This window comes from Typopeltis vanoorti, chromosome 16, assembly GCF_054136105.1.
Source record: "Typopeltis vanoorti isolate ZY-2024b chromosome 16, IOZ_Tvanoo_1.0, whole genome shotgun sequence".
Classification (NCBI taxonomy): domain Eukaryota; kingdom Metazoa; phylum Arthropoda; class Arachnida; order Uropygi; family Thelyphonidae; genus Typopeltis; species Typopeltis vanoorti.
This window is the reverse complement of record NC_143564.1, coordinates 94,927,270-95,050,496: the sequence shown is the minus strand read 5'-3', so window position 1 is coordinate 95,050,496 and position 123,227 is coordinate 94,927,270. Positions and strand designations below refer to the sequence as shown.

Here is a 123,227-nt window from a genome sequence, read left to right as displayed (position 1 = left end):
TGTCTGATAGGTACCAACAAGTTGTGTATGGGGCAACAATATCCCAGAAGAGGAAAGTTACTAGTGGTATGCCTCTGGAGTATGTTTTAGGGCCATTGCTGTTTAACCTGTATGTTAATGATATTGGGGAAGATTTGAATAGAAACATACAGTTGCTTGCAGATGATGCAAAGTTGGGATGAACTATGAGGAGTAGAGCAGATGTTGTGGCCTTACAAGAAGACTCGAATAGACACGGGAGCAGAGATGCCAGTTCATTGTTACAAAATGTAAGGTTTTAAAATTTTGAAAACAAAGATGGGATGTAGAATTTACTCTTAGTGGGGATATATTGTTGGAGGTGGAGGAAATAACAGATTTTGGGGTGATGGTGAATAAGGATCTAAAATTTAGAGGATGTATTGTGAGGACAACACAGAACAAATTCTAGCAATGATGCAGAGGACACTGACTTGTAGAAGTAAGGGGATTCTGATTCCATTATATAAGACTCTGATTAGGCAACATATGGACTACTGTACACAGATGTGGTCACCTGATTTTCAAGAGGATGACGACATGTTGGAGAGGGTCCAGATGTGAGTGACCAAAATAGTTTTTCATCTCTGGGATGACGAAATAAAGAAAGGTTGAGACGATGCAATTTGCATAGTTTAGTGAATAGGAGGGGTGATATGATAGAGAGATACAAGTTGTAAATGGTTGTAATAGGATTACATTGAAGAGGTTTTTCATATGGTAGGAAATTGAGGGAGAACAAGAGGTCATCACTGGAAGCTCTATAAGGAGGGTGTGAGTAAGGGAGTGAAAAGTTTTTTTTTTGCATGGAGAGTTGTGAATGATTGGAATGCATTGCCTGAAAGTATGGTATCTGCAGAGAATTTGAATGGTATGATTTTGAATTTGAGTGGCATTGCATGATGAGCTGTGTGTGTGACAAAAGGGACCTCCTTGATGAGTCTGTAACTCCACAGGATCTTAGGATAATAATAATACACCACATTTTTGACATAAGGGACCTTTATAATGTCATTAGGTCTAATATGTTAATGGAAGATGGGATGGAATTTTTCTTGGGATATATCTCATATAATTATTTGAATTTCAAATGGAATTGTGGATTTAATACAAAATGGGTAATCATCTAACCTCTATAAATGTCAACATATTAAGCAGGGAATGTGATATTTATTCAGAAGATTCTTATAAGAAAGTGTAAAATGTAACTACATTCATCTATTTATTTTTATAGCAAAATAGACAATTTCACTTTGATTAGTCAACTTCTAATATAATTTGTTCTTTCATTTCTCTTTTATGGGAATTTTTTTATAATGTATATCATAAAATCTTTATATTACCATCAAGGTAAATATCATAAAATCTTAGAAATTTTATGGAAAGTGAATTTTTATAAATGTACTAACTGAAAACACTCCAATAAATATAAAAGTTTAAATTCTATAATTTTCTTATATAAACTATTTCAATAAATATTTTTTTTAAAAACACATAACTTCACTGTTACTTTAGATGTTTTATTAGCTATTTTTCATGTAAATTTGATTTTTATGTGATTTCAGGTAATTTTTTTTTTTTTTTTGTCAATTGCAATAAACTCTAGATACCAAATAAATATAAAAATATATCACATTTCTGACTAATTAAGAGTAGAGAAAATGCAAATAAAACAAATGAAAAGTAATAAATTAGCATTATGAATATATTTATTTATTATAATTTGCTGCTACTGCTTTTTTACCTAGCTTTTTAACAGGAAGTCCAGGAAAGGAAGGAAGAGGCGTCCCTCCTTCTTCCTTATTCTTAACTGTGCTATAAGTTGAAATTGTGAGCTATCTGGAAATAAATTTACTTCAGGAACTGAATAAGTTTTAAAACTGTTTGTCTCTTATTAGCTATTCATTTTACATAGATGTTTGAAGGTAAGTGTCAGATATGAATATGCATGTATATGCATATATACATGCAAGTATATGCATGAAATATTATATATATGAAATGGAATAATTAGTAATTTTATTTTCTTGGCATTATTTTTGGTTGTATTCTTGGATAAATAATGCACAGTATGAGGCAGTCTAAGATATCTTTCTCCTTTAACAAATTCAAGTTAAACGTTTTGCAGCTGCTTTAATGAATGTATTTTTGTGGTTACAGTATATTTATACTTAAATACTGTATGCAAGATATGAAATGCATATTCAACATAAATATCCAATATAAAATGTTATTTTCTGACAGAAATAAATAAACATATGTCTTTGGAAGATGTTCACCTATGGAATTTCATATTTTCAAAACATTACTATTATCTATCCAGTGAATTAAGAGAGAGATTAGCATTAACAAGAAAGAATTAAAAATAAGGCATGCAACTGTAGATAAAAATGGAGTTGTTAATAAATCTTTATTAAATGCAAAGCTAATGAAAATAACTTAGAGAAAAATTAATTTTTATGCTTGTATTTACAATGCACATTTACTCTCATTTTAAATTAATAATAATATTAAAGAATACACCTCTGTGATGTAAGTAGGATGGTGCATTTCTATATTGGCATACAATTTATGAAAATTCATTAGGCCAGCAGTATTCAGCACATGGCAGAAGTGCTACATTTGATCTTAAAGTAGCATGTGGTCACTCTTTAAGATAAAAACAAGTCCAAATTTCAAAGAATTTACTTATTTTATGTGGTTCCATTTGAAAAATAAGTGCTTTGCATTGTGACAAATGACAGAATCATGCTATAAAGTTTTTTCCAGATCATTGTACTCTGTGCAGTTGTTTTTTATATGAACTTGCCCAACTATGTAAATGTGTTTATTATCATATTACATGTAAAAGGCTAATTAAACAATTTGCATTCTAAAGTACTCCATTAGGATGTGATATGTAACTTCTTGATTCTTTAAATGCACTGACATCCATAAAATTACTTTATTCATGTCACACTTTCTTACTGGGGGAGGGGAAAGGAAAGTAAGCTACTTGAGGAACAAAGTTCAGCAGATCTGCATTCGATTATTTAGTTTATCAATCATCATCATACACTCTAATTCTATACATGCTGTAATTTATTTCCAAATCCTGATTCTGATTGAAAAAAATTTAGATTTTCTTAAGTCACATACTGGCAGTAGTTAATGTGAAATACATTTAATAAGTAACATTAAACGGATTTACCTTACTCATATATATTTTAATATTAAAATTTAATTTAATATTCTAGCGCATCTTCAGTATGGCTTTCAAATTAAACAGGAACAGGTGTATTCAACAATGATATACAGCAAACTACACATACATGATGTAGAAAATCATGGTCTAATTATATTAAGGTTCTTGTAAAATTAACTTTAACAAGATACTAGGGCAAAAATTTTATACTGATAAAAATATATATGGAAGGTAAATCCATTTTATGTTACTTATTAATTATCATGTCTTATGTTCCTATACATCACTTTATGAAATATATTTCCTTCTACTAATTAACAATCAGTGTTATAATGAATGTATGATAAAAAATATAGATCCTTCAGAAACCCATGTGTTCCTTAAAACATCCATATTTTAAGTTCCTCACAGGGTATCATATTCTATCAAAACAATCTTTAATTTTAAACAAGATCTTTTCAAATACTATAATCACCACCACCAGTAATAGACCAGTCAGATACTGAATGGTCTAATTTGCTACTTCTGACTTAGCAATGTAATTATAATGCACTTTTCCTGCTCCCTAAGAACTCTGCTAATGCTTAGACTTAAATAACGTGATCACAGGTAATGGCCAATTTACTCATTCTTCAGGCATCCTGTCTAATTTCATTGCTATATTCACATTGAGATTTTGCAATATCTCATTTAGTATGGCTCATCTAGTTCTATTCTGGCATCTATTTCTGCCATGTTAAACAAAAGAATTGATTCCATCTGGATGGAATACCTTGGAAAGCTGATTACTCATTACTTCTCCTATTGCTATCACCTTCCTCCCATCTACATTCAAAGTTTCCTGCTGTTGTCGTTTTTCTTTTTACCTATATGTAGCAAAATAATTCTCTGTGCAGATAATTTTCTATCTTATCTGATTTTGTTTTCTTTACTGTGCAGTTAACCTATACTTTGTACTGTTCATGAGCTGACTCATCACATTTTTTCCACATTTCAACATATTCATTTTGTGCTGCTCCTGCCTGATATGGTATTCATCCATCTAACTCCCATCTGATCAAGGAATGAAGTCCAATGCTGCTTTCCTTAAACACCATTTGACCATTTCCTGTTCACTACTGTCTTTTTCTTGCAAGTTATGATGGCATTACTACTCCAATAGTTCTGTATATATTTCTTTTAACTAAAAATTCACATGGCTGTCCATTAGTGAAGTTAAGATCACATGATCACTCTCTGTAATCAGGAGCAAGTGGTTATGAGTAAATCCTTGGATGCTATCACTATGTCCAACACAATGAAACATCAGGTTTTCCCCATTACATGATGCTATAAGTAACTATCCTGAAGCTTCATAAATTCATTTATTTTTTTTCCCATGTTCCCTACCAGTACCATCTTCTATTAAATCAACATGATATCTTTGCTGGCCTGGTTGGCCCAGTGGTTAGCATATCCACTCTCCAGCCAAAAGGCCATGGGTTCGAATCCTGCCATGGGCATGGATGTTTGTGATTGTCTTTGAAAATACTAGTAGTGGTCGTGGGTAGCTGGCATTGCAATTCATTGTAGTTGGTGGACTGAGTGGTGGAGACAGAGTTGTAGAGTAGGTGCCCTCCCTCAATGAGTCTTTGAACTCCTGGGAGGTGTCAATAAAATTAATAATAATACATTTTTAAACTTCTGCTTCCTTTAGTTAGGCATAAAATGTTAATAATGAAAATATCCTCTTGAGAAAAATACTTAATTGCTATAAGTATAATGAATTCTTAAAATAGTAAACAATTTCATTATGTCACTTAAAGTGATGAAATACGTAATTCTCTCAAGCAGAGCTCATTCTTGTTTCTCGAAGATAATTTTTTTCTAATAGCAATTTCACATGCAAAATGCTGTCTAAATGAACATCTGATATTAAGAATAACCCATCATCATATCATCAAATTTCTGATATGTACAGGACAATACAATATAATTACACTTGCATTATTACTAACTTTGTACAAACACCATCCTTCAAATTAATCTATTATTTGTCAGGGTTTATATTTTTGTCTTCTAAGGCACTTCTGTCTCAATCCACTTAGATCTTAGTCTTCCTCTGGATATTTTTGTTGACATCTTAAAACACCTGTTCTCATAATCATTCCTCTCCAATTCTGTTTATGTGACCATATCACTTGACATTAGCTCTGCTCACACGTTCTTGAATGATGACAATGTCAAGTTCCTTCCTAATACCTTCATTTTTCATGATTCTGCCACTGATACCTTTGCTAATGTCCACAATTTTTCTCAGAACTCATTGAGTCATCACAGATATAAATTAGGGCCTATATCTGTGGTCTCTAGTCTCTGATCAACTATTTCTAATCTAGCTCTCAGATCCACAAGTTTGAACACTGTCTTGTATATTGCTAATTTAATATTTTGGCTAATTGCATTCATAATCCATATACATTTATTCAGTCAGCTCGTTCACATACCAGCTGTTTTATATATATATTGTAATACTGTCTATTTCTATATTTATATTTAATTTGCCAAAAAGTAAAATGATGCCACAACATGATGAAACTTATAACTAGAGTATGTAATTTCAATAAAGAGGATAGCAGTGCAAGAGTACACTACTTGGAAAGAAGTCAAAGGAAATTGTAGTGTGAGAAACAAACAACCTGGTGCCCACCTTAAGAAGATGTAGGACCTCCTTTTGCTGCAATGATGAGTCCCACTGGGGCATACTTTCCACAAGAGTATGACAGCAATCAATAGGAATTTTGGAGCATTCTTCCCATAGGCATGTAATAAGGTCCTGGCTGTTGTGAGATCAATGTCCCTTGACCTTCCCTCGATGCTCCAGTTCATCCCACAGATGTTTAATAGGGTTAAGATCAGGGCTCTGTGGAGTCCAGTAGCATGTTAATGTTCATGTCCATAAACCATGCAGTTACGGCAGCAACCGTATGATGTGGTGAATCGTCTTGCTGAAAGAGATAATGGTCAGGTCCATAGATGGGTTCAGAATGTTCAGATACCTCTTGGAATTCAATGTTTGTAACACCACAAAGGTCCAAGGCTAAAACAGGAAAAAGAGGACCATACCATCAGTGACGGATTACCCATTAAGGCAATGAGGCATGTGCCTAGAGTGCCTCCCAAGCCAAGACATTTTCCTAAAATAGATTAATGTTTTCAAAAACATCATAAAAATCTTGATTATTTTAAGCAAAAATTTTTTCAAAATAATTATTATGTTTTAATACGTATTTTGAACAGCGTGCACTATGTACCCTTTAAATAATGCTGCAATACCAGTGTCGGTGCTAGTTGACAAGCTTCGTATTTTGTATTTTGAACAGCACGCGCTATCTATGCTTTAAATTAAACCGCATTACCAATTTCGGCACACGTCGCTGTTGACAGTTTCTAGTTCACGAAAACTGATTGCATTGCCGAGATAGGAAGTTTCGCCTGGTTGCTACTTAACTTCATTTGTTATTGAATCATGTAAGAGTGAGGTGTTTGTTTCAAAAATAGCTTTTTAGTGCGACTTTTCACCACACTAAACTTTGAAGACATAATCAATAAATTCGCAAAGGATATTTGTAAAAACGACATAAAAAATGATTCATTAAACTAAAAAGTTTTATCATCATCCTTTAACAGGCAGAAAAATCCAAAAGTTCAAAAAATTCAAAAGTACAAAATTTCATTTATTTGCCACCAAACTTTTATTTTATTATTATTATTATTTTTTGGGGGGCCCCAACTATCCTTAATCTGCCATTGCATACCATCACACTGCCACCTCCGAATTTCATAGTTGGGATTATGCACTCTGGTAAGAGATGTTAACTGGGCATCTGCCACACCCATTTATCTGGTTCAGTAGAGGTATAGCATGATTTGTCGCTCCATAATACAGCTTTCCAAACTTCCACGTCCCACTGTATATGCTGTTTGCACCACTGAAGACAACGCTATGTGATGGTTCTCGCGTGGGGCTTGCAAATTGTAGTCTTAACATGGAAATTCATGTTGTGAGGTTCTGAATGTCTTTGTAAAGATTCATGTCCAGTCGATGACCAGTACTCTACATTCAACATGTTGGTCAGCAAATGGCGGTTTTTACATATTATCCTTTGTAGCATCTTATGGTCATGTTCAGTGAGTGTGATAGGTCATCTGTGGGTAGCATTTGCAGTTGACTCCTTGTGATTCCATCTCAGTATGATATCACTGATTGTTGACCTGGAATAGCCCAATTTGCCAACAACTTGCTGAACAGATAGGCCTGCAGCATGGCATCCTATCACAATGCCTCTTTCAAACTTCATCAGTTTCCTTCTTCATTTCACTTAGACACAGCTGGCTGCAGCAACTATGGAACATCATATTTCTCCAATTTATACTGCTACAAACATGGCACGATTCACCTTGCTCATAGGGTGTCTGCTGACTTCTTTCCATACAGTATATCTATATACTGAGCTTCAAGATTTTAATTGTTCAAAAATTCTTTTATTGTGGACAATTAGGTTTGTTCGATGTTGCATATATTTGAAAAAGGTCTGGAAAGAATGGAAAATGAGAAATTCCACAGACACACTCACCTCAATTAATATTCAGGTAGTGTGTCTGTGGAAGTATCTATAGGATACCAACACAGCAGAAGCTAGGGGCATCTATAGAGAAAATGCATTGTGAGGCATGGGAGGGATGTAACTAACTGAACTGCATTTTGTCAAACAGCCAAGGATTTTTTGGAAGTAGGGAAGGGAGTTTTATTTCAAATATGAGAAATGCCAGTACTGAAATTGTCATAAACAGCATGAATTTAGTTATTTGAAGTCGCAGCTGAAACAACTAAAGCTACAAGTATAACATATCTATTAATTTTGCCAGTTTGCATATTTTGATAGATGAAAAAATTCAAGTTTATGGGAGGGGGAAAAACCTTGTTACCTATGCATGAGACCAGGTAACTCACCTTCAGCTGAAAAATTCTTATAAAGGTTTTTTTGCATTCTAGATGGGATTCAAACCCAGGTCTTTCTGGCTAACGGTGATCAGTATTATCAAATAGGCTACGGAAGCTCCTCTGCACAGCATAAGCAAATTTCATTGCATGATTTCAATATCTATCCCACAGATAGTAAATATCATTTTAACTTTTCATCAATAAATATGTGTGAAAATGATTTATCAACTGAATGGGAAGAAAGTCTGGGCATTTATAAGAAACACCCTTCTCAATTTATCTTAAAATGCACAAACATGAGAATAGTCAACATCAGGTTGGAACATAAAGTGCTTTAGATCAACAATTATCTTGCCTTCAAAGATGATGAAAGGAGCAATATAAATGCAAACCATTGCATTACCACCACCAGTCTGGATTATGTTCATGAGACTAGTAATGTAACTGAAAGTTGAAGTTCTAATACTAATTTTGTTCATTCCAGTATGGTTGGGAAAAATCTGGATTCTCTCATGCCTGATCATGTAACATGTTTTCATTAATTAAAATTTATTCTTCTGCTCTATGTATTGTTGTATTCAGATTTTGTTCTAATCTGACAAATTTACACTACTATGCATTCTTCCTCCTGATATCAAATGTCTCCTGTCCATGCAGAGATCTGCAGCAAGATTTTCACTAGTGTTTCTTTGATTTCTTATGCTACACTATATCCCATTTATAAAAATGAGCCCTGTTTAACCATCCAATTACCATGAACTGTTATAACATCAGTCAAAACATGGATAGGATATAAAGTGCATCATTGACACTACTGAAATAAATGGATGTGAAGCACATAATGGTTAATACATTTCATGCACCATAACCAGATGGATGGCCAGGCAGCATTCTCCTTCCAGTTCAAAATCTAAAATGCATCTCAAAAAACTTTTTTTGAGATGCATGGGGATTTATCAATTATACTCTTACTTATTCATTGTTACAAGAGAGTTTACATAGACTAAAAATACATACACATGCAAGGAAGGCCAGATACAGAATTGATCAATTTTTTAATTTTTTTGCCAGGGTATAAATATATTAAAGGTTCAGACATAAAAATAAATATCTTCATGTTTAGCCAATTAACCAAATAGTTGGTAAATTGTTTCATAAACAATTTACCAGCTATGGTCAGAGCTGGCCCAAAAACAAACTTAAGATTTCATAGATCACATTTAGCATGCAAATTTTGTACCACTAGTTTACTTAGATAAAGACAAAATCTCATTGGAGCAGGTCAAATGGTTTTAGTCCCCCTACACTAGATTAGATGTAGAGGGAGGAAGATGGCATTCACAAAACACATTCTGCATACTTTGTCTATGGATACAGTCTAAATTTTTTTTTTCCTTTGTGCATTTACCACTTGAATAAGACTTTATAATATATTTTATTTTGAAATCAATGTGTTTTATTCATAACCATATTTAAATAAATTATAATAATGAAATGAAAATCACATAATATATTCTTTTATTAACATAAAATTTTCGCTTAAGTATCAAAGGCATCTTCAGTACGAGAATGCTTAATGGTAATCGAACATTAACATACAATTCCAAAAGGTGCCACCTAAGTAGCTAATGTAAGATAACTAAAAAAAAGGCATTCAATTTCTTAACTTATTAAAAAAAATTAAACAATTAGATAAAATAAAGTTAGGAGAGTGAAGTAAAGTTTCACGTTTCTTTATATAGCTGTTCCATGAGGAACCAACTTTTTGTGAAGGACTCTTGTCTTTTTCCAATGAACTATGTTTAGTGTTGATAGCATTCTTTGAAGGTCCTAACTGTTTGGGCTCAAGGTATTGAACATAAAACTTGTGTTCTTCTAGCCAAATAAAAGCAGATCTTCCTGTTTGCCTGAAATAAGATAACCCACAAGAGCAAGGAATCTGGTAGATGCCTGAATAACTGAAATGTGGAAGCTTGTGCCTAGGAGAAGCAAGAAAGGTCTTACTCTTGTGAGTTATCTTATTTCAGACAAACAGGAGGATCTGCTTTTATTCTGCTAGAAGAACATGAGTCATCTATTCAAAACCTTGAGCCTGAACAGTCTGAACTTGTGAAGCATAAGAGTTCAATGGAAAAAGACAAGAGTCCTTCACAAAAGTCAGTTCCTCATGGAATGGCTATATAAAGAAACATGTGAAACTTTACTTCACTCTCCTAACTTAAATAGATTTGATGGTCTATGCCTGTTCCCTTTGTGGGAGATAAATCAGCTAATTTTTTCTAATTTTATTTAACTGTATCATTTTTTTAAAAATAAGTTGGGAAATTTAATGAATTTTTTTAGTTTTTTTTACATTAGCTTCTTAGGTGGTGCCTTCTGGAATTGTCTGTTAATGTTCGATTACTATTAAGCATTCTTGTACTGAAGACACGAGTTTCATTCCGATATTATAATTTATTTAAATATGCCTACTCATGGTATTTCCTTATCGAAACAAATCATAACCATACTCTTTTTTTTTAAACTAAAAGTGTATTAATGTTTGTTTTCAGGTTGAGCTTACTGATATGCATTCGTCACAGATGAGGTCTTATTGGATAATAGTACATAAGACAATTTTTCTTGGAGCCTTGCCATTATTACTTGCATCACATACATATGCTTGTCCAACAGTCGTAAACTGTACGTGTAGAGACAGCCTAATAAGATGTTCTGGTACAAAGCCAGCTCATTCAAATCTTGTGCCAGAAATACTTAATACAATATACAACAGTCCTGGAAGAACAATGAAATCTGTAGAGCTTTCAATTTTCGGATTAGAAAATCTCCCTGACTTTGCTTTTAAGGACTGTTCTATTGACAGACTGAGTATAAATAATGCTGGATATTTTAATATTTCAGAAGATGTTTTCTCAGGTATGAATAACAAGCTAGACTACTTAGGATTACGAAACAATACATTGGTTCACGTTCCAAATGAGGCGATTACCAAGTTAAAAATTCTTGATGCATTAGATCTAACCAGTAATTATATTGAAAATATTACCACTGATGATTTTAAAGGAATGAATCTCAGATATCTTGCACTTGGTCATAATTTAATTATGTCAATATCAGATGGTGCTTTTGCTGCTCTTCCAGATTTGTTAGAACTTGTTCTGGAATACAATCTACTATCCAGTTTAAGAGGTGAGATGTTTCAGGGTTTGAATAACTTGAAAAATTTATACTTAGTTGGAAATAGGTTACAGTTCATTAACCAAGATGCACTGATATACACTACTTCAATTGATTACCTTGATATTAGTGAAAATCACTTTGATGTTTTGGCCAATATTAATATATCCTCATCATCTCTGCAAAGATTTACAGCAAAAAACAGTTCCATTACAGGTCCACTCACCATGGATGCATTTTGTTCCATTCCAAATTTGATTAATCTGGATTTGGGCTCAAATAGTATTACTGAAATTGTAAATAGTGCTCTTTGCAATCATGATAAGCTGGAACATTTAGAAATCAGTGATAATAAAATTGGAACACTACAAAAAAATGCTTTTAGTGGTCTTTGGAATCTTTTATATTTATATCTCCAGAAGAATTCCATCTCATATGTAGATGAATATTCCTTCAACAATCTAACTTTTCTGAAACATTTGGATCTAGATGATAATAAAATAGTACAACTGCAGTGTCAACACACAGCTGATCTCCATTCTCTAGAAGAATTCACCATAAGGCATAACAGATTACAGTCAATAACTTCAGGAAGCTTCAGATATAGTGACAGTCTGACTTTTCTTGCCTTAGAAGGTAAGTATTTATCAATAATTTTTTTTTTTTTTGGGGGGGAGAAGTAGGCATAGAGGGATTTCAAATTAATAGCTTATATACGTGTGTGTGTGTGTGTGTGTGTGTGTGATAATCAAATGTATATCAATAATAGTGCTTGAAGAAACCAAACAAACTTTTACAACTATCTTTGAGACAGTCAAGTCATCTGTTACTGATGGCCAAACACCGCTTAACTGCATTTTATCAAACAAAAGCCAGATTCTTTGATTTGGTATCTAATTTCATTGATAATATCATCTTCTTCCTAACATGGAATTTAGGCCATGTGGCCTGTTCCGGTCTCATGCCATCTCTTTCTTGGTCTTCCGATTCTGCTTTTTCCACTTATTTTGTATTTGTATAATATTTTTGGTAGTCTGCTGTTGTCCATTCGATTTAAATGTTCTAGCCATAGTATCCTAAATCTATTTAAAGCTACCAACTTTAAACAAGAGTAAGTAAACATTTTCAGTTGTCACTTTTAATGTTGCAGAAACCTTATGGCAGAATTATGTCTCAGATATTTTAAATTCATCTTAAATTAGCAATACAGAAATTTTTTTTTCACTTGGTTGGAAAGCAAATTATACTTGACAAGAAATTATATTCTTGTTTTTATCCTTTACCCAAACAAAAGTTGTGAAGATACTGTGTGCAAACTTTTGTGTGCTTACATCAGTAAAGGATAATATATATATATAATTTCATTCCTAAAGTGGGAAAAAAAAAAAAAAAAAAAACTTGCTACAACTGTCTCTTATCCAGTGTACCCTAAACAATGACTTCTGCATTAATTTAGTCCTCAGTAACTCCTTAGATCTGACTTCCACATGAGACTTTGATAAAGACAAGTTAGACTTTGTAGTGACTGTTTCAATAATGCATAGCAATATATGTCTGAAAAGGGGCATGCTGTGCATTATGGGATTTCAATTGTCACGTAATGTGGCAGAAATCCTATGGTGGAACTATGCCTCACATATGTTAAATTAATCATAGGCAATTTGACACGAAGTCAGCAGCCTCTACATAAAAGTACACTAGTACATTACTTGTTTGCTTACATTTGGATAAACGATAAAAAAAAATATAATTTCTTGTGAAGTATAATTTACTTAAATTAGTGGTGCTACCTTTTCTAGCTCACACATTTGAATTTTAGATTTTTATGAAGAGGTAATAAGGTTTGTTAACTTACCTTTGTTCTGATTACTATGGATCCTAACAGGAAGCGTTTGGATCAGGAAAGAGACCAGTGCGGTAAATGGTTCATAAATGACTTACTCACAATCACTATTCTCTCCACAGCTTTGCAGGCAGTAGTACTCTCCACTCATCCTATTCATTTGACAAAACAAGCAATACTCTGACATCCCAGGCTACACAACTTTGTCATATTCAATGCCAACAAAACATAGTCTTGCCTTTTCTCTCGCAAAAGAGATCCCAGCTTACCTACCCTCACCAGACAAGATCAGATCTCTCTATTTTTCTTGGACAAATGTTTACCTACAGTCTCTCCTGGAATAGACACATCACATCAGTAGCTTCCATTTATTCAGGAGACTGTTTTACATCCAAACAACTCTTAGCTATATACAAATCCCAAATCCATTAGACTCATAGATGATCCCTCCCTTACAGATTCACTTCAACCCCTATCTCACAGATGTAGTGTTTTAGCACTGTGTCTATTTTACAGGTACTTCCATGGTCACTGCTCTAGTGAATTGGAACAGTGACCATGGAAGCACCTGTAGAATAGAAGTGACCGTTTCTGCAACTCTTCAGAAATCAATAAATTTCATCTCAATCCTAATCTGCATTACTTCAACCTTAGTATCACCTCTGGGTCTGGCTCCAACCGATGAAACCTAAATAAAGGTCGAAACCAGTCTGAGTAGCGACCCCTTCCCATAATTCATAGCATTATACATGTCTGCGAGGAGATGTGCTTTGCATTATGAGATATTAAGGCAAGTGATGTGAAGTCTTAGCTTCTTTATACGAGTTGCCCGTTCTGAAAATAGTTCAGGCACAAACTTGTTTGCTTACACTTGGATAAAGGATTAAACCAAGTATATAATTTCTTGGCATCTTTAATTTATAATGATTTCTTCCTCACATGCTTAAACTCTTCATTCATCTATTTCACACTCACCTTATTTAACCACCTGACCATTTGAATACATCTTCTACCAGATAGTTCTTGAACAGCACCGATCTCCTTTCCACCCAGGGGTGCACCGGCCATATGTGCAATGTGTGCGAAGCACACAGGCACCAAAGAGGAGGAAATACTTAAAAAAAAAAAAAACGTTTTTTTAAAGTGATTTTTTTATTGGAGGAGAGGGATAGGGGCACCAACTAAAGTTTTGCACACAGGTGCCGGACACTACTGGCATGCCCTTGTTTCCACTCAACTCCTAATTCTGTGCTATAGCTGCAAGCTGTCTCTTGAACTTTTCAAATTCACTAGCCTTTTAGTTTCACATATACCCTTTCCTCACAGAAGTCTATTAGGAAAGGTATATGGTGTCAAATGAGAATGACCAGACTTCATTCCCACCAACTGGAGAGAGAGAGAGATTAAATTAAATCCAAGATCCTCAAATCCTCGCATGCCCTCTGTCACATACTGCCTGAGGTAGTTGTTCCTCAAAAACTTGAGAAATTTATTTTCTTTACTTCTGGATGCTCTCTTCATTCCAACCTATATTGCCATCATTACAATCACCCATATTTGCTTCACTAATATGCATATACATTTAATGCAGCAACATCCAACTATTTCATTCTATTTACTTCTCTCTCACACCATACTGTATCAAAACCAATGTTACTATTTTCCCCCTTGCATAAGCATAGCTCCTTTTCTATCATCAACAGTACTCTACTTCTTGTTTTACCTTTTCGATCTTCACAAAAATCACACCCTTCCATAGTTTTGTGCATCTTACTCTATTTCTGTCAGGATGTCATCCTCATTCAACTCTCACTTATTCCAACAATTTTTTGGTGAATGAACTCAATCAATGCAACAATTTCATTCCCTTTGTTTATAGCATTCGTATATAAACATAACAGTTCATTTCTGGATCTACACAGTGTGACCATTAAGAGATTGATTTTTTACAGGACAGCCCTTTGAATAAAAAAGGTAACAAACATTTATAGTTTTGATCACTAGAGTGTGTTGTAATCACAGGTTCAACTTTCGAGTTGGGTGGCGCAGCAGTTTTCGTGAGGCAAACATCGAGTTAAGAGTGTGTGTGAGTGGAGCGTGTCAGAAGTTGCATCATGTAGCAAAGCGCTGTATAAAATTTTACTGTAATTAGGAAAACTGCTATAGAAGTGTACCAAGACCTAAAAAATGTTTACGGCAATGACTGTCTGAGCCATGCAAAGGTATTCTGCTGGTTTTCAACGTTCAAAGAGGGGAGGAAGTCCCTGGAGGATGAACCAAGCTGTGGAAGGCCAGTTTCTGCATGGACAAATGAAAATGTGGTGAAAGCTAGGGAAATTGTTGCCATGACAGGTGAATAACTACTAGGCTACTTGCTGTACAGCTTGGTATTGGTAAGGAAATGGCCAGATTAATCTTAGAAAAAGATCTGCACAAGAGGAAGATTTATTCAAGGTTTGTACTGCACATATTGACACTGTGCACTGCCTGTGAAGCAGTGATCAAACATCCCCACCACCACCACCACACACACACCTCTTCATCAGATTTGGCTCCTGCAGATTTTTTCCTCTTCTCAAAGATGAAGTGTGACGTGAAAGGGGAGCACTTCAGTGATACTGAGGATATCCAATGCAGAGTGACCCAGACATTGAAGGAGTTTCCTATTCAGGACTTCCACACTGTGTGTTCAAACACCTGTATGGCAGATGTAAATGTTATGTGGAGTTGGAGGGAGATTATTTTGAATCTGTGTAATTGATAATTCCAAATATAATTCTTTGTTTTGATATAATAATTGTCTCATTACTTAACATGCACACCGTGTATAACAAGTTTTGTTGATACCACTTATTAGATGTAACTTCTCCATGCCTTCTTTAAGCCATTCCTCTCTCTCTCTCATTACCCATTCCAAAACCTTCAAACCCAACTGTTTCTCCTACATCCCCATTCCTTTCTCATATACTCATACATTAACTTTCTCTTTGAGCATCGACCTTTCTCATACTATGTTTCCTTGAACTGAAAGTGTACAGGGAAACATAGTATGAGAAAGGTTGGAGGAATTTCCCTGTCTATCTTGCACACTTGTTCTTTCATTCTCTCCACTCATACTACCCACTTCTTCATTCACAAGCACTATTTCAATCCCTCCTTCCTTACTTTTCTGCTCTTTTGCATCGCTTTTTACTTGCTCAGATCCATTCTCAGCACTCATTACTCTCTCTTCCAGCAGCAGTCTCTCCATATGTCTCACACCAAAACTATTCAAATGCAGTCACTCTTATATAGTTCAATTTGTCCTTCAAACTCATTCCACACATTACCAAACTGCACTCCTTTCTCTTCACACATTACTGCTAACATATCATTCATAATCCTTGCTCTCTGCCTCACCTCATCACTGTCATTCCTGGGAACACACTAACTACCTTTCCTATTATACTATTATCTTATTATGACTGATACCATGCCACCCTCATCATTCATAGCAGTAAATAATAAATATAAAATTGCTCATGACTGTTTTGTGCTTCCTATATGCTATGTCAGTTAGAGTATCAATACATGTACTGGAACCAAGATAATGAAAACCTACTTCAAGATATTCCTCCTCAATAACTTCCTATCCAGTCTTAAATTCTCATTCTTCCAAGTCAAGTCATTTTTTCCTACAACCACTACAAAGTATTTTGCTAGCTTACTCCTCATTAAAATGTTGTTGAAAAATACAAATTTACTTATTACAAGAAAGGACAATAAAATATCCTTCTTTTTTATCATCAAGCATGCAAACTATTTCTTTATAAAAACTGAAGTTTTGATAGTGACCAAGAACTTATGAAAATACAGCCATTCAACATGAGTTGTGGTGTTACAATGTTCAAAATATGGAAACTCTGCCAAGGAATTCATATATTCACCTTTTATTAGTGCTTTAATTAAAAGTTTTGCCAGCCTGACAGTTCTTTTCAAGCTATGTTCTTATTAGTTCGTAACCCATTTATTAGAAATATTCCTCAGCATCATGAACCATTCAGGTATAAATATGGAAGTATATAAGGAAATATCAATATAACAATTTGTGAATATAAAATCTATTAAGTGAAGGTGAGCCAAACTGCTCTATTATGTGATTAATGTCTGTTGCTGCATGAGTCTTATCTTCAAAACGAACTCTGCTAATGTATTGATAAAACTGCTTTCTTTCTTGGCTTTCCACTTGTTTCTATTACAAACACCATTGGTAACGTTCTTCAAGAATACTAATATTGGGCATACGGGCTTGCCAATTATGTTGTATCCTAATACTGATCTAACGTAAGTTGTCCCAAAGCTATTGATAATATTAATTGTGCAACGAATAGATATTCTGCATCTGAGAACCACATGCAAATAAGGTTTGACAGATAAGTTTTGTAAAGATGAATTTTGATGTGTGTTGATTTGGATTTCTAGTCCAGAAATATTTAAATTCCCGAATAGTTTTGTGCATCTTACTCACTGTGTCAGTTAGAGTGTCTGAACATGTCATTAAAATTATTGAATATATATATATATATATATATATATATATCAGAAGTAATTTTAGAGATAAACTAATCAAAATTCAAACACAGTTTAGTAACACAGAAAACAAAATTAAAGTTATTGATTTTATTCACTCTATACATAGCTAATATGCAAATACAGACTCATTTCAATGCAAAGGAAAAACAATTAGTTTAGATTTCTTCAACTGAAATACCTACTCAGGAAACTGGAAGTTATCATAATGAAATCAGTAACAAAGTATGGTGAATGCAATTTAATCCATTAATCAGTGAAATTTCATTCATTAAAACCAAGTATACAAGAGTTATATTATAGGGCACAAGTGATTTTTTTAGAAGCAAACAGTATTAATTTTTTGCCCTTGCCAGTAATCGCAGCTTGAGAAGGAAGAGTTCAATAAATTAGAATTCCTAAAACCATATCTGAAAATAATGATGAGACCACTGCATGCTCTTTCCTTCCTAGCTACAGAAAATTAAAACACTGAAGAATTAATTGGTTATTTTTATTCTTAAATTTTATACATATTTAAGAAGTTATTATTTTCTTTTTGCTAGATAATTTTTTACGAAGAAATATAATTTTTTTTATAATAATAAATAAAAAGATTTCTATTCTCTTACAACTCCTTCTGCAATCTTTCCATACAGGAATGATACAAAAAACAAACTTTTTCTGTTATTTTTAATTAAAATTTTTGGGGAACATGAATGCAAAACCCTTGTAGGTGTCATGTAATAACCACAGTAATATAATAATAAATACTTGAGTTTCTACACAATTCTTTTTTACTGATATAATTTAATTCTTCACTATCTCAAATTTGACTATGATATATAAAAAACAAACCCCCCCCTCAATTTATTGAAGAAAAATTAATGCTTTTATTGTTGTAAACAGTAATTGAATTTTTATATAATAATAAAAATTCACAATTTCCAGCTTCTTTTTTTAACACAGATGGATTATATCCTGTATATGTCACTTGGGCTACACATTTTGCTGAGGGGGTGACAGAGTTATGCCTGAATGTGAATTATGTCCACTGGGTGTAGTCCACTAAATTATGATTGCCAGATCTCACTTAACGATGAATGTTATTGGTCATAATCTGTCTGTGGATAGACATTTTTTTTTTTAAATAAAAAAAAAAAAAGAAAAGATATTCTGACTATATTATAGTAGTTTATGGTATCAACCTTTCAACTTGGCAGTACTCCATATCACTAAGTAATGACTTTACAGTCATTGCTTATAATTATCAGCCAACACAAAGATGACTTCTACTGACAGAACATCAGTGAAATGAAGTCCACCACAGAATAAGGACACGGTCAAGCAGATCTGATCCTCTTCATCAGGAGAATTTACTGATGTTTTAAACAGGAGGAGTTAAACAAAATACCACTAATATCTATAAGAAATCAGGAGCAAGTCTTCTATGACACACTGAAGTATCTGCGAAAAATTTAAAATAACTTAACTGGTGAAAAACTGAATTATTATTATTAATAATTAATGAAACAATAATATCAAGGTCACTATTATACAACTAGCATAGCATATATCATGAAATAAAGGAACCCCCCCCCCCAAAAAAAAACATTTCTTAGTGTCAACCCCTCCCCTTTCATTATGAAACAATGATAAAATCACTGTCATTATCATCATAATGCTAAATACAGATATACAACTTTTGATTTGTTCCAGTATAGCCTCTTTTGAGGTATACCCAGCCTTCTCTTACCAACTGGACTATATTTTATTAATTGTTTAGGATATTGGATGTTGCCGATTCAGTTTACACGTTCTATCCAATTTTGTTTATATTTGTTTAGTTTTTCTTCTCTTGATTTTATTTTTAGTACTTTTAAAATATCTTTTTTTTTTCTTTCTTCTGATGTATATTTTTCAGTTTTTCTCATAAATCTCATTTCACTTTTTTCAAAATTCTTTATTTACCTTTTTTATTATTCAGATTTCATTTATTTTCATATAATAATGTAGGCACTGCTAAAGTACTATATTTTGTATATTGTATTCTAGAAAAAATTCAATGCTCCATAATATGTCCCACTGACTGCACTCTTTCATTTCTACATAAATAGGTCTTCCTACTTGATGAAAAATTATGGACTTCTTAGTCCATAATGATGTTAGAAGGACTAACATAATTTGTTAGAATCCTTCTCAAAAAATATTAATAAACACTTTTTCAGCATTGCCTACATAATGAAGACACTGATAGAAATTAATTAAACAACAATTAAGAACAGCGAGCTATTTTAATGTGACTGGCCAAATTTTAGAACATAATCAGTAAAATTGTACAAGGTTTTTTTTTTCACTTGCTTACAAATTAAACTAAACTTGCCAAGAAATTATATTCTTGTTTAATCCTTGATCCAAGTGTCAGCAAACAAAGTTTGTACAGTATTATCTTCAAGACTAGGCTTTCTTGTATATAGAAGCTGATGACTTCACATCAACTGCATTATTATTATTGCACAGGCACCTCCATGACTAAGAGCCTCCATAACTTGGGCAGACGAAGCCCTTTGTTTGGAAAGACCTGGGTTCAGTTCCCGTCTATGGCATGAGGAACCTTTATTTGACTGTAGATCTGTGTGAACACATGGATCTACAGTCAAAATACATACTTAGAAGTCCCTCATTGGAGGGACTCAACTAACTAAGGACTGGATGAGGAAAATTGGGGGGGAATCCCACACAACAACATGACTAGGACTCATTGTGGGAGGCCAAACTATCAGCACAATATCTATCATATTCCTTGAAACCGTTAATAGACAAAGCACTCACAAAAGACTCAGGCAACTGGATTTGATTCCCAGTTGTGATAATGCAAAGCACAGATTCTTTCAGAAATGTATAATGATCAAAATTAAATAAGAAATAATTAAGAAAAGTGAAGTTATTTCGATGTGATTGGCCAAATTTTAGAACATACTAAGGCAATTGATGTGAAGCCATCAGTATCTATATACAAATAGCCAAGTCGTAAAGATACTTTGTGCATAAACTTTATTTACTGACACTTACATAAAGGATTAAACTAGAATATAATTTCTTTGTAAATTTAATTTAATTTGTATCCAATTTAATTTGGATTAAACTAAATATATAATTTAAATGTTAACTGCCTTAATCTTCCTAGCTAACAGTCAGGCCCACTCAAAACCTTAATTCACAAAATAGCACCTCAATGTGTTTCATGAAAAAAGCTACCAGCTTGTTTCAAAAAGAACAAAAGAATTGTAGTTCCTTATACCCCCCCCCCCCACATCCTTAATGGTTGTAACAGTCATTTCATTGATTAAACAGTAAACAGCTATGTTCTGTGTCAGTAATCATCTTCTGACAATATCTGCGAGATCTCCAATCCTTTTCTGATAAAGGCATTTCTGGAAGAAAAAAAAATCAAGCATTTACACTACATGCAGCATAAAAGTAAACCGGATTACATAGCATATAGTCCAATTTACAAGAACGAGACGTAAATTCCTTCAAAGAGATTGAAACCCTGCAGTTTAGCAAAGAATCCTTAGGTGCTGAAATGTCGGAGTCAATTAACTGTTGGATTTGATGAGGGTTGTAACCATTTAATTCCATTAAAAATTTTATAGTGAGAGGTTCTTGTTGTAAAACTGAGGGAGAGGAAAGTAAACATTATGTTCTCTATTAATTCATGCTTGTTCCTCTCCCTCAGTCTTACAACAAGAACTTCTCACTATAAAAATTTTAATAGAATTAAATGATTACAATCCTCATCAAATCCAACAGATAATTGACTCCTACATTAAAATCCCTTATATTTCTGCCATCTCTGAATCTATTGGTAGAATTTTGAAGAAGTTTCACCTTAACTTCTTCTGTCCCATATAATTTCCCATACTCACAATTGCCATACTTTGGCACACATGCCATTCTATGGAAAAAAGAATTGATGAACATCAGTACTACATCAAATACTTGAAACCTCAAAAGTGTGGAAATGTTGAAATAATTTCAACATCGTTTCAACAAAAATGTTGAAATATCTGACGCAGCAAAGTATTGATGCTAAACACAGTATCCTGTGTGAAGAATCTCGTCTTCTCCTTGGAAGCAGTTTTAAATATGAATGCCTTTTCAAAGAAAGCGAAGTTCTTTAACACTGGTCTAACCTGAATCAGAATGATCGTCTCTCCTTCCCAAAAGTTTGGGAGATTCTTCTTTTATGTAAATATCAAAAATAGCTTTTACTATCATTTTCTAGCACGAGACAACTGCTTTTAATTGGTAAACCAGTTGTATTTATCTTCTATTCCTATTCTTTGAATTTGCTTGTTGTTTACAAGCAAATACAAAGACACAGACACACACTGATAATGCACTGTTAGTTTCAATACAAAATATTCATGATTTTCATTACAATTTATTACTATGGTTATTGTGTTATTTTTGTTGTTTGATTGTTATGCTACAAGAATCTTTAAAGATGAAAAATATACGAAGGGGATCTGGAAAGTTCTGATAAAACACAAAAATGACTGATATTAAGCAACTGATATAACCACAAGAAGAACATACTAGTAGCAGAATTATATAGCTAACTTATGTTTTTATATTCTTATATCCTTATGTTCTTTAATGACTGCCTGAGATTTTCTCACTATTTTAAGTTGTTTCTCCCCATTTTTCTTTATTTACAGATTTAGTTTTCATTTGCTTAAATTAAATTATTTCAACATTCCTTAGCTTAATTAGTCTACTGAATGGACACAGATAATGTTCATAAGACTTGGTTCAAAGATGATGCCAAAACTAAATATTTCCAAGCTGCAACCATTAATGATAGATCAAACGTTGCTCACCTGTAACTTTATATGAATTACATGACTGCTGTGTGAATTTAACTTATTATTCTATTTTAAGTTTGCAAACTTACTGCAATACTGAGAAGGACGCTGACCTGCAGAGATAAAAGAGTTATCATCCCGTTGTATAAGACCCTGATCAGACCACACTTAGACTATTGTTCTCAGATTTGGTCCCCTGTGGAAAGGGCACAGTAGCAGATAACAAAAATGATTTCAGGACTGTACAATGTCAGTTACAAGGATTGACTGAGGGAATGTGGACTGCAGAATTTGGTAGATAGAAGAAAGAGAGGTGATATGATCGAGACTTTGTTGAGAGGCAGTTACAGGATAGACATTGGAGAGTTCTTTCACTTGGTGGAATGGCAGGAAGGAGTGATGACAAGGGGCTATCCTTGGAGGTTACGAAAGAACAAGAGGGTGAGCAGTGGTTTCTTTGCGTGGAGGGTGGTTGAACTGTGGAATGCATTGCCTGAGTGAGTGGTTAGAGCAAGAATGGTCAATGAGTTCAAGGAGTGGTATGATAAACTTTGTGTTTCCTAAAAATGACCTCCCACAATGAGTTTTTTGACTTCATGGATAATAATAATAATAATAATAATAACAACTTTCTTTCCTATGGGCATAGATAATCATCATACGACTTGTTCAAAGATCATGCCAAAAATAAATTATCTTAAGTTGTATCCATCAAAATGCTACTGATTACATGAAAAATATCAAAGTGAAGTTGTTGAAAAGCAAAATGAAATGTTATCATAATTTCATAGGAGCAACAGTATTCATTTTTCCATGTTTTTCAGTTTTATTGAATAACTAATCAATGCAAGTTAGTTAGTTATAAGTATACTGTTATTTACTATTACTTACCTATTATTTTTATTATTTATTATAATAGTATATTTACTATTACTTACTAAATCAATTTCTTACATAATAAAAACTCCAAGAATAATTGTCCTTCATTTATTTCAGAAATTTCATATTAAAAATAGAAACTAGAATGTAATATTTTGTCCTGAACTATTTTTTAGGTAACATGTTCATATGTAACTGTCAGATAGAAGACTTTGCTGACTTTCTTGGAGAGAAAATTCGGACAATCAAAGGATTTGTTGCAACGTTACCAACATGTTCTCTTCCATCAGAATTAAATGGAACATCCTTAACTGATGTGGATTTCATTCCATTATCCTGTCCATCCCAGAAACGTTGTGACAGTCCGGCTCAATTAAGAAAATTTATGCCTTCATCAACCACCCCAGTAATCCCTAAAGACATTAAAATTATGTTGATTACTTCCTCATTTAAAGTTAATGATGATGGAGAAGGAGAACTCTGTATGGACTGGCAAGTGGAAGGTTTGAATCGTGGAGAAAACTATACGTGTAATATATTTTACTTAGAAACAGCCTCAAGAACTTCACGTCCTCATCCAATACCATTTGAATGTGACTTTTCTGATAATGGAAAACAGAGATATAATTGCATCACAATATTATCACTTCAAATAGGTCACCTTTATGATTCCTGCTTATCTGTTTTAAATAGCAAATCTGTAACATTAGCAGAAAATTGTTCAGATGCAGTTGAAGCTGTCAAAGAAACCACAAGTACACAAGTTACAGAAACTACAACATCATTTCTGAAACTTACTACATCAACTCCAACTATTTCTGTAATACTGATTAATTCCACTTTTAAGGTGAATAAAGATGAAGGAGACCTCTGCTTGTATTGGCAAGTGGAAGGTCTTGAACATGGACAAAACTATAGTTGTAGCATTTATTATCTGGAAACAGCCACAAAAATTTCACATCCTCCCATGATATCCTTTGAATGTAACAATTCTGATAATGGAATACAGAGGTATAACTGTACAACGCTAGTGGCATATAAAATTGGTCAATTATATCAGGCATGTTTATCAGTTTCAGATGAACTGGCAACATTAGCAGAAAACTGTTCTAACACAGTTGCTCTGATCGAAGTAACCAACACTACAGAAAATATAACTTCATTATTGGAAATTACTACATCAACTTCAGATACTTCTGAAATTAATGAAGTTATAAAAATTATATTAAATAATTCTATGATTAAAGTGAATGAAAACAGAAATGGCAACATGTGTATAGACTGGCAAGTAGAAGGGCCAAGACATGGAGAGAATTACAGTTGTAATATGTATTATTTGGATGCAGCTGCAGGAATTTCATATGATTCCAAGGTATACTTTGAATGTGACAGTTTGGATAATGGAAAACAGAGATATAACTGTGCACCATTAGCAGCACCTAAGGTAGATCACTTTTATCAGATCTGCTTGTCTATTTCAGATAGCAGCCATGTAATATTAGCCACAGAATGTTCTAATGCTACTGTATTTGGAGAGACCACACCAACAGTATATATAAATACATCAGAGCAAGATTCAGAAACTCCTACTGTTAATAATGACTTTTCAACTACAGAACCTCCTTATATATTATATGCAGCAAAGGCTTATCAAGCCACAAACACAGGGCACTTCCCTTTTGCTGTTTTAATTGGCTTATTAATTGTTATTATATTTACAACTCTTATTGTTTTAATTCGATTTACATTAAAGCACAGAAAGCCATCAGAAAAATACAATGTTTCAAAAGAAGAAAGAAAACAAAAAGTAAATAAAAGATCTTCATATTCTGTAACAATAGAGGAAAAAAGCTGCAGTAAGATTTAGAATCACATGTATGTGGTGACTTGTATAAAAATACTTATATAAATAAAAGTGGTACCTACTCTGAGATGTACTTTTTATATGGTTTTTTTTTTCATCTCAAAAGATTTGTAAAAACAAATTTAACCAATTTATGTCTTAACTTTCGTTTATTTATTAAAAAAAAAAAAAACTTTGTCGAAATAAAAGTATGTATAAAGACATTTAATAACACAGAGAAGTGAATGTTAATATGAGTAGAAAAAACTAGGAGAGGAAGCAAACAAAGAGATGACAAGTAAAATTAAAGAAACTAATATAGCCTAGTATAGGTTCCTTTGTTTTCATGGTGATGAGGATATGTTGGAAAGGGTCGTAACCAGCTTTTGGGATATGAGGGATATCCTTTGCCATCCCCTAACTTTATGGCAAGGCAGTCAGATTAAGGTTTAGTCAATGAAGCAGGACTTCAGTACTTTTTTCGAATAAATGTTCATATTTATACATAGAAATTGTCAGTAGTTAGGTTAGTAATGATGCTGTTTGGATGGAAAGGCCAAAGTTCAAATTCTGTCTAGGAGATGAAGAATCTTTATCAGGATACAGAGTTTTTCCACCCAGAAACTTGGGTTTTGCACACCACAAAACAGGCAAACTGGCCAGGAGAACATGCACAAGTTACAAACATAGCACACAATACAGATAGGATTAACTGCTCTATCATGATCAGTAAACAAGTTTCTAAGATGCCAAGTTACTTGGCTGTAATGTCCGTGCGGTTAGCCTAGTGGCTATGCGCTTCGCAACCATATGCCTGGGGAAGGAGTGTCCTGGGTTCAATTCCCATCACCGACATGAGGAGCTTAAGGATCTTCTTCAGCCATAGCCAAGTAGCTGGTCTTGGGCATGGACAGCAGAGTTTTTCCCCACAGTTTATCTGGGGTTTATCATTCCGCAAGCAGGCAAACCGGCCCCATGAACACATGGATCTACAGCCATAAATACTTAACCCCCCTTGAGGGGGGGATCAACTCGCCCCAATAGGAATGAGGGAGAAAAGGGAGGAAACGCCATATGAATAAATAAATAAACTTGGCTGTAACAGGTCACTGGGCCTAACATGAAAAGGAAGATGGGATTTATACATAGATCTATGTAATAGTTTGCTGCTATCCCACAGGAACTAGCGGATAGTGGTTTCAATCCCACATTGTGCTAGATCAGATTTATAAGGTTTAACAAGCTGAATATGGTATTGATGTTCAGAAATATGTTTACCAACTGATCTTTCTGTTTGCCCATAGTAAGACGAGTTGCATAAACATGTACTTGGAATACACCAGGCAGCATCACTGGTGAAAGTTTATCCTGTGGAAAAGATAACTGGGTCAATGGATTTGAAAGTAGCAATGAGTTTGTATTTATTCATACATTCAGAAATGCCTTTAATATAAGTTATAGGGATCCTGTGAATTTCTTCTCTTAGATGCTGTTGAGGAGGAGGGTTGTTAATGTTCCCTTAGGAGAGTTGTTAATGGTGTGTGTATGTATTATTTTTAGATTGTAACCATTTACTACTATATTATTATAGTTTCCAGTTCTTGTTGGAGTGATTCTTCAGAGGAATAAATTTTGTGTGCTCCAGCCGCTTTGAGGATTTTAGATTACCATACTGTTGAGATGGATGATGAGCAGATACATTATGAATATAGCTTCCTGTAAAAGTTAGTTTTTTGGTAGACAGAAGCACCAAGTGCTTCTTCAGGTTTCTATATGATATGTGTATAGAAAAAGGATATTCTTCTTGATGATTCTTTTTCCAGTGTAAATTTAATTCAAGGGCATAAATTGTTGATATTTTGCAGAAATGAATGGAGTGCTGGCTATGTACTTGGAAAATTGCAAAAAACATCATCCATGTTGCATAGCTAAATAGACAGCTTTGGGTGGGTGGGGGAGGGGAAGAGAGAGAGAGAGAGAGATTATTTATTCCAGGTCATCATCATCATGCGTATCAAGGATTTAGGTGGCCTGTTCTGGCCTTAGAAGTCATTGTTGAATTGTTTAAGAGGATGTCCGGGTTTTCTTTTTCCTAATGGCTTGTACGTTATGGCTTGTTTTGGTAATCTTTCTGTTTTCATTCTTTGAACATGTTCCATCCATTTATGTTTATATTTTTTTAATTTTTTCTATTACTGGTTCTTGGTTTAATTCTTTCATAATTTCTTCATTTCTTTTGTGATCTAGGGTATACTTTGCAGTTTTTCTCATAAACTTCATTTCTGCTGTTATTAATCTTTGTTTATCTTTTTTGTTTTATTGTCCAGATTTTGCTTCCATACATTAAGACTGGTAGGGTATTGTATACTTTTAGTCTAGTTTGTTTTTGAACTAGGTTTAGTTTAAATATAGAGTTAATTACACCTGTTATTTTTAAATATTTTGCAATTTTTAGGTTTATATCTTTTTCATTTTCATATGTGATCATACATCCTAGGTAGTTAAATGAATTCACCTGTTCTAAGATCTTGTTATCTATTGCTATTTTATTTCTTACTGGATCTTGTCCTTTAAAGGCCATAGTTTTTGATTTTTCTGTTGATATTATCATACCATAATCTTTGGCTATCTCATTTAGATCTAAAATAGCTTTCTGTAAGTTATCTTCAGAATTTGTAATTATTATTTGGTCGTCAGCAAAGAGGAGAGGAAAGTGTTTAAGTTCACTGTAGGAGAAAGTTTAATTCCTTGATGTAAATTTTTATTCCATTTTATTATTATTTAATTTAAGTAGATATTAAAGAGTTGCTGAGAGGGGACATCCCTGTTGGACCCCTTGGTTTATCTCTCTCGTATATGATAGCTCGTGAATTAATCTTATTTGTATTTGATTATTTTCATATATACTTGTGATAGCTTTTAGGATATTATTTGGTATTTGTCTTTCTTTTAATATGTTATATAATATGTTTCTTTTAACTTTGTCAAATGATTTTTCAAAGTCAATAAATGCAATATGTGTTTCTAAATTGTATTCTCTTTGGTCTATACATGATCGTCCTTTTCTAAATCCATTCTGTACTTCTAAAATAAAGTTTTCGGAATATTTCATTAGTTTGCTATTTAAGATTTTGCTATTTATTTTGTAACAGGAATTTAGTATACTGATACCTCTATAGTTTTTAGGGTCATCTCTATTACCTTTTTTAAAGATAGGAATCACAATTGCTTTTTTCCATTCTATTGGGAGGGGGGGGATACCAGTTGAATAAATTTTATTTAAAAATAATAAGAGTCTTTCTTTGAATCTTGTTCCTGCATACTTATATAGTTCTGAACCTAGCTTGTCTTCTCCAGGTGATTTTCCGTTTCTTGTTTCTTTCAGGCTGATTTCTAATTCTTCTTTAGTTATTTCCTTTACATTAATAGTAGTATTTTGTGTTAACATTGGAAATTTTACCAGAATTTTAAGTAGTATTGTTTGCTTTTTGTTTCTTGGTGTGTCTGTGCAATTTTTGCGTGTTTTCTGTTATTTTAATTATTATTTTTAAGATAAGATAGTGTACATATGGCACCGATAAAGAAAAAAATGGCGGCCAGGTCACCATGTTTGTTTAAGAGTTAATGTAAACGAATTTATGCAATGTGGTGTCTGTGAGATGTATGCTTTGCGAAGAGTGGTGGGAGTCTGGTTAGAGGGTGATAGTGGAGTTAATATGTGCAGAAAGTGTAAAGAGAATGAGGATCTCAAGTGTGTTTCGTGTGGCGAGAGTAATATCGTTAACGATAGTCAGAATGTAGAAAATGGCAGTGTGCTAGAGAATTGTGTGGTAGTGCCAGATAGGTGTGAGAGCGTCGTTGAAAGTGTAAATGAAGGTAGAAATACAGAACGAATGGATGATTTGATTGATAATGAAATGGTGAGATAAATGCGAGTAGTGAAATTGCCCGTTTGAACGGCGCGATACACAGAGCTAGCAACCAGAGCATATGGAAAATGTGTGTTGAACGTACCGACAAATAACCGGCGAAAGTCTGTGACGGCAAATAATAGAATGTTCGTAAACGTCAATAAAATGAAGGAGCGAGTGCTGTATGGGGATTCGCTATTAAGAGGTGTGATAGTTGAGAGTTTAACGAAGTCGTACCAGCCCGGTGCAAACATAAAGGACGTCAGCGAATCTATTTGAGTGCAAAAAGAGAGGGTGAAAGAGATGATAATCCTGTTAGGAACAAATGATTTGAAAGAGGACAAAATGGAAATGATAGAGGATGTGAGGGAATTACTTGAGGTAGCAAAAGAGAAGAGTGAGAGAGTTAGGATGGTGAGTATCTTACCGCGGTATGACAACGAAGTGTTTAGAAGGAGGGCCATAATTGCCAATGACTTTATGCGTGGGTTATGCATGGAGAGTGGTGTGGAATTTGTGGATGTGTGGAATGAGTTCGATGGGCGAAAGGACTTACATAAGATGGATGGGTTACATTTGAATGGAGTTGGTGTACGGTGGCTTGAAAAAGTGTTGATGAATGATGTGGAAGCGGATGTACAGACTCAGGGAAACTAGATTTATTGAGAGTGGCAGGGGGGGGGGGAGTAGATATGCAGACTTGAGGGAGGCAGTTGAGTGTATGAATGAGTATATTATGCCCAAGTGAGTACGAAGGACAACAAATCAGAATGGGATAGTTAGTATAAGGCATCAAAGTAGGGATGGGACAAATGGGCTTCTTCAATTCATGTACACTAATGCCAGGAATATTAGGAACAAGAAGGAAGAGTTTTTGGCCTTGGTTGGCACTTCCAGGCCACAGGTTGTTGGTATTAGTGAAACATGGCTGACAGAAGATGATAAAGCTAGTGGGATTGAATGCGACGGGTATAGCGTGTTCAGGAGTGACAGGGTGAATAAAAAAGGGGGGGGGGTGTTATTGATGATAGCTGATGAGTTGCAGCCAAGGAATATAGTAGTTGAACTGCAGGATAGAGAAAAGAGCACATTTGAGGCTGTTTGGTATGAGATAGAATCTAGCAGAACAAAATATTCAATTGGGTGCTGCTATAGATCAGGTGATGGAATAGATGGTGGGGATAGTATGCATAGGCAAATAGAACAAATGAGTGGAAGGAAGGTAATTATTATGGGTGATTTCAATTATGGTAACATTGACTGGAAAGAGGAGAGGTCACATGGGAGGAAGGAACTGGATTTTATGCGGTTATTAAGGGACAACTATCTGCGGCAGCATGTAGTGGAAAATACCAGGGGGCATAGAGTGCTTGTCCTAGTAATTGCAACTGAGATGTCGCTGTAACGAACATGACCATGTTGCCACCAATTGGTGAGAGTGACCATAAGGTCTAGACTTGGGAGGTGGCTAAAGGAGTGGAATTTACAATTAAGACAGGGTACATGTGGAATTACCGGACTGGTAAGTATGACAAGCTTAAGTGTGTGCTTGGCTCAGTGCCATGGCATGTAAAACTGCAAGGGCTGGATGTTGATAGTGCATGGGAGGTGGTTAAGAACTGTTTGCAGTAACGAACATGACCATGTTGCCACCAATTGGTGAGAGTGACCATAAGGTCTAGACTTGGGAGGTGGCTAAAGGAGTGGAATTTACAATTAAGACAGGGTACATTTGGAATTACCGGACTGGTAAGTATGACAAGCTTAGGTGTGTGCTTGGCTCAGTGCCATGGCATGTAAAACTGCAAGGGCTGGATGTTGATAGTGCATGGGAGGTGGTTAAGAACTGTTTGCAGGAGGCAATGGTTGACTGTATACCAAGAGTCCGAATAATAAATCAAGTAGGGGTTAAATAGATGAATAACACTATTAAGCTTGAGCTGCAAAAAAAGAAACAATTGTGGAGGGAATTTAAGGAGAAAGGTGACCATCAGGTGCAGAAACAGTATAAAGCTCAGGCCAGGATGGTAAGAAAAGCAAAAGCGGATTACGAAAGAAAATTGGCCATGCAGGCTAAAGAGAATCCCAAACAGTTTTTTCAATATGTTGCAAGTAAAAGGAAAAATGCTCATGGTAGAATGATCTTAAAAAATGCTGAGGGTAGGGAGGTAACCGAATCAGTCGATATTGTGGAATTACTGAGCGAGCACTTTGCAAGAGTATATCATCCAGGTGGTGACTTTGCAGGAATGGAAGAACCAACAGCTTATACTGGAATTGTGATGAATGAAGTAGAGGTAACTAGTCTATTACAGAACCTCAATATCAATACATCTGTGGGATTGGATGGTATACCAGCTTGTGTCGTACGTGAAGCAGCTAAAGAACTGTCAGTGCCCTTGACCATTTTGTTTAATTTGAGCCTCGGGTCTGGGTCAGTCCCAAGGGGGTGGAAAGAGGGGAAAATAGTTCCGCTGCACAAAGGTGGTTCCAAGGCTGCTGTTGAAAATTACCGGCCAATCAGCATAACAGGAATCATTATCAAGGTCTTAGAGAAAATAGTCAAGAGGAAAATACAAGATTGGATAGAAGAAAATGGGATACTGTATCGGGGACAGCATGATTTTGCGAAGGGTAGGTCATGCCTCGGTAACTTGCTTACGTATTATAACACAGTGACGACTGAACTGGATAAGGGTAATGGGTTTACAGTGATTCTACTGAACCTTGCTAAGGTCTTTGACAGGATACCACATGGAATCCTAATCAGTAAATTGCAGCATATGGGGATGGACATAGGGTTGGTGAGATGGATAGGAGGGTGGTTGACGGAGAGATATCGGAGAGTGGTTTACTCAGGAGTAGAGTACACAAGATGGCCTGTGACTAGTGGTGTGCCACAAGGATCTGTTTTTAGACCACTGCTGTTTAATTTGTTCATTAATGATATAGGAAAGGATCTGAGAGGAACATTTCATTTGTTTGCGGATGATGCGAAGTTGGGTAGGGTAATAGTGAATGCAGATGACGTCAAAATTTTGCAGGATGATTTGGATAGATTGGAGGTCTGGGCTAAGGAGAATGGATGTCAATTTAATGTGGCAAAATGTAAGGTTATGCATTTTGGGGTGAAAAGATTGGCAGCAGTTTACTGCATTGATGGAACTGTGCTCCAGGAAATTGATGAGGCACGAGATTTAGGAGTGTTGGTGGATAAGAAATTGAAATTTAGGGCACATTGCAAAAGTGGCCAAATCAGCTCATCAAATCACTTGGTTGCTGAAGAATACGCTGACAAGCAGGTTATTGTTCCTCTGTATTGAGCCTTGATAAGACCCCATCTCGACTACTGTGCCCAGATTTGGTCACCTAGGTTTCTTCTTGATGGGGAGGAGGTGGAGAGGATCCAGAGGCGAATGACCAAGATGATAGCAGGTCTGTGGAATGAACCTTATGAGAACAGGTTGAGGATTTGTGGGTTGCAAAAATTGGTTGATAGGTGGAGGAGGGGAGATATGATTGAGACATTCAAATTACTGAAGGGTTTCTATAAAATTAATTCAGAAGATATTTTTGAGAACAGGGCTGGTTGTGGGAGGACTAGGGGACATCCATGGAAACTGGGCAAAAGTGTGGTTAGTAAAGGTGTTAGAGCTGGGTTCTTTACTTTTAGTGTAGTGAATGAATGGAATGTGTTCCCTGAGTCTGTGGTGGATGCTGTGACAGTGAATGAGTTTAAGGCGAGGTATGATAGATACTGTATGAATGTCGAATAGTTGTGATGAATATGATTTGGGGCCTCCCTCGATGAGTCTAATGAATCCCTGGAGTTGCCCGTAATAATAGTAATAATAAAATATTTGTCTGTCCACAATTCTGTGTAGTATTTTAGAAATTCTTCTAATTTCAATTTGGTGTTTAATTTTAGGCTTTCTTTGGTATCTGCATTTAAGCGTTTCAAAATCTTATATACATTGAGTCTTATTTTATATAAATCATGTTCTAAATAAAAACAAATTTGTTCCATGATTCTCTATGTCTTTTTCTGAGCTATGGCTTCTCTTTTAGCTATGGCTCTTATTCTTTTATATTCTATTTCATCTTCTAATCTTTTACTGCTTAACCATTTGTGATAGGCTTCTTTTTTCTTTTTGATTATTTCTTTGATTGTATCATCCCAGATCTTTAGTTTTTTTCCTTTTATTGAACTTTTTGGTCTTTCCTAACTTCATTTGCTGCTGCATTTAGTATCGTTTTTATATTAAGCCATTCTATTTCTATTTATTCGTTTTGTTTTTCTTCATATTCTATTTCATCTTCTAATCTTTTACTGCTTAACCATTTGTGATAGGCTTCTTTTTTCTTTTTGATTATTTCTTTGATTGTATCATCCCAGATCTTTAGTTTTTTCCTTTTATTGAACTTTTTGGTCTTTCCTAAGCTTTCATTTGCTGCTGCATTTAGTATCGTGTTTATATTAAGCCATTCTATTTCTATTTATTCATTTTGTTTTATTTTATCTAGATATTGGTTAATTATTTCTTCATATAGCCATTGTACATTTGTGTCATTCAATAGTCTAGTTTTATAAACAAATGTTTCAAATTTTCTTTCTGTTCTTGTTACTTGTAGCCATTTAGGTGGTAATCTTAATTTTATTTTAACAAGAAGTGGTCACTGCTTATTTCATATCCTCTGTGAACTCTAACATCTAGTGAAAATTTTGATGCCTTTTCATTTAATATAAAATAATCTAATATTGATTTCCATCCTCTTGCTGCCCAAGTATATTAATGTATGTCTTTATGTTTATAGAAGGAATTCATTATTTTTAGGTTTTTATAAACTACAAAGTCAATCAATTTTTTACCATTCATGTTTAGAGTATGTTCTCCATGTATTCCTATATTATTATTAATTTTCACGTTTCCAATTCTTGCATTTAAGTCTCCTGCTAAAATTACATAATCATTTTTATTTATTTTATTATATATGTTTTGTAGCTGATTATAATAAAAAAATCAATATTATCCCGTTCTCTTCCTTCTTCTGGGGCATATAAACCAATTATTGTTAAATAGCCTCTATCTATTTTTATTCTAGCTTCTATTATTCTTTCATTCCATAATTTATAATGTTTTAACTGTTTTGAAAGGGAGTTATGAATCCGAAGGCTCTGTTTGTGCTCTTTGGTCTCTGTCGACTCCACTGTATATCACATTAAAATTTTCGGTTCTCATAGTTCCTTTTAATTTCTTTTTTGTTTCACTGATTACTGCAATTTAAAAATTTCTTTCATTTAATAGTTGGTCTAATTCTATTTCTTTATATGCTATCCTCTTACATTCCAGTTTGCTATGTGTATTATATTTTGTGATTTCCATTTTTGTTTTACCTTTTCCATTCCAGGGTCGTTTTCCATAGATTCAATCTGATTATCTTTTTCTGTCAGCTTACAAGTAGAATTATGTTCTCCATGTCAGGAGACTAGCCTGACGATGGATTTATTCCAGGTGTTCTAGATAAAAGTTAATTGGTTAGGTGCTAGTGGTGAGTCTCTCACAGTTCCTTCAACTTGTTTGTATAGTTCATCATACCACATTAAATAATCAGATGTGATGATAAATGCGAATAAGTCAATGTCTGTAGGAATTGAAATTCTTGGGCTAGAAATTCCATTTTTTCAGTATGGGGAATATTCATGAAGAGAGAGATTATTCTCCTGATAGTCTCATTCATTTCTCTTACACCAGATCTTTCATGCTCTTTGCTTTACTCTTACTGTATTCTCATCTTTATAAAACATAAAAAAATAAATAACAAAATTTACCTGTACCAGACGATCTAGTTCTTAATACCAAATACAAGTATCACATTCCAGCCATTTAAAAAGCGTTCAAGATAGGTATTTAAGATAAGTTGTGGATTCAAATCTTGCAACCAACAGAGCAGATACACTAACTACTTGGCCAACCAGGCCAGCAAGGAGGTGGGGTGTGTGAATTTTGGGGATCCTGTATATCCGCAGTGGCTTGACATGATAAGGTTTAAGTTTTTTTTGTTTTTTTTTGATAATTTCTTTGGGCCAAGATGTACCTTTCGGGATTTTGTAGGATCCCAATCTATAATCTGATAAGTAGAGGAGTCTCTAAGAAGATGATTAACTTTTTCTGTTGTAATCTGTTTGGTTCATAACAACAGAATAATAAATGAATAACATTATATTTATTGCAGTCATTAAATAGTTTCATTCATTTGTAATAAAAATTTAATCTTTGCTAAAATAAAAATTATAATAAACAAATTTTCTGTTTCATATTTATAAATTTAAATTTATGAAAAGTTTTGAGTCTCAAGCTGTTTTTCCAGCACTTTGAGACAAGGAATATTTAAATGGCTTCCTAATTAACTGCTCCATTAAAGTACAAATATAAGGGATAAAATACATTGCAAATTAAGAATTATATAAGTTTATGCACCAACTGCAGACCATACACAGAATAAGAAATAGATAAATTTTATGAAACACTAGACTAACTACTAAATAGTAATGACACATTATTTTTTGTTGAGAGACAAATACATCTAGTAGCAACTGGAAAATATGGACTGGACCAGAGGATTGAACATGGAGAAAGATTGACAGAATTTGTGGAAAGCATAGATCTCTATCTGATGAATATTTTCTTCAAAAACAGAAGAACTGGAAATTGACAGGTGTTTAATGAAAGAGATCCAACAATCCAAGTCACAGATATAATAACTAGCTTCCATACAGGAGGTGACCACAGATTAGTGACATCAAAAGATGAGAAAGACAAGCGCCTCCATAGCTAAAAAGGAAATATGAATTATGGAAATAGAAATGTGATGACTGGTAACTTAAATTCATAATACAGAATTCCATGGATAGTAAAGTTATGTTACATTAAAAGAAAAATACTGCTCAACTCATGTAAAAAGGACTGTAGGAAGAAGCAGACACTGAGCAGATTATTGATGTTAAAAATAAGGAAAAATAAATTGTACATAATATATATTATTAAGATCAAGAAATGTAAATCAAAATGCCAATTAGAATAAGCATTCTATGTACAAATGTATATATATTTATTTGGATTGTACGTAGATGCTTTATGGTTAATAAAATATACTAGCTAAGTTGGTATAGACAGAGACCTTTGGTTGGAAAGACCTGGGTTCGATTCTCGTCCATGACATGAGGAACTTTATCTGGTCTCTTTTGACTAAAGGTGAGTTAGCCAGTATCATACAAAAGATAGAGGGTTTTTTTCACCTGGAAATTCAGGTGTTTGGTACCTCATAACAGCAAACTGGTCTGTGAACATACGAATCTACAGTCAAATATGCATACTTAAAATCCCTCACTGAAGGGGTCAACCTGTCCTAAGGAAAAATTGGGAGAACCCACACAACAACATGACAAAGACAGAAACAGATTTAAAGTAAAACATGCTCTATTAATTTACCAAATCTGAAAGAAAAGAGTTATTCCAGAAAAGAGATAGAAGAAAAGTTTTATAATATTGATATGAATTTGAAGACTTAAATAATGTCAGAGAATGATTGGTGGGGTTAACAAAAAGAAGGATGAAAGAAAATTATTCAAAGAGATCCTAAACATTCTCAGAAAGGGAAGAGAAACGAAAAGGAATCTAGACAAGATAAGTAGAACAGAATTCTATGAGCAATGTAAAACAATAAGGAAAAGGATGACAGAAGAAATTGGAAACTTCATTATTACGGGTATCTCCATGAAGTCAGTAGACTCACTGCGGGAGACCCAAACTATCAAAACAATATCTATCTTATCTCTTCTTGAATTCATTTACAGATGAAGAACTCACAACTGAGTCAGGCAATGCATTCCACTCAGTGGTGAGTTATGGAAATTTTAACAAAGGGCTTGAGAAAAAAAAAAGCGGTATTTCACACAAAAACTTTTATTAATACAGCTTGTGTACAAAATTGAATCAAAAATTATGAGAGGAAAATCAATCTCTAAAGGCTATCATTTTTAAATAAATATTTCATGATCTAAACATGAAATATTTGCACACAATCAACTGCATCAATTTATCTTGCATAAGAAAAACATTTTTTTGCTCTCAAAATATAATAAGAATGAAATATTTTATAATCTTTTATAAAACATTTGATTGGCTACTGGTTTTATCATACGATTGGCTATCAGAAGGTAGAAGGGTAAAGATAGCACATGCGCTTATTTTATTTTCAAACTTGGGCACATTCGTTATAGAGCAGTTGAAACAACAATTCCAAATAATCTATACACTACCGAATAGACTGATTTTTGTTAGGTTACCATATAAGTTTGTCGCTTAATATATTTCAAAAAAAAAAATAAACAAGAAGAACAAGGGGCTCGTAAATTTGAGAAAAAATTAACAAAGGGCTCGTGCAAATTAGCAAAGGTCTCACACTCTCACACCAAGTGTCCCTTCGGTTATGTGCTGTTTCAAGTAATTATCTTGTAGAAGATGTATGAATTCCATTTCCTTTTTGCCACGTGATATTTCCTCCTTCCAATTGATATCACCATAATTAAAATCACCCATAATAATCGCTAACCAAAGAGCTGACATTAACATCTTCAATTTTGATATCATGTTTAATACCACTTTCCTTCATAATGCGATCCATATAGATAATGAATAACAGAGGGGATAATGTACATCCTTGTCTCACACCAGATTTAACATTAAACCATCTTCCTGTACTTCCTTCAATTCTAACTGCTGACTTACAACTCAAATAGAGACTAAGTATTGCTTGATATAATGCCCCATTGACACCATATAATTGTAGCGTATTGAATAGCTTCTCTCTTGGCACCTTGTCATATGCCTTTTCCAGATCGACAAAAACTTAAATACAGATCTTTGTTATATTCCTATGATTTTTCAACTATCTGTCATAAAGTGAAGATATGATCCTGACAGCCTCTATGTGGCCTGAATCCAGCTTATTTTTTGCCAAGCTTTTCTTCCACAATTCTTCTCAACTGTTTCTCAAGTATACTTGCATAACCCTTACCAGGAACACTCAACAGGGAAATAACTCTGTAATTCTCACATTCAGTTTTATTTCCCTTTTTATATATGGGTACTATGAGAGCTCTACTCCAATCATCGGGAATTCGTCCCTCTGTCTCCAGGCCATCTGAACTATGCAGTGCAGCCACTGTAAGACTTTTATACCACCATACTTCAGCATTTCTGGTTGAATATCATCTACTCCTGCTGCCTTTCCACATTTCAAGCCTTTGATGGCTTTTTCTACTTCAAGTATGGATATGTATTATTGACTGTATGCCTGTTGAGTGTTTTTTTTATCACTGTGATATCACTGCTTGTTTCATTTAGCAATTTTTCAAAGTACTTCAAGGATATCTTTTTCTCCCATTTTCATGTCACCTTTATCATCTCTAACTCCTTTTACAGCACTCTTTCCTCCATTTCTAAGCTCCTTAACAACCTCCAGAATATTTTGCCACCTTCTTGATATTTATTTTCTATGTTCTTGCCAAAGTCCTCCCATGACTTTTGTTTAGCTAGTTTTACACAGTGTTTAGCTTTCTTACATTTGTCTCTGTATTCTCTAAGAGCACAGGCTGATTTCTTTGCCAGGAACTTTTGATATGCTTTCTTCTTTTCATTCACTGCCTCTTTAACTTCCTGTGTCCACCATGGAGTTCTGATTTTTCTATCATTGCAGACAACCTCACCACATGCCTCTCTGGCTGAATCAATCAGGGTTGTCTTCAAGGCTTGCCACTGAATCTCCAAGGTTTGGTTCCTGTTCTCAAACTCTTTCATTTTTTCACTCATTTCTCGACTCAGCCACACTCGGTTGTCGACACCTCCGAGCACGAGTGAAGTATGGAGGTACTATTCTAGGAAATGTTCAGTCACAAGCAAGGTCAATGCAATTTGCTGCCGCCAGCACGCTGTCACATTTTTGCAATACGATACAGCCTGCTTCGCCGATAGTGCGTGCTTGGCTTTACATTGAATATGAGACTGATAATACTCGACTCTAACCAAGGTGTTCTGTTAAAATTTCAGGATTTGTGAAGTGTTCCATCGTAGGAAAAATTTGAGAAATGCTGATCTATATGGATCACATTATGAGAAAAAGCGACATTAAACCTAATGTCAGGATTGGAAATATCAAATTTAGCTCTTTGCTTTAGCCAGATGATATATTTCTAAACAAATCCAGCACATTGCCAAGATTTTTTAACTAAACTGAATGACAGTTGCAATAAATTTGGTTTCACATTCAGCAATATAAAAACCAAAACTACAACAAGCAGGATTACAGAAAACATTGACTGCATTCTCATTGGAAAACCAACAGATTAAGTAAACTAATTCAGCTAGTAGGACACAATTTTTAGAAAGAATGGCAAATTAAATATGAAAATTGACAACAGAATAAGCAGTGCTAGTATGGTGGGGAGCCAGGTGAATATATTTATATGGAATATAAATTTATTCTTTCAGTATATATTCTATTTTTTTCAGTAATATAAGTGTCCTTCAGTGGTGCTGCTTTAGGAGTTTAGATATTGTTTATATTGTGTTATTTTTGGGTTACCGAGAAGGTGAGGTCAGAGTCGGACATATCTGCAGTGGAAGAGAAGAAGAAGAAGAAGATAAGTTTTTGGCATTTAGTTATTTAGTATAGTTAAATATAGTTTATACTTATAGTATCATGTAAGTAAATTAGCTTACAGTAGAGCATTTAGTTGTAGTAGTTCCCCGGCACTATCTGAATGATGGAGGCAGCTCCAATTACAAATGGTGTGTCACCAAGTCCTCCCCCATTTAAGGACTATATTTTGCATAACATACTACAGGATTTTGTAGCATGTATGCATCCCAGCAAGTGGATATGTTGTAGGTGAGAGAAAGGGGGGTGAGGTACATACATGTGCAAAATGTAGGCAATAGAAAGAACTTAGTGAGTTAGAGATTACCATAACTGACCTCACCGGGGCAGGAGAATCTCAACCTAGAGAGACGAGTAGTGTGATAGAGGGTGAGAACAATAAGCGAAACATGAATGATAAAATAAGAGCGGGAAGTGTGGAGAGTTTGAATGACTGTGAAGTTTTCGGAAATGGTCTTAATTGGGAGGATGAATTGCAAGCAAGAGTGGCTAACTTGCAAAGAGAGAGAGATAGATGAGCTGAAAGAGGAGGTGGAATGTCTTGGGAATGAGAAGTGTGAAAGATGAGATTAAGCCAGTGGAAGAGATGAATGCAAGGCGAATCAGAGTAGGAGTGAGAGAGAGAATTATGAGAATGATAGAACAGGAGAGAAAGAATGAGAAGAATGTGAGGGTGTGCTGCTGGAACCAGAGATAGAGTGATGCTAGGATGGCAGGTAAGTAGGTGAACACATAGAGAAAGTGTTGGGGGGGGGGGAGATATATATATATATATAGAGAGAGAGAGAGAGAGGGATGCACGTGAGCAATCAAGGAACAGAGTGGTAAGAGGTGTGATGTATGGAGACTCAACGATTCATGGTGTTCAAGACAGGATGTGAGAGGAGTGTTTGCCTGGAAGAATGACAGAAAGTGTGGCTATGGCAATTAAGCAGGATGAAAGAGTGGATGAGATGATTGTGATGGTGGGTACGAATGACCTGAGAAGCAGTGTAAATTGGGTGGCGAGAGATCTGAGATTCATGCTTGAGGTTGTACAAAAGAAAACACAGAGAGGAAAGATAGTGTGTGTGTGTGTGTGTGTTGCCCAGGTATAATAATGATGAGCTGAGCAGAAGAGCAGTAATAAAGAATAACATAATAGCCAGAATGTGTCAGAAGAGATGATTGTAATATGTGGATGCTTGGAGGGCATTTGAGGACAGAAAGGAACTGTATGCAAGAGACCACTTGCATTTGAATGAGGAAGGATGCAGGCATCTGGAGAGATTGCTGTTTTTGAACGAGTTGGTGTGTCAATGCAAGGAAAGTAGAATTCCCATGGTGGATGGCAGCAGGGGTGGCCTCTTGTGAGAATAGGTGCTTGGGGGAAGGGAGACAACATCAGGCAACACTGAGTCCAGTGGAGCCTGGAGGGGATAATGATAAGTATAGAAACATTGACATTTTTATGCTTTATACTAATGCCAGGAGTATCAGAATAAAGGAGATGAATTGGTGGTGCTGATAGCATCAGCCTGGCCAAAGATTATTGGGATCTTTGAGACATGGTTGACGGAAGATGATATAATAACAGAAATAGAAGGGTACAGCATTTTTCAGCAACATAAGAAGGGGAAAATGCAGTGGTGAAGTACTGCTTATGATAAGTGATGACTTATGTTCTCTAAGAGTGGAGGCTTTGGAAGGCAGTGACACTAATGGTTTTGAAAGCATATGGTGTAAGGTAGACAAGATGTTTAGTGGAGTGTTGCTACAAGCCAAGGAGCACAGAGTGTGGGGAGCAGGAGATGTTTAAGCAGTTGTGCTTGGCAAGTGGTTTTGACTTGGAAGATGAATAGGAGCATCAAAGAAAAGGGGACGTATGTGGAATTATAAGGCAGGTGATTATAATAGTCTTAGATATCAACTTAGGGCAGTTCCATGGAGGGCGGAATTGGAAGGCCAGGATATCATTAGTGCTTGGGAAATTGTGTAGGAATCTTTGTTAGCAGCAATAGTAAGCTTATTCCACAAATGAAGAAAAGGACACAATTTGGTGTAAAGTGGATGACAAATAATATCAAACAGGAACTGCAGGTGAAAAGGAGGTTACGGAAGAGATATAAGGAGAGGCGTGGAGAGCAGATACATGACGACTCAAATACTAGTATGGTATTTGAGTCGTCAGTCGTCATGAGAAGGCGAAAATGGAATATCAGAAGAGATTGGCACTAAAATCCAAAGAAATCCTAGGGAATTTTTTAGCTATGTGGCCAGTAGGAGGAGAAATGATTGTGGAAGAATGACATTGTGGGATAAAAATGGGAATAGAGTGACTGATGCAGAGGACATAGTGGAGTTGTTCAATGAACATTTTATTGGAGTATTTCATACTAGAGAAGTAAGTTTTAATACTAGCAGGATAGGGCAGGTTCAAGATTTAGAGGAGAGTGTGTTCAAAATATTGAGTACTTTGGATGTCAGTAAAGCTGTGGGACTGGATGGTATTTCACTACGGATTTTGAGAGAATATGCTAAAGAACTGACAGCTGTGTTGACCTGGCTTTTCAATGAAAGTCTGGCTATGGGAAAGGTACCCAAAGAATGCAAGGTAAGATAGTGCCATTGCATAAGGGTGGTAGCAGACTGGATGTGTCTAATTACAGGCCAGTTTGTGTTTCATCAGTATTTGTTAAGATCTTGGAGAAATTAGTGAGGGGCCATATACAGCATTGGGCAGATAAGGGGAATGTTATCTGTGAGAGTCAACATGGATTTTAAGGGGGTGCTCTTTCTTTAGTATTATCATTGCCTTTTATAATAAAGTGACAAGAGCAGTCGATAAGGGAAAGGCATATACTGCCATTTTTTTTGGATTTTGCAAAGGCATTTGACAGGATGCTACATAATAAGCTGATATATAAGTTGCAGCACATGGATTTAGATGTTGGGTTAGTCAACTGGATTCAGGATTAGCTGTCTGATAGGTATCAGAGAGTTGTGTATGGTGGGGGCAATATCAAGGAGGCAGAAGGTTACAAGTGGAGTCCTACAGGGCTCAGTACTGGGACCTGTATTGTTTAACCTTTATCTCAATGACATTGTCAATGGATTGCAAGGGGATATTCAGTTGTTTGCAGATGATGTGAAACTGGGAAGGGTGATTAGTAATAATGTAGATGTGGCAGCCATGCAAGAGGATATGAATAAACTAGATAGATGGGCAAATGAATGGAGGATGTATGTCAGCTTAATGCAGCAAAATGTAAATCTTGAAGTTTGGGATACATCGATGGGAGGCTGCATACTGGAGGAAGTAGGAGAGACAACAGATCTAGGGATGATGATAGAAAACTGAAATTCAGGGAACATATTGAAAAGGTGGTGAAGATAACCCAGAGGACTGCTGCAATACTGAGAAGGACACTGACCTGCAGAGATAAAAGAGTTATTGTTCCATTGTATAAGACCCTGATCAGACCACACTTAGACTATTGTTCTCAAATTTGGTCCCCAGGATTGGAAGGGGATAAATTAAATGTGGAAAGGGTACAGAGACGGATAACAAAGATAGTTTCAGGACTGTACAATGTTAGTTATGAGGATCGGCTGAGGGAATGTGAACTGCAGAGTTTGGTAGATAGAAGAAGGAGAGGTGATATGATTAAGACTTTTAAACTGTTGAGAGGTAGCTACACAGTTGACACTGGGAAGTTCTTTCCCTTGGTGGAACAGCAAGAAAGAGTCAAAAAGTTTAAGGAGTGGTAAGATAGATTTTGTGTTTCCTAGGAAGGACCTCCCACAATGAGTGTTTATTCTGACTCCATGGAGGTCTGAATAATAATAATAATAATGATATTCACAATAAGAGAGAAATTAGCAAAAACACTAAATTAATTGTATCTTGTGGATTGGAGAGTTAGGTTAAAAATAACTCTTGATCAAAGACTAGAGACCACTATGAGAGTTCTGAGAAAAATTAAAGGAGTTAAATGATAGCAGAATTATATTAAAAATTGAAGATATCAGGAAGGAGCTTGACACTGTTAGCATTCAAGAATGTGTGAACAGAGCCAAATTAAGGTGGTATGGTCACCTAAACAGAATGGAAGAAGAAAGATTAGGAAAACAAGTGTTTGATTACAAGATTGCAGGCAAGAGACCCAGAGAAAGACCAAGATCTAGGTGGATTGATGCAATCAGAAATACAACAGAAGATAGAAAGACAGGGTGATCCAAAAGTCACTCATCAAAGTTGAAAGCAAGTTTCAATGAAGTGTTTCAATTCTAATTATTCGTTTTGCCTATAGATGGCTGTCTAGGGCTATTGGCCACTATTGTGTAATCTATACGCCACGTGTTGTGTATCAGGCATCCATCGCATAGTTCTGTTTATGAGGAAAGTGAAATGGTACTTTCCCAGTAGCAATGAATAATTAATGCAATGATTAATATTTTCCTGTTGTTCTTATGCAAATATTATGGAAGAGCTTCATCAGAAGTATCCTGACTGCTGTTTCTCAAAATTCGAGAATTAAAAGATTAAACACACATTTTCGGGAAACTGGATCAGTTGCAGACAAACAGCAGCATGGAAGACCTTCCATTTTGACTGAGGCTAAAGTGCAGTACATGATATGTTGCAACATTCACCTACAAAGAATTTTAGAAAACTGTCTGACAGGTATGCCATATGGTAGTACGTGGAAAGCCCCTGGATAAGGAAAAATACATTGCCTACTGTAGATGGTTTTGATCATTATTAATATTTATTATTTTCCTGACCTCCATGGAGTCACAAGACTCATTGTGGGTGGTCAACACTAGTCAATACAAAGTCTATCATACTATTCCATAAAATCATCCATAGTCAGTCTGCACGTTCACTACCCTCTCAGGTGATGCATTCCATGTTCCAACCACTCTCCATGCAAAAAACTGACTTCTTACCCTTCTATTCACCACCTTCTTTTGCAACTTTCAGGGATAGCCCCTTGTTCTTGCTCCTTTCCCTCATTCTACCATATGAAAATCAGTGTTAATACGATAATAACCCTTCAACAGCATAAATGTCTGCAGTCTGCATAATCAATGTTGTACACTCGTGATATCAGTTTTGTTATCCATCTCAGCACCCTTACCAAGTTTACATTTTTGAAAATTATGGAGACAATTACCGTGTTTAATGTGTCTAATAATTAGACACATTAAATATAACCATTATGGTGAAGCAGGCCTCTCAGACCACGCACTTAACACCTTACACCAAATCAACTGGAAAAGCACCTGCACCTTACACCGCACAAAAACCTGGTACGCAAGAAAATTTAAGGAATCCTGCGAAATCCTGATAAACCACCCAAATATCAATAACAAAGATGGCATGAAAATTTCCAAGGATCTGGATGGCACACATTCAACCTACCTAATATGAAAGATTCAACATAAGTCAGGACTAGCCAATCCGCTAGTATTAGAAACCATCCCACTCCAACTGGCTGGAATGATGTTAATATATGTATATAGCAGACAACACAAATAATAGGACTCTAGCGTTGATGTATAATTTTTTATTTTTAAATTTTTTTTTTTTCCACCAGAGGTCAGGCCAACAATTATGGTAACGGTTGGTCAGTGTCTTTAACAAACCAGTTTGATTGTAGTATAGCTTGTTTCTTATGTATATTTGTACGCTCCAGAAGATGACCTTGACATAAAGGTTGAAACGTCGAATTGTAGATTTTAGTTATATTAAACTAAAGTTTTTATTCAAACACGGTAGTTGTCTCCATAATTTTCAAAAATGCATTCGAATCACCGTGCAAGCCTAAAAGAAAGGACTTACCAAGTTTACTTTATCCCCTTCAAATCCCAATGACCAAATCTGAGCACAGAAATCCAGATGTGGTCTGAACAAAGCTTTATACAGTGGGACCAGCACACTTATCTCTCTTGGTCAATGTTCTCCTCAACATTGCCACAATTCTATGAAATGTCTTCGCAACTTTTGTAAACAACTCAGATCTTCAAATCGCTATCCACAATCACCCCAAGATCCCTAGCTTCCTATATTTCTTTCAGTATAACTCCACCAAGTGAGTATGAAGCATCCCATCTGTGGATCCCAAATTTTAAAACCTTACATTTAATTGCATTAAACTGACATCCTAATTAATATTCCAGCTTATTCAAATCCTTTTGAAGAGTAAAAACATCAGCACTATACTAATAACCCGCTCAAGATTCACATCATCTGCAAACAACTGAACATCTCCCCATAGTCTTGTGACAATATCATTGACATAAAGATTTAACAGCAATGGTCCAAGGACTGAACCCTGTGGAACTCCACTCATAACCTTCCTACTCCCTGATATTGCTCCCCATAAACAAATCTCTGATATCTATCAGAGAGCCAATCCACTCCACCTGATATCCAAACCCATATGATGCAACTGAGAAATCAACTTGTTATGTGACATCCCATCAAATGCATTGGGGAAAAAAAATGCCAGTGTACACCATACATCATCCACTGCTTTGTTACTCTATTGTAAAAAGTAACCAGATTACTAAAACAAGAGCACCCTTTAACAAATCCATGCTGGCCTGCATAAATAGTATTATCCTCCCACACTCAATTCTGTCTATGAGTTATTACCAATTTTTCCAAAATCTTAACAAGTACAGAAGAAATACAAACAGACCTCTCCATTCTACAACCACCCTTATGTAATGATACTATTATGCCCTCCTTCCACTCTCTGCAGGAACCTGCCCTATTGCAAGGCAATCAATAAACAGCCTAGTTAATGGCACAGTCAGTTCCATAGCATATTCCCTTAAAATACATGGTGAGATTCCATCTATTCCCCCTGCCTTATTGACATTTAGTGTACTCAGTATTCAGAATACATCCTCTTCATTCACTTTTAACACTTTACCACTTGTTATCCTTTTAGAAATAAAACCTGTAGTACCAGGTTGGAACACTAATAAAGGGATGATTAAATAGCTCAAATATGTTATCTGGAATTGGAGATGGGAATTAGGTGACCAATTCCCATCTCCACCCACAAAGATAATCTGTCCACTATCATTTTTCTTCCTACTTGCCATATAGCAAAAAAAAACTTCTTGGGATTCTCCTTGGATTGCAGTGTGAATCTCATCTCAATTCCAATTTTTTCTCTCTTTACAATACTAGTCACTTTCCTAATCGTTAGAGGTATCTGTGGCATAATAAATTAACAACTTAACATATAAAACCAACAGTAATAACTTTAATGAATTAAAGGTACAAATATTTCATACTGAAAGTTAACAGTTATTCCATTCCTTTAACAGTCTGTTCTACATTGAGGATGTACTGTTACTTTCAGTATGAAATATTTGTACCTTTAATTCATTAAAGTTATTACTGTCGGTTTTATACATGTTAAGTTATTAAGTCACTTTCCTAACCTAAGCCCTATATTTCTCATATAATCGCTCTCCACCTCTCTCTCTTTATATGTCTTCCATCTTTTTTTTCCATTCCTTTTTCTTCTGCAGTCCCTTTTTATTCCTTTTGTCATCCATTTGACTCCAAATCTTTTTCACTCAGGATATCACTGTATATCCCGAGTGAAAAAGATTTGATATACAATGATATACTATCTATCATTGCTGTCAACAATTTTTTCTAAGTATCTCCCATGCACTAATGACTCCTCTTCCTTCAAATTCTTTCATCCGTTGTGCTGCTGCAAGTTGGTTTCTAAGTCTATGATAGCCACCTGCCTTATAATTCCACATAACTTCCTTCTGTTTTGATACCTCCACATGCTTATTCATCCTCCAAGTCAGAAAGACATGGTCACTCTCAACAGTGGGGAAGGGGGCAAGTAGGTCATCTCAATCACAATCAGATCCTGTGATGCTATGACCACATTAGTTTTATTTCCACTGAGATTCTTTGTCTTGAGAGCACACAATTAATCTCTTATCATAAGTAACACTTCACCACCATGTTTACCTTCCCAATTGCTGCCGAAATATGTTATCCCTGTTAGAACATCCTTCTCAGTTAACCAAGTTTCACTGATACCAGCAACCATCGAAGAGACTGAATCAATCAATGCCACAAACTCATTTCCTTTATTCCTAAAGCTCATATCATATGTATAGAGAAAAACCAGTATTCTTATATCCATTATTACTCTTCTCATATTCCACCTGGCTCTATAATATAATATACATCCCCCTCCCCCTTATTTTTCAAGCCACTATCCTCCACACATGAGGCCAGCCCTGCAAATTCTACTTGTGCAATTCTAGTTCCCTGTCCAGGCACACTCACTTGCCCAGAAAACAATAGTCTCTCCAAAAATGCCTGCACCCTTCTGCATTTAAATGCAATCTATCCCTTGCATATCTCTGAAAAACTCAAACATACTCCATGCATCCAAATATTTCAGATCTCTTTGCCTGCACGTTCTCGCTATCATCTCATTCGTTACCACTGCTCTTCTCCTCCTCTCTGCATTATCATACTTGTGCAACAAACTCACCATCTTTCCTCGGACACATTTCTGCTACACTGTCTAACATCAACCTCAAATCTCATTCTACGCAATTCATGCTTCCTATCAGGTCATTTGTCCCAACCAACTCATCTCCTCCACACTTTATCCCCTCTTCACTGCCATTGCCACACTACTGTTCTACTGCCAGGGAAGCACTCTCTGGCACTCTGCACACAGTGAACAGATGAAATTACCAAACTGCTCTGTTATTGTAGTACAAGCAACTAAGGCTGCAAGGCCAGTGGGTAATGGCTGTTAACTAAGTGTTCTTCTAGCCAGTCTGTTATTTTGCAGGATGAAAAATCCAAGTTTCCTGAAAGAAAACTCTACTACCTCCACATGAGGCCAGCTAAATCACTTCAAGCTGAAGAGCCTTTATAAATGCTTGTCATGTCTTAGAGAGAATTTGAATTTAAAGACATTGTTAATACTGAATGTACTATGGCAGCGCTATAGTTAACAGAACAAAAATTCTGTTAATTGCAGAGACTACAAATAACAGAATTTTTGAAAGATGTGAGCAGGCTGCATAGTGTATTCACCTAGAATGAATCCTAGAGCTTTATGGAGATAGGATCTGATAATTATATGACTTCTTAAATCAATTCCATTTATGGATAAATCCACTTAACTTTAATAATAGATATCTGTCTGACAAGGATCACTACTCTTCTAATCAACTGTCTGGTTGGGCAACTGGAGAGATGTGGTTGAAGTCTCACTGTAGGCAGAGGTTTATAAATCTTGAAGTACTGGATAATTTTAACTACCCAGTGCGAGATCAATACTCTGCCTATAGAGACCTTAAGTGGCTTGTGAAAATTGTTCAGCTCTAGCACAGAATTTCTGGATAATATAACCCTAAGTATACACCCAGAATATTATAAGTACTATAGATTCATAACCTTTTATGGCAGGGATTCATAATATAAACAATAAAAATCCCAGAATAGCCTATATGTTAATATCTGCTGTTCTTAAGAATGTGGAACTAATTTCCTGAATACCTTTATAAACAAGGAAAAACCATATTAAATTATACTTGACAAGAAATCATATTCTTGCTTAATCCTTTATCCAAGTGTGAATAATCAAAGTTGGCATATGAAGTACATTCACAACTAGGCTAATGTCCCATAATACAAAGCAATTTCTTTCATATGTGTATAGTCCTAAGCATTATGGGAAGGGTCCCTGCCTAGACCAGTTTTGACCGTTTAGTCTCATTAGTGGGAGCCAGACCCAGGAAGATACCAAAGTCGAATTAATGCTGATATCATATATTTTCTATATACAAGTAGTAATAAGGTCTATCACCTTATTAAAATACCCTGGATCAGAAAGAGCTGTAGAACCTACTGATGTGAAGTCAACAGACGACCCTGCCAAGCAGCAGTCATGAAGGGTGCAACACATAGATAAAGAATTTAACAAGAATATTTCTTGTCAAATACAATTTATTTTGAAACCAAGTGAACAAACTTTCTCTGATCCAGTGTTTTAATAAGATGATACCTATAGAAAATATGTGACTTCTGCTTTAATTCAATCTTTTCTGTATTTTTTCTGGGCGAAATATACAAAGCACGAAACCGGTCTAGGTGGTGACTCTTCACATAATGCTTGGCTAAGAAAGGAAGTGTGCTTTTGCATTATGGGAACACTAAACAACTGATGCGAGGTCAACAGCCTTTGATTCCAAGTAGCCTAGTTGTGAAGATACTTCACGACACTTCAAACATAAATGTTTTTCTAGCAACATTAATCTCATTTCCTAAACACTTGAAATGCATTACATTAAATACATCCTACCGGTCATTTTATACTGTCTGTATTGGCTGTTTGCTTATCGTCTGCAATACCAAAACTGGAACTAGAAACTTTTTTAAGTGCTTTATTTTGGCGCTCTTTATCGATGAGGGGTTTCCATATATAGTATGATGAAGCAACAGTACAAACTACAATGACCATTAAAAGTCCATTAGACATTCCTGTTGGCCTCTTTATCATGTTGATTTCGAAACTATTTTCATTCAATTCCTTCCTTACAGCAAAATTGTAAACTTAAAACCAGCAACCAACGCATCTACTACTACCCACCAATACACATATTACATACAACACTAGAACCTGTATCATACAACTTTCCCTACATGATTTACAATTCCCCTTCCAATGATCTTAGACAAATGTAGGTTCCCTTCCAATTAATTGTTTTTGTAAATAAATAAATGAATTCTCAAAGGCCTTTTTATTCACTTATAAGGAGTAGGTGAGGCCGTTTTAGCTTTATTTAACTTTTGGAGACTGAATGGCCGGTTCAGAGATAACGGACTCAAGATTATCAGTAATTGTAAGCAGTAGCGAAGAAACATCAAACAAGTGCCATCATCTTGTGTTCCTGAACACACTATATTTATTGTCAAAAGAATATTGTGGGTTCTACAGTCGATTTTCTTGCGTTTACAGGAACGAAAATTCGAGTTTCCAGGAGGGAAAAAAAAAAAAAAAACACTTTCTCCCTGCCAGGTATCCACTAACTCGGGAACCGGTCGAAGAAAAAACTTCTAGTCGGCGACCAGAATTGAACTCAAGTCTTTCTTCTTGATAAAATTTGTACTTAAAACTATCCAAAATATGAACGATCCGTATCAATATTTATAACTCCATCATTGTATATGTGTACTTGCATATATCAACTAACGCATGGCCTCTCTTGTCATGTTTTGAATTTTTTTTTTTAATATTAAAATAGTACTTGGTGAACGTTACAGCGACAGAATTATGACGTTAAGGATTAAGTCAAAATCCTTACCGTCAAAAACCGTCCGAAGATAGATTTCGAGTTTAAGTCTAGTCGCCGACTAGAGGAACTGAGCTGATGCTTTCAATGAACCTTCCTATTTCCACTTTTGAATTATTTTCTTTCATGCCAACTTATTACAGAAGTTAGACAGCTCAACTAACTTTTACTAAGCTTTTTCGACCGGTTCCGAAGTTAGTTGATCTTTGGCACTAGCAAGCGGTTTATTCTCTCGGAAACTCGAGTTATCCGTCCCATAAACTCAAGAAAATCGACCGTAGAATTAAAAATATTGTGTTAGGATTAGAGACTACGAGATGACGGTACTTGTTGAGCAGTACACTGCAGGCTGCTTAATTAGTGACAGCCTTGGGCAGCTATCTCTGATTGGCTACCATTGGAGATTGACCTGTCCACTCAGTTTCCAAAAGTTAGATAGGGCTAAAACTGTCACGACTACTCCCTATACGGGAATAAAAGACGTCATCTGAGTTCTTTTTATTATTATATAACTGTATAGCTCAATTATGTCCTATACTGTGTGGTGTAAGTAGGATATTATTGTATTATATAATGTCCTGCTTACACCACATAGATGTAGTGTTTAGAAAAATTTAAATGCAGATCCTTATATATTCTCACGAATTCCCAACAATTTTTTTTCTTATTCTTATTCCTCCCCTCCTCTTTTACCTTGCAGTGTCAAAGTTTCTTCTACGTTTAACGGCTATCGTATCGAGGAGAGGGAGATTAGCCCCATGCCTCTCAGTCTGTCCTATGTCTGTAGATGCGTGTGTTCACAGGCCGGTTTACCTGCTCTGAGGACGAAACACCCGAGTTTCCAGGTGACAAAAAACCCTACCTCCGAATTAGACCGGCTAACTGACCTGTAGTCGAAACAGACCAGATAATTGTTCCTCACGTCACTGACGGGATTCGAATCCAGGTCTTTCCGATCAAAGGGCTTTGTCTATAATGACTGAGCTACGGAGGAATTATTTTTATAAAGTGAAAATTAAATCGTTACAAATCCCTATTTCACTTATTTGTACTTATACTTCTCTGAATCTCATTCCCACCATTTTTTCTTAGTCTCTTCTAGCGTATGTTTACATGCTTGAAAAGAAATTGCAAATTTTTTTTTTTTAATTCTTTGATTCTGTTTTAGTTTCCACTAGGCAAATTCTCCTATAATCATCCGAGACAGTCTCGTTTCCAGTTATGAAAATTCATCTGTGCTGCTCAAATTCAGTTTCATTTTGTAAAAATGGTAGGCCTGTGTAACTCAGTGGAGGTGGCGCATGCATCCTGCGCTAGGCCCTCTGATTGGTTTGGTTTGGTCTGGTTTGGCTTATAGCTTATTTGGCACAAAAATTAAAAATTTCATACTGTGCAATACTAAAGGTTACAACATTAGCATTTACAGAAAATTATAAACAATATGTATGTTTATAATATTGTTTCACAAAGCAGCACCTCTAGGTAAACAGAACTGATGCAGACGGCACAGCAACACACAAGGTCAGAGGTTATTACAGTAGTTCAAAAATAGTTAACAATATAAGTTAATACATAATATATGAAACACTAAGCCAGGGAATGCAGTATCTACATATATGTAAAATTATAATAGATGCCTTTATAGCAGTACAAAAATAGGCAAAAAAGGATTATTATACAATATGCATGGATGAAAATTAAATTTAGCAATGCAGTATAAACAGAATTTAGCAATACATATAAACAAAATCACTAGAAAGTGCACAAGTAGGTAAGATGTCCTACAGCACTACATGATTATTCGAAAAATAACATACATTTTGTATACACAAAATGTATGTTAAATGATGCAGTATCTACATATAAACAAAATTACCGCAGAGATTTCAGCAATACATAAATAGATAACTATAGGTTATATACAAAATATGTATATACAAAACAAGTCAAGGAAAGCAGTGTCTGCATCTAGTAAGATTACAACAAACATTATTATACTAATACTTAAAGAGTCAGAAAGGAATTATTATACAGCATTGATGCATAAAATTAAGTTTAGCATTATGGTATTTACATATTAACAAAATTACAGCAGGGTGATACAAATATACAACATCAAGGCCTATGGTAATACATAATTGGTCAGATTTAACCTAATGAATAATATGTATGTATAAAAGTTAAGTGAAGCAAAAAAGTATTTACATATAAACAAATTTATGGTCAAATATGTTTGTACAAATTAATTCTTTCTAAAAAATTAAAAACATCATGCAATTGCCTGAATCTGCTAGCATTTCCCTGAGTGTATATGGCTTGGTTAGATAGGTGAAAATTTCATTCCTCTCTCGTGTAAATTTTTGACAATCTATCAGAATATGATGAATAGTGAGATGTGTGTTGCATTTTTCACATATGGGAGGGTCATTGCTAAACTTAAATATTATGCATCAATGCTGTATACCTGAAGATAGACTATTTCAAGTTTAGTCGCCGACTGTAGGAACTTTTGCTAAGCCTTTCTTCGACCGGTTCCAGAATTAGTCGATTTCTGGCATGAAAAGTGGATTTTTTTTTTCCCGGAAAAGCGCGTTTATCGTCCCGTAAATAAACTCAAGAAAATCGACCGTATAACTCACATTATTTCAGATAGTAACACATCCTTTTAGAGCTAGGTACCAAGACATGGGCAGCACTTGTTTGCATCTCTTCATTGGTGGCAGCCTATAGTTAGTGATAGACATGAGCCAGCTATCTCTGATTGGCTACCGGTGGAGACCTAATGAGCCCTTCCAGGGAGTAAGAAACTCATTAAGGGAGGTCACATACCGCGTGCTTGTTAAGTACTTGTTAATTCAACGGTAGAAGCCCATAAAAGCTATAGGTTCGAATTCTCTCTGTGCATAGATGTCAGAGGACATCTTTAGGTGATAGATTATTTTAGTTTATTTACCGTATCATATACCATAGGCCACATACATACATACTGCTTGCACTCACGACATCCAGTGGCAATCCATTCCAATCACGCACCGCCCGATGAGAGAAAAATCTACCCCTCACTCCTTCTTAGCAGCATTCATTCTCAGCTTCCAATGATGCCCTCTTGTCCACTTTCTTCCCCACCCTCAATAAACTGAAAAATTCAATCAATTGAAATCCTGTATGATACTCTCAGAAGTTTGTAAGTCTCAATAATATCATCCCCTCTCTTTCTCTTATTCGCTAATGTCTGTAGTCTGCAAATTCTCAATCTGCCTTCATAATCAGTATTCCACAATCCTGATATAATTTTTGACACTCTCCTTTGTACTCTCTCCAATATATCAGAATCAAACGGAAACTTGGAGACCAGACCTCACAAAATTGTCCAAGTGAGATTTTATCAAGGAATTGTAAAGACACAAAATGACATCCTTATCTTTACATGTGAAGCATGTGTAGCTCAGTAGAAGTCAAGTTTGCACTCTACGGGGCTTGACCGCATGACGAAAGGCGTTCGAATCTAGTCGCCGACTAGAAGAATATTTTCTAAGCCTTTTCTCGACCGGTTCCCGCGTTAGTCGATCTCTACTACGGGCAAGTTGATTTTTTCTCCCGGAAGCTCGGCTTTTTCGTCCCGTAAACTCAAGAAAATCGGCCGTCGAACCACGCTATTTTCGGACATTAAAAATATTGTGTTAGGCTTAGGGACCATGAGATGGTGGCACTTGCTAGTTGCCTTCTTCACTGTGTACGGATTAATTAGTGATAGCCTTGGGCCCTGTGTAGCTCAGTGGATGTGGCGTTTGCACACCACGGCGCTTGACCGCACAAAGGAAGACTTGGTTTCGAGTCTAGTCGGCGACTAGAGGAAATTTTTCTAAGCTTTTTTCGACCAGTTCCCGAGTTAGTCGATCTCTGGCACGGGCAAGCGGGTTTTTTCTCCAGGAAACTCGGGTTTTTCGTCCTGTAAACTCAAGAAAATCGACCGTAGAACCCACATTATTTCAGACATTCAATATATTGTGTTAGGGTTAGGGACCACGAGATGGCGGCACATTTGAGCCGTCTCTCTTCACTGTGTACCGCTTAATTAGTGATAACCTTGGGCCATCTATCTCTGATTGGTACGAGTGGAGATTGAACTGCCCACTCAATCTCCAAAAGTTAGATAGGGCTAAAACGGCCTCGCTTACTCCCCGTATACGGGAATAAAAAGGCGTTAGCTGATTTTTTTTGGGGGGGGAAAGCTATCTCTGAATGGCTACCAATAGAGATTGAACTGCCCACTCAGATAGAGCTAAAACGGCCTCGCCTACTCCCTATGTGGGAACAAAAGGATTAGCTGATTTTTGATCTTTACATGTAAAAGCTCATTTCAGCATTGCAACATATACCATAGATAATAATAACATAGCTCCTGAACTTCAACTTCCTATCTACTAACACTCCAAGATCTCTAGCCTCAACAGCTTCTTCAAGCATAATCCCACCAATATAATACGACTTTGGATATGTAAATTGACTATTTGGGAAATGTTGATCAAGTATCTGCGAAAAAACTATTTAATGCCAACTATTTTCACCAACTTAAGCTGTTGGCATCTTCAGAAGATGCCAACAGCTTAAGATGCCAACCACTCCCTTTCATACACTTGAGTTCCTTCAGAAGAGGTAGCAGTGAACTCAATGTTGCATACACCAGGTTGATAGCTTTGAGCAAAATGGGCACTCAGGTGCGAGGGTGACAGGTTGTTTTGCAGGTCTGAACAACCTGTCACCCTCGCGCCATCTAGATTCAGAAGAGTTATTCTTTCATATTCATTCTTTTTTTACTAACAGCATATCGATAGAATTCTTGTTGATTGCGATTAGCTTGCAGAATCAGTTTCTTTTCAGACTCAGGCTTTGCTTTCCGCACAATAGTTGTGACTATTCTAGCTTGCTGCTTATAATTTTCGTAAGGGACATCATCCTTATGCACACTGTATTCCTTGTACATCATCCTTTTCTTACGAATCACTTGCCTAATAATATTACACATCCATTTGACTCCTAAACTCTCTGAACACACTCTGATATATCATTTAACTGATCCCACAACTCTGAACTCAGGATACTTCTCAGTTGGACATAATTTCCTGCTTTGTAATTTAGCATGTAACCTTTTCTGAATGGAACAATAATAAACTTAGTCACTTCCCAAAGTGAGCACTGCATGATCACTGTCACCAACTGGAAGCAACTTGAGTTTGAGTTCCTTCTGTCACAACATATAATATATATATAATATATAATAAAGTGAAATATATTATATTATAGTACACACAATCCTGTTAAGCAAAAGAGTAGAAAATGTGGAAGGAGAACGGGTATTGTACACGTATTACAATTATTGTACGGAAAGTTAACTTTGAGTATGAAAGAAACTGGCTCTGCAAGCTAAAGACAATCAAAAATGATTCTCTCGTCTTGTTGCACGCCAAAGAAAGGATATAAAAGGAAGAATAATTATACTGAATGCACATGATGGGAGAAATAGCCTATGTAGTTCTGTAGAAGTGGCGTATGCTTTCCGGTGCTAAGCAGCCAGCAGAATGGTGATCTAAGTTCCATTCTAGTCGCCGAATAGAGGAACTTTTCTAAGTCTTTTTTTCTACTGGTCCCCATCGATTACAAGAACGGATAAGCACATTTTTTCGTCCAGTAAACTCAAGAAAATCGACCCCAGTATCCACACTATTTCAGACACTAAATATAGTGTTAGGATTAGGACCACGAGATGACGGCAATTGTCAACTGCCTCTCCTCACCGGATGCCGTGTATAATTAGTGATAGTCTTGAGCCAGTCATCTCTCATTGGCTACCGGTGGCGTCTGAACTCCCCACCGCCCTCAGTTTCCAAAAGTAAGAGGCTAACATGTCCTCGTTGCTCTCTTTTATTGAAATAAAAGCCGTTAGTGGATTTTTAGCAGTGGATGGCAGAATTGAAAGAGTTGGTTCAACTAATGAGTGCCCAATTCTCTAAGACCTATCAACATGATGAATTCAACATTGGGGCTCAGTGCTTCCTCTACTATGAATGAAGCAACTTAGGTGAACGAGAAGATACTAGAGGTATTGCATAAACTAAATATGAATTGGGCAAGAGTTTATGATGACACAGCAACATGAATGCTGTTAGGCGACTTTGAATTTAACTGCGCGACGCCCCATTCGGCATGAAATGTCATCATGTTGTACTGTCGTGTATTTATGGTTTAAACCAATAGGGAATACAATTTGATAGGCTAAGTCCGAAATTGCAGCCCATCCTCGTTCATTCAGTATCCATCAGACTAACAAAGCAGAGTCAAAGGTCGTTATGTCACAGTCCTAAAGAACTTATTGTCACTATTGGAACGGAGTAGCTGGCAGATGCTGAAGAATAATGTCTTCTAATGTCATGCTGTATCTGCTCACACTGAAACCGGTTATACCTTACAAGGCGTATGAGAGAAATATTCGCTTCTAGTCCACCAATGCATAAATAACCTGTGTTACATTTCTGTTACAGCCTACCTCAACAGCCTGGACAGCAGTGAGCAGCCTTGGATTTCCGAAACTATCGAAGAGGATTTTGAAGTAAGTGGAGGTCAAGAAAAGGGAACCGTTTTAGGAACTATTGTAAGCAAACTGTTTCCTTATTATAGATTAGGTGTGTATGTATTTTCTTGTTAAGATTATTGTTGCATTCTCTTAATATTTGGTTATTTAAGAATTCCAGTGGTTCACCTAAACTCTTTATCCTCTAAGTTTAAAAAAAAAAATTATCGTCCTGGGTTCAATGTTTTAGTAGGAAGAATGTTTTAGAATGAATGGGTAAAGATCAGCAGACATTTAAATGCCAATGTCATAAAAAATTAGTTACTCTATTTCGATCGTTCCGAATCTAAAATATGAATGAAGTCCATCTTATGATTACTTTACTCATAGGGTGTAGTGTTCTGACCAAGTGGTGACAAACAAGCAGGAAAATGATTGAAGACTATCACAAATAGTGAATTTCACAAATTCACAAATGATTGTGAATAAAGATGATGGAAGAACAATGATATAGTAGCCGCTTGAGAATTTTTCGAAATGCAGCTTAAAATCAGCAAAAGCACTTCATCGTTTATAAATTAAATATATATTATTATTATTTTTCAACTGTTCAAGTTTACTTAATTTTTTGTATTTATTCACTGAATTATTGTAATTGTATCCCCCCCCCTGTGTTTCGTAAAATGAACTGGTTTTTAATAAAATTTGGCATTGGCGATATAAATGCCTCTCATTTCTATATTGTTTTACTAATGACATATCACTACTAATGACAGCAAAACTACCAGGCATGATTCACTCCCCCTCCTCTCTCTATAATTATTTTTATAACTTTTTATATTTGTATTCGATATTTATAGTTCCCTTTCCGTATATTTATATATATTATTTTTTATATCGACGAACCGAAAATTCGTTGTTCAGTGGTTAGAAATAAGCAGGAATTATATTTTGCTAATACTTATAAATAAAATCCAAGAGAGAAGAAACTCAGGAAGCGCTTTTGATGTTTGAGGAATAGTTATGTGATCACCCGTGGAACAGAAAGTGACGTCAGGACGCGTATGTAATTTATTATTATTATTAGTAGTAGTATTAGTATTGATGGCAGTGGTAAGTTGACCTCCCTGGAGTCATTTACTCATCGTGTGAGGTTCTCCATCACACATAGCTCATCATTCTGTGACTTGAATGCATTCACCGTTTCAGCACTCACGACGTTTCCAGGCAATGCATTCCAACCACCCACGACACTCTACCCAAAAACCTCACTCCCTTGCTCACATCCTCCTTATCCAGCTTCCAAGGATGGTCTTTCGTTCTTCTCCTGTCTCCATCCATTCTATGAAAAATCTGATCCACAATCATCTGGTAATAACCCCTTACTAACTTATATGTTTCGATAACGTGTCTTGATCGTCATTCTAGACTCGGCAATTTGAATTCCCCCAATCTGCCTTCTTAGAGTACATTCCAGAAACCAGAAACTACCTTAGTCAATCGTCTCTGAACTTGTTCCAACATCTCTTCAACCTTTTGAAATCCCGATGACAAAATCTGTGCACAGTAATTCAAATGCAGTCTAATCAAAGTTTTATACAGAGGAAACCCCCAACATTCTCACTACCCGTCAGTGTTCTCCGCATTATTCCCATAATGCGTTATGCTATCCTAACAATTTTAGCAAAATGATCCGAAATTTCAGGTCTTATCCGCCAACACCTTCCAGATCTCTTATCTACTCCACCTCCTCTAAGATATCCCCCAATCTTATACTCTGCATCCCATTCTGTGCTTTCCAAACTTTAAAATCTTACTGTCGTAGCACCATTCATTTATCCATTCAGAAAGTCTATTCAAGTTCCCTTGCAAGACTACAACATCCAGTGTACTCCTCATAGTTCTTCCCAACTTTGCATCATCTGCAAACAACTATATATCACTATTTACATAAATAACATTTACATAAAAATTAAACTCGATGGACCCAAAACATATCCCTGGGGTACACCACTGGTGACCTTCCTCCTCCGAGGAAGCAATTTACTCTTGCAAATTACTTCGATTCTAAACGACTGCATAAAAGAAGTTAAATTTCAGATACCATCGTAAATCATTATAATTTCAAGGGAGGACAGTGCTCAAAAATAAAAATTAAGGCTATTTTGTCATTAAAACGAAGTTATAAGATTTTATCCCACAATCACTAATTTGCGATATGGTTTAAAAAAAAATTCAAAGAACATAAATACTGTTAGTCTCAATACACACAAATATATATATATATATATATATATATATATTTAATAAGGTCAAAAACACATGGACTTTCTAACTTAATAAAAAGAAGCAGCATAGTAACAGTCATATTTGAATAGGTGACCGCGTGCTACTGTTGGCACGCGGTCACCTTGACTTGCACTACGTGCGGGGTCACCCAGACTTGCAATACTTGCAGGTGCAAACTTGACTTACTTGTCTGTTTGCTTACTTGGGAAATGGAGTAAAATCAGGTATAAATTGCTTGGTATCCTTAACATTTATTATACCCAAGGTAAAATACTTTCTACATCTTACTCTCATCCTGAGATTTTTATTTAATAAGGTCAAAAACACCTTATGGTAACTTGTTCTGGTAAAATACTTATAAGCTCTGTATTACTAAAATCTTGGTATTTCTAGCCTGGCTCCCACTGATGAGACTTCAATATAGGTCGAAACTGGTCTGGGTAGTGGCCCCTTGCCTTTAATACATAGCATCATACATCTCCTCCAGGAGATGTGCTTTGTATTAAGGGTAAATATTAAGAATAGTGATTAGAGCATATCCACCTTTACAACGAGTTGCCTTGACTTGCACTACGTGCGGGGTCACCCAGACTTGCAATACTTGCAGGTGCATATATATATATATATATGTGTGTGTGTAAAGCACATCCCTTTGTGGAGATGTATGATGCTATGCATTAAAGGCAATGGTCACTACCCAGACCGGTTTCTACCTTTATTGAGGTCTCGTCAGTGGGAGCCAGACCTCAAAATGCCAAGGTTGAAGTAATGCAGAGCTTATGAATTTTACCTAAACAAGGTGCTTTGACCTTATTAAATAAAATCTCAGGATGAGAAATACAGTAGATGTAGAAAGTTTTTTAACTTGGGTATATTATGTATTCAAGATACCAAGTAATTTTATATAAACTTGGTTTTTAATCCTATTTCCCAAGTAAGCAAACTGACCAGTTAGTCAAGTTTGTGCCTGCACATAGTGCAAGACTGAGGCACCTCGTGGTAAAGGTGGATTAAGCTCCGATCACTATATATATATATATTTTTTTTTTTGAAAAAACTTTGCACTTAAAATTCTGGTCTTGTCTTGTAGAAATCTGCACATTTCTTAACTTCCACATTTCATTAAATAAAACCGAATAGGAACACACGCGATAGTTCTAGCCTCCTACAGTCGATATCGTCACGTTGGGTGTATTTTATCATATCTAAAGTAGATAGTCAATTAACGAGGATAAAAGAGTATGTTCCTAGAATTGATTTTAGTTATTGAGTTCATGTGTTATTTTAATAACAATATTAAGGTTACTTCAAATAATATTAACGTAAATAATAAATAGAATTCCAAGTCCAAAAATATGAAAATTATTACAAGAAATGAGAAATCTGCATTACCTCACCACCAAAGAAATTAGGATATATTAAACAAAAAAGAGGAGACCCAGCAGATGTAACGACCCTCAAATGAACGAAAGATACCAGATCAGATAAAAATAATGGCTTTACATTTGATTAATGTTTATCATGATGTATTTTGTTGCTTTTGATAATACCGTATGAACAATCAGATGCTAATATGCTTTTTCTGTTTCTTCAGGCTTCAAAAAGACAATGATGTCCTTCTGCTGCCGTAACAAAGTGCCCAACTACGGAGAGAAATTGATGAGGACATTCGAACAGTGCGTAGCAGATAATGGAACTCTGTTCCACAAGTGCTGCCATCTGACGACAATGGAGTCTCGACCTGCGAAATGATATGACACAGTTCAGAAACAGTGGTATTACAAAATCTAAAACCATTCTCAACCAGTAAGATGGGCAGTACCGTCGACAGGGTGTAGCATAGAGGCAGCCTGCCTCATGGCGCCGCTTAATTAAGGGCGCTCTTTCAGCCATATTGCGGTAGGTGCCGTATTAGGGCAACAAAATATTTTTCAACATCTCATGTAGATGCAATAAATTTATTTGAAGAATTAAAAACTCCCAAAAATAATACAAGAGTAAAGTGGCCCTCACGAAATTTTATCATATGTGTATATATATATATATATATATATATATATATATATATATATATATATAACCAAAATCTTGTAGAAATTTATCCCAACGTAACCACCGTCCTAAGTATATTGTTAACACAATTCCTGTTAGCGTAGCAAGTACGAAACAAGTTTTTCCAAGATTAAACTGATTTTAAAAATTATTTGCGAACAGCAGTGACCCAAGAAAGATTGGTTGGTCTAGCAACTATATCGATAGAGGCGGACATAGCTTATAATTTAAATTTAGAAGAGCTTATAAACAGTTTTATTGTGCAATATCCCCATGGAGCAAACATTTAATTAATATTATTAAATGTAATTGTTTCGCATTAATGTTTCTCTCGTAATAAAACAAAATAGCAATTGGAGATTTTCTTATATTTTTGTCTTATAATACATCAGGGGAGATATTTAATTGTTTGCCTCAAGGCGCGATCTAATCTGGCGATGGTCCTGATTATTGGGGTATGTGTGTTTATATACATACTGTATATACTGTATATGTTTTTTTTTTTTCAGATTATATTTTATCAATGAATCTTAATCAAAATAATTTTGCAGTTCTATTCCTTCTGTATTTTGTACGAAGGATGACAAAAAGATCAACATTAAAATGCGATGAACAAAATTAGTTAAGCGTAGATACAGTTAACTTCAGAACGAGTTTAATTTTTTGTCAATCACTACACGAAATTAGATAAACCAGAAACTCCAGACACTAAACGTCATACTTTAAGCTGCTTCAGACTTTCAAATAAAGCAAGGTTGTGGTCTCACATAAATAACTAAAATAATTTATCACCTTAAGAAGTCCTCTGACATCTGTGCACAGAGAGAATTCGAACTTATAGCTTTTATGGGCTTCTACCGTTGAATTAACAAGTAATTAAGCAAATCCAGTAAATACAACGTAAGCTATAGCCTTTTCATGAAATCCTGAATTACCTACAATTATGACACTGAACTCACCAACTATTACTCAAATACAAAGGTGGTCTGAGAAGTTCTCCTCCTTACAATGGAAAAACGAATTTATAATTTCAAAATTATTTTTATTTTTCAACATAATCTCCCTTAAGACTAATACATTTGTTCTGGCGATGCTCCAGCTCCATTATTACGTCCGAGCAGTGGTTCTCGGTAAGATCTGATTCGAAGAAACACGCTGACGAGCGAGGAAGAATTTTAGTTTTGGGAAGCGACAGAAGTCAGAGGGAGTCAAATCTGGGGAATAGGGTGGATGTTCCAACAATTCATAGTGCAGATCCCTTAATTTTCCCATTGCCGAAACACCTTTGTAGGCAGGTGCATTGTCCTGATGAAAGATGATTTTTTTCTTCTGCAAACATGGTTTTTCTAACGAATGTTTTCGTGTAGTCTGGTTAAAAGATCGGAATCCATTTCAAGATAATTCATAAAAAAATGCCTTTTAGCATCCCAAAACACTGATTCCATGACCTTTCCTGCTGATGGAACCGACTTTGTCTTCTTTGGCGCTGAACAACCGGCTTCTGTCCATTGTTTTGACTGCTATTTGGATTCCGGTGTGTAATGGTGAATCCAAGTCTCATCCATAGTAATAAATTGGCGCAAAAATTCAGTTTTATTCTTGTTAAAACGCTCTAAGCACTGTTCAGAGATTTTCATGCCACTGCGTTTTTGATCTGTCTCCCGCAAAGCTTTTTCATTTGCAATTCTTCATGCAAAATATGTTCTATACCTTCTTTTGAAATGCCTATAGTCTCAGCAATTTCACCCACTTTGACTCGTCGGTCATCCAATACCATATCGTGCACTTGATCAATGATTTCTGGTGTTGTTACACTTTTTTGGACGTCCTTCACCTGGATCAGCTTCAAGGCTGGTACGGCCACGTTTAAGCTCGGCAGCCCGTTTCTTAATTGTAGGAAACGAACGAGAAGAGTGCCCATAAACGATTATGAACTTTGAATGAATTTCGTTTGGCGTTAAACCTTCTTTTACAAAGAATTGTATAACCACACGATACTCAATTTTATCCATTTCAAGGGATACACACAACACTTTTGCTTCAGACAGCTGTATAAAACAAACTACTTGATGTGAAAATGACTTGCAATTTCACACGGATGCTTGTGACAGATGTACCATCTTAGGGGAAAAATCTTGCCGATAGTGTTGCCATCTATGGTCGAGGCCGAGAACGTTTCAGACTACCCTCGTACGTAGAGAGTTGCTGAAATGTCAGTTGCGGAGTTTTTAAGTAAATGATTAAAAGTGCATTGAAAATCGATATTTAAACGAGGAGTTTCCAGGAATTTCCTGGCCCTAACGAATTAATATTTTCGAAAAAACAATAACAACAACTTGTGTTTCGACTTCTTTATCGCATTTACATTACGTAAGAATACAAAGCTCAAGTAACGTAGTTTCAGATGAAGTTCTTGCGTCTCTGCTCCCTAAAGCAGTGATCCTACACTATTTGAATTAATACCCGAATTTACTACTCAATTTCTTCCTGTTTTCTTGCTTCGTGTTGTTTTTTTTACTCAAGTTAAGTAGAAAGCATTATGTGATAAGCTTCATGTAATTTCATCATCCCATGTCCCAGAGAGTAAAATAAAAAAAAATAAAAATAAAAAATAGAATAAAATAAAATCACTTCAGATTCTTATTTAAATTTTCAAACTATTCGTTAATATCACATCGAATGTCACCAAACCGATATCATATTCCCTATTCTCCTTATTCTACTTTTAACAGTAAATACGTTTCAATACATGAGTTAAAATATTCAAAAGATTTAAAGTATTATACAATATTACTTCATTAGTTCGCTTGTACTGTATTAAGCGACAAGATCTTCTTGTTGGACAAACTAAGACATTACTCTATCTTTGTTGTTATTAATTTGGCATCTTTATCGAATTTCAGGATTCGACTTTACTGCGCCCAATAAAGGTATTTTCTCGCTTTAAATTGCATGCATGTTTCGGTTTTGGCTATTTTGAGGAGAGGTAAACCCTGCCATATTCCTATAGAGCAGCTGATTAGATTTTAAAATCCATTTTTGTGCTCCTAGATGAATATAAAAATTCATATCTGTTTCATGAAGAGGACTTATCTTTCCTCTTGATATATCATGAGCAAGTTTATATGGTTGACCAACAATGCAATGATGGCATATCTTGGCAGAGAAGCCATTGGTTACTAAAAAAAAAGACTTCCCTTGAAGTAGGATAAACGCATTTAAGTATATCGCCGGTATATCACGAAATATCAAAATTCAATACCGTAGCAAAATTCCTTGTAGATTATATGTATGTCTTTCTCAAGTGGATGGAAGTGGAGTAAAAAGATTAACTAAAATTGGTTGGAATACTGCCGAATCTAGATTAAGAAGCTGGTATATGTGTTAATGGTGTTCTTTGAGCAAGTGGCATATATTGCAGGAGACAGAAAACGACTCTCCAAGAGAGGACAATCTTGCTCCCTTCTTATGATACCGGCTGGTTTGTCTTCAGTTTGAAAAATCACTTATAAAAGGTTCCTCGTATTCTAGAGAGAGAGAGAGAGAGAGAATGTGTTTTTCTAGCTAAACAAATGTCGTACACTCTTGGCGAGTGCACTACGGAGGTGCGGGAGAGCCACATTATTCTTAGAAGTATCAGAAATGAAACGTGCAGATATTGAAATAATTTTCTTTTTTTGATTGCAAATATTCTGGAAATCAGAGCAAAGTTTCTATTTTTAAATCATTCTGTAGCGACGTGCCATCTCCCAAGCAGAATATTCATTGTGATTGTCATTAACTGAAGTCATGGTAACATATATGTTAACTTTAAGATGTATATTCGATAACTAATCATCAACACTAAATTAGCTGGGTTCGTGTTAAATTTCTGCTGTGTTCACCTGTTACTTGACAGTTGGGAGAAGTTCCTTAGCGAGAAGTTGCAAATTCGGTACTTCCAGCACAATATAATTTCAGTGAAAAAAAAGAAAGGCATCAACAATAACCCTTTCCTCGTTTTTTTTTTTTTTTTGTTGGACTCCAAGAATTTCTGTAATGCGTGGTTCAGTTTCAGATATGAGTCCATATCTTGCATTGTTACAGTTGTTTTTTCAGTAGAAGTCAGGTCAGCTGGAAAATATGTAGAAAGATTCTCTATCCTTGCTTGTTAAATGAATTTTCCACTATCCTTTCTACACCATTTGGTGCTCAAGTTTTAAGAGGACACCACCCGAAAACTATATATATAAAAAAAAATTAAACTGAAAGAATTTCTTCACTGCACTGTCATGGCAGAAGATGAAGTTGCAGCACAGCTTAAGCATGAGTTGTGCTTTTTTATATTTTAATTATAATATAAAATGGCCAGGAACATGCTTTTTTATTACCTTTAGCCTATATTGGCTCCCTGTCAGCAGTTTCTAGTATTAATTCCACACTTTGTTCCAGTGAACAATCTTTAAGACTCGTTCAGAGTTCCAAGTGAGCAGGGAAAATGATGAGAAAGAAACACGACCAGAAAAAATGCAAATTACATCAAGTTGTTCCTTGATATGACATACTATGATGTCACAGGTAGGTAAAGAAAAGCTGCACGTAAAGAAAAGCTGCACAATCTGTCCTTTCGAAGAACTTAGATTAAAGAAAAAACTTTTCACAGTCACGTTTCTGGTTTCCATGGGAATAGTCTTTCAGCCATACTCAGCTATTACAGGCAACTCCGATCCTGACCAACCAGTTATCTACAGGTACACAAACTATGACTCAGAGAGAGCGAGAGAGAGAATGTAACACTGTTTTGTGTAACCACAAAACAGCTGTTAGACTTGATTTTTATGTCTTTTGCCTACTTTGACAACCTGCGAGCTGCCTGGCACGTTCCATCTATCTCGTTAGGGTTGAGTATTTCTGAGAAAACAATAAGTGTAGCTGTTTTTCCCTGACTGCTAAGTGCTGCTTCCCCAATTCCTACTGGGAACGGTTTAGATAGTTAACACGGGCCAAAATCGAAAGAAAACTAACTCAAGATTTTCAAGAATGTTAGCGAGCATCTCAGTACGTGCGATGTGGTTGTCGACTGCAGAATCTACCTAGAACTGCAAATATTTATATCGTATTATAAATTACAATGCATTTTAGCAAATAATTACAGAAAGTGAAGGATTTATTAGTTGCAGAGTAAACACAAACAGAAGTGCTGTATTGATGGAAAGCACAACTCAAAGATTGGTCTTCACTAATTCCCTCATGAGACACTAGCAAGAGAGTCAATTCATAAGTGGTCCGAAAAGATTAACAGGATCTAGAAACATTTTTTATGGACTATGGTTGGACCATGTTCGTAGTAGTCTTTTTTAGTGATCCACATCGTTTGGAAAGTAGAAAGAGAAGCCAGAATAGATCCACCGATCCAAACGGCATACTTCCTTTCGGCTGGGGCGATGACCCTCACTTTAATGACTGGCGGGGTCAGAGCAGCCATTTCGTTCTGGAGACGTCGTGCGAACCCATGAAACAAGGTGTTACCGCCCGAGAGGACCACATTAGCATACAGGTGTTTACGAGTGTCTATATCGCACTTCATGATGGAATTGTTTAGCGTTTTGTGGATTCCACAAGCTTTAATTCCTGCCAAAAGTGGTTGAAACATGACTTCTGGACAGCGGAATCTTTCTGTTCCGACGGTGATTACTTGTCCGTCAGGAAGGGAGTAGAGCTTATTGACTTCATTCAGGTTGGATTCGGACTGCAACTCGTCGGTATAATTGTCGACTATGAAGCAAAGTTTTTCTTTGATGTCGCGGGCAATTTCACGTTCAGCTGTGAAGGAAAACAAAAAAGTGATTGAATTCAGCAGATAAAGCACTTCGTAAAGAAAAATACAATTTTTTTGGATGCGGAGGTAGAAATACATATGATAAGAAAGAAAGGTTATTCAACGAGAGAAAGTATGTCTTATCTATAGGAAACAAATAGGCAAAGGAGATCGAGCCAACTTTCAATGATAAAAAATACAGCTAATTTTATTATTACTAGTGACGTCACCAGTCTTAGTCTTAAAACACTGCTTGCTGCGTTGAGTCTTCTGTAAAATGAGGACAAATAAATAGAAATTTTAAGTATAAGGTTACATCCACTTACAAATCCACGTGGAGCGAATCGGGTTCTTGCAATTATTACTATACTAGTGACTTTAATCGTTAGCCAAGAAGTTATGCAGCAAAGAATCATTCGAAGATGAAGTGATGCTGTTTAGGATGATGTTGAAAAAAAATCTTAAAATCGAATTAACAGGATGGTCGTTTGTTAATTTGTCATCTAATTTACGGGAGGAACGGATACAACTCCTTTAAATAAAGATCGAAGGGGTGGAAAGATGAAAGTAATTCCACCCCTTCCATCTTTATTTAAAGGAGTTGTATCGGTCCAGCAAGGTTTATGGAATAGAGAGTGAGCTTTCATTATGAATACCGATAAAAAAGATTTTTGACTCATAAATTTGCAATCAGTGCGTGCATACCTCAGTCTTGAGTTCATTCACCTACTTAGTCAGGTGAATTGCTGCTGCTGTTGAAGATCAATGACTTTCTCCAACTTGTTTTAAAATCATATCTTACTGGATAAATCTTAACGGTGACTGAAGCCATTCATGCAAAAACCACAGTATAAAAAAATTATTTAACAGTCTTTTTAGTACACCTGCATCTTTGTGGATCGATGCAATGGAGTTTCTAATGGCAACATTACTGGTAATCGGAAGTTGACTGTTAATGGTTTCACCATTGTCTAACAGGATTAGAAAGAAGAGGCAATAACTTGAAAAAACTTTGTTTTCATTCATAGAAAATGTTTGAATGAGACTTTAATGACTTCTGCAAAGAAAATTCCTCTTCCTCCGAAACCTCTGTGTATCTGCTACTAGTTGCTTACCACTTGAATTAGTCGAACAAAAAATTATGGCCATTAACTCTAGTGGAAGTTATTTATATGCAGATGCAGATGTGCCCATATTCGTTGACTAATTCACGTATTAGTGCAAACGTAACAGACACTTGTTTAACAATCTGTTTTAGCATGAACTGAAGACTTTAGGTTATTCAGGTACTCTACCTGGATAACTAGAGTTCATATTCCAGATCTGAATAACTTTCTGTAGCAGCTGAGTACATGACTAAAAAATTCATGTTTTTGTAACAGCTGGGAAACTTGAGTCAACCAAGCACGTTGCTGTTTAACCTATTTGCTAATTCCTTCCGATGATACCGAACACCAAAACCTATCTAACCGTTGAAGGTAAATGACTTATATGTTGTGATAATTAAATAAATAGGAAAACTATTATAAACTGCTTCCATTTCATTATAGCTTTGAATTATTAGACAACATATGACAAGATTTTACACAGAAGTACTTAGTCGATACGATATGATGGTTGATTTTGCAAACAACATATGAATTTCATTTTGTCAATCAGTTAAGGTAATTCAGATGGTAATTGCATAACAATATAGGATGCATTTGAAGACATATTTAACAAATTAACTTATGAAAGATTTGCATTTTGGTAAACAATTTTAATAGTGAGCACACGGATTAAAACGCATCATACAGATATTTCAGTTTCTTAAATTGCGTAAGCATTCATTCAGAAGGTTAAATATTGTCGTAACTTGTTTGATATTTTAAATGCTGATGAAATCAACAGTTCCTTTTTTGCCTGAATTCATATTTCTCACAAACATTTACCTGTAGATGTGAAGTAACATCCTCTCTCTGTTAGAAGACGAATTAAATATTCTGTTAGATTTCGTCCTGCGTATTCAAACCGAGAGATGGCGTGCTGCATAACATAACCTTCGTATATTGGAACTGCATGTGTTACTCCATCTCCAGAATCTAGTACTATACCCGACGTCCTGCCTACAGTATACAATGCCAGAACAGCCTGCATTCCTATAAACATGGTCGGCGTCTGGAAATGCTCGAACATTATCTGAAAAGGAAATGGATTGCAAATCGTCAAGAGTCAAGTCTATCGAACTGTCTATTTTATACAAAAAGAAGTAACTGCAGTCCACATGTTCCACTGATTATTTATCATTAATTCAATCCCCAATAAAGACATTGCAACGAAGTTGAGACCATGGACGTTTCTGGATATACTTGTGTACGCATGCTTACGCTGTGCTGTCATGTGAGCGTCGAGTGTATACAGTTGTTTTATCGAAAATAGCAGTCAAAAGAGACGATCAGCCGCTGCCCGTAATAACATTTTCGATTACATGAAACTATAACAACAAACATATCAATGGAAAAGAAATGCAGGAAACTAAAAAACGGTTAACAAATTCATCGATTAGAATCATATTTTAATTTTAATGGAGGCAGAAATTAAACTTCACATTGCCATAAGAGGGGAGATAAGATAAACAATGAATCCATTGATAAAACCACACGAAATCAAACTATCTCAAGCAAGATCTCAAACATTCCGTTTGAGATCTTGACGTTTATGACAGTTGTTTCCATGGAAACCAATAACGATTGATATGAACATCGATCAAGGAGATTAACTTAGAATATTTTCAACCAAACCACTCGAGATACGAGTGCATCCTGAACCAGTGTACAAATCACGTGGATTTTGAGATACATCAGTAGATTTCTGCATTGTTTTTATACTAATAAGTCAGCGGGAGCAGCAGCAACGTCAAAAATATGACTATACATGACCTAATTCACCATAAAGTGTTTTTGTAATGCTTAATTTTACTCCACAGTAAAATTAAGGGGGGGGATTTCCACGCAAACTTATGATCTGGGAGAACTCATTAGAATAACCCGACGTATTTTTTATAATTAATATTGGTAAATATTTATTACCCTTTAATTTGAATTATTGATAGATGATATCCGATAATAACTCGAAGTAAAACTTTCCTCAACAAGAGATACATACTAGTGCAGTTTTACAGACACATCACAGTTATCGCTATGTAAACAGGTAATTCTGTTAATCCCTGGGAAACATCATCGATCATAAAAAAAGAAAAAGAAAAAAATCAGTTAATGCCTTTTTATTCCCATATAGGGAGTAGGCGAGGCCGTTTTGGCCCTATCTAACTTTTGGAGACTAAGTGGGCAGTTCAATCGTTACTGGTAGCCAATCAGAGATAGCTGGCCTGAGGCTATCACTAATTAAGCAGCCCCATTGAAGAAACAGCATGACAAGTGCTGAAACCTCGTGGCGCCTAATGCTAACACGATATTTTTAATGTTTAAAATAATGTCGGTTCTATGGTCGATTTTCTTGAGTTTACGGACGAAAAACCCGAGTTTTCAGGAGAAAAAACCCGCTTGCATGTGCCAGAGATCGACTAACTCGGGAATTGGTCGATAAAAGGCTTAGTAAAAGTTCCTCTAGTTGTGGACTAGACTTGAACTCAAAGTCTATCTTTGGGTGGTTTAGCACTCAGAAGTGCAAACGTTTCCACTTCTACTGAGCTACACAGGCTTTAAATATCATTGATTAAATTTAAAAGCAAAAAGTGAAACATGCAGTTTTAGAAGAGATGATGAAGAGAAAAAGAATTGCCTTACACCACTAAATGAAAGGAAAGTGCACCAAACTCGTTTAAGATATAAAATAAATAAATAAATCAGCTAACTCCTTTTATTCTCTTATAGGGAGTAGGTGAGGCCTTTAAACCCTATCTAGCTTTTGGACACTGAGTGGGCAGCTCAATCTCCACCAGTAGCTACCGATGAAGAGGCTGGCAAACAAGTGCTGCCATCTCTTGGTACTTAACCCTAACATGATATGTTATTGTCTCAAATAATGTGGGTGCTACGATTTTCTTGAGTTTACAGGACGAAAAACCCGAGTTTCCGGAGAAAAAAAAAGCTGCTTGGCCGTGCCAGAGATCGACTAACTCGGGAACCGTTCGAAAATAGGTTTAGAAAAAGTTCCCCTAGTCAGTGACTAGACTTGAACTACGTCTAATTTCGAGCGACTAAGTGCCACTTCCACTGAGCTACACAAGCCTTCACTCGTTCAAGATATTAAAGATGTTAATAGTTGTGGATAAACTTGTCAGTGATTTACCAATACACAGGGGCGTAGCTAGGGGGGGGGAGGCTGTCGGTAGTATTTTTGGTGTGTATTGAGAGGGGCAGCACACTCAGGATCCACCCCGAGTGGCAAAAGCTCTTGCTATGTCACTGTCAATACTACATGATCAAGTTATTATTCAAAGCTTTGTAATTAAATGTGAAGAACAGTTTTCTATCACGAGAAAGATAGCTATGTTTTTTAAACAGGAGCAGTGACAGAGGCTTTTCATTGTGTTGATACTGGAACTACATAACCTAAGGCTCCAACTGAAATTATACACTGCACAGCGAAAGGGTCGAATTAAAACGTGGATGAAAGAATTCGTCAAGATGGAGAGGAGATTCAATACTTTTTTTTTTTTAAATTTACAAAAAATCGAACTTGATATTCTGATATAAATCAATGTGTGCTTAGTGTACGGTACAAGATTTAGTCTTAAAAAATTTACTTCAACCACCATAGTGATTTTAATTTGCAGCCAGATGAGAAACATTTAAGGAATTTGGATCAAAAGGAAACTGCAAATGAGTATTATTCGGTAATGAAGATGTTTCTGTTGTGTAAATGAGTAGAAAATGTAACTTTCTTATCAGTGTGACTGAAGATCAAAACAAAATAATCTTTAAAATGTGATAACTGAGGAGAAGAAAAATGCTAACTTAGCACAGCAGAAGAAATGAAGTTAACTGCAAATTTTGCCAGGCTTGGTTGCCCCAGTGGTTAGCGTATTTGCTCTCTAATAACCTGCCAGCCCAAATCTCGTCATGGGAATGGATGTTTGCTATTGTCTTCAGCACCACCCCTCCCGTATTGGAGTTCGACAAAAGTTCCATGTTTGGTATCTGGAGCCGAATTTCCTGACTAGGTTAAAAATGCAACAAATAAATAAAATAAAATAGAAATAATAAAAAAAGGAAAAAAATCATAGGATAAAAAAAATCATTTTGTACTTGGTCGCTTGAAGTCAGACTTAAGTTCAAGTCTAGTTGCCGACTGCAGGAACTTTTTCTAAGCCTTTCTTCGACCGATTCCCGAGTTAGTCGATCTCGGGAAGGGGAAAGCGGGTTTTTTATCCCGTAAACTCAAGAAAATTGACCGTAGTACCCACATTATTTTAGACAGTAACCTATCTTGTTAGGGTTGGGTACTAAGACATGGCAGCACTTGTTTGCCAGCCGCTTCATCGGTGGCTGCTATAATTAGTCATAGACATGGGCCAACTATCTCTGATTGGTTACCGAACCGGTAGTACCGGCGGAGATTGAACTGCCCACTCAATCTCCAAAAGCTAGATAGGATATAAAGGCCTCGGCTACTCCCTATAAGGAAATAAAAGGCATTAGCTGATTTATTTTATTTATTTATAAAAAATCATAGCCCACAAGGTATTTCTGTTCGATAAGTAGATATCGAACAGAAATATGTTGTTCCAGTTCTTTTTGATAACAAGGCGAACTTATATTGTTAAAGAATGATCGTTATTCTAGTTTCGAGTATCATATGTAATATGATACTCGAAGTATCATATTACATATGATACTCGAGTTGCAATTTTTTAATGGTATGTACAGGATTATTATAATTAAAGTTCACACGTCGAAAGGCTGTAACTGGGTAACTACTCAGACAAACGATTTAATATTTAACATGATGATGTGTTTGGAAATGGAATTTTCCAAACACATCATCATGTGTTTGGAAAATGGAATTTACGTAGGTTCTAAAAGTTGCCGCAGGGCGACACATGGCGCTGCAATACATGTAAATTACGTATGATCTCCTGGTGTGCAGTGAAACTGCGAGTCTACTATTTATGCAAATGGAAAATTTCCCCAATTACGTATGCTTCGAAAGAAACTTCTATTAAAGCAGGAATGTGTCAGTTCATTTCCTGCGAACAGACAACGTGTTAAAGCACAATTCACCATTACCGAAGGATCGCACACTTCTCGCGAAGTTGTTTTACCAAAATAAACAGAATAAAATAAACCAAAATAAAATGCCTCGATAACATTGCGAAAGTTCCGAACAGTCAAGGAATTAAAAAGGATCCTCTGACTGCAAATGGTTTACGCAAATTAGATTCGGAAATTGGAAGAGGGAGGTTCCTTAGATGTCCAACCTAGCAGATGACGGACGTCCATTGAACGGCAGAAGATGGAGGAAGTAGCCACAGCGTTAGAAGAAGAAAGGATGGCAAATGTCGTAGGAAGCAGCAGCGAATAGTGTATTGCACGGTCTTTAGACAAACCCGTAAGCACGGTTCACAAAGTCTTAAGGCAAATTCTTCACTGTTATCATTACAAGATTTCCCACGTTCAGCAATTGTTTAATCCTGACCGCGATGCACGAGAAACATTTGCTCTGCTGTTTCTTGTTTATTCTTGTAAACTTTATTCCCAGAAAATCGACAGTAGAAACTCGAGTTTCGGGGAGAAAAAAAAAACTGCTTACTCGTGCCCGAGGGCGACTAACTCGGGAACTGGAAGAAGGTAGGCTTAGAAAAAGTCCCTTTAGTAGCCGACTTGATTCGAACTCGGAGTGGTTTTCTTCGAGAGACCTTGTGCTATGAAATGTTCTAATACTTAATTGTTATTTTATTTTTTTAGTGTAATAAATTCTAATTATAACCACTTAATAAAATATGAAGTAACCAGATCATCTCAGTAAATCTTATTCAAAAATATTATACTAATAGAAAGACATCAATAGTAATCAGGTTTTACTAATACGGGTGTGTTAAGAAAAGTTTTTTTTTAACTATAAACTCAGTAAAGACTACGTTTACAAATTCTGATTTAATTTTTTGACTAAACCCACTAGTAATTTGGAGGTTTATCAGTTAAAAAGAAAGGTTATTTACAGATATCTAGCTTTTACTACGCGTACTCTAAACATGTTAACGAATTTCGAATTGCTGTTGACTGCGTCATAGATAATCGTTTAGTAAAAAATGTAAACCTACCTCTGCCATCATTTCCCGGTTAGCCAAAGGATTTCGTGGAGCCTCTGTTAATATCGATGGATGTAGTCTGGGATCTACTCTGAGCTCCTTGTAGGTGTGCGCCCAAATCTTTTCCATGTCATCCCAGTTGACCACAATGCCCTGTTCGATAGGATAGATTAAATTAAGGATACCACGTTTACTCTGCGCCTCTTCCCCAACGTAATGGTCTTTATAGTTCATCCCGAAGACGACACGCTGCGAGAAATAAAGATCATGCGGTTACTGCATAATTATTGAAGACTAATGTATATAATAATAATAATAATAATAAAATTAACAGAAGTATTAAGAACTAAACTAAAGGTTAAACGCTCTCCTCTCACATTGGTTGCATCACTTCTTGGTCTGATGTTACTGTTTATTATAGTGTTATCAAGCAAACATAATGCTGGACTTCCACAAATATATGCATAAAAAGAACAGCGGCCTTTGGGATCATATGCTCATCTTGATCTGTTTAATCTTAGAACACTCTGTTGGTGAAATTTTAAAACGTATTTCTTATCCTATTATTTTATTACATATATATTATTATATTAGAACGAAGTTGTAAGAGCCTGTGTAGCTCAGTAGATTTTGCACTCAATGGCGCTTGAACGCACGAAGAAAGGATTTGGTGGTTCAAATCTAGTCGCCGACTAGAGGAAATTTTTCTAAGCCTTTTTTCGACCGGTTCCCGAGTTAGTCGATCTCTGGCACGGGCTAGCGGGTTTTTTCTCCCGGAAACTCGGGTTTTTCGTCCCGTAAACTCAAGAAAATCGACCGTCGAACCCCCATACTATTTTCAGACATTAAAAATATTGTGTTAGGGTTACGGACCATGAGATGGCGGCTCTAGCTTGCCGCCTTCTTCACTGCGTACCGATGAGTCAGTGATAGCCTTGCGCCAGCTATCTCTCTGATTGGCTACCAGTGGAGATTGAACTGCCCACTCAGTCTCCAAAGTTAGATAGGGTAAACGGCTCCGCCTACTCCCTATACGGGAACAAATAGGAGTTAGCTGATTTTTTTTTTTTTACAATGAAGTTAACAACAACAAAAAAAAAAACTAAAAATTAGTGAAATGAATTTAAACAAAGGTTTGTTGTTTTAATTGTGCTGAAGCAACTAAGGCTTTGAGTCCTGAATATTACCTATCAACTGTGTGTGTGTTCTTTTCTCGTGTGTAAGTGCGAGTTATTATATGAAGCCAATATTCCTGAAAGGAACCTCAGTTGTTTGTACACATTACTATAAAAATGGTTACCTGAGGTTCAGTCAAAAACCGATGAAACGGAGCTCACTTTCCAAACAGGATTGGAACCCAGGTCTTTTCAATTTGGTTTGATTTATTTGGATTTATAGCCGAAGCAACTTAGATTACGAGGGTGTGCTGAAAAGTTGTCATAATCACCATGAAGGAATTGAGATAGAATCACGTAACTTACACATTAGTCTACATATTTCCCACGAAGTGCTATACACTTGTTCCAACGGTGTTGCATCATTTTCAATCCTCTGAGAAAAAAGTCCCTTGTAGACAAACCAGTCCTCAGCTGCAGATATGACTTCATCATCTGTGGTAAATTTTATTTCTTTCAAATGTTTCTTTAAATTTGGAAATAGGAGATAGATGTGGCCAGGTCTGGTGAATAGGGGGTGGGCGAGGCAGACAGTGAAAGCCCAAGTTGTGTATTGTCTGTTGGGTTTCATGAGCAGTGTGAACAGGTGCATTTTCCTTCAAAAGCAACACGCGTCTGCTGTTTCTCGCGGCGATTTTCTTTGGTACCTCCTTCAGAGCTGTTGAATAAACTGCTGCTGTAACAGTTTGACCTTTTTTTTTTATTTTGAGGTACTTGGTAAGGATTACACCATCCATATCGCAAAAGACAATGACAAGAACCTTTCCTGCTGACTTTTGACTTCGGATCTTCTTTGGCCGTGGAGATCCTTTGTGTTTCCACTCCACTGACTGTTGTTTGGCCTCCGGGTCATAGTGATAAAGCCATGTATCATCAGTAACAATACGAGCCAAAAATTGCACCTGCTCTCTCAAAATGACTCAAAATCCTTGAGATGACAGCACACGTTCTCTCTTTTGCTCAGTATCCAAACATTTGAGGACCTACTTTGCTGAGGGCTTCTGTGTGTCCAGATGTTGGTGGATAATGACCCCAACTCGTTTCTGGCATATTCCCAGAGTCTTTGCAATGTGGCTGGTATTGGTCATTCATCAAGAATCATCGGTGTGATCGCTGTGGAAGATATTCCTGACCTGCGGGAATCTGTTGTTTCAGGATGCCCAGTTTTCAACTTGGCCATCCACCTATCTAGCAACTGCTGGATATTCTGGGAGTAGTCCCCTAAAGAAGTTGCAGAGTTTTCTTGCAGCACAAAAAACTTGATATCGGCCCACACCCCTGTGTCTTCGAATTTCTTCAAACCTCTGACGTGTCTTTTTATATATCCTAAAAGAAAACAAACAAATCATTACAATTTGATGAAACATGGGGGTTAAAGGGTTTTAAGATGTGTTCGTTCTTGTGGTTATATCCGTTGGTTTAATATCATTTTTGTTCTAGGTGTTTATCAGAACTTTTCAGACCCTCCCTTGTATTAGATTCGTGCATTATGCCTGTTAATTAATGGCCTATTTGCTTGCTTTGCGGGGTAAAAAATTCTACCACCAGTATGTGACCGGCTAACTCATCAGTTGAAAAGTCTCGATAAAGATTCTAAACGTTCTAGACGGGTTTCGAACCCAGGTCTTTCCAACCAAAGGGCATCGTGGCAACGGACTGAGCTAGTCTTTTCAGTAATAGGCATGTGATCTTCCACTCGATCAATGAAAACAGAACAGTGGCCACTAGAAAATGAATGGCCTTACTAGTGTTTGAAATAAGCGTTGAAAATAACGAAACTGATTATTAAATGGCAACGCAATTCATATACGTGATGAATTTACTGTACATGTAAATTAAGTGAAGAATTTACGAGTATAATAAAATTCAGGAGTTAATTAATCTGCGCGGATAAGAGAGATGTTTTGAGAGAAGCGTTTTACAAATCAGAAGGTTCCAGATTTTTAATTTATTTATTTTTTTTTTACCGTCTGATGGATTCTGTATTTTAATGGAAAGAGTAAGCATTCAAAGTACGATACATCGTGCTTTGAATGACAAAAGAAAATGACAAAAACGAAACTTGTCATTGAAAATTATTTTAATTATTTCATTTTAATTTTTAAAAGATGAATTTATTATCAGATTTTAGTAATATTTAAGCCATTTTGGTAATCAGGGACAGAAATCTACTTCTTCAGTAAAGAAATCAAGCAATTTAAGGAAGTTTTTTTGAGGGGAGGGGGGGGATAGTGGAAGGATATTCAACCTCACATGCGAGATCACGATTTTTATTCTAGATATCGATTCAGATATGTAAGCCATTTTTGTCTCTTTCTCCTTGTATGATACATTCATTCAATGAACGGCGACGGTATGACTTCGTACTTCATTTGCATGGCAACATAGGCTCTGTTCGGACACAATCTATCATCCAAAAAATGCGCTGAGGATTTATTAATGATACTGAAAGTCAATTAATTGAAATTGAAATAATTTACTTCGCAACTTAATTTAGTTGCGAACTTTATAAAATATCTTTTTAATTTAATTTAATTATAAATATTTTTTTTGTTTGTGGACGTATAGTTATAACAGTATTAGAGTGTGAGGTTGTACTTTTTTTTGGGGGGGGGGGGGTTGAGAACCGTGTTTTCTTTTAGTTCGTCGCAACGAGTAGTTCTAGAAGGCCAAAACTATTTGAATGCCAAGAAAGAGATGCGGAATGTGTTATGATCAGCAAAACTACGGATGAGTTTGCAACTGTAGGGAAATTATAACGAAGGAAGAAGCACACACACACACATATTGGTCAGCTCAAAATCGAACTTGTCACTCGCTGAGCAAGACAGTGGGAAGTCAGCTGATGATTTCTGTCAAATATTATCAAATATCCTGAAAATGTGAATGGTAATGGCTTGACTTTTAAAGTAGGTAACCAAGATGAGGTAGGAAAAAAGGTTATCTGTGGAGCGACAGCAAAGAGGATCAAAACAAACGGATACCACTGATTGGTTTTTATTTAAGGAAGAAATAAAAACATAAGCTATAGAAAACAAAACAAAACAAACAAATCTGGATGGAGTGACGAAAAACATTTTTACTCCTTTTATAAATGAGCTCAATACGAGTTAACTTCTAAATTAATGATGAATTTTAGTAGAATAACATTATTGAAATATATTGAACAAGCACTGGCTTTGAAAACAAAATTTTGAGGCAACCGAAGAAGGAATGCTCTAAGTGTGATCCTGTAATGGCGCATCCAGGAATTTGCAGGATAATGACTGCAGAAGTTACAGAAAAAATTCCAGTTGATTAACATAACAGAGTTCACCATTGAAGAAAAAAGAATGACTGTTATTTTAACACTTAGCTTTTTTTTTTTCCTTCTCCATTTATAGTTTTTAAATCAGTTTCCGACTTGTGTGCATTTGTCGTTAACACAGTATAGAATGGAATGAAGTTATATTGTGGTTTCATCATTGTTATAACGCGAATAGTATTAGAACAGCATAACAAATGCTATTGCTACCCTGGGAGTACATGTTAAATGGAATAAAAACATCGAGTCATTCTTCACGAAATGCGTATACTATTAGTCAGTGGGGACTGGTGAAAATTTTAAGTGGGAGTGTGCATATACAAAATTTAAAAAAAGAAAATTTTTTTTCCTAATCAGTAACCAATTCATTAATAAATAAATTTACATATTAAAAAATTCCTTTATTAAAAATATTTCACCCTCACCACGAACAAACACCAATAATAAAAGTTTCGTATCTCACAGAAATAGCGTGCGCATGCATACAATTTATCTGTAAGCGACACTGCTCAAACGAGCAGTATCGGAATCACTTGTAACGTGCAATGAAAAGCGCCAATGAATATCGGCGAGTCTAGCTGCAATTGGCCGAACGTGATAATTCCGACACTTGTTTCGGAATTATCACGACAATTATTCCGACACTTTAGATTACAAAATATTTGTTTCGTAATCTAAAGCTTTAATCGAACAATTCCAATTATTAACTATTCAATCAATGTCGAAACATAAGCTGTAACCTTTAACATGTATTGCATTTATATAATGTTGTAAGCCTTCTTATTATTTATAAACACAAACAAAATTTAATCTCTTTTTTTTCATTTTTTCTTTGGGGGTGCTGCAGTGTCGCAGTGCTTATGTACCAGCCGCCAATATCACTATTAGTGATAACCTGTTGCTGAACGTAGTGTGTAAAGTTATGCAAAAATGCGGCCCTAACGATACTTGTTAGCATTCTAAATGTAGCCAACTTACACCCGTCCAAATAAAGTGCCGCGAAGTCAATGACCTCAACAATAACAATAGTGTTGACATTGCGAAGGCCCTATTGGCAAGGTAAATCGAACCAATTCCGTCTTCAACAGTGTACACGTCTTGCTAGATAAAGTAACGCACCCCACCCTCCCACCAAAAAAAAAAAAAAAAGTGCTGCATCAAAGCTAGTACGCAACAACAGCCAGGTGAAAACTACGATACACAGAAAGAGCAAAGTTACAAAGGATGCCAGTGCTTCTGTTTTATTATAGAATGCTTAGATTTTAGGTGTGACAAATCATGCCATGTTTACTGGACAGATGACAAAAGATTAGTGGATGCTCATAACTGGGAAGAAAGTAGGGAGGGGGGACAAAAGAAATGGGAAAATTATGGCAGAATGATATTCGTATTTAAAATATCGAAACGTTTTTCGATATATACCTCTTCTCATTAAATTAAGTAAATTAGTTCATTGTTCCCTCTGGTTACATTCTAAACACAATTATCACTCGTTTTTCACGGCGGTTCATAAAGTTTTTATTACTGTATTTATATTTTTTAGTTCCTTAAGTGGTATTACATTACCGAATACATTGGTCGTCCAACCACCGAGGAGAATTCCACCCTCGGAGCATCATCTCCACCGAAACCACCTCTGCACATTCCGGTACCATTGTCTATTACCACAACCTGCCGACGACTATAGCTGAAAAAAAAAATAATAAAAAAGATATCAGTGATTGCGATATTGGAATGAGAACTTGTAGATAAAAAAATCTTACTAATATAACCTTAAAACTGTCAAACGTAGGATTACTTGGCAAGCAAAGTGATGTTTTACCTTGGCGTGAACAAGAGCACGCGTCTGCGCGCGCACACACAAAGTGAATGTTCTCTACTAAAACAGAAAAACATTGGATTGTTCACCTTGGCTACAAAAGGTCAAGGAGAACAAGTAAAAACTGAGAAGGTCCAATCAGCAAACTTTTAACTAAATTTTAAAAAAATACCAATTTTATAGTAAAAATACTTTATTAAAGAAAATAAAATATCTACAATCAATGACACTAATCTAAAATCACTTGCAGTGTACGTAGTATAAAAATTTCAGAAGTACATGTTAGTAACATTATTATAATTTCTATTAAAATATTGGTTTCTTTTTGGTAGATTCACCTCATTTGTTTTTGAATGTATATCCTACTGCACACAAAAAATCTAAAATTTGATTTTTTTTGGAGCAACAGAAGAACAGGAAATGGACCCATACACCTGGAACACATTAACTAAAATTTTGGTAGCAATTTTTTTCCTTTTTTTTTTTTTTAAATTGCCCCGGGATTATTCATAACGAGGAAAGAGGCCTAAACATGGCCTAACAGATGGATGATATAACTGTGTTGAATAAAATTCAATTTAGACTACAAATTTAAAACAATGAATTGCCTGTAGGGATTGTTACATTGCCATTGTTAATTTTAGCATTTAGTTTTGTGCTTGTAAAATTTCTTACTAACAATGTTAAGCCAAGACTGCTCTTGTATTGTTGAACTCTGCTGATTTGATTCTTATACATACAGAAATATTTCACTTTGAATTGCTGATTTTAAGCAAAAATACGCATGAAAAGATACTGGTCTCTTCTCACTAATCTTCCTTGTTTTAACATTTTTAACAGCTTATGTTTCAACATTGATTAAATAGTTATTAATTGGAATTGTTCGATTAACGCTTTAGATTGCGAAACAAATGCACTTTAGATTAAGAAACAAAAGTGTCAGAATTATCACGTTCGGCGAATTGCGGCGCTAGATTAGCCCATATTCGTTTGCACTTGTCACTGCACGTAACAAGTGAATCCGACACTGCTCGTTGAGCAGTGTCGCTGCAGATAAATTGTATGCTTGCGTACGTTATTTCCGTGTACGAAACTTTTATTATTGGTTTGTGTTCGGGGTGAGGGTGAAATATTTTTAATAAAGCAATTTTTTAATATGTAAATTTACTTATTAATAAATTGGTTACGGATTAGGAAAAATGAATTATTTTTCTTATTTTCTATATGCAGCACCCCTGCATAAAATTTTCACTGGCCAATTGCAAGTTGGTGATGGGAAAAAGGAACAGCCAAGCCAAAAACAATTAGCAAAGTTGAATCATATCATTTTGCAAGATCTTTCAAAAATAGTCTTTATTAAGGATATTATTTCTGGGATAATATATCTGGGAAACTGGGGCACTCCTAAGCAGAAGCAGGCAAATAGCCGTAAATATAATAGTCTTTATTAATATCCAAGAATAAAAAAAAAAGTTGAAATTTTTCTACCAGTGAAGTAGAAAAATATCTTAATGCAATTCCCTAGAAGACAGACGCTTGTCGCAAATATAATGCCAGAAAGTTTGCCCAATAGCTGCTACTTAGAATAACAAAACAATGGGATTGCTAATGATACTATCAACAGTGTGGTACTTCTTTATTATCAAATATAAAGTATTTGCTTTTTAAAGTGTTGAAGATACAAACAAACTTGTCTCTAAATAAAATGACAGACGAGATTATCAAATATGATTAAAACCGAAGCTCCAAATTCATCAAAACTATTACTGGAGGCAAAGGGTTTATGTTGGTATCAGTAAGAGAGAGGATTCTAGATTTGTCCTCTAGGGTGCAGTTATCTGTTGTTGTTTTGAATGAATAAGATTCGTTCATTCAATAGTACTATTTAATTAAAAAAAAAAAAAAACAGTTACTGATAAATAACAAACTTGGGAATCAAGTAGAAAAACGATTACACATTTACCATCATATGGATGATGTTAAAGAAATCAAACAGTCGAACTGATTAAATTTATGCTGGAAACACATTTCTTATTAGATTTGACATTTCTTGCTTCATTCGTTGGTAGAAAATAACATAATAATCGATTAATCCATTTTGAAACAATATTTAAGAATAAGAAAATAATTGTCAATTCTCTCCCTCCCCACAAGCCTGTGTAGCTCAGTGGGTGTGGCGTTTGCACACCACAGCGCTTGACCGCACAAAGGAAGACTTATGGGTTTCGAATCTAGTCGGCGACTAGAAGAAATTTTTCTAAGCCTGTTTTCGACAGGTTCCCGCGTTAGTCGATCTCTGGCACGGGCAAGCGTTTTTTCTCTGGGAAACTCGGGTTTTTTATCCATAAACTCAAGAAAATCGACCGTAGAACTCACATTACTTCAGACATTAAACACGAGTGTTAGGGTTAGGGACCACGAGATGGCGGCACCTGTTGACTCATCTCTCTCTTCTCTGAGTGCCGCTTAATTAGTGATAGCCATGGGCCAGCTATCTCTGAATGGGTACCAGTGGAGATTGAACTGCCCACTCAGTCTCCAAAAGTTAGATAGGGCTAAAACGGCCTCGCCTACTCCCTATATATGGGAATAAAAAGGCGTTAGCTGATTCGTTTTCTCCCCCACCTCAACAATAACAATTAAAGATCAAAATACATTTTTTTTTCACTGAGTGATTCCACTCAACCAAGAACTGGAGTTTTTAAATGTATTTACTGAACGACTCAAATGGAACTATTTCTAAGAAATGTACATAACAGTGCAAGTACACTCAAGTTAAGCATTTCAATATTTCTTGTTAAGTGAATGTCTTTTCATTGTGCAGTGTGTATCCAACTTTTATTTTTCGATGCTGTTTTGTTAGGGGGGATTAGTAGTTTTGTAGCATTACCAAACTAAAATAAACTAATGGTTAAAATCACATCACATGAGATTTCCGTAGCCAAGTCTGGATGGAGTTGGAAACTCAGTGATGCAGATTTAGAAACCAATCCCAACTGCGTACTCTCCATAGAGAGTGTAAAGTTACATTTATACTTTTATGATTTCTTTTATCGTGCAACGCGGAATCTAGTCTTGCTTCAAAACATCACCTGCATAATTTAAGACCTTCTTTGTCTCTCTCTTCAAACATAGATTGTGTGACATTTATACAAAACGCCATCTATATGGATTCCCCCCCCCCCCCAAAAAAAAAAAACAATTATGAATAGGTGCTTTTATTTATCCCCTAAAATCACTTACCCCCAAAAAATACCCTCCCTAACAAAAGAACTAACTGCATAACCATTGGATTATTAACTTTTGAATGTGTGTGTGTTAGTATAGTTACATTCGGTCAGTAGGTTGTGTATCGTTCACGTTCTTTTTCATAGTGTAACTTTAGGGTTCGTTTTAGAGTACTGTAATTTGGAAGGTTTATATTTTTAGTTGTCAGTTTGTTTAGCATATTTGCAATATAATAATTACGGGTGACTTTTCTGTAATGGTTTTTGTATTTATATGCAATGTAGTTAGTTGTCTGAGTCCTTGTTATATGGTGCATGGTTCTATTTACACTTAGCAACAAAGTAATGCTTCAGCATGACTGCGTAGTGACATAGATATTTAGGTGTTTTAATATTTTATGTGCCGTCATTGCAGTGCAAATAAAGTTGGCATCATCTATTTGCTCCTAGAAGATCAGTTTTTATCATATCATATGACAGAGATATTAATCTGTTTAGTTTATAGTCTGCACAGGATGCCTACATTGTTATGGCATATCTTAATACATTTCACATAAGGTCTTGTATATAAATGCTTTTATGCATTTAGTAGCTAAGTCTTTCAGTTTGTATAGCTTTTTATTATCCGGAGTTTACTCTGTAGTGTTTTATGTGGCTATTCCAGTTTAATTCTACATAAGATAAATTCCAAAGTATCGTATTGTTTAGACCTGAGTAATAGTGGTTGTTTAATTATGTTTCTTGCCTTGTATGTAGGACAGTGGATGTAATATTGTTAGGTACTAATTGTCTACTGGCTGGTGGAATGGGTTTCTATAAACCATAGATTTTTTTTTCAGTGTTTATGTGAATGGAGTTTATGGTGAGCCACCTGGTGACCAGATTGATATCGTGTTACATGTTTGCTTGTGTGGTGCCTCTGTCAGTATGGATGGACACCACTGCTGTGGCATCTGCGTACTGGAAGATCTTGCTTTTTAAAGGTAGCTGATTGATATCGTGAATTGATATCAATCAGCTACCTTTGATTGATAGATACTGAAGAGGAAAGGAAAAACAACAGCTCATTTTGGTCTCCACAAATTAATGGTAGCTCTTACTACGTGATGATCCGTTGTGTGTTATTTATTTCCTGTTTCGGTGGTATTTTTAAACCACGTCTACAGAAGCCCACCTATTCCAATATATGTCTTAGCTTTGTTGGAAGAGTGTTTTATGTTGTAGTGTATCAAATACTTTAGACAGGTCAATGAATAACCATAACAATTTTGTTTTTATCTAAGGCAGTGTGGATTAGAGCTATGAAATCCTGCAAAGGAGTTATTAATACTTTAATCTTCTTCTAAGCGAACTGTGTTTTAGGAATGATACCAAATTTTTTTGCATATCTAGCAAATTTTTTTAAGAATAATTCTGTCCATAATTTGGTTGATACCTGGTAGTGTATCTATGAGTCTGTAGTTTATGATTGAATTTCTTTCCCCTTCTTTATGTATGGATATCATCAGTGAAGTCTTTAACGTGCTGTATATATGTACAGTTTCAAAAATTTTATTTATTAATTTTACATTAATCGAACCTAGGCTAATTATGTGTTGCTTTATATCTTTGGGTCTTATACTATCGATAACTGGCCCTTCGTTTGAATTGACTTGGCTAGAAACCACGATGTTTGATTTATTTGTGATCCTCTTAGTGGAGGATCAGGTTTTGTGAAAGGGGAGATCTTCTTTCAGTCCTAGGATGAAGCCTGTTACTGATTGAAGTGGACTTTTAAACAGTATTTAAATTAATGATTTTTAGATGTTCAAGGTGATTTTCACAACTAAACTCATTATTAAATGCCAGATTCGTTTTATATTTTAAGCAGTGGTTGTCTATGTAACAATTCTTTTTAGTTTTTCTTATTTGTATTGTAAGATTGTTTTTTATTCTTTTGTATTCTGCTTCTAAAGCCAAGTTACTTGGGTATCGCATTAGTTGTTTTCCCAAATTACCATTGCTTTGAACATCTAAAATTCCTTAATTTAAATACTAGGGGAAAATTATATGAACAAAATAATAAAAGAAATGTTTAAAAGCAACGAAAAACCTTATATGCATTAATCAATTGTTTTCCTTAAATTGAAACCTCAATATATGCCGGATTCTTCCCTTTCCTTCTGTCGTGCACATTAAACAATTGTACCTGCTACTTCTTCCTATAAAAAATCATAAATCGAAGAAAGATTTTTTCCTTTTTTTTCAGTTACCCAAGAAAATTTAGTATCTGTCAACTAACTTTTGTAATGGAGCTTATATGGAGAGAGGATAAAATATTTCATTGTTATAAATTGCAGCAGACTTCTATTTACTTAGGAGCACTCGACGCCTTCTATTTGTTAGGGAAGGCCTTTCTCAATCTTTTTACCCTGGAGGAATCCTTGAAATAATTTTCAGGGATTCTGGACGCACCTGCATAAAATTATTATAGCTTTATGTTATTTATTTATATAAATATGGGGAAAACGTTGTCTTATCCTTTCTTCGACTCATTTCCAAGTTCGTCGATTTCTATAACGGGAAAGTGGATTTCTTCTCCACCAAACACGGATTTTCCGTCCAGTAAACTCAAGAAAATCGACCGTAGAACTCACATTATCTTAGACATTAATATACTCCGTTACGGTTAGAGACACGCGATGGTGACACATATGTCTGCCTTCTCTACACTGCATGCCGGTTGTACTTAGTGATAGTCTCTGACCAGCTATCTCATGCAAGTAAGCGAGAACACAACTAGCAAAATGGGTCAACTGCGGTGGACCACACACACGCTCTGCCAAACTATCAAGGGTGAAGAGAATATTCGATCTTCAATAAACTAGCCAACCCAGGTCCACCGCATCAAACCCCGAAAAATCTGAAGATTCACCAAAACCTGTAGAGGCCCACGCTTATGCAAGTTTTGGTGATATCGGATAACTTTTGATCGTGTGTGATTGTAGTGGTCTCTTTCACGGTAGTCAGTACCTTTTCTGGTGAGCTAATTGGGGCGGGGAGCAGCGTCTCTGAATACTTTACTCCTAAAGAAAGGAGTACAGAGTCAATATCTGGAGTGTTGGTGTCTCCGTGTAACTAATCGTTTCTGATGTACCATGGAGAATCTACTATCAGGCGCAAACATCTGTTTTGAACTCTCTCTCTCTCTGTAGTCTTTGAATGTTAGAAATAGCTGTGTGATTCCAAGCCGGTGAAATTTAGGTGAGTTTTGGCCTTATTTCGGCTGGTTTTGTTTTTGTGTTTAGCTTGTTGCGTCGGTCTATCATAGGATACAATTGAACAATTGCTTTGGATGCATTCAAAAAACCATGTTTAGAATAATCGGTGAAGCAAAGGCCTCTGTCTAGGTAAACGCTGCGATATCTTTTTCCTGTCAGTCTTGGGATTGTAGAATTAAACATCTGTGTCACCTTCGGGGGAATGCCAGCTGTCTGATGAAGAGTATTGTAGCGCTTTGGGCGATTACTTTGAATCTTCATTTTATAATCTAGTTTGTTTCTAGTGTAGAGATGCTGACTTGGAGTAGTTTGTTTGCCCAGGTGAGAGCGTAGAAATTTAGTCAGTATTTCTGTTTTTTCGTCAACATAGACTACCAAGATGGTCAAGAAAATTGGGGAATGGGCTATATAGACGGAAAATAGAAATGGAACAGAAAAGAGCCTTGTGGAACTCTGGCTGTAATTCTCCATTCGGTGGATCTTATGCTGTTGGGTTTCACGTGTAGTTTTCTATTGCTTTGATATGATCTGATTAGTTTTATCATTTTTCTGACTTTACGAGCAGAAGAGAAGGCCTCTGGGCAATATGTTTTATCGAATGTCTTAGCGATATCTAAGAAGACCACTGCTTCTGTTTGTTTCCAGTTATATCGTGTAGTGATCTATTCAACTATTCGTTGACTCTACTGTCGACAGAAGCTTAACTATTTATTTGGTATGATCTTTCCTTTATCTGTTCTTTTTGCAATCTGTTTAAGATGATTTTTCTGCTTTTTCCTAGATTGGAGAGCAGACCGAGGAATCGATAGTTTTGAGAAAATTATGGGGATTTTCCAGTTTTGTGCATCGAAGTGACATCTACAATTTTCCAGGAAAGGAGTAAAATACTGAGTCTTCATATAAACCTCTCATGCATCCGTCAGCATCATAAACGCAAACCAGACAGGTGGGTTCTGTGTGGTAGCAACTTGATGATTTTGTTTTCAATTAAATCAGGACCCGATGCTATTCTGTTGTTGAGATTCTTGATAATGTTGATTGCTTCGGCTGGAGATGTAGGGTGGATCTCTTACGTATTGATAGACTGGTTTAATGTACGAGGACGTCGTAGTTTAAATCAGTCTATCAGTGACTGCTGCTAAGGCAGTCTTGATTTAGTCTGTCAGATTAGCCATCGCTTCAGCAGTATCTTTCTTTCTTTCTTTCTTCTGATAATTGATACAGATCTGATGTATTTACAGACATCACTGGGGAGTTTCTCCCATAGTGTATTAGAGTGGGATGAGGTGGATTGAATCTGAAAGCATTGTTGGAGTAGGACTAAATTGTGGTCTGAAGTGCATTCGTTTACCGTTTGTAGTGATACTGATGTCAGATAATCTGAAGAATAACAATATCCAGGATATCTGGTTTCCCGTATGTTTCAAATGCGTGGTTCTGCTGGGGTCTGTTACCTGTGTTGTTAGAGGTGGTGTATGCGTGCGTATTCCTCCGATACGGTATGTCGATTTACTATTCCAGGAAGGCTGCTTAGCGTTTAGATCCCCTGCTATGATGATAGTTTTTTTGGCTAATATGGAGTTGACAGCTGTGGCTAGTATAGGTTTGCTTGGTGAGTTGTAGACTGTGTAGATTTTGAGTTTTCCTGCGTTGTTGGAAAACTTCGATTATGGTAATTTCTAGGTTTCTAATTTGGGGAATGACTATTTTCTAGAATATGAAGTAGTATTTAAAATGGATGACAGCCCCTCCACCTCAAGCAATAAGTCTGTCATATCTGTAGGTGATGTATCCTCTTCTTTTTTGTCTTGTGGAAGGCTATCTCATTAATCAGAATTAATTATTTCAGGATTGTGACGAGTTGCAGTTCAGGCACCTTATTTTAGTCCGTTACAATACGCAATCAGTAGTGAGTTTGGAGCAGTTAGATTTCAATGCGTTGCTGATTGCAATAAAATTGATTGGGTATGGTTGACAAAGGTTGAGAACTCATTATTACAATATTCTGGATTTGAGGTGTGAACCATTTAACTACTTTTATATGGGGAAATATATGACTTCTGCATTACTTCAACGTTGGTATCTTCTGGGTCTGGCTGTCAAAACCGGTCTAGGCAGTGGTCCTTCCCATAATGCATAGCATTATACACATCTGAAAGGGTGTATGCTCTGCATTATGGGACACTAGGCAATTGATGTTAAGCTGTTAGCCTCTATATATAAGTAGCCCAGTCGTGAAGATATTTCACGCGCACTTACACTTGGATAAAAGATTAAACCAAGAATATAATCGATTATAATTGGATTTAATCCTTTATCCAAGGAAACAAAGGAATGTATTGTGCCTGAGAGATATTCACGTCTGAGCTATTTGTATATAGAGGCTAATGACTTCACATCACTTGCCTTAGCATGTATCCCATAATGCAAAACACACACCCTGCTGGACATGTAAAATGCTATGCATAATGGGAAAGGCTAATACCCAGACCGGTTTTGACCTTTATTGAAGTCTCATCAGTGAGGTCCAGACCTGGGAGAGATATCAGGGTTGAAGTAATGCAGAAGTCATATATATTTCATTAACAAGCAGCCAAAAGTTGCTAGACCTTATTAATAAAAATCTCTGGATGAGAGAAAGATGTTGAAAATTTTTTTTTTTTTTACCTTGGTTCTATTAATAGAACCAAAGTAAACGGTCTAGCACCTTTTGGCTACTTGTATATGAGATATATATGACTACTGCAATACTTCAACCTTGGTTACTTCAATCTTGGTCTGGCTGCCACTGAGGGCAGTGATTCCATGTGGGTAGAGAGCCTTTGCTTTCTTAAGGCTTCTACTTGTTAACCCAAAAGCCTGTGTGCTCTGGTGGCTTGTCTGCCGCCTCGCCGAGTGAAGGCGTGGTGCAGTAGTGGACTTGCTTCTGGTTGTGCTAGACTGAGGTTCGGCTTGGTTATCAGGTAGAGCTTGACAGATTCTGGATAATAACCCTTTGGGTATTGATTTGTTGTCAGCTGCTTTGGACAGCAACCCCTTTGGCTGCACTGACAAGTCTGTAGATACTGGACGGCATTCTTCTATTAAAGTTCACCAGTTCCAAGTTTTTGGAACTTCGGAGATTTTGAACATATGTTATAAAAAGCTAATCAGCTAATGCCTTTTTATTCCCGTATAGGGAGCAGGCGAGGCCATTTAGCCCTATCTAACTTTTAGAGACTGAGTGGGCAGTTCAATCTCCACTGGTATCCAATCAGAGATAGATGGCCCAAAGCTAACACTAATTAAGCGGCACACAGTGAAGAGAGAAGGCTGAACATGTGCCGCCATCTCGTAGTCCCTAACCCTAACACAATATATTTAATGTCTGACATAATGTGGGTTCTACGGTCGATTTTCTCGAGTTTACTGGACGAAAAACCCGAGTTTCCGGGAGAAATAAACCCGCTTGCCGGTGCCAGAGATCGACTAACTCGGGAACCGGTCGAAAAAAGGCTTAAAAAAAATTTCTTCTAGTCGCCGACTAGATTCGTAAGCAAGTCTTCCTTCGTGCGATCAAGCGCTATGGTGTGCAAACGCCACATCCACTGAGTATATTTTTATTAACACTAAAGCATCTATGTACAATCAAAATAAATATATATACAACTATTTACAATATATACATTTGTACATAGAATGCTTATTTACATTTTGATTTACATTTCTTGAGGCTACTTCTACTGAGTTTATTTGTATCAACAACAGCAGCTGTGTACATTTAAAAATAAATATATATACAGCTATTTACAATTTGTACATAGGCTGACAATTCTATTAGGCATTTTCATTTACTCGTTACAATATACTTATGGCACCTGTTTTACAATCACTGTTTAAATAAGATACAACATCACATGCTCAATTTCTATTTTCCTTATTGTCCTATTGAATTGTTTGAGCTGTTATTTTTGTTGGTATATGTTACATAGTGATTTCAGTCTATTTATAAGTTCCATTATCAGATCAGTCTATTCTCGTTTATATATATATATATATATATATATATATATATATATATATATATATATATATATAGTAAAATATATATATATATATAAATATAAATATATATATATATTTATATATATATAACGTTATATATATATATAAAACGTTTCACAACGTTTTAATGCTAATATATATATATATATATATATATATATATATATATATATATATATATATATATATATATATATATATATATATATATATATATATATATATATACATATATATACACATATATACACATATATATATATATATATATACATATACATCCACATACATATATACATACATACATATACATACATATATATGTTAGCATTGACATTTTCCATATGTACAATTCGTTTTACATATATCTTCATTTTATATCTTTGTTCACATATTTTGGATGATTATTTTATTAACTTAATTTAAATGCACATCTTATTCTTAAAATACATATATTGCTTATGTTTTTATTTACATTTATATATGCATATATTTTGGTAGTATCTCTATATCTCATGCAGATTTTATTTTTTTGTAGGCACTCTTATTTTTACAAAAAGAATTCCATCTTGCTTTAACATTATATTGTTTGCTTAACTTAAGAGGTAAATCTGTAATTTCTTATATACAAAGTTTTCTGAATTGCAGAATTAGTTACAGGTCTATAAATGGATAATATATCCTATTAACATTTTGGGTTATTATCATGTTATGAACTTATGTTATCTGCTATTCTTACAATTGACATTTCTACCGTCCTTGTGTCTGTATATACAAGAACATATACATATTTGTGGTAATATATCTTAATCTACATATTTATTACTAGAGTAGTATTGACTTATCTTAAGGAGTAATTTGCTATTTACTTTTCATTTTTTTTTCTTCTGAGTAATTTCTTATTCGTTGTCATCTTCAGAAAGTACCTTTCTCGATGATCTTGCGATTTTGTGGTTGTCTCATCCTATGATTGTGTGATCCAGTAACATCTTTAAGGTCTCTAGTCTTTGGTCATGTGTTTTACAGCAATTTCTTTACCATATTTAGTGTACCATTTCTGTCATCCACTGCATTAAAAAGCTTGCAACGATATTTTTTTTATTGCTTCAAATACACCTTAGTTCAGCTGAATGTAGCGATGTGACATTATGAGAAAAAAATTGCACTAATGTCACCAGTTTTCAGTTTATCCTCATCACAATAACACGCTGTATTATCAGCGAGCAGGATTGCTTTCTCTTGGTTGGAAGGGGGGGGGGGACATTTAGCAATTTCCAGAATTCTTACTTAAGATCTATTGAAAACTCTGGTTTTTATATGAAAGTGCAATAGGAGCTAGTTTTTTGACTTTCCAGTAAATGTGAACTGCAGTCTATGGTTACCAGTAGTGTTAATCAGGAAAGGCCCCAGGGTTCGATGGAGTTTACCCGGAATTTCTTATTCCTGCTTGAATATGAGATTATGAGAGAATATGAGATTCTTGCTTGAGGGTGTACGAAAGAAGACACAAAGAGGAAAGATTCCATTGAGCTACAAAGGCTCGCTTGAACATATGTTCTACCTCAGTATAGGTCGAAACTGATCTGGGTAGTGGTTCTTCCAATTATGCATAGCATTTTACACGTCCGAAAGGATCGCTCATTGCATTATGGGATGCACACTAAGGCATGTGATGTGACGATATTAGCCTTATATACAAGTGAAGTCAGAAGTGTGTATATTTCACGTGTACAACGTTGTTTTGCTTCCTTGGATAAAAGATTGAAACCAAGCATATAATCTCTTGGTATCTTTACTGTATAATAGAACCAACGTAAAAAAACTTTCAACATATTATATTTTATATTTATATGATAATTTTTTTTTTTAAATCCCGATCTGTTGTAGAAACCTAGCGACATCTCGTGGAATGAAGGGTTCCAGAACCCGGTAGAGAAGTCGTGGTGTATGGTGTCGCAGTTTGTAGATTGAAAATAAGCAATTATGTCTCTTCTAAATCCTTTATACATTCAGTTTGTGAAAGCATGGTATGTAGCATCGAAAAGCAGAAGTCAGCAGCTGCTGTAGAATGCATTTTCGTTGTTTACGTTGTTTTTTGTATGCTTCTACTTCTGTGATTTTTTAATCGGCATTTCGGTTTTATTACTTTTCTTGTATAATTAAGTACGAAATGAAATTATAATTCCTAGAGTAATACAGCCCACTTCTGCAATACCAGATTTACTTGCATGTTGCAATGGTTAGAATTAAAAAATATATATTTAGGTTTGATGACGAAAGTTACATTTAAACTTAATACATACAGAACTTAATTCCAGTTTCTCATTTGCCGTTGCAATCTGTTTGGATCTGAGAGTCATAAGAGATTTTCAACTAAAGGTCAGTTAGCCAGGCTCTTACGGAGGTGAGATTCTGGTTCCTTGCTTATCCCATTACCACCAAATGTATAGATGAGCTGATGAATGTGTGCATTTTAATAAAGTCTGAAATTAGTCATGGAATACTTTTGTTTTAGAAAGAAACATACTGATATGTATATTTCTGTTTTCACAAGTGACCTATACTGCTACGTGAAGCAAATAAATATACTCTAGAGTTAACATACATCTATGCAGTAATTTTCTCTAAATCCAGAGTAATTTATTAAAAAGGTGGCAACACCATTTGGCAACTCCTATAAGTAGAGATGACCTTGCTAATGCTTCTGGCTAGTATCTCCACTTGGGCCTGGCTCCCACTGAAGAGACCTCAATAAATGTCGAAACTAGTCTGGGTAGTGGCCCTTCCCTTAATGCATAACATTAGACATATCCGCAAGAAGATGTGTTTTGCATTATGGGAGATACAGAGATAGGAGTGATGTACAACACCAGGGCAACTCCTTGCTCCACCTTTGCAAGGAGTTGTCCTGGTGTTGTACCACCTTACCCTAGTCCTGAAGATACTTTCAGGCACAAACTTTGTTTGCTCACACTTGGATAAAGGATTAAACTAAATTTATTATATTCTAACCAAGTGAAAAATAAACTTTCAGTTATGCCTATAAGTTACATGTTTATAATATATGCTTTTATATATATATATATATATATATATATATATTCAAGTAAGCAAAACAAAGCTTTGCATGTGAAATATATATATCCTACATGAATTTGGTGGTTAAAATAATGGTCCAAAGCTGTTTCTCCTGAATAGATATTCATTTTTTTGGCGATGCATTGTCCCTTATATTGTGGTTGTTTTATGGAACATCAGTACGCTTTGTTGTAGTATAGGTGTTATTGGAACATGGTTTATTTGGGGAAATGATGGTCAAACACTTGATTGGCTTTCATAGAGTCTAATCTCAACCCAACAGAACATATTTGGGATGAACTGTGAGGTGCAGATCAGATTAATGCTTGAAACAAACAGTGATGCATGGACTCGTGATTATGTTGAAGAGAGTGCTTTGGAATAAACTGTTGGATAGGCCAGATTTGGGTGATCATCAATAATGCCTGAGCTGGTGGTAATGAAGGAAAAATGTCTACATATGCTGATATTATTGCCATCATCAAATTGCAATATGCATTCTTTAGAGATTTGCAGGCTACTATGATAGTGATGTCTTCATCACTATCATATTACATTATTACTATTATCACAATATTAAAAGCTTCTGGTCTAGTTCAAAAGGGCTTTTTTTTGTTGTTTTGGTAGCGTTATTGTTACTTATATTATTGAAATTTAATTTATTAAATTATATTTCACATTCCTGATAATTACAGTGTGAAATGTAAAGTATGTTTATTGTCTTTATATTTTAAAGGGCTAAAACTGGCATGACTTATGGAGCAGCAGGAACTCTTGGAATATTATATTTTACTGACTGGAAATTAGTTTTGCAATACGTACCAATTTATAACACCAAATTTAAAGATGAACAGGAGTAAGTAAGTAAACAAAAGGAAATTAATTGATAAAAAATGATGATTAAACCATTTTCAGTAAATTCTTTTGTCTGAATTACATTTTTTCCCCTTGCTAATAATGTGGTAATAATATTTTCAGCTTCATAAATTATCCACCCAGCAATATCCAGTGAAAAATTGGATTATTCCATTCTTGGTTAAATTTTGGTTACCTTCATCTAATGAGGTTATATATGCTTAAAATTAAATTTCAGATATGTTTGAAAATTAAGCACAATATAGTGTATGTGTACTGTAGCATATATATATATTTTTTGCTTGAAAGGAACATAAATTGTATTTAACATGAATGCTTCCTTTCTCTATCCTAATTTTATCTATGCATGAATAAAGGTGGCCATCATTTAGAACATCGATGGGACTTAGACCCATGGAAATAACTGAGAGCAGCTCATGACAGAAGTCATATTTGTATATATATTTCTATATTTCTTTTGATTATAGATGTTCAGAAGGAAAGTAGTAAATTATATTCCTGTTTTCCTTATATTACCTATGCAGTGATCACACAGAAGTTTTTTGTAATTATTACTAGGCATCTCTATGGAGTTGACTTATCGTTTGAAACCCATACTAACTGTTATATATACATTAAATTAAACTTGCCAAGAAATTCTTTTTAATCCTTTGCCCAAGCATGAGCAAAGCAAGTTTGCATTTGAAGTATCATTATGAACACACTATTGTATATAGAGACTGACCTCATATCAATTGCCTTAGTGAAGTTCATATCCTTTTGTATGAGTATGATGCTGTGTTTATCAGAAGGGTCACCAGACTAGTTTCGACCATCATTGATGTCTTCTCAGTGGAAGCCAGAAAAGATACCAAGCTTAAATGAATGCAGAAGTCATGTTTATTCTTATTATTAAAGTTCTCTGGATTAAAGATAAATATGGAAACTTTTTTTTGCTTGGTTACAAACTTGTCAATTAAACTGTACAAATTACACGAAATTATGACCATTCTGTCATGTTGTACCATCATAACATCCAGTGTCAGGCAAGGATGTACATCATCCCCACTGTTATTCATTATCTATATCTAAAGTAGTATTAAACCTGATATCAAAATTGGTGATGCTAATCTCAGCTCTTTGCTTTATGTGAATGATGTTATACTTAATAAATCTGCTACAAGTCTGCTAGATTCCCTGACTAAATTTAATAACTTTTGTAATAAATATGGCATGAAGGTCAGCAATAAGACAAAGACAATGAAAATAGGCAGGAGCATTGAAAATATCAACTGCATTGTGAATGGAGAACCTATAGAACAAGTAAAACATTTCAACTACTTAGGCACGATTTTTAGTGAAGATGGTAAATTAAATATGGAAATAGACAATAGAATCAACAAAGCTGGTATGGTAGGAAGTCAACTGAATAAATTTATATGAAATAAGAGAGAAATTAGTCAAATCACTAAATTAGCTATATAGAAGACAGTGTTCAAACCAATTTTAACTTATGGATCTGAGAGCTGGGTCAGAAGTAAAACACTTGACCAAAGACTAGAGACTGCAGACATGAGAGTCCTAAAAAAGATTAGGGACATGAACAAATGGCATCAATGGCAGTATCATATAAAAAACAAGGATATTAGGAAATAACGCGACATTGTTAGCATCCAGGAATGTGTTAGCAGAGCTAATCGCAGGTGGTATGATCACTTAAACAGAATGGGAAAGAGAGAGACGAAAGATTAGCAAAACAAGTGTTCTCTGCCAGGGGTTGGCAGGAATAAGACCCAGAGGAAGACCAAGATATAGGTGGATTGATACAGTAAAAAGTGCCTTAGAAGATAGAAATATAAGATTTGATAATGTTGGAGACTTGACAGGTAACAGACTAATTTGGAGGAAAATTGTAGATAGAAGTTAGTAATGATGTAAATTTTTCATGTAATACTATCATATCCTGTACACCCCCTTGAGGGTACATGGCAGGAATATGATGATGATTATAACCATGTTCCCTTGCTTTTGATCTCTTCAGGCTTAAGGTTTTATTGTCCTATATTTACACAGTACCTGTTATAGCTTTCCTTAAACTTATTCACAATCACTGCACTCATGGCTACCTTTGGCTGCAATGTACTCCACTCATTCACCACTCTCCAAGCCAAGTGGCTAGCGTATCTGCTCTCCAACCAACCAACAAGTCATGGTGCAGAATCTCGTTATGGTCATAGATGTTTGTCTTTAGGCGGGAGATGAATTTCATTGCTTGGTGTGAGAACACTGACCTGTGGTTGGGAACTGCATTAAATAAAAAAGCTTTTACATAATGTCCATAAATGATGCCTAATTTTTGGGTACACAACAACTGGGCGATTGCCAAATGGGCGACGGAATAAAAGATCAAATATGCAATTCTATTCTGTTGATCTATTACCAGGTAAATTTAAATAATATTTTTTTGAGAAATGAGTTAAAAAGAACAGTATAAACATAAAATTTGAAAAATCTCAGTTATAATTAAGTTTATTTTTATTGTGTAGAATTTCGAATTGTATAGAAGTTATATTGAAATTTCCCATATAAAAAAATGAGTCAGCTAGTTAATAAATATTTATATTTATTAACTAGCTCATATGATATATCATATATCAAAATACAAATTTTGTATTTTGCTGATATGATATATCATATATCAAAATTTGTAGGATCGTTTAAGAAAGAGATGGTTATAAAGAGTGGTCTGAAAATGATTTAAAAATGAAAAGGTATAATTGCACAGTATTAAAATAAAGAAAAAAAAAGTTTTTTTAAATTCATTTATTAATATTATTTTGTAAGTATTCAACACAAAATACGAGGCTAATCTTTTTGAATGGCAGTCAGTCTCAAGTAGAGTAATGTGGGCAAATATGAGAATGGGGAACTGGACAATGAGACTTATTTGTGCCTTTGGTCCCACAGAAGGTTCTACTAAGGTAGAAGTGGAGGAATTTTTTGAGGCTTTAGAAAAAGCAACTGACACAATGAAAAAGGAAAAGTTGGTCCTTGTTGGGGATCTAAATAGTAGAGTAGGAAATGATTGTGAGACATACAAAAATATTTTGGGAATATTTGGAGAAAAGAGCAAAGCTAATAATAATGGCAAATATCTGTTGGATTTCTGCTCAGGTCATGGACTGGTTATTACTAACACCATGTTCCAACATAAAAATGTGCACAAATTCACATGGAGAGAAGAGGCTAGGAATAAGAAAAGTCTCATTGACTATGTTATTGTTGATAGTGATGTTTTCTCCCTGGTGCAGGACACCAGAGTGTACAGAGGATTTGAAATTGGAAGTGATCACTATTTAGTCTTGAGCAGGATAAAATTGAATTTCATATTGAAAAGAATAACATGTAAGAAAGTTTTAAAGCGAATAAAAGTTGAGCAGCTCTCAGATGTAAACTGTAGACTAAAATACAGAAATATTATTGAAAAGAAAATGAAAGAGTTTGAGAACAGGAATCAAACCTTGGAGATTCAGTGGCAAACTCTGAAGGAAACATTGATTGATTCTGCCAGAGAGGCATGTGGTGAGGTTGTGTGCAAAGATAAAAAAATCAGAACTCCCTGGTGGACACAGGAAGTTAAAGAGGCAGTGAAGGAAAAGAAGAAAGCATATCAAAAGTTCCTGGCAAATAAGTCAGCTTTTACTCTTACAGAATACAGAGACAAATGTAAGAAAGCTAAACAGTGTGTAAAACTAGCTAAACAAAAGTCATGGGAGGACTTTGGCAAGAATATAGAAAATAAATATCAAGAAGGTGGCAAAATATTCTGGAGGTTGTTGAAGAAGCTTAGGAATGGAGGAAAGAGTGCTGTAAAAGGAATTAGAGATGATAAAGGTGAAATGAAAACAGGAGAAAAAGATATCCTTCAAGTATGGAGTAATTACTTTGAAAAACTGCTAAATGAAACAAGCAGTGATGACAGCACAGTGATAAAAAACACTGACCAGGCATGCAGTCAGGAATACATATCCATACTTGAAGTAGAAAAAGCCATCAAAGGCTTGAAATGTGGAAAGGCAGCAGGAGTAGATGATATTCGACCAGAAATGCTGAAATATGGTGGTATAAGAGTCTTACAGTGGCTGCACTGCATAGTTCAGAAAGCCTGGACAGAGGGACGAATTCCCGATGATTGGAGTAGAGCTCTCATAGTACCCATATATAAAAGGGGAAATAAAACTGAATGTGAGAATTACAGAGGTATTTCCCTACTGAGTGTTCCTGGCAAGATCTATGCAAGTATACTTGAGAAACGGTTGAGAAGAATTGTGGAAGAAAAGCTTGGTGAAGAACAAGCTGGATTCAGGCCAAATAGAGGCTGTCAGGATCAGATCTTCACTTTACGACAAATAGTCGAGAAAGCATGGGAATATAACAAAGATCTGTATTTAAGTTTTGTCGATTTGGAAAAGGCATATGACAAGGTGCCAAGAGAGAAGCTATTCAATACGCTGCAGTTATATGGTGTCAATGGGGCATTATATCAAGCAATACTTAGTCTTTATTTGAGTTGTGAGTCAGCAGTTAGAATTGAAGGAAGTACAGGAAGATGGTTTAATGTTAAATCTGGTGTGAGACAAGGATGTACATTATCCCCTCTGTTATTCATTATCTATATGGATCACATTATGAAGGAATGTGGTATTAAACCTGATATCAAAATTGGAGATGTTAATGTCAGCTCTTTGCTTTATGCGGATGATGTTATACTTCTAAATAAATCCGCTACAAGTCTGCAAGATTCTCTGACTAAATTGAATAGCTGTTGTAATAGATATGGTATGAAGGTCAGCAATAAAAAGACAAAGACAATGAAAATAGGCAGAATCATTGAAAATGTCAACTGTGTTGTGAATGGAGAACCTGTGGAACAAGTAAAACATTTCAGCTACTTAGGCATAATTTTTACTGAAGATGGTAAACTAAATATAGAAATAGACAACAGAATCAGCAAAGCTGGTATCGTGGGAAGTCAATTGAATAAATTCATATGGAATAAGAAAGAAATTAGTCGGAACACTAAATTAGCTGTATACAAGACTGTGTTCAAACCAATTTTAACTTATGGATCTGAGAGCTGGGTCAGAAGTAAAACACTTGACCAAAGACTAGAGACCGCAGATATGAGAGTTCTGAGAAAGATTAGAGGCGTGAACAGATGGCATCAATGGCAATATCATATTAAAAATGAGGATATTAGGAAAGAACTTGACATTGTCAGCATCCAGGAATGCGTTAGCAGAGCTAATCTCAGATGGTATGGTCACTTAAATAGAATGGGAGAGGAAAGATTAGCAAAACAAGTGTTCTCTGCCAGGTTGGCAGGAAAACGACCCAGAGGAAGACCAAGATATAGGTGGATTGATACGGTACAAAGTGCCTTAGACGATAGAAATATAAGATCTGATAATGTTGGAGTCTTGACAAGTAACAGACTGATTTGGAGGAAAATTGTAGATAGGAAGTTAGTAATGATGTAATTTTTTCATGTAGTACTGTCATATCCTGTACACCCCTTGAGGGTACATGGCAGGAATTTGATGATGATGATGATGATAAACATATTTACAAATGTTACATATATACACTAAAACAAAGTATATGAAATTCAAAACAATTTTTTTGAATTTATTAATTCATATTATAGTTATATGCAATACCACGTAAATATTCTATTATATTTTCCCTATTGTAATTAATAACTTTTTTCAAAATTCTTTGGTCAGCTTCATCGTAACGTCTACGTTTGTGCTCATGTTGAAAACCTGCTACTGCTCTTTCATAATCAACATCATATGTTTTTTGAATTTTTTGTAGTCCATTTATAAAAATCCATAAATTTGGATGACTTGTGCTGCTGCCAAAGCTCAATTGCAGTTTTCGATGACAGTCTTCTGCAAAATCATTTGTCCTATCGCTTGCATTTATTGTTCTTTGGTACACAGACCAAACGTTTAAGGGAAAAATCGGTGGAGCCCTGGTTCTGTTATTCCTTAGACAACCTATGTATGTGTTCGTAAACCATCCTAAAATTGGTTCAAATTCATTGGATAAATGATTCTCAAGTGCAGAAATAGCGTAAATAATATCTTGTTCTGGAACGAAAGCAAGCGAAGTGATCATTTTTGAATTTAAAGTGAATTGCGCATCAGAATTATATCTGGTTAAAAGACTGCATGAAGCGAAATGCTTACGAAGATTTTGTACGAGATGAAAAAAGCAACCATTTATGTTAGCTTGCGTAAATACTATACGTAACGCTTGATGAATGGCAATTTCAAAATCGACATTTATATTTACAGGATCTAGTAATGGCCACATTTCATGTATCATATAAAATAATTTTGTGTATGTTTCAAGAGTCTTATTAGGTAATAAACAATATAAAACAGGGAAAACACCTAGAAAGGTTGTCCTTTCTAGCCAACCAGATATAATTCTGATGTGCAGTTCGCTTTAAATTCAAAAATGATCACTTCGTTTGCTTTCGTTCCAGAACAAGATATTATTTACGCTATTTCTGAACTTGAGAATCATTTATCCAATGAATTTGAACCAATTTTAGAATGGTTGATGAACACATACATAGTTCGTCTAAGGAATAACAGAACCAGGGCTCCACCGATTTTTCTCTTAAACGTTTGGTCTGTGTACCAAAGAACAATAAATGGAAGCGATAGGACAAATAATTTTGCGGAAGCCTGTCATCGAAAACTGCAGTCGAACTTTGGCAGCAGCACAAGTCATCCAAATTTATGGATTTTTATAAATGGACTACAAAAAATTCAAAAAACATATGATGTTGATTATGAAAGAGCAGTAGCAGGTTTTCAACATGAGCACAAATGTAGACGTTACGATGAAGCTGACCAAAGAATTTTGAAAAAAGTTATTAATTACGATAGGGAAAATATAATGGAATATTTACGTGGTATTGCATATGTTTACCGTAATTCTATGGGAAATTTCAATACAACTTCAATACAATTCGTAATTCTACACAATAAAAATAAACTTAATTATAAGCAAGATTTTTCAATTTTTTTTGTTTATACCATTCTTTTAACTCATTTTTACCTGGTAATAGATCAATAGAATTGCATATTTCATCTTTTATTCCGTCGTCCACTTGGCCATCGCCCAGTCGACCGTGTCCCTAGTTTTCTCCCTGCCTGTAATGCATTAAAAAATTTCTTTTGTATCAATTTTATAAAACCCACTACCATGCTAATCACGTTTCTTGCCTATGCTTTGTATTACTCATAAGAATGCTGCTCAGTTTCTTTATATATTTTCTTCACATGTTTTTAGTTCCTGCATTGTAATGTTGCTCCTTAACTCATTTTATTTATCCTCTTAACCCTAGATTTGCTGTCTGATACTGCTTCCCTTGAACAACTCATGACTAATTCTATGCACTATTTACATTCTTTTCTTGTAGCTTCTTATGCCATTGCAGTGCTCCTAGCTGCCTCTTGAGTTTGTAATAATCACTGGCTTTGCAGTTCTACATGTTAACAACCTCCCAGAAGAAGTTTGCATGGTCACTTTCCCTTATGGATATAACTTCTGATGCTATTTACCAGATCCAGCACTCTCAACAATCCTGTGTCTCCTCCAGTATAATTTACACCCTGCCATGCACCCTTTTCTCCCTCCAATCTGTCCCCAAGGTTAAATTAATATAGAAGTCATATGTTTCCCACATACAAGTAGTAAAAGTAGCTTGGCCTCAACTTGTGCTAATCTGCCAGTCCATACATTGACATAGATCTACATTTTTCTGTGCACTCTCGGTCTTTAGCAGCAACCAAGAATATATTTGTTCTGTTGGCCATTATTTCATACCAGATAACCTCAAATGAATCCTCCCTCTTAGTCCTAAAATCTGCCTTAACTTCTGCTTTTGCTGCTTGCAGTTCTTCAGTGTCATTGATTGTCCTCCTTCCATTTTATTTCCTCTATCCTCCTTGAAAATGCAATTCCTTTACATTCTGTCCCTATATCTTCTGTCAGCCAAAGTCTCACTGATGTGGATAATTTTTGGCCAAGTCAAGCCAACAATATCAGTATATCTCACCTTTTTTTTCTGATGATTCTGGCATTCATAAACATGCATTTCAGCATCACCTTAGGCCACAATTATCAGTAATTCCATGCATCCATTCATTTTGATCTTGGAATTTCCAAGATCAAAATAACATGTTAGCAATTGCAATAAGTTGCATAAGTGCTTCTGTGTTCTACAATTTCATTTCTTGATTATTTATTGCGCTGTTTTAAAGTTCAGATTTTATTTCTGAAAATATTACTGCAAGTTATGAGTGGTTAAACTTCCTATCTCCCACCCCACAATCCCAAAGTTTCAAAAAATATCAGCTGCTTACATTTACACAAGCTTGCAAGATAATTTCAGAAATTTAGAGGTGGGAAAGAGGGTAGGAAAGAGGATTGGGGAAAAAAAAAAGCTTCTATATCTGCTTTCTTTTAGAATATATGGAATTTCTTCTAAGTTACAAATTAATGGATTAAACTGGCAAAAAATTTGAAGAAAATGGATGACATTATCTTCATATTTTGCTACTTCATCGTCATCATCAAGGATTTAGAAGGTCTTGAATCGTTTAAGAGGACGTCCTGGTTTTCTTTTTCCTAATGGCTTGTACTTTAAGGCTTGTTTTGGTAATCTTTCTGTTTTCATTCTTTGAACGTGTTCCATCCATTTATGCTTATATTTTTTAATTTTTTCTATTACTGGTTCTTGGTTTAATTCTTTCATAATTCCTTTTTTTTTTTTTTTTTTTTTTTGTGATCAAATAGGGTATGCTTTGCAGTTTTTCTCATAAACTTCATTTTTGCTGTTATTAATCTTTGTTTGTCTTTTTGTTTTATTGTCCAGATCTCACTTCCATACAATAAGACTGGTAGGGGTAATGTATTGTATACTTTTAGTCTGGTTTGTTTTTGAACTAGGTTTAGTTTAAATATAGAGTTAATTACACCTGTTATTTTTAAATATTTTGCAATTTTTACATTTATATCTTTTTCATTTTCATATGTGATCATACATCCTAGGTAGTTAAATGAATTCACCTGTTCTAAGATCTTGTTATCTATTACTATTTTAGTTCTTGCTGGATCTTGTCCTTTAAAGTTTTTGGTTTACTGCTTCATTTTGCTACTTAATTTGATAATATAATGCAAGAAAGATAACATTCTGAAATATAACAAGAATTGAAGGGATTAGCTTTTCAACAAATATTAGAATTGTGAGAATTTGAGAATAAGTTCTAATGTCAGGGATGGTAATCTGGAAGTATTATTATTACCATTCTAAGACCCCCATGGAGTCATAGACTCATTTAGTGGGCCCCTTTTGTCATACACACAGCTCATCATGTCGTGCTTTAAACACATTCAAATTCTCTGTAGACACCACACTCTGAGGCAATGCATTTCAATCATTCACAACTATCCATGCAAAAAACTGCTTCTCACTCCCTCGTTCATGCCTTCCTTATACAGCTTCCAGGGATGACCTCTTGTTCTCCCTTAATCTCCCATGATTTTATGAGAAACTTCTTCAGTGTTAATCCTTTAACAACCCCTTACCAACTTGTCTGTCTCTATCACATTGCCCCTCTTTCTCCTATCCACTGGACTCTGCAAATTGCATCATCTCAACCTTTCTTTATATTCAGCATTCCAGAGATTGACCAAAATAGTTTCTATTTTGGTCAATCACCTCTGGACATTCTCCAACATATCTTCATCCTTTTGAAAACCAAGTGACCAAATCTGTGCACAGCAAGTAGTCCATATGTGGCCTAATCGTTGCCTTATACAATGGAATCAGAATCTCCTTACTTCTACAAGTCAGTGTCCTCCACATTATGCCAGAATTCATTATGTTGTCCAGACAATTTTGGCAATATGTCCTGTAAATTTTAGATGCTTATCCACCATCACCCAAGATCTCTTATCTCCTCCACCTCCAATAATACATCCCGACAAGAGTAAATTCTCCCTTCCATCTTTGTTTTCCAGATTTTAAAACCTTACATTTTTGCAACATTCATCTGGCATCCTCATTCGCTGTCTATTCAAGTCTTCTTGTAAGGCTACAACACCTGCTCTAATCCTCTATTACTATTTTAGTTCTTGCTAGATCTTGTCCTTTAAAGGCCATAGTTTTTGAATTTGATAATATAATGCTCTAGTTTGTCCCAACTTTGCATCAGCTGTATATCTCCATTTAAATCTTCCTTAATATCATTAACATACAGGTTAACCAGCAATGGCCCTAAAACAGACCTCTGCGGCACACCACTAGTGACTTTCCTCTTCTGGGATATTGCTACCCCATACTCAACTTGTTGATACCTATCAAACAGCTAATCTCCGATGCAATAATGCACTAGTCGAATATCCAACCCCATCCACTCTAGTTGGACTTATCATGCAGTATTCTATCAAAAGCCTTTGCAAAGTCTAAGTGTACTACTGTGTATCCATCTCCCATGTCTATTGCTGCTGTCATCTTATTGTAATAAGTAAGTAGATTACTAAAACATGTCCTCCCTTTACCAAATCCGTGCTGTGCATCAAAGATAATACCATTGTTATCAACCCAATTCTGGATCCTGAGGCTCACCATCTTTTCCAGCACTTTAACCACAACACCTTATGAAGTGGTATGATCTTGTCTTCTGTCCACTCCTCTGGAACTTTGCCAAATGTAAGACTCAAAGACTCATATTAAAGAAATATGTCAAGGCACATGTCAACCAACTCTCTGGCACATTCCTTCATAATACACAGTGATATATCATCAAGTTCCACAGCCTTATTATTATCAAGTTTGCTTAATTCCCCATATACTTCTTCTTCACTCACAGTCGGTCTTTCCTGCTGTGCTCAGCATCTGCTGTTCTCAAACTCTCCATGATGTCATATTTACAAGGATGAAAGACCTTTATGAACTGCACATTAAATATCTCAACAATATCCTCCACAGCAGTTTTCCTTTACCATTTTTTCCAATCAATGCCATCCTACCATACTCATTTTTATTTTTGCTAGCTACATATCAAAAGGAACTCCCTAGGATTTTTTTTCGCTTCATTATCTAATTGCTGCTCATACTGAACTTTTGCTACCCATACCAAAAGTTCAGTTATGAGCAGCATTTGCTTATACATTTCCTGGTCACTACCCTCAACATTGGAAGTGACCATCACTTAGTTTTAGTAGGATAAAACTGAATAGTACACTGAAAGAAGAGTTTGTAAAAAAGTTTCAAAAAGAAATAAAGTTGAGCAACTTTTACAGGTAAATTGTAGACTCAAATTGTGCAAACATTGAAGAAAGAATGAAACAGTTTGAAAACAAGAATTGTATCGGTGGCAAACTCCGAAAAAAACATTGATTCAGCTAGGGAGGCATGTTGCCTGCAAGGATAGAAGAATAAGAATGCTATGGTGGACACAAGAAGCTAAAGAAGAAAGCATACTGAAAGTTCCTAGTAAATAAGTTAACAGATGCCTTTAAAGACTACAGAGAAAAATGTACAGGATTTAAGCTCTGTGTGAAAGTAACTAATCAAAAGTCATGGGAGACTTCATTAAGAAGAAGTTAAATATCAGGAAGGTGGCAAAATGTCCTGGAGGCTATTGAAGAGCTTAGAAATGGAGAAAGAATACTTTAAAAGGAATCAAAGATGATAAAGTTAACATGAAAACTGAAGAGATAGATATCTGTCTGGAGTAATTATTTTGAAAAACTGTTAAATGAAACAAGCAGTGAGTGACAGTACTGTAGTAAAAAAAATTCAAGCGAAATGCAAGCAGGAGTACATATCAATACTTGAAGTAGAAAAAGATGATATTCAACCAGAAATACTCAAATATAGGGGTATAAAAGTTTTGCAGTGGTTACACTGCATAATTCAGAGGGCTTGGTGAGAAGGTCAAATTCCAGATGATTGAAGTAGCACTCTCATAGTACCTCTCTCTCTATATATATATATATATATATATATATATATATATATATATATATATATATATATATATATATGGGAATAAAGCTGAATGTGAGAATTACAGAGGAATTTATCTATTCCAGGCAAGATTTATGCAAGCATATTTGAAAAGAAGTTGCAAAAGATCATGGAAGAGAAACTTGGAGAAGAACAAGCCGGGTTCTCGTCAAATACAGGTCGTCAAGAGGATCTACACTAATGTTTTGTAAATCTGGAAAAGGCATACAAGAAGGTACCCAGGGAAAAGCTTTTCAAAAACTCTAAGTTATATGGGGTAACTGGAACATTATACAGGGCATCTATCCTATAAAACTCTTTAAGCAACTTAAATGTTTCTATCATATCCCCTCTTTTTTTCCTTTCAATCAACTTCTGAAATCTGTACACCTTCAATCTATCCTCATAGGGAACATTCCATGCCACTCACCATCTTGGTCACTCACCTCTAAAAAAGAGGATCAGACTCAAGTCAGGTCCCCTGGGTTTATTAGAATTGGAGAGATATCACACTTAGCTGTTTGCTTTATGCAGATGTACTCCTAAATACATCCAGTGAAAATCATCAGGATTCTCTAACTAAATTAAAAAACAGCTGTAACAAATTTGGCATGAAAATTAGCAATAAAAAGGACTAAAACTATGACTAGGCAGGAACATTAAAAATGTAGGTTCTGAATGGAGAGCATATAAAACAAGTAAAATATTTCAGCTATTTAGGCAGATTTTTTAGTGAAGATGGCAAGTAAATCTGGAAATAGACAACAGAAAAAGCAAAGCTTTTTCTGTTGTCTTCAACTGAGTTGCATTCAACTGAGTCAGTTAAATAAATTTACATGGAATAAGAGAGAAATTAATCGAAACACTAAAGTAGCAGTATACAAGACAGTGTTTAAACTAGTTTTAAGTTATGGGTCAGAGAGTAGTGTTACAAATAAAGCACTTGATCAAAGATTAGCGACTATAGATACCCAAGTTCTTAGAAAAATTAGACCTGAACAGATGCTTCAATGGCAGAATCATTAAAAATGAAAGAAGAAGAAAGATTAGCAAAACAGGTGTTTGATAAGATGGCAGGAAAAATACTTAGAGGAAGACCAAGGTGGTTTAGGTGAATTGATTCATTCAGAAGTACCTTAGAAGAACGGAATGTTAGATATAACAATCTTGGAGTGCTGATAAGTAATAGACTAATTTGGAGGAAAATTGTTGAAATTGATGATTATGATGTATGATTTTCTGTATATAACTTAATAGTATATACAGAAAATCATACATTGTAGCCCACCTAATAGGTTGGTGATATGCAATATGTAGTCTTGCTGCCAACCCAGATCTACTTTCCATGTTGTGGCCTGTTTCCAAAAACAGCACTCGGGGGAATTTGGAGTATCACCACCATAAAAGCATACCTTACCTAGACCTCTGAGTGGTAGATGACTTATTGCTGGGTGAATTACCACCATTACATTGTTTATTGAAAGTGTCTGTTGTCATATTCAGTTTCCAGAGCAAGATGTGGTTTCTTTCTCTCTTCCTTCCAACATGCCTTGCCAATATATATGCTGAACACATTGTAGGACTTGAAACTTCCTTCATTTGAGAGTACAGTAATGGTCTTCAGACGTGGGACTAAAATTGAAGGTGTCACGTTAGTAGGATTACTGAACAGCTAGCAGATTATCTTGTCACTAACTCTGCCAGATTGTACTTGGAAGCAATTAGAATATAAGTGTGTTTGGGGTTGGGAGGCACTGTCAAAGCTATCTATGGTTGGTGGTGGTTTGAAGCAACTAAGCAACTTATCTTATTTTCAGGAATAAGAAGTGTACTGAATTAACACATTGTAGATTCTCTTGCTGCCACTTCATATCAAGCAAGACTCATCAAAAGTTTTTGTTAAAGCAATAAGAATTTATATATCTTTCCAAACATTAGTGATACTAAAATCACAGACGGCATCAGGGAGGGTAGAAATGCCTTCTGTGATTTTAACAAATAATGATCTTGAAAGGATTTGTTGCATGGTATTGAGAAAACAGCATGGTAGACTTTTAGACAGAGAAGTTTTTTAGAAAAGGAAAATCTAAAAATACGTTGAGCTGGTTTGCTAGACATTTTAACATGCAGTTCAGTTTAATTTGTCATTAAACACAAATGTTTTGCACTCCCATTTTGAATTCTTTTTTTTTTTTTCAGTGAATCTTGAGTGTATTTGATAATGAACATTGATTTCGTCAGTACTTATCAGGTATATGAAAAGATGTGGAAATATAATACTGCCGTGCTGACAGATTACAGCTGAATTCTAATTGGAATGTTACTTTATGAATGGCAAGCAATTATGTGTTTAATATCAATGTAATTCAGTAGGTTTGATAATTTTATCTTTATTCTTTTGACATTGAATGTTGTTGGAAGTTTCTCCACTTGGTTATACTATAAATTAAATATACCAAGAAATTATATACTTGGTTTAATCCTCTATCCAAGTGTAAGCGAACAAAGTTTGCACCTCAACTATTTTCAGGACTAGGGCAACTCATATATAGAAGCTAATGACTTCACATCACAATTTCTTCTGCAGCTTGTCCTACTTAAGTAGGGTCGCTGTTTGTAGTGAGTCTCCTCCACAACCTCCTGTCTTGGGCTGTAACCACATTCAAGTTCTTCATCCTCAAGTCCTTCTTAACCATCTCCTCTTTGGCCGCCCGTGCTTCCGCCTACCCTGCACATCTGTTTGCATGACCTTTCTTCCCGCATACTCATCCTCCCTCCTCATCACATGACCAAACCATCTCAACCTTGCCTCCTGTATCTTTGCTCCTAAGTTCATAACTTTCACTGTTCCCCTTATTACATAGTCATTTCTCAGACGATCCTTTCTGGTCACACTGCACATCCACCTAAGCATTCTCATCTCTGCTACCTCCATCCTGCTGATGTTATTTTTCCTAGGGGCAAAGTTTCCATAGCATACATCATAGCTGGTCTCACTACTGTCCTGTAGATTTTGCCTTTTAGATTGATCGGCACTCTCTTATCACATAGCACTCCAGCCCTCGCTCTCCAGTTCCTCCATCCTGCTTGTATCCTGCATCCCACTTCCTTCTCAGCCTCACCATCCTCTTTCATTGTTGAACCTAAGTATCTAAAGTCACTGACCTTCCTGATGACATTTCCTTCCAGCTCCAAATCTGTCTCCTGGCTGCCATCCACTTTGCAACACATATACTCTGTCTTACTTTGGCTCAGTCTCATACCTCTCTCTTCCGGTACTTTCCTCCAACTTTCCAATTTAGCTGCCACTTCTTCTCTTGATTCTGCACACAGCATGACATCATCTGCATATAACATAGTCCAAAGCACACCTTCTTTCACCACCTCTGTCATCACCTCCATCACAATATTAAACAGGAAAGGACTTAATGCTGACCCTTGATGCAAGCCAACTGTCACTGGAAAACTTTTTGTCTCTCCCAGGCAGGTCTGAACTCTTGTCTTCACATTTCTGTACATCTCCTGCACCAGCCTGACATATTTCTCTGGTACCTTCTTCTCCCTCAAACACCTCCGGACTTCTTGCCTTGGCACTCTATTATATGCTTTTTCCAGATCAATAAATAGATCAATAAATTTCCAGATGTAGCTCCCGTTGCTTCTCTCGAAACTTTTCCATCATGTCGTAACCCAAAGATAGCATTTGTCATCAATCGACCAGGCATGAAGCCAAATTGCTCCTTTGCAATCTCCACCTCTTTCCTCAGTCTTCCATCAAGAACCCTCTCTAGGATTTTTATTGTGTGGGACATCAACTTTATTCCTCTGTAATTTTTACAGTCTTGTGCATCACCTTTACTCTTGTACATAGGGACAAAAGTACTTTCCTTCCATTCCTCGGGTATATTTTCCTCTTGACAAACTTTAATTAACAGGTCTCACAGCAGGTCAATTCCCTCTTCTCCCATTGCCTTCCATGCCTCCACTGGGATCCTGTCAGGGCCCACTGATTTTCCATTCTTCATCCTCTTTATGGCTTCCTTCACTTTTACTCTACTAATGTTCTGCACCATCCCCTCATAAAGCTCCCTATTTTCTCTGTGAGCCCTTGCATTTTCTTCATTCAAAGCCCTTCAAAGTATATTCTCCATCTGTTTCTTCTATCCACATCCCTCCTTAATACCCTTCCTCCAGAGTCTTTGATCTGCCTCACATGTACGATGTCCTTTGATGCCTTATTTCTACATCTTGCCAATCTATAAATCTTTCTCTGGCCTTCCTTTGTTTCTAATTGATCATAAAGGTCTTGATATGCCATGGTCTTCACCTGTGCAACAACTCTCTTGGCTTCTCGCTTTTTCTCTCTGTACTCTTCTCTGTCCTCTTCCACTCTTGACTCGTCCCACTTCTGCTTTGCCTTCCTCTTAGCTGTCACTGCTTCTTGTACATTATTATTCCACCACCAATCCTCCTGCTCTCTGATCTTTCCGGATGTTTCACCAAGCACCTCAGTTGCAGAGCTTAGAATTGCTTTTGAATTATGTCTCCACCAATCTTGTACACTTTCTAGTCCATCCAAAATCCTCTCTAACCTTCTTCCTAAAACGGTTCCTCACACTCTCTTCTTTTAAGTAAAACCACTTAATTGTCTTCCTCCCATGGCTTCCAAAGGTTCTTATCATTGACCTTATTTTAAAGTCTGCTCACAGCAGCCAGTGTTGCTGTGCCACTTGATCTGTTGGGATTACCTTACAATTTGTTACTGCCTTAAGATGTTTTCTTCTAGTCAAAATGTAGTCAAAATTGACTACATTTTGACTAGAAGAAATTTTGACTCAAAATTTAGAAGTGTTGCCCTTCTAAATGTTATCAAATGTTCTTTCCCCTTACAGAAAAAGGAGTTCACAAATCAAACGCTACTGCAAAGTCCATAATCCTCCCTCCTTCCTGGTTCAGCATTTCCACTCCATGGCTGCCATGCACCCTTTCACAGTCCCTATTCTGTCTCTCTATGTGTCCGTTCAAGTCTCCTCTGACAATCACCATCTTGTTTTCTTCCAGTTCCCTCGTTTCTTCATATAGCACATTCCAGAATTCATCTGTCTCTTCTGCTGTACAGCCAACTTGTGGGGCATATACACATAAGACGACCAGTCTCTCTTCTTTCAGGACCCAGTTTCATTCGCATGATCCTGTCTTTCCTCCTACTCACTTCCACTACTTCGCTCTTCATTCTTCCACACACCACAATTCCGACACCATTTCTTCCCTCTTTATTCGCTCCAGAATAGAAGTTATACCCATCTCCTAGTTCCTTCGCCTTTTTTTTTCCCCTTCCACCTTGTCTCCTGCATGCATAAAATGCCCATCTTCCTCATCGTATATATACCACCTCTCTTCCCCTTCCAGTCATGCTTCCAACATTCAGTGTTCCCACTCGCAACATTCTCTCTACTTGCTGGGCTCGCTTCTTTAACCGAACCCGCCCTTGGTGCGGTAGCCCTCGTCCACTTCTCGCAGCTGTAGGGCGATGTGGCTGCGTATCACTTAATGGGTATGCCTTGTATCACTTTCTTTTTGACTCATTTGATCATAGCTAGAGCTGGCAGTGAAGTTTTACGACTGGATGCCCTTCTTGATGCCAACCCTCACAATTTATCCGCACTTGGGACCGGCACCTATTGGGACTAGCTTTCCCCCTTCGGTGGCTACATAAAGCAAAATGACATAGCAAGATAGGAAAGATTCACTCCTATCCCTCGAATACTGTAATAGCATTGGGGAGAAGGAGCAAGAAGAGAAGAAAGAAGCAAAGAAAGAAGGGGGAGGGATCAGTCTACAGATAATATAACAGATGTATATTACATGAAGTAAGGCATGGTCCAGCATCACTTGCCTTAGTATCCCATAATGCATTAAATCCAGTAAATCTTGAGTGCATTTGACAATGAATAGATAGTATGGGATACTTATCTCATAATGCATTATGGGATACTAAGGCAAGCGATGTGAAGTCATTAGCTTCTATATATGAGTTGCCCAAATCCTGAAAATAATCAGGTGAAAACTTTGTTCACTTACTTTGGATAAAGATTAAACCAAGTATATAATTTCTTGGTATCTTTAATTTATAGTATAACCAAGTGGAAAAACTTCCAACAACTATCTCTAATCCAGAGTATTTTAATAAGGTGTGACGCCTTTTTGACTACTTGTATGTGAGAAATATGACTTCCGCATTGCTTCAACCTTAGTATCACCTCTAGGTTTGGCTCCCACTGATGAGATCTCAGTAAAGGTCGAAACCAGTCTGGGTAGTGACCAAGCACATATCCTTGTGCAGCATTATACATGTGTACAAGGATATGTGCTTTTCATTATGGGATACCAAGGCAATTGATGTGAAGTCATTAGCTTATATATGTGAGTTGCCCTAGTCTTGAAAATACTTCAGGCACAAACTTTGTTTGCTTACACTTGGATGAAGGATTAAACCAAGTATATAATTTCTTGGTATCTTTAATTTATGACATTGAACGTATTTATTAAAGATAAAGACTCTGAAAGAGAGTGTAATGCTTTGTTTTTAAATATGTTTTGCAGCTAATATTTGAAGAATGACCAAGAAATCCAGTAGCTAAAATGAATATGCAAGACAAATAGAAGCATATGTACATTTAAAAATTTAATTTCTGCAGATTGTTAGAATGTCGTCAAAATAATTCATTCTCCCTCCTAAGGTATTTGTATAAGTATTTTGAATTCCATTTTAGTAAATAAAATATACACAACAGTTGGTTGTATGATAAAGTTTAATAAAGCTATAGACATTGTTGCATGAGACCACTTATTTTTAAAAGTCTTGCACAAAATATTAAAAACCATTCTTTTTATTTTTAAAATTCTTCTTACAAAAGTCTAATATTAGATACAATAGCAAGCTTTCAGAAGGCAGTGAAATTATTCGACGGTTCCTGTTATACTTGACAAGACTTGTTGAGATTATAATTATTTCGTATATTAGTTATTTAATTTGGAAAGGCCTGTCCTTCAACATTACTGTAATAAAATCATTTGTGATATAACTGTAATGATCAAGCCAGAAAGGCACTACAGGATTAAAATTGTTATCAATGATGTCTTGATTATACTGAATATCTGCTGATCCAAGTCATAATGAAAAATCTTTTTTCCTTTCATATTATTATTCACAATAGATATATCTGACTACTAATGTGTATATTATCATCATATCTGAAAAGGATTAAGCATTTTTAAGCATCATTATTAACATCCTTTCAACAGATTTTTTCCCCAAATTAACACATTAGTATTATTTGTTAGGTCATCAGTCTTGTATCTCCCATTCTGTTTAAGTGACCACTGCTTGAATCTTCTCACACTTGCAAATGCTAATACTGTGAAAATTCATTTATATCTTAATTTTCATGTGACTCTGTCATTGATTCTATCTATTCACTTCTAATTTTCCTCAAAACTCTTCTTCTTCGTCTATGATCTCTTATGCTTTTAACCTTCGAGATTTGGCCAAAGAGATTTCCATGCCGTCCTGTCCAGGGTTTGTTGTTTTGCTTCTTTCCAGTTAATTCCCTTTTCCAATTTTTCTTTAATTTCCTTTTGCCAACCTTTCCTGGGTCTGCCTATGTTTCTTTTTCCTATTTTCTGGCTTTCGTATACAGTTTTTGCTATTCTTCCTTCTTCCATTCGATTAAGATGTCCAAACCATCTTATTTGGGCTTGTGTTATGAATTGATTCAGAGGCGCAACTTGAAGGCTGTCTCTTATGGTTTGATTTCTTATTCGGTCTAGTCTTGTTTTTTGTGCCACTTTCCTGAGATAGTTCATTTCAATTGTTTGTAGTTTATTTGTGTTTCCTGTTGTTAAACACCAAGACTCACAACTGTATGTTAATGTTGGTAGAAACACTGAATGGTACACTGCCATTTTGGTATTTTGGGTGACTTCTTTCTTATCTAGGAGTGGGCCTTTCATTGCATAGAATAGCTTTGTTCCCCCTCTTATCCTGTTGTTAATTTCTGTGTCTAGTCTACCATCTTCTTGTATATATGATCCTAAGTATTTAAAGGAGTGGACTTGTTCCAGTTGGTGATTCTCTATTTTTATTATGTGTTTTTGTTGGTTTCTAGATATGATCATTGTTTTAGTTATATTTATATTTATGGTCATATTCTTTTTCTTTGTTTCTTCATACCAAATGTTGATATTGTACTGCAGATCTTCAGCTGTATTTGCTAGAATCACTACATCATCTGCAAAAGCCATGTGTGAAATCCTGGTTTCTTTCAGTTTCCTGTATCCTAAGTGGAACTTTTTTGTTTGGCATGCCTTTAAAATTTCATCCATTACTACGATGAAGAGAAGAGGGCTGAGGTTACAGCCTTGCCTCACTTCTACATTTGTTTCAAATTCTTTTGGTCTATTATTACAGGTTCTTACATAATTTCTGTTACTTTTGTAGAGGCTTTGTATGGCTGCTATTAAGTTATCTTGTATCTTGTTTTTCTTTAATGTTTGCCATATTAAGGTCTGGGAACTCAGTCAAAGGCCTTTTCAAAATCTATAAAACATGAATGTAGTTCTTTTCCATATTCCAATGTTTTCTCTGATATTTGTCTAAGACTGAAGATAAGATCCTGTGTGCTTCTATTTTTTCGTAAGCCCTATTGCATTTCATCCAGTGTGTCCTCTATTTGATTCCTAAGCCTCGCTTCTAAAATGCGGGTATATAATTTTCCTGGAACGCTTAAAAGCGAAATTCCTCTATGGTTTTCACATTTGCGGTTGTCTCCTTTCTTAAATATAGGGATTATTATAGCTACTTTGGGAATAATTTTCTTTTTCCATACAACATTGAATAGGTGTAAAAAGAAATTTTATGGCTTTCGTTCCTAAATTCTTTACCATTTCTGGTGTTATTTGGTCATGGCCTGCTGATTTGCCCAGTTTTATTTTATTTATTGCTGCTAATAGTTCATTTGCATGAATTTCTTCACTCTGATCTTCTATTTTGCTTGTGTGTCTTGCTCTTAGGGTTCTGTTTTTTCCGTGTCCTGCATCTTCCAATAATTCTTGGAAGTACTGTTTCCACCTTTCCATGATGTCTTCGGAATTTGTGAGTAACTTTCCATCCTTATTTTTGATAAACTTTATGGGGCATTCTTTCTCTAACCTCATTCTTCTTAAAACATTATAGAAGAGTTTTTTGTTTCCTTTAAAATTTTGTTCTAAAGTATGTCCGAAGTCTTCCCAGCATTTTCTTTTCTCTGCTTTCACTAAGGTTTTAACTTTATTTCTTTGGTTGTTGTATAGTTCTCTATCAACCTGCAGCTTTGATGTTATATATCTCTTCCATAATTGCTTTTTCTTTTTAATTTCTTCTTTTAGTTCTTCAGTCCACCAGGGTGTTTTATGTTTCTTCTGTTTATTATTTAATGATACACCACAAATTTCTTTGCTTGTTTCTAGAAGAAGTTTTGAACCTGTACCTTAGGTTTTCTACATCTTGGTCTTCATATATCTCTTTTTCTACTTCTTTCATCTTCTCTTCTATTTTATTTTTATACTCAATGGCTGTTTCTTCTTTCTTTAGTTTGTAGTTCTTTATCTTTATCATTTATTTCCTTGCTACTTTCTCTACATTTTTCAACTTTTATTTTATGGATTGTTTCCAATACTAATAAGTAGTGGTCACTGTCTATTTCAGGACCTCTGTAGACTCTTGCATTTTTTGTATACTTCTAGTACGATCTGCTTATGGTAGCATAGTCGATTATAGATTTTTCGTTTCTATTGGACTCTTCCCTGGTAAACTTATGGATTTCTTTATGCTTGAACATAGTATTCACTATTACTAAATTATTTGTAAGGCAAAGATTTATTATTCTTTCTCCATTATTATTCCGGTTATTTCTCCTTGTGATCCCAACACTTGTTTCGTTTCTTCATCTACTTGATTCCCTACCCGGCCATTAAGGTCTCTTAGTAGTATGATATGCCCTTGAACTTCTTCAATTGTTTTTTGTAAGAGTTCGAAGAATTCATCTTTAATTTCTTTATTGGCATTATCGTTTAGGCCATATGAAACAATTACAGTGAATACTTGGTTGTCTGATTTAAAATCTGTAGTGATTGTCAACAACCTTTCATTTATTAGTTGCCATTTAATAATATATTCTTTGAGATCTGGTTTAATTATGCAAGCTACCCCTTGTTTTCCCCATTCTCTTGGGTTTACCCCTGAATAGAAAAGTATATACCCATCTTTCATTTTCTGGCAACCTTGACCTTTCTTTTTTGTTTCTGTGACTGCTAGCAAATCCAATCTTGATTTTTTAAATTCATCTATTAATTCGTTTTCTTTTCCATGGAGACTTTTAACGTTCCATGTTCCGTATCTCATGTACCTTTTTCCTCGCTTTGTCGTTAACCATTTAGGCAGTTCGGCTATCTCTTTGTTATTTCTTTTAATGAGTGAAATTTTAAGGTGTGCAGGGGGATTAGCCTTCAGCACCCGAGTCTGGTGGTGGGGCTGCCACCTTCGAGGCCCCCAGACCAGCCTATGAGGGAAGTGCTATCCTGTTGGTCCGCAGGAGGTATTTTATTTCCCTCCTACCCTTCATAGTAAACTATGACGAGCATTCCCCGATCCGCCACCAGGGGACACGCCCAATGGGGGGTTACAGGTGTCCCCACACGGGCTCAAAACTCTCATTTATATATATTCTTTTGATGAATTGTACTGTTACCAACCCTCCCAACCTTTTAGATTCATAAGTTAAAATTGGTTTTAAAATTGGTCTTATTATACTGCTAATTTAGTGGATTGACTGATTTCTTGCTTATTTCATATAAATTGATTCAGATAGCTCCCCACCATACTAGCTTTGTTTATTCTGTTATTTATTTCTATTTAATTGAAGTTTTTTCTGAAAATTGTGCTCAAACAGAATTTTTTTTTGTACCGCATATAAATTGCTTATTGTGAATGCAGTAGATGTTTTTCATCTTGCAGTTTGTTTTTGTGAACTTTGTCTTTTATTGCAGTAATTTATTTAGCACGAAGAAGAATACATGCATATGCCACCACACACACACACACACACACACACACACACACACACACAAAGACAATAAAATACATAAAAGATGTATAAAAGAATACAATAGTGTGAAGTGACACTGTAGTTATACAAATAAAATTAAAGTTGAATGTCTAAGTTTGGCATTATTAACATATCAATCAACAGCATCTGTAGAAACTGTTATAAAGTCAGTTACAGGTCCCGTGTAGGCCCTGTGAGGACAGTCAATCCTCAGTAAACAAGGAAGCTCCACATCTACCATGGTTAGTGTGAACCCTATTTAGGGAGGTCCATATTTTTTGAGGTAGGCCAAACCCTGATGGAGGGCTGTTTGGATTAAAGACAGTCTACCAGATTACTGGGACTTGGTCAGTCCATTCCATCTGCCATGCCATTGTTTCATCATTGCCCTCAGTGAAAAGTTGTTGTGCCATTATAATAAGCAGGTACCTTGACTTAAACCTCTGTGATGTAAAGCTGTCAATGTCAGAGTGTATAGGAAGCAGTGGATTCTGGCAAATTTTGTTATATTCGCAAATCAGGTTGTTTTGGTGTCGTAGTTGTGGCGTTTGTATGTGGCTCAGAACTTGTAGCTGATATGATGAATTAGTTCAGAAATGATACACATTATTTGATTTAGGACAGTATCAATTAATTTAACGTGCACACTGTTCAGCTAGACAGCTGAGCAGTATTCAGCAGTTGAGTAAACGAGCTCAGAGCAAATGTCCTTAATGTGTGGAGCACAAGCCCCTCAGGTTGTTCTGGCAAGTTTATGCTGTATGTTATTTCTAGTCCTGAGTTTGGCAGCAATATTGGAGAGATGTCTATTAAAGGAGAGGGTTCTGTCTAGGGTGTTATGCCCAGATACTTTGGATTAAAATTGTGCAGTAGTATGTTCCCATTTAGTGGCACTCTTAAGATGTCACTTGCCATGCTATTGTTCAAATGGAAGCGGCATGTTTCAGTCTTTGCAATGCTTGGAAAGTTTTAGCTGGTTTTAGCTCCTCTAGGTCACTAGTTAGTATGTGCTCTATAGTACAGAAGTTCTGGTGTTGGAATGTGATTCATAGATCATCAGCATATGCAAAATTTCTAGACGTTGTCCTTGGAAGGTCAGAAATATACAAATTGGATAGAAGAGGGGCTAGAACTGATCCTTGTGGGAAGTCCATTGTTAGGTGTTCTTGGCTTGCTCATATCATCATCTATAACTAATATAATAGACAGAATAGCATTGATCAGGTGGGTCATTTTTTTACATTTCAGTATTTTAAGGAGCTTGTAGATCATGCTGTTTCTCCATATGATTTCATATGCGGTAGTCAAGTCTATAAATACTACACCAGTTTTAAGGCATTTTTTGAAACCAGATTCTATATGAGTCATTAGGGCTAAAACTTGATCTTCACAGTTGTGCCCGGGGCTGAAACAGGCCTGTTCATGAGGAAGAGTGTCAATAATAATAGTACAAATTCTGTTGTAAATAAGTCTTTCTAATAGCTTTAGACAGACACTGAGCAGTGCTATAGGTCTATAGCTTTCAGGTTTATCAGCGGGCTTTCCAGGTTTCAGGATGGCTATTATCTGAGATTTTTTAAATTCTGCTGGTAATCTCCTGCTCTTAGAATATTAGAAAATAATTTTGTCAGCCATACCATTGTGTTTGGTCCAGTTTTTTTAAAATTTCAGGGTGAATAAATATTATGAAATCCAGTTACTTTACCAGTTTTCACTCCCTGGAGTGCAGCAAGAAGTTCTTCTTTGGTGAATGGATTTGATAGATTGGTTGCTTCAGAGCAACCTTCTTTAAGTCTAATCGATTCCTTCCTAATTATTTTAGTGTGGGTGTTTTCTTATTTAGCTCTGGACAGATTCACTACCTGATTGGCAATACAGTTGGCACTAACAGCAGCTTTTGCATGAGTACAATGGGAATTACCACCCAACTTTTTAAGGAGGCTCCATGCCTTCCTGCTTGAATGTTTGAAGTTCAGCCTTTCGATGATGTCAATCCATTTGTTCTTTCTAACTTCATTTAAGCTGTCAATAAGATCTGCAACATCTATACGTCTGCTATTCAGAAAGTTGCTATAAAATGCTTCACTGGTTTTACTCCAACCAGGTATGTATTCTTTTCTAGCACCTCTAGTGATGTGTTTTTTGGCTATAGAAATTACTTTTCATAAATCTTCAGTAGTTACAAAGTTGTGGTGGAATCCAGCTCACATTTTTATCTAGATCTGATGAGAAGCTGTTCCAGTTTGCCTTGGCAAAATTCTAATGTGGGATTGGTATAGTTTCAGTAATTGGGATTTGAGGCCCTCCTCAATAAAGAGGACAGTATTGACTGTGTGGAATCTTCCTAAAACATGGCGGCTGGTTGGCACTGGGAGGTCCCATATCCTGGGGATCGAAAATCAGCTGTGAGTGGAATGCATTGCCTGCGTGTATTGTGAATGTACACACAGTGAATCATTTTAAGACACAGTTGGATGAGCATTGTGTGCAATAGTATGTACCTCCCACAATGAGTCTCTGACTCCATTGAGATCAGATAATAATAATATGCTCTGCAGCAGTTTTCCTTAAACCATTTTTCTCCAGTCAGTGCCATCCTGTTATAATCATTCTTATTTTGACTGGTGTTACATATCGAAGGAACTCCCTACGATTTTTGTTGGTTGAAGCAATGCAGAAGTCATATTTCCATATAGGAGTTGTCAAAAGGTGTCACACCTTATTATTAAATTACTCTGGATGAGAGAAAGATGTTGGAAGTTTTTTCACTTGGTTATACTATAAATTATATATAAAGGATTAAGGATAAAGGATTAAACCAAAAATATGTAATTTATAGTATAACCAAGTGAAAAAAAAAAAAACTTCCAGCATCTTTCTCTAATCCAGAGTAATTTAATAATAAGGTGCGACACCTTTTAGCAACTCGTATATAGAAATATGACTTCTGCATTGCTTCAACCTTGGTATCACCTCTGGGTCTGGCTCCCACTGAAGAGACCTCAACAGGGGTTGAAACTGGTTTGGGTAGTGATCCTTCCCATAATGCATAGCATTATACATGTCTGCAAGGAGATGTGCTTTGCATTATGGGATACTAAGGCAGGTGATGTGAAGTCAGTCCACCTTTGTCACGAGTTGCCCCAGTCCTGAAGATACTTCAGGCACAAACTTTGTTTGCTTACACTTGGATAAAAGATTAAACCAAATATATAACTTAAAGTATGGTTTGGTTTTAATGGCACAAGGAGAACTATGGTCATATTGTGCAAAAGCATGTCTCATCAGTACACAAGGTAATAAATAAATAAAACAGCATAAAAGATATACAAATATATGTATATTTGTTTTTTGGGGCTGATAAGTTCTGATAAACACCTAAAACAAAAATGACTGGTTTGTGCAAAAAGGGAAAGACTTTTTTTTTCAGAGAATTGCAAATGATGCAGCAGTGTTGTAACAAGTGTATAACACTTCGTGGAAAATATGAAGAATAATGTGTATGTTACATGGTTGTACCTCAATTCCTTCATGGTGATTATCACAACTTTTCAGCACACACTCGTAAAAACCAGTATAGAAAAACAAATGTAGAAGGTGTATAAAAATAAGTGCAAAAATTCATAAAAACAAATAAGCCGATGAAATAAAATACAGAAATAAACCAGGTGTTAAAAGGTTTAGTAAGTTGAACTGATAAAACTAATATGTACAATATGTGCATAATTTGTGTATGGTAATAAAGATTAACATTATGTAAAAATTTAAGAACAGAAATAACACTTGATGAATCTGATAAATTCTGCCTCAGTGTATAGGGCTCTGACAGAGACTAAAATAATCTTTAAGGGTACCTATGGCATAACTATAAATAATATAACCACAGTAATTAACTTTAATGAAATAAAGGTACAAATATTTCGTACTGAAATTA

General features: G+C 35.6%; 3 protein-coding genes and 1 long non-coding RNA gene across 5 annotated transcripts; 2 read left to right on the top strand and 2 right to left on the bottom strand.

The window, feature by feature from the left end:
* Positions 1 to 1,790: 1,790 nt before the first annotated feature.
* Positions 1,791 to 25,435, top strand: LOC150098195 (uncharacterized). Its single transcript, XM_090406072.1, has 3 exons — positions 1,791 to 1,943; positions 10,739 to 11,999; positions 23,681 to 25,435. Exons 2-3 carry the CDS (start codon positions 10,754 to 10,756, stop codon positions 25,369 to 25,371), a joined length of 2,937 nt encoding a protein of 978 aa, XP_090262198.1. The 5' UTR covers positions 1,791 to 1,943; positions 10,739 to 10,753; the 3' UTR covers positions 25,372 to 25,435.
* On the bottom strand, positions 17,851 to 50,629 carry LOC150098194 (uncharacterized). The gene is made up of 2 exons (XR_016549580.1): positions 50,339 to 50,629; positions 17,851 to 19,221 (listed from the first exon to the last, which is right to left on the bottom strand). It is a non-coding gene; the product is annotated as an uncharacterized LOC150098194 (long non-coding RNA).
* Positions 50,630 to 67,522: 16,893 nt separating this feature from the next.
* Positions 67,523 to 81,428, bottom strand: LOC150098193 (actin, cytoplasmic-like). Its single transcript, XM_090406058.1, has 4 exons — positions 81,333 to 81,428; positions 75,300 to 75,536; positions 69,967 to 70,213; positions 67,523 to 68,040 (listed from the first exon to the last, which is right to left on the bottom strand). The coding sequence occupies exons 1-4, from the start codon at positions 81,408 to 81,410 to the stop codon at positions 67,523 to 67,525; spliced, it is 1,080 nt and encodes a 359-aa protein (XP_090262184.1). The 5' UTR covers positions 81,411 to 81,428.
* Positions 81,429 to 94,010: 12,582 nt separating this feature from the next.
* On the top strand, positions 94,011 to 114,985 carry LOC150098192 (cytochrome b-c1 complex subunit 10-like). Of its 2 annotated transcripts, none has more exons than XM_090406459.1 (3): positions 94,011 to 94,143; positions 95,931 to 96,050; positions 114,753 to 114,985. In XM_090406459.1, exons 1-3 carry the CDS (start codon positions 94,100 to 94,102, stop codon positions 114,754 to 114,756), a joined length of 168 nt encoding a protein of 55 aa, XP_090262585.1. In that variant the 5' UTR covers positions 94,011 to 94,099; the 3' UTR covers positions 114,757 to 114,985. The 2 variants fall into 2 exon arrangements, with proteins under 2 accessions (XP_090262585.1, XP_090262584.1); XM_090406458.1 differs by having other exon boundaries at positions 95,931 to 96,054.
* Positions 114,986 to 123,227: the final 8,242 nt, after the last annotated feature.

Coding starts and splice junctions, on each gene's coding strand:
- LOC150098193 (XM_090406058.1), bottom strand. CDS start 81,410: ATGTGCAGAGGTGGTTTCGGTGGAGATGATGCTCCGAGGGTGGAATTC. Junction 70,214..75,299: donor ACCGGGAAATGATGGCAGAG/GTAGGTTTACAT, acceptor TTTCCTTTTCAG/ATAATGTTCGAGCATTTCCA. Junction 68,041..69,966: donor ATGTTACTTCACATCTACAG/GTAAATGTTTGT, acceptor TTTCCTTCACAG/CTGAACGTGAAATTGCCCGC.
- LOC150098192 (XM_090406459.1), top strand. CDS start 94,100: ATGTCTCTTCTAAATCCTTTATACATTCAGTTTGTGAAAGCATG. Junction 94,144..95,930: donor ATTCAGTTTGTGAAAGCATG/GTATGTAGCATC, acceptor TATATTTTAAAG/GGCTAAAACTGGCATGACTT.
- LOC150098195 (XM_090406072.1), top strand. CDS start 10,754: ATGCATTCGTCACAGATGAGGTCTTATTGGATAATAGTACATAAGACA. Junction 12,000..23,680: donor GACTTTTCTTGCCTTAGAAG/GTAAGTATTTAT, acceptor ACTATTTTTTAG/GTAACATGTTCATATGTAAC.